General features: G+C 35.6%; 2 protein-coding genes and 1 pseudogene across 4 annotated transcripts; 2 read left to right on the top strand and 1 right to left on the bottom strand.

Annotated features, from left to right (window-relative positions):
• Nucleotides 1–19,167: 19,167 nt before the first annotated feature.
• On the top strand, nucleotides 19,168–19,307 carry LOC118632840 (annotated as a pseudogene).
• A 10,228-nt stretch (nucleotides 19,308–29,535) lies between these two features.
• KLLN (killin, p53 regulated DNA replication inhibitor) lies at nucleotides 29,536–31,004 on the bottom strand. The gene is given in 4 exon segments (XM_036265941.1): nucleotides 29,536–29,688; nucleotides 29,690–29,795; nucleotides 29,846–30,063; nucleotides 30,951–31,004. Coding segments are annotated over 4 exon segments (492 nt in total). The 3' UTR covers nucleotides 29,536–29,574.
• A 78-nt stretch (nucleotides 31,005–31,082) lies between these two features.
• PTEN (phosphatase and tensin homolog) lies at nucleotides 31,083–111,687 on the top strand. 3 transcript variants are annotated; one of them, XM_036264921.1, is made up of 10 exons: nucleotides 31,782–32,194; nucleotides 52,895–52,979; nucleotides 78,090–78,134; nucleotides 80,769–80,813; nucleotides 84,134–84,177; nucleotides 85,948–86,186; nucleotides 96,979–97,120; nucleotides 102,932–103,095; nucleotides 105,541–105,765; nucleotides 108,200–111,687. In XM_036264921.1, the coding sequence occupies exons 1-10, from the start codon at nucleotides 32,116–32,118 to the stop codon at nucleotides 108,383–108,385; spliced, it is 1,254 nt and encodes a 417-aa protein (XP_036120814.1). In that variant the 5' UTR covers nucleotides 31,782–32,115; the 3' UTR covers nucleotides 108,386–111,687. The 3 variants fall into 3 exon arrangements, with proteins under 3 accessions (XP_036120815.1, XP_036120814.1, XP_036120816.1); XM_036264922.1 differs by lacking the exon at nucleotides 80,769–80,813 and having other exon boundaries at nucleotides 31,083–32,194; XM_036264923.1 differs by lacking the exons at nucleotides 31,782–32,194; nucleotides 80,769–80,813 and adding an exon at nucleotides 51,916–51,930 and having other exon boundaries at nucleotides 52,934–52,979.
• The last annotated feature ends 4,191 nt before the right edge of the window (nucleotides 111,688–115,878 follow it).

The raw sequence follows: 115,878 nt of genomic DNA, 5'->3' as shown, positions 1-115,878 counted from the left end.
AAAATAGTTTGAAGCATGCAAGATTCAGATTATTGAGGATAGTATTTGAGAAATTCTAAATTTCAACAGCACTTAATGAGAGGGTCAGCTCTGTGGCCTGTCACACGTTCGGTAGCCTTTCTGGGTTTTCTCCTCTGAGATTGGGATAGTTCTACCAACTTCATAATTTCATGATTCAATGATTTGTTCCTTCTGTCCTGAGCATGCAAGAACTTTTTATACCCCCCCCCCCACACACACACACACACTTTTTTGGAATCTAACAAATGAATGCTAAATTTGAATTCTAGGTTTGGAAGTATACTTTACAATATTAAGAAGTTATGAAGATTTCTTTTTTTTTTTTTTTTTATCCTCACCCGAGGACATTTTTCCATTTTTTGTTCAGATAGAGCGGGAGGGAGAGAGAGGAAGAGAGAGAGAGAGAAACATCGATGTGAAGGGACACATCGAGTGGCTGCCACCCGCACGACCAACCAGGGCTGGGGACAAACTGCAACCGAGGTACATGCCCCTAGCGGGAACCGAACCCGGGTCTCTCTGTACCGCAGGCCGATGCTCCAACCGCTGAGCCAAACCGGCCAGGGCAGAAGTTATGAAGATTTCTAAGAAGATATCTGTACTAATTCCTTGTCATCTACCATTTTGCCAATCATAGTTTTGTCACAATGTGGTTTCATATTTGTATGCCTAAATTTTAAAACTTTTTATCTCAAAGAACTTAACTACAGTTGTCTCTACCCTCATCCCCACCCCTACCCAAATCTTATGGCCAGATGGCAGAGAGGGGAGGTCTGCTATTGTCTACCTGAGTAGAGAGTGACAGTGGATCAGTCCTGGAAAAACCATGCCCTTCTTTTCTGGAAAGACCAGATGGCTACCAAGAATGTTGCCAAGACTTGCAAAAATGATACCAATGAGAAAGCAAATGGAAGGAAGCAATATATATCAATACAGAAAGGGCTGCATCAAGAAATTTACAAAAGGAAGTGTGATTACTATAAAACAAATCCCATCTTTCACAGCAGATCATGGTTTTCAGACCCTGAGCTCATGAACAACTGAGGGAAATGATTCTCTTCTGATTAATTGGAAATTTTATTATCTTATTCTCCTGTAAATTCTCTATTTTCTGTGAAACCTTGAACTTGCCAGTGAAGGTTTTATCTAACATAGCACTTTGCAGGAATAAAACAGTCACCACTTCCAGTTGGTAAGAGATTACTGTAACAAATTCTGAAAACATTCTCATAGATTCTCATGAATCATGTTTTAATTGAGAGTTAGCCAAAGAGAAACAATGGGGAGGTAAGGAGATAGATTTATCTTTACTACTAATGTGTTTATTTGCTGCTTTTATTACGAGAAAAAAAATTTTACCTCTTTTCTAAAAATCTCACTTTATAGGAAGTAAATTCAGGAGTAAGAAACTCCGAGTCTATTCTGCATAGCCCAATTTATTGTTAATTTCATTGTCTATTGACATCCTAGTTGGTATGTTAGTTTGGAACTCATCTCTCTCTCTCATAGAAGTAACAAACCAACATTGAAAAAGGAGAGACATGTTCATCTTTTTCCTTTCTATAACAATTTCCAGTGTTATAGAAATTGTTAGAGAAGATCTAGGTATGTCTAGGAAAGTACAATTTCATGGAGTCACACTCTTGTGATTGAAAGGAATGTTGAATGTCATTAAATATTCAACCAGAGGCAGTGTGGAATTGTAGAAAGAATGTATATTATGAAGTTAGAGGATGAGGATCAAATCACAGCTTTGCCACTTAGTAGCTGTGGGTTTTGGACACTTTATTGAACCTTTCTGGGCCTTCGTTTCTTCACCTATAAAATAGTGATAGTTACTACATCGTAGGATTGATAAGAGGATTGAAGATAATGTATATAAAAGACCTGGGACAAACATAATAAGCATTTAGTAAATGATTGTGGTTATGGTGATCATAATTGGCCCACCAACTAACTGGTCATTAAGCTTTTTGGAACATTCCTGGTGACATGGAATTCATTAACTGCTCAGGTAGCCCATTTCATGTTTGGAGAACTTTTCCTTATACTAAGCCTAAATCTCTTCCTCTAGAACTTGTACCTACTGCTCTCATTCTTGCCATGGAGGCTGCACAGATTTAGTCTGTATAACTCAATCAAGTATGCAAACTAGAATGGAGCGTATGCTTTAAGAGTGGTGTGACCAGCCCAGCTAGTGTGGCTCAGTGCTTGAGCATCGACCCATGCACCTAGAGGTCACTGGTTCGATTCCCGGTCAGTGAACTTGCCCAGGTTGTGAGCCAAATCCCCAGGGCGGGGGGCGGGGGGGGGGGAGACATGCAGGAGGTGGTCAATAGGTTTTTCTATCTCTCTCTCCTTCTCCCTTCCTCTCTCTCTAAAATCATAAAGAAAAAAAAAAGTGGTGTGACCACTGTGAATACTATAGATTTATCAGCACGATTTAGGGTCAAATGGCTTTCTTTTCCTGACACCTACCGTTTGATACCTATTGAATTTGCTAAATTAATTAATGCCTGTTTATCTTCACTAGAGCTATTGCTTGAGTCCCACACACTATAACTTTCACAGTTTTGAGGGAGAGACTCAAGTGCAGAAACTTACAATTACATCGTTATCATATTAATTAGTAAACGAGTAAAATTTCACTTGAGTCATGCAAATATAATTTGAGTATTTAATCAATTATAATGTCACATGGCATACCTATAAGGTAACATAACTGACAAATGAACAAGAACTCAATGCATTTTATTTAACAAACACTTACATAGTATTTAATATGTGCCAGGCCCTATTCTAAGTGCTTTACGTATATTAACTCATTTGATTCTCACTCATAATAAATTTATGTAGTAAGTACTGTTACTATCTTCAGATAAAGAAACTGAGGCATGAAGAGGCTAAGTAACTTGTCCAAGTCAAATAAATAGAAAGTAGTAAAACTAGGATTTGAATCAGGATGTCTAGTTCCAGAGTCTATGTTTATACTCATTATGCCCTGTTCCCAAATTTGTCAAAACTTTTAAAAATTCTGTTCCATGGACCATTAGGGCTCCTTAAAAGCAAGAAAATCATAATTAATTAGCACTGTTGGACACACAAACTCTAAACCTTATAAAAGCACCATTCGAAAATATCCTTTGAGTTACTATGGATTTGATTTATGAGAATACAAAATGTTGACTGAAAGCAGTATCTAGCTCCATTCTAAACAAGATGAATCTTCTAATAATGTTCCATTTTATAGTTCAACTGTACAATTGAGAAGGAATTTATGAGTGCCTCTGAATTTTGATCTTCTAATATGTACTTATTCTGATAAAAGTTGCTTTCAAATATTAAAACCTATACATCATATTTTAGTTTTACTTTTAAATTAACATATGGTAAAATTGTGTGTGTATATGTGTGTACAGTTCTATGAATTTTAATACAATACATTCATATAACCACTACCATAATCAAGATATATAACAGTTCTGTTATCTTAAAAAGTTCCCTTGTGTTACTTCTTTGTAGTTACCTCCTCAATCCCTAGCAACCATGGATCTGTGTTCTCCATTACCATAGTTTCATCTTTATTAGAATGTCATATAAATTAAATCATACAGTATGTAAACTTCTGAGACTGGCTCCTTTATGTCTTTGAGCTTCATCCAAAATGTTACATATGTCAATAGTTCATTCATTTTGTTGCTGAGTAGTATTCTACTGTAGAGTTGCACTGCAGTTTGTCTATTCATAGCCATTTAGGTTGTTTCCAGTTTTCGGTAATCATAAATAGAGCTGCTGTAAGCATTTGTGTGTAGGTTTTTATGTGAGCAGAAGTTTTTATTTTCTTAGAATAAATACCCAGGGGTGGGAATGCTAGGTCATGCAATAAGAGTATTTTTAACTTCATGAGAAACTGCCGAACTTTTTCCACAACAGCTCTACCATTTTGCATTTCCTCAAGAACATATGAGCATTCTGTTTGTTCTGCATGCTCACTAGAACCTGATATCAATATTTTTTTTATTTTAGATATTCTAATAAATATTTCATTGTGGTTTAAATTGGCATTTCCCTAATGACTAATGATACTAACATCTTTTCATGAGCTTATTTGCCATCCATTTATCTACTTTGGTGAAATGTCTATTCAAGTCTTTTTTTAATTTTTTAAAAATTTTTTTCTTTATTGATATTAGAGAGAGAGGAAAGGAGAGGAAGAGAGAGATAGAAACATTGATGAGGGAGAACATTGATCCCTCCTGCATGCCCCCCACTGGGGATGTGGCCCACAACCTGGGCATGTGTCCTGACCGGGAATCAAACCGGTGACCTCTTGGTGCATGGGTCGACGCTCAACCACTGAGCCACACCAGCCGGACTATTCAAGTCTTTCATTCATTTTAAAACAGGGTCATTTAGCCCTGGCCAGTTTGGTTCAGCGATTAGAGCGTTGGCCTGTGGTCCGGAGAGACCCGGGTTCGGTTCCCGCTAAGGGCACGTACTTCGGTTGCAGTTTGTCCCCGGCCCTGGTTGGTCGTGCGGGTGGCAGCCACTCAATGTGTCCCTTCACGTCAATGTTTCTCTCTCTCTCTCTCTCTTCCTCTCTCTCCCTCCCACTCTATCTGTACAAAAAATGGAAAAATATCCTCGGGTGAGGATAAAAAAAATAAAAAAAAATAAAACAGAGTCATTTGTTTTCTTACTGTTGAGTTTTGATAATTCTTTATATGTAAGGTATTTGTCAGTATGTGATTTGCAAATATAGTCCATGATCTATAACCTATCTTTTTATTCTCTTGCCAGTTTCTTTTGTATAGTTTTAAATTATAATCAAGTCCAATTGATCCATTTTTTCTTTTATGGATCATGTTTTTGGTGTCATGTGTAAGAATTCTTTGCCTAATCCCAGGTCATGAAGATTTTCTCTAAAGGTTTCTTCTAAAAGTTTTATAGTTTTATATTTTAAATTTAGATCTATATTTTGAATTAGTTGTGGAAGCTGTGAGATTTAGGTTGAAGTTCATTTTTAGGTATACAAATGTCCAATGGGTCTAACATCATTTGTTGAAAAGACTATTCTTTGGGCTTTTCTTTTTAAATTTATTTTTATTGATTTTACAGAGAGAGGAAAGGAGAAAGAAAGAGAGAGATGGAGAAACATCGATTTGTTGTTCCACTTATTTATGCATTCATTGGTTGATTCTTGTATGTGCCCCGACTAGGGAGCAAACCCATGACGTTGGTGTATTGGGACAATGCTCTAACCAACTGGGCTACCCAGCTAGGGTGAGCCTTTTTTTAAAAAAAATTTTTTTTATCCTCACCCAAGGACATTTTTCCATTTTTTGTTCAGATAGAGTGGGACAGAGAGAGAGGACGAGAGAGAGAGAGAGAGAGAGAGAGAGAGACAGACAGACAGACAGACAGACAGACATTGAAGTGAAAGGGACAGATTGGCTGCCACTCGCACGACCAACCGGGGCAGGGGAAAACTGCAACCGAGGTATGTACCCTTAGCGGGAACTGAACCTGGGTCTCTCTGGACCGCAGGCTGATGCTCTAACCACTGAGAAAACCGGCCAGGGCGGCGAGGTTTCTTTAAACAAACAAAAAAATTATTAAATGTATTCCGGTGACATTGATTAATAAAACTATATAGGTTTCAGGTATACAACTCTATAATACGTCATCTGTATATTGCATGTGTGTTCACAACCCAAAGTCAAATCTTCCATCACCATATATGTTTGATCCCATTTACCCATTACTACCTCCCTCCAAATCCACCATTCCCTCTGGTAACCACCATACTGTTGTCTGTGTCTATGAGTTTTTGTTTGTCTTGTTTATTTGTTGCTTTTAGTTTTTTGGGTTTTTTTGGTACGTGCCCCTAGTGGGAACCGAACCCAGGACTCTCTGGTCCGCAGGCCAACGCTCCAACCACTGAGCCAAACCTGCCAGGGCTGCTTTCAGGTTTATATCCCATATATGAGTGAAATCATATAGACTTTTACTTTTTCCATCTGACTTATTTGCTTAGCATGATATTCTCAAGATCCATCCATGTTGTCACAAATGGCAATGTTTCATCTTATGGCTAAGTAGTATTCCATTGTATATATGTACCACATCTTATACAATCATCTATCAAAGGACACTTCAGTTGTTTACATGTCTTGGCCACTGTGAACAATGCTACAATGAACATAGGGGTACATACATCTTTATGAATAAATGTTTTCAAAATTTTGGGGTAGATACCCAGAAGAGAGGTTTCTGGTCATACAGTAACTCTACTCTTAATTTTTTGAGGAACTTCCATATTATCTTCTATAGTGGCTGTACTGGATTACATTCACATCAGCAGTGAATGAAGTTTCCTTTTTCTGCACAAACTCTCCAATACTTTTTATTACTTGTCTTGTTAAGAATAGCCATTTTAACAGGCGTGTGGTGACATCACATCATAGTATTGATTTGCATTACCATAATAGCTAGTAAAGTTGACCATCTTTTCATACATCTGTTGGCCATTTGTAAGTCGTCTTGGGAGAAGTATCTGTTCAGTTTTTAGGTCTTTCTTAAAAACCAATTGACCATATTTGTGTCAATCTGTTTCTGGAATGTCTGTTCTATTCCACTGATCTAACTTGACTATTCCATCACCAATATCACACTATTTTGGTTAATCTAGCTTTTATAGTGCAACTTTAAAATCTGGTAGTGTGATTCCTCCAATTTTATTCTTCTTTTTAAAACTTATTTTAGTTTTTCTAGTTCTTTTAAATTTGTATATTAATTTTAATGTCAGCTTACCTATTTCTACAAAAATTCTGCTGGGTTATTAATGGACTTGAGGTAAATTTTTATATCAATTTAGAGAGTTGGTCTTCCCATTCCTGAACACATTATGCCTTTCCATTTATTGAGGTTTTCTTTGATTTCTTTTATTAGTGTTTTCAGCATATACATCTTGTTTATGTTTTGTTAAATTTTATTCAATATTTTGGAGCTATTTTAAGTGCTAATGTTTTTAAAATATCTGTTTCTGTTGTTCATTGCTGGTATACAGACATATTTTTATGTTTTTACCTTATGTCCTATAACTTTACTTAATTTAGTTCTAGGAGGAGGGTTTTTTTGTTTTGTTTTTTTTTTTCTTTTGGTCACTTCTTTTGGTTTCAATCATGTCATCTGCAAATAAGGATATTTTTATTTCTTCCTTTTCAGTCTATATGCCTTTTATCTCTTATTCCTGAGTAGGAATTAATTGGCTAGGAATTCTAGTACAATGTCAAATAACAGTAAAAGAGGATATCCTTACCTTGTTCCTGATCCTAGGGTAAAGCATGCAGTGATTCATTACTAAGTATGATACTAGATGCTGGCTTTTGTACATGACCTTTATGAGGTCGAGGAAGTGCCCTTATATCTTTGTTATCTGAGGATTTTAAAATTTTGAATGAGTGTTAATTTTTTCAAATACTATTTTTATATCAGCTGATATGTTTTTCTTCTTTAGTCTATTAATAGAGTAGGTTACATTGATTGATTTTTCAAATATTGAAGCAGCCTTGCTTTTTCAAGATAAACCCCAATTGGTTATAGTGTATAATGTTTTCTAAATACTTCTGGGTTCAATTTGCTAAGATTTTGTTTGATTTTTTTTTTTTTTATCCTTACCCGAGGACATTTTTCCATTTTTTGTTCAGATAGAGTGGGAGGAAGAGAAAGAGAGAGTGAGAAACATCGAAAGGGACACATCAAGTGGCTGCCACCCGCACAACCCAACCAGGGCTGGGGAAAAACTGCAACTGAGGTACTTGCCCTTAGCGGGAACTGAACCCAGGTCTCTCTGGACTGCAGGCCGATGCTCTAACCGCTGAGCCAAACCGGCCAGGGCGATTTTATTTGATTTTTATATCAATATCTATGAGAGATATTAACCTATAGTTTTCTTGAAAAAATTTTTTTTCCTTTATTGATTTTAGAACGAGAGGAAGTGAGAGGGAGAGAGAGATAGAAACATCAATGAGTGAGAACATTGATTGGCCACCTTCTGCTTGCCCCCTACTGGGGATTGCACCCACAACCTGGGCATGTGTCCTGACTGGGAATCAAACTGGTGACCTCTTGGTGCATGGGTTGACACTCAACCACTGAGCCACACTGGCCAGAACAGTTTTCTTTTCATACACTGTCTTTTAATGGCTTTGGTATCAGGGTTTTATAGAAATCAGTTGGTAGATGTTACCTTTTCTTCTGTTTTCTGGAAGAGTTTATATAGAATTGGTATCATTTCATCTTTAAATGTTTAATAGAATTAAACAATGTAACCATATAGGCCTGGAAAAAAATTCTTAAAGGCTTTTAACTATGAATTCAATTTCTTTATAGTTAGAGGATTCTTCAGGTCATCTACTTTCTCCTCGATGAGTTTTGGTATTTTGTTCTCAAGGAATTAGTTCAACTAGGTTATTATATTTGTGTATGTAGAGTTGTTCATAGTATTCCCTTATGATCTATTTAATGTCTACAGGTTCTGTAGTGATATCCTCTCTTTCATTACTGATGTTGATAATTTGTATCTTTTGTTAAGATATATGAATTTCATTGAAGTTAATGAATTTAACTATTTTTTTCTTTATTGATTTTGAGAGAGAGAGGAGGGGAGGAGAGAAATAGAAACATCGATGAGAGAGTACATCAATTGGCTGTCTACTGCGTGCCCCTCACTGGGGAACGGGTCCACAACCTGGGCATGTGCCCTGATCAGGAATTGAACCGGTGACTTCTCGGCATGGCCCGACGCTCAACCACTGAGCCACAACAGCCGAGTGAGGTTAATGAATTTAATTGATCTTGAAGAACTAGTTTTTTTATTTCACTGATTTTTGTTTTTATTCATTTCTGCTCTTAGCTTTTTTAAAAAAAATTATTCCTTCCTTCTGCTTAATTTGTGTTTATTTTGCTGTTTTTAAAAAGTTTTTTCAAAATCAGTGATTTGAGACCTTCCTTTTAAATAAGAGCTTATAATGCTATGAATTTCCCTCTAAGCACTACTTAAGCTGAATCCCACAAATTTTGATATGTTGCATTTTCATTTTCATTCAGTTCAGAATATTTTTACATTTTCCTTTTGACTTCTTCTCTTACCCATTGGTTATTTAGAAATGTGTTAGTTATAAATCTTTGGAGATTTTATTTATTTTTTTGTTACTTAATCCTAATTTAATTCCACTATGATTAAAGAGCATATTTTGTATGATTTCCGTTCTTTCACATTTTTTTAGACTGGTATAAGGTCCAGTGGGTTGATGGTAATATTTAGTTCTTTTATATTCTTGCTGATTTCCTGTTTACTAGTTCTATTCATTACTGAGAGAGGAGGATTGATGTTTTAAGTGAAATTATGAATTTGTCTTTCTCTTTTTAGTTCTATCAGTTTTTGATTCATGCATTTTGTAATGTTTTTCTTTATATCTGGTAATATTCCTTGCTTTGAAGTCTACTTTGATATTAATATAGCTACTTCTGCTTTGTTTTGATCAGTGTTCACATGGTATACATTCTTACATTTAAAAATTTTTTAATACACAACACATAGCTGGGTCAGGTTCTTTGTATCCATTCTACTAAAATGTGTGTTTCAATTGGTATAGTTAGACCATTTACATTTCATGTAATTATTAATGTATTTAGATATAGTTCTACCATTTTATTTGTTTTCTGTTAGTTTTCTTTTTAATTTTTTTCTTTCATTTCTTTGTTTACCCCCTTCCTGACTTTGTTTGGGACATTTGAACATTTTATTAGAATTTAATTTTTATCTAATGTATTTTTGACTATATGTCTATGTAAAAAACATTTTAATTTTTACTCTTAGGAGTAATATATATATATATATGTAAATGTGTATATATATATGTATATACACACACAAACACAAATACATATATATAAATTTAATTTTCCATAATTTAGATCCCTTTATCCTCTCTTTTTCATGTTGTAGTTGTCTTATGACAACACTACATATATTGAAAACCCCATCAGATAATGTTATCATTTTTGCTTTCAAGAATGAAATATATTTTAAGAAACTCAAAAGAATAGTTTATTATATTTACTTAGATATTATTAATTTCTTTAAAAATTTTATTTTTATTTGAGAGAGAGAGAAAGAGAAACATTGATTTGTTATTTCATTTGTTTATGCATTCATTGGTTGATTCTTGTATGCATGTGCCCTGAGTGGGTATCAAACCCACAACCTTGGCTTATCAAGATGACATTCTAAGAAACTGAGCTACTCAGCTAAGGCTTAGATATTTATAATTTCTGTTTTTCTTCCATTATTCCTGATGTTCCGAGTTTCTTCATGGTGTAAGTTCTTTTCTGTCTAAAGAATTTCTTTAGTAATTTTTTAGAGTAATTTGGTTGGCAATACATTTTCTTTGTTTTCTTTCCTTAAGAATATGTTTATTTCAACCTCACCATGAAGGATATTTGCTGGATTTAGAACTCTGGGTTGTCAGGGTTCTTTTTTTTCCCCCCAGCACTTTAAGTTGTTCCTTCATTCTACCTACCTTCTATGGCCTCTGGTGAGAAATTTTCAACCATTTTGAATTGTTGTTCTTCTGTAAGGAGTTTATACTCAACTTTGTTACTTTCCTGAGTTCCTCTCTCTTCATAATCTCTGATACTTTCTGCTTCCCTGGACTTCCTCTTTTAGACCTACAGCCAGAAACCTAGTGCTTTAGTTATCTTCCTCTGCTGATATAATTTCTGGGACTATGCCAATGAATCCTAGGGCCAACCAGTGGAAGAACAGAGAGAAATAATGCAACTGACATTCTGCCCAGCTTCTTGGGACCATAGCTTCTTCACAGAGGAAGGTTCCCCTCCTCCCTCAGAGATTTTGGTGCCTCTGGGCCTCACTGCCATTGCTTTCATTGCCACTGCTTGGCTGCCAGGATTTCTTGGGGTCTGGGACATTAGAGAACAGAGAAAAGAACAAAAACTATCAGATTTCCCTGATACTCTCTGAGCATTAGGAAATGCTTTTCCTGCTCCTGAGCCAGAACTGGAAGGCTTCTCTTGGAGCTTTCTCTGTCTGTGACCTGGTGTCCATTCTGAGTTTTCAGGTACCTGAACTCTAGACCAGAGGATACTGGAGTGGGGTGAGGGGTGGGGGAGTTGAAAGCAAAACAGAAAATTCACTGATGATTCAGTGGTGACTTGAATTCTGGTCTTCTTCCCCAATCCACCTGCTACTATTAACCTTCTAGAGTTCTCACATAGCTATTGCATGTGTTTCATACAAGTTTTATAGTTACAGTCAGTGAAAAAGACAGGGTGGAGTGTGCTTTTATAATCTTACCTAGAACTGGAATAATATGTCATGCTTTAATTGCTGTTGTGGACAAAATTCATATGTTGAAGCCCTATCTCTCATTATGATGGTATTTGGAGATAAAGCCTTTGGGAGGTAACTAGGGTTAGATAAGGTTATAAAGATGGGTCCTCATGGTGCGATTGATGTCTTAAGAAGAGACACAAGAGCATTCTCTCTCTCTCTCCCTCCCTCCCTCCCTCCCTCCCTCCTTCCCTCCCTCTCTTCTTGCCACATGAGGACACAATGAGAAGGTGACCATCTGAAGCCAGTAAGAAAGCTCTTACCAGAAACTGAATAGGTCAGCACTGTGATGTTGGATGTCACACTTTCCAAAACTGTGAGAAAATAAATTTTTGTTGTTTAAGCCACCTAGTCTATGCATGTTATGGCATAGACTAAAACAATTGCCAAAATATTCATGTAAAATTTGTGGCTCTACATATTGTGTCACTCTTCCCAATTCAGTCACCACTTTTCCCCATAATTCTACCTGAACATATTTTCCACATGATTTATTAATAATTTATACTAGCTGAATATCTAGACCAAGAAAAAAAAAATCCCCCAAAACTAGACTGGTAGTTTTAGTGATCCAAATGGACTTCTTTTTATCCACTAATCTTTTCTTTCTCATGCATTCCTTATTCTTTTCCCCTCTACATTTCTTTTTGTATCTATGAATTTGGGTCAATCAGTAGAGCAGGATTTAAAGAAGCTTCTGATCCTTCAGGAGAGTGTCTTCCCTTTATCCACCACAGGCTGCTATCTTTCCTCTTTCTTTCTTTTTTTTTTAAAACATCTGCTATCCGTGATATTTATTTTTTTTATTTATTTTCTGTTACTCTTCACCCAAGAATATTTTTCTATTGATTTTTTTTTTTTTTTAATATAGAATGAAAGGTAGGGAGGGAGGGAGAGAGAAACATGGAGAGAGAAAAATCAATTGATTGCTTCCTGCATGACCCAGACTGGGGCCTGAGATTAAACCTGCAACCCAGGTACTCGCCCTTGACTTGGAATCAAACCATGACCCTTTGATCCACAGGCCAACGCTCTAACCGCTGAGCCAAACCAGCCAGGGCTCATTCCCTTGTCTATTCAACCTCTCCACATTGTCCTCCTCGGAGCCCTGCTTTAGCTCTGCACTGTTGGTCGGAAGACATGGCTTACTGCTGTTTGGTTCACTTGGGAATAAAAGGGTTATTACTTATTCTAGAATAATTTCTCCTCCCACACTAGAGTTTTATTAAAGCATCACATTGTCCCAGAATTAACAAGGATAATTGGTGAAATTAAAACTCAGTTGTGATTTGGCTACTTTCCTTTCAGAGAAAATTAAAAGAGAAATATTAGAAAAGGATAATTCCATCAAACCTTGTTTCAAAGAAAATAGTTCACCTCAACTAAAATTAGCAGTCCACCTTCTGGGGAATTTCGGTTATTTATGCTGCTACTGAAGAAAAGGTACAATACTGTGTTTGCTTTGTAATTACAAAGGTCTCATAGATCTTCCTGCTTCAGGGCACAGAATATTAACTACGCCTGACATTTCCTCTGTTGATGTTTTGAGAAACAAAAAGATGGGAATTATGATTAAAGTCTTTCAGATAATAGCCCATAACAAAGTATAGAAAGAAAAGGATTATATAACATGACACGTTAATGTAATGTAATATATGTATGATATTATCTAGGGATCATATTATATCCAGCTGGTAAGTTATCTTTGTATATTTAAGAATGTAGTTGAAAAAGTGTGTTGTCTTTTAGTCATTGAGTTTATATATACTTAACTGAATGCCCGTCTGCCATGTAAAAAACTGCAAGGCATTTTGAGAAGGACAAGGGTGGGTTTTTTGTTTGTTTGTTTGTTTGTTTTCAACCTCCAAAAAATTTCAGTGGGAAATGAGAGAAGCTTCACTGAAGCAAAGACTGAGATATAGTTAAGAGTTGTTCAGGGCTTAAACTAAAGGGTCTAGTTGAAATTTTGATTCTAAGTGTTACTGTACCTTCTGACAATGGCGAATGAAGCTGGTTCTTGGGAAGCCCACACTGCTTTGCTCTTTGCAGAGTTCAGCTGGGACTAGCATCCTTCTAGTTTGTAGGGGACATTATCCAGGAAGCTGTCTAATCCGTGGGGGAGATGACATCTCCTAAACCTGGCCCCCACAGAGAACTTTGAATAGGTAGAAAAAGAAGGTTGTGTGCATTCTTGTGCGTGTCACAATGTTGGACATGTGACTTAAGAGAAGCATGAGACAGGTCAATGTGATTGGATCGTTTCATTACCAAACCTTGACTCTAGAGAGACTCAGAGGCTACTGCAGCTTATTTAAACTCTTAACTGAAACATTGGTATGACATAAGATTATATTCATAAAAAACATAAAATTTGCCTGGCCGGTGTGACTCAGTGGTTGAGCGTCAACCCATGCACCAAGAGGTCACCAGTTTGATTCCTGGTCAGGGTACATGCTCAGGTGGGGGCCAAATCCCCACTGGGAGGCATGCAGGAGGCGGCCAATTGATGTTCTCTCTCATCGATGTTTCTCTCTCTCTCTCTCTCTCCCTCTCTCTCTCTCTAAAATCAATAAAGAAAAAAAAAAATCTCACAACTGGTAACTGGCAGAGCAAAATTTGAAAGCAGACAATCTGGCTCCAGAAATGATGCTTTTAGCCTTCATGCTAAAAATAGCCTGTCTAGGAATGCATGATCTGAATATATATAGTTAAGTACCTTCCTTTCAGGGTAAGGCAGTGGGGGAATTGTGTATAGAGAAGCCAAAAGTGACTCAGATTAAGTGTGTCTTACAAACTCCTGAAGAAATGCTTTAGCCCTAGCTGGTTGGGCTCAGTGGTAGAGCGTTGGCCCGCGGACCAATGAGTCCAGGTTTGATTCCAGCCAAGGGCACGTACCTGGGTTGCGATTCGTTCCTGGCCCTGGTCGGGGTCATGTGGGAGGCAACCAGTCGATGTGCCCCTCTCACATCGATGTTTCTCTCTCTACCTGAAGATAAATAGAAAAATATCCTTGGATGAGGATAAAAAAAAAAATGCTTTAGTCTGTGCTTCAAAGGGAAGAATGGAGTAACAGGAAAGAATTAAATGAAGCAAAAGTTGGAAATATATATCAATAGATAGCAATTCAGTTTAATTTTATGTCCAGGGCTACCACTCTGCAGCCTCCTTTGACATATGCATTACGAGGGTCAATGCGACAACATTTTCTTTCTCCCTTTGGTAGAGATACTTGTATGAAGGCTACTTCACTAGGGAGGTCTAGACCTGTATAGGCATGTCTGATGAACAGATGGGATGAGTCTGCTGGGAAAGTACTTGCAAAATACTGGGAACCTTAGGGAGAAGATTCCTGAAGGTGGAAAATTGCAGAAATGATAATAATGCTTCGACCGTTATAGGAGTGGGATGGCTTCAGTTCCTGTGGTAGAGAAGCAGTCTAGGGTCGACTTGTAAGAAATACATGAGATGTATTTCTGTAGATCATTTACTAGTAGTATGTAATCAATAAAAATTCTTTATTATTTGGGCCATGGTGCTCATCCAGGATGTCCTTGTAGAAATATATTTACAGAGGCCTAGGAGAGAAAATACAAATGTCTCAGGGATCTTCATAAGACCTTACACATGCCCTTTACTGACCCCATTATTTCTAAATGTTATTGACAAATGTTAGTTATAATAAATGTCAGTAGATATCATTATTGCTCTTATTACCTCCCATTTTATGTTATCACTAATTTTTATATTGGGGTCAGTGAGAAAATAGGATTTAATTTTTAAAGTATTCAAATATTTAAGTAGATTTCTCTAAACAGAAAGAGAAGAATGAAATTTATGTGTGTGGGCAATGAACGTAATTGTCATTACTGGGCATTATGGATTTTGCTTTCCTGTAGAAATAACTCCTGAACTCTGATTTTATTATCATAGACTTAGTTTCTTGTTAGGAGTCACTTTCTACTTATCTCAGCATTGGATATTGGCTAGATCACTCTCTTCTCTCCATTCTTCCTATAAAGGTAAATAAATACCTTAATTTCTCTTTCTAGATAAGTAGAGATTTCAAAAGATAATGAGGGAATCTTTTTCCTTCTCGTTGGTCCTTTGGCCTTTTTAATCTCCCCTCCACTCCCAGCTGAGGTAGTCATTAAATTGCCTCAGACAACTTTGGCGTGTTCATGATCATAACTGTGATATGATCATGTTACACACCCATTCAAAGTTCTCTGCTTCAGGGCCAAGGTTTGGGTGATGTCACACAGCCTATGGACTTCCTGCTTCCTGGACTGGTTTCTTTGTTGTGAGAGGATAGGATATGAGAGAAAGACAAACCCACTGTAATTCTGAGGGTCAGATTGAACCAGGGTGTGCTAAATCTTGAGATAATTCCATGTTGATAAATTGATCTAATTTATTCCTTTCACCCTGGTGTGTAATATTCCACCATATGAAAATATGACACTTTCTTTATCCATCATATTGATGGACATTTAAGTTCTTTCTGACTTTTTGTTATTGCAAATAATGTTGCCATGAACATTCATATATATTTTTTTTCTTATGCATATCTAAGGAAGTTCCACTACAGCAAGGGTCTTTAAACTTTTTTGTTAGCAAACAATTTGGAAAAAGTTTTTCTCCTTACACACTTCAGAATTAGAAATAAACCTTCTCATCAAGTAATTTCCTTGCAATGTAAACATTAACATTTAAAAGTAGAAATCTTAAATGCATCCAGTGGAATATAAATACCATAGTGATTTGAGACTCACAATTATCCATCAAAACATTAACAACATGAACAAGCTCTTTCCTTACTGTGGGAAATTTTACATCACTCTGTTTTTCTTTGGACTCAAATTTTCATCCCACTTCTGCCACAGATTTTTATCTAAATGTAATATACATCATGTGTGAATATCTTTTATCAATCACTTGATCATATTTCTCTGTAACAAATTTTATATAGAAATTTAAATTAAATTATGTAAAATTCCTTAGACCATACTACTCCTGTTAAAAATTCTTCTGAACTGATTATCATCAATTATCCCTAGTTCATAATTGATCAGTTAAATTCTTTTAAATATTGACAAATATTTAACATTAAAAAAAATCAATGGAGCCCGGCCAGTGTGGCTCAGTGGTTGAGCATCGACCCATGTACCAGTTTGATTCCTAGTCAGGGCACATGCCAAGGTTGTGGGCCCAATACCCAGTGGGGGGCATGCAGGAGGCAGCCAATTGATGTTCTCTCTCATTGATGTTTCTATCTCACTCCCTCTAAAATCAATAAAGAAACAAAAATCAATGGAGCTTTTAAGAAATTGGTTTGTATATCATAAATGAATTTTACTTATTTCTAGGAGGTAGTTTTTGCTTTATACTGTACACACTGAGGAGTATTGTTCAGATGAGTAAGTAGATGATAATTGGAAGGAATTGTTTTAGGGATGTCATTCTTTTAGCTGAAAGCTTTCCAAATTTTATGCTATACATCACTTATTGATCTTATTTTTAATGATTTATCAGTGTACCATTTGAATAGATCTTCTTTCAATTTACTAGAAAACTAGTAATGTTAAACTTATTAATGATTTATCAGTGAATCATTTGAATAGGTTTTTCTGCAATTTACTAGAAAACTAGTAATGTTAAACTTATTTTTAATGATTTATCAGTGAACCATTTGAATAGGGTTTCCTCCAATTTACTAGAAAACTAGTAATGTTAAACAATCTAACTTTCAAAGAGGTTTATTACTTAGTAGTATCACTCAGCTTTTCAACACCAACATCATTATTTCAGATTGTCTGTTTAGCTCCTTGCAGATTTTTACACTTTTACACTTTAGCATTCAGATGGAGAGAGGTACACCTTTCTCTTTTAAAGTCGGAGAAAGGGGGAGGTAGAGACTTGGAACCATGAGGGCCACTTAACTACACTGGTTCTCAGGTAAATCAGATTTAAGAGGGAGTATGTATAGAAGTTAAAGGCCTAGAATTGATCCCCTTAACACTCTCTGAGTGCCCCAGTTCTCTAGTTTGAGCCACTACTCTGAGGCTTGTATGCAAATAGAAGAATTGTTAGTGTTGAGTCACCTAAACTGTGTGACTGTTTCACTGAACACACATCACTGATGACATTGCTGTATATCTCAAGGACTCAGGAGAAGTCCCTCTGAATGTCTGTCTGTGTGAGTCATAGGAATTTTCTAACTTTGGGAAAAGACCATGGTCATTTTCTTTAAATAACTGGTGACCAATGATAGTAACCCACCAGAGTTCTACGAGACACTTAATTTCTTTCTATAATTTACTTTGTGACAACCTCTGGAAGTATTTTTATTCATGACTTTCTTTAAAGGGCATCCCTAGCCTACATAAGTCAAGATGGTACAAATACAACACTACACTTGGTTTGCATTCTGTGACCTGAAGCAAAAATGCCTACAAGGCCTCATGTACACTTTACTTGTAAATAAACAGATGTCTAGTGGAGAAGGTTATTAGAAATAATTTATGCAGTTTGAGAAAACTAGGAGTCAGGATTGCTTGACCTAGATTTTTTTTTATTCTTCACCTGAGGATATTTTTCTACTTATTATCAGATAGAGTGGAAGGGAGGGAGAGAGAGAGAAACATCGATGTGATAGAGCCATCACATCGACTGGTTGCCTCCCACATGACCCAACCAGGGCCAGGGACGAACTCCAACCAAGGTATGGGCCCTTGACCGGAATCAAACCCACGACGCATTACTCTAACCGCTGAGCCAAATCAGCCAGGGCTTCACCTAGATTTTGATAGCAAACTCAAGCCAAGTAAGCTCCAAGATAAGTAAAATACTAAGGTAGTTTACTCTTAGGGCAAAATTTTCTCGTTTGCAAATTTCTGGATGTAGTTGAAAAGGACAACACATTTCAAAAATAGAATAATGGGCCCTGGCTGGTTTGGCTCAGCAGTTAGAGCGTCGGCCTGCGGTCCAGAGAGACCCGGGTTCGGTTCCCGCTAAGGGCATGTACCTCGGTTGCAGTTTGTCCCCGGCCCTGGTCGGTCGTGCGGGTGGCAGCCACTCCATGTGTCCCTTTCACGTCGATGTTTCTATCTCTCTCTCTCTTCCTCTCTCTCCCTCCCACTCTACCTGAACAAAAAATGGAAAACTGTCCTCGGGTGAGGATAAAAAAAAAAAAAAAAAAATAGAATAATGGTCATTCTCTGGCAGGATAATTCTACTTTAAAGACTGAGAAGATTTGCCCTGGCCGGTTTGGCTCAGCGGTTAGAGCATCGGCCTGCGGTCTGGAGAGACCCGGGTTCGGTTCCCGCTAAGGGCAAGTACCTCGGTTGCAGTTTGTCCCCGGCCCTGGCTGGTTGTGCGGGTGGCAGCCACTTGATGTGTTCCTTTCACATCGATGTTTCTCTCTCTCTCTGTTCCTCTCTCTCCCTCCCACTCTACCTGAACAAAAAATGGAAAAGTGTCCTCGGGTGAGGATAAAAAAAAAAAAAAAGACTGAGAAGATTTAATGTCCTAAATTTAAATAAGGAAAAGTTAACAGGTGAATAGTATAAATGCCTCTACATTGTAAAATAAACATACAAGATTTAAAATATAGACAATCCTATTTTACAGTTACATGTTATTTTTAAAATCATTACATACACAACAATAAAGTATACTATATGATAGTTAGCAAGTCCGTAAGAACACGTTAACAATAAGGCACATCTCCATCACTTCTCTGCCTTTTGGCTAAGATCAAGTGTAGTATCTGTTCTTATCAGTTTAATAATAAGGCACATCTTAATTACAGCCTTCCTCCTATTATGGCTGTAATTAGCTAGTTAATATTAATACAGGAAGAGAGCAAAAGGGAGGCCAGACAGTATAAGCACAGTCATCTGGGCAGCTTCACCAGGAAGCTACAGCTTCATACTCCCAGGGAAGCACCTGTCCATTCCCTGTAGATCAATGGGGGAAGGGATCCAGCAAAGAGGGAGATGGGTGCTTGTGCAGTTAAGTCGGGGTGACACAGGGAAGGAAGGTGCCTGTCAGTCCAGCCTGGAGAACAATGGATTGGCTAGGGGGTGGACCCCACCAGAAGTGCGGGAAATCTTGAAAGTTAAAGTCCCAAATGAAGAGTTTCTTCTCTCGCGCTCTTGCACTCTTGTGCTCTTGGTCCATGACCCACACTTGTCCGCGAATTTGCACGTTCTGTCTCCATAGCCACGTGGCCTTAGTAGCTGCATGGCCCATGGCCATGTGGACTTCATACGCAGGAGCTCGGACTGTACTGTACTTTCATATGGGGCAGAAACTATGGGCAGGGGCTTTCATTCTGGCCCTGCTGAAGACTAGAGTGGACTTCTTCCATCGCGAGACAGACTGAGATGGGAACTTGGAAGGTAACCCCCTTAATTTTCCATCATTAATAAAGCTTTCCACAAAACCCTATCTTCCTATGGGGGCTTCAGGAAATTATTTTCCTCATGGCACTTCAAGAACTCCACTTACACCAATAACACTCCTATTTGCTTCAACAGGTGATACAGAAAAAGGGTGGTCCTATGAGCTGTGGTAGCCAACGAATGGCCTGGGACTGCACATTGGGAGGCAGCCAGGACAAAGGTACTCTGTCCAGAAAATAGATTTTAGATAAGGCTACGTATGGCTCAGAGCTGGGTAAATGAGGTGGGTTTTTTCTCCCCTTAGAAAGTACGTACAACTGTTTATATCTATTAGCTTTCTTCTAGTTCCCTGGCTTCATGAAATTTATGTTAAAAATTTGACATATTCCAAAATTAATGTTTAAGTACCATATCTTTGTTCCCTTATCTTCTAGGGATTCCTGAAATGTAAACCCTGAATATCTTGTAAGAAATGAAAAACATTTGAGTACAATTAAGTAGCAAAAATCCACAAAAGAAAACTCCATTTATTGTATTTAGAAAAGATAAAATTTCTCTTCTAAGCTAAGTTTTTATGGTATTCTTTCTGATGTTCCTACCAGACAGAAGACCGAAATCACAATGAGAGTATCTTTCAAACGTATATTTTTAATCCTAAAACATTGTTAATAAGAAACTTATAACTGGGTAAGGTCTAGAACTGCTTTATTGTATTATTAAGTGGAACCATGAAATTAAACAGTGGCCCTCCATTGGGCCACTAAGGTTCGGTTTTTAAAAATTAAATATAAATTAAAGATTCTACATTCATGTGATTAAAAAAAAACCAAAACAATAACAACATGAAACAATAGCATCACATACAATGTGAATTGTGGCCCTTGACGCTGTGGACCTTGGCTGTCCTGTAAATGTCACCTTCCCACCTGGTCTCCTAGCCATATCCGTTTCTTGTGTATTACTAAGGAGAATCTTGAAACAGAGGTGAGGAGGAGGAAAATGGGGATAGGAGGAAAGAGAATGGCAAGAAAGGGGGCTGGAGAAAGGTGAGTAGATGGATGGATGGAAGAGAAATTCTTAGTCTGTTCTAGTTGCTGTCACAAAATACCACAGACTGGGTGGCATATAAACAACTGAAGCTCATTTCTCACAGTTTTGGAGGCTGGAAATCTGAGGGCAGGGGGCCTGCGTCATCAGTTTCTACGTCTAGTGAGGGCCTCCTGGGGAGTGGGGGAAGGGAAAGGGGGCTCCGCCAGGCTCTTGTATAGGGGTGCTAATCCCATTCAGGAGGGCTCTGCTCTGATGACTTAATCACCTCCTAAAGGCCCCATTTCCAAATACCATCACCTTGGGGGTTAAATTTCAACGTAAGGATTGGGGGAGGTGGGGGACACAAACATTCAGACCGTCGCAGAGGGGAAAGACTGAGGTTTTATACAAAGGATTAGCAACTTTCTCCCAGCCCCCTCTTGCAGTTGTCCTTTGTTTGTATGTATATTTGTATGTGAATAGAAGAAGAAGAAATGGGAAGAGGAAAAGAAAAAAAAAAAAGACATTAATCTGGGAATGGTGGTGGTGAGCCCCTGGGAATTTTAAACCGCATGTATGTATTACAAGAATAAACTTCTTTGTATTGCTTTTTCTTTTCATATCACTGTTATCTAGTCTTAATCTAGTATATTATATTATTTTGGGAAAATTTCAGAGCCAGTAGGCACAACTATTCATTGAAGCAGGGATGTAGGCCTCTAACCGCCCCCCACCCCCCTATCTCCCCAATCAGAGACAAACGAACCTTTCTCCAGCACAAATTGGCCTGAAGGATTCTAGAATTAAACTTTCTGCACTGACCTGCTCAGACTGCAAATAGATTAACTGATTTGGACTCTGTCGAAAATGCTGTATCTATGCATGGCACCATTTTTATTGACTTCAACTCTTCAGCAGGTGGCAGTGTTCTCCTCTATTCCCAGTGGCTTTGGCATTTCCTTCTTTTCAAAAGAGTATGGTCCCTTTTCTTTTTTTCAGTCCACATGTAATGGCTACCTCCTTCACATCCTGGTTTGGAAGATGCTCTCCACATGATCATAGACACTGAGGAAGAGAAGCAAATTGGAAACATGCAGCAGTTCATGTTTTCAGTTTTTATCCTTGAGGCTAATTGCAGGACAGAGTGTAAACATCAGTGAATGTATTGTTTACTTGTCCCTGTCTCTCCCTATTCCCTATTTATTGTCTCTACTTAGGCAGTCTTGTTCCCTTCAATCACCCCGTCCAAGTCTTGAAAATATCATTAAAAGCCATCTCTAGTCAATCTTTTCTCTAATGAACTGTTTCAGTGTCTATAAAAGGACGTTTTATTCCCATCAGGAAATTTCCCAGGCTCCAATCCAGGATCCCTTACTGAGTAGCTATGTAATCTGAACATGTAAACCCCTTGGGCTTCAGTTTCTTCATTTGTAAAATGGGATTGATGCACTAAGGGATTTTTGAGGTTTCTTGGATCATAAAGTAGTCTGCCACTGCCTTGAATGGTAGTGGGACTGTGTGGTCCTATGTGATTGTATCTGGAGGAAACTTTCTTTAAGCAGCAAAAGTCTTTAAATAGTTCAATGAGTGAAGAGTAGATGTAGTGGAGATGGTTGATTTGGGGAGAGGGTACTCAGGGTAAGACAGGGCATCTCTACTAATTAATCGGCATTTGGGACAGATGTTCTAATGTGTTTTTATGGTGCAGCAGACACCAAACAGACCTTTAGCCTTAAATGCTGAAAATTACTTAGTGTGCTCATTTATTTAAAAATGGTCTAAGAGTTGAGCTCTTGCTCTGGTTTACTTGATATTCTTCTGATACTTATCATCTGTTTATTTTTAACGTTAATTCTATTGGATGAAATTCATTATTTTACCTTAAGAAAATAATAAATGCTCATAGTAGAGAACCTTCAAACCATACAGAAAGCAATAAATGAAAAGATAAATTTATCTTTCTGAAGCCCTCCCTTCCCACCTGAGGCAACCAATACTATCTTTTCTCTTGTTTATTCTTCCAGATATTTCCCATGTATTTATGTAAACATACATACATATATATGTATTATCACTTCTGTTTTATTTTGCTATTTTGATGAACCCTTTTGTGATATGTTCTAATCCTGGAGTAGAATTATACATGTAAAGCAGGTAAGTAAAAAAATGAAGAAATTACAGGATTAAGGGACGAAATAAATAATAAACTAAAAACATTCCATTGCTAATCAAATTGTCAACTGATAGTGGTGATTCTTAAATGATAGAGAGTCTAGGCAGAATCTGACCATGGAAAATTAGTTTTGAATAGTTATTGATAGGGGCGAGGGCTAAGGTCATTTTGGTAGATGACCACCAATAATACCTCCATCTTTCTACATGCTACTACCAAGAGATGAAGTCTATTTTCCCTCCCTTGAATCTTGACAGGCTCTGTTATTTGCATTGGTCAATAGAATGAGGCAAAAATGATGCTATTGCAGTTCGGGGCCTAGACCTGGAGACTTTGGTTTTTGCTCTCTTGGAAGATAATAATCATGTAAAGAATTTTGCCTACCTTGCTGAAGAGAAAGGCCTGATGGGGGCAGTGTCCCTCTAGAGGACAAGAGATTAAGGAAGGAGGTAGGCCTAGCCAGTCCCTAGCTATCCTTGTCATTCCAGCTGAGGCACTAGACATGTGATTGAGGCCACTTGGATCCAGCCCAAATCAAGCCACCCCCAACCCACACTACATAAAGCAGAGACAAGCAGTCACTGCTGTGTCCTGTCTATGTTATAGAAGGTGAGCAAGAAAATGACTGTTTTGTTTTGTTCTTAATAGTGAGAGGAAGGGAGAGAGAGATAGAAACATCAATGGGAGAGAGAAACATCAATTGGCTGACTCCTGCACAACCCCTATTAGGGATCAAGCTTGAAACCTGGGCATGTGCCCTGACCAGGAATCCAACCAGGACCTCTCAGTCCATGGAAGGACACTCAGTCCACTGAGCCACACCGGCCAAGTGGCTCTTGCTGTTTTAAGCTGCTACATTTTGGGGTAGTGTGTTATGCACAGTAGATAACAGAGTTGAAGTCTGAAAATTGGGTGCTGGCATAACAAAAATCTAAAACGTGGTACTGGCCATGGGACTGAGCATTGGATGGAAAGGTGATGAGGGAACTCTAACTTGTTTTCTAAAAAAATTAAGTTAGCTTTTAAATTTTTTATTTTGAAACAATTTCAGACTTACAAAAACATTGCAGAAATGATCCAGCATTGATGTATATCCTTCACCCAGCTGGCCTAATCTTAATAAATTACGTAGCCATAGAATAATGATCAAAACCAGAAAAGCTTTTCCAGTGCTGTTCTTTCTCTGTTCCAGGATCCAAGTGGGATTTCAGAGCATGTACATTTAGTCGATGTGTCTCCTTAGTCTGGGGAGGACACTCTTAATGGAGGCTGTAAGAATAATGAGGAAATTGCTGTTGGATGCTGGAGACATGGTGTAATGTAGTGGCACAATGGTGGGCAACACTGTGTGCAGTAAATTCTGGAAGGTAGAAAATGTGCCTAATTCAAGATTAATTGTCAACGTTTCAGTTGGCTTCTTTTAGTGATGTTAGATGGTATTATAAGAAAGATGTCTTCAAAATGGAACTATTTCATTTTCCAGAAGAAATATTCAGGGCCTAGGAACATCCCTTGGCCTCAAAGCAAAGGTCTAATCAGAATTCTATGTTAAGACCTCTAAACATTTTAAGATAGTGCCTTATAGACCCTCTTATCTAGACAAAAGGGCTTCTAGGAATCTTAAGGATCCAACAGCAGCTACCTCTCAGCAAGTCTTAAAGTAGACAGAGGTTTGTTTTTGAAATAATTAAAGATGCTTTGGTGGGCAAGGAGTTAACTCCAATAAGAGTTATAGAAAACCTATAAAATTTTAAAGAGAATTGTATTGATAAAACCACCACCAGCTTGGACTAAAGAAGAATGAGATAGTTTAAAATGGAAAATAAAAGAAGCCTCTGGGCCCCTAAAATTCTATGGGCAGGAAGGAATCAGAGTGAGCTAGCTATTCAACTGTAAAGGGCAGACAGTTTCTTATGCAAAAGAAAGATAAACTCAGAGGTAATAGCTTGGATCCCTGAGCAGAAGCCAAGAACATTGGATTAGGGAACTACTCAGAGGGAGAACCAGGCTCTAATGGAGACCTAGATCCTTAGAGTCAGGATGACAGTGCTTGGCTGCCTTTCAGAATGCTATCGACGAGTGAGAGCTATGTGCCTTCCATTCCATCGCCCTCCGCTTCGGAACCGGAGTGTCTGTTGCAGGGATCCTATTCCTGTATGTTGTGTATGTAACTTGTCTTTTAGTTTACAGGTCTCCAGATGAAAAGGAGCAGCGTCTGAAATGTCTCATCCACATCTGGGCCTACTGTAAATTACTTGATTCTAGACCTTAGAGCCAATGCTATACAGAAGGATCATTTTGGGAGAGGAAGCAAGTATATTTTGCAAGACTTTGTGTGGGTGTGTATGTGTGAGTTTTTGTGGCCAGAGGTGGATTATGATAGAGTGTTTCCAAATAACACTGCTAATAATTCCTTCCATCACAGCCACTCCTTCCATTAAGAAGTAGAGTCTCTTTCCTCTTCCCTTAGAGCTGGTTGGAATTGTGACTTGCTTTGGCCAGGAGAATACAATGAAAGTGATATTCTGGACTTCCTAACTCTAGCTTTAAGATACCTTGTCATTTCCATTTTCTCCCTCTTTGGATCTAGGCATTGTGTAAAGAAGCTTGGGCTGGATCACACGATGAGCAATTATATGAAGAGAGAGAAGCCTTCAGCCATTTCAGCTCCTCAAGCCAAGGTGCTGGACATGTGAGTGAAACCTCCAAGATCTTCCAGCCCCAGCCAAACTCACAGCTGAATGCAACCACATGTTAGGCCCCAACTGATATCATGAGGGCTGCAGAAGAACTATCCAACTGTGCCCTTCCCAAATTGCAGAATTGTGAGAAAATAAATGATGGTTGTTCTTTTAAGCCACTAGGTTTATTATGGCAGTATGTTATGTAGCAGTAGGTAATTGAAACAGTTATCCAACTTTGGGGTATTTTATATTGCTTTAACTTTCCTCTGCAGGCTGTGAAGAGGTTACAACAGTGTTGATAAAGAAGCCAAGTTCAAGGAGAATACATTTCATAAAAGCTGGACCCTATATGCCATATCATTGCTCTGTTTACAGAGCTTTGCACAGTGCAAATAATGGACACCCAAATATTTGCTGATTGAATCATTAAATGAAAGAATGGAGATAAGACCCCACACTATCAAGAAGACAGACAGAAAAGATACTTTAAACTGAGTTTGTTTCATGCATTTTCTCTTTCAAAAAGATACCCTTTGTTGTCAGAAAAAGTGATGTCTCAGAAGCCAGAAAGATGTTCTGAAGGAAATGATTTATAGGAGTGAGGTAAGGGTCAACCTTGACTACTTCTCACTGTGCTTCCTTTGCCTAGACAAATGAGGACTACTCTGTAAGGCACCTGGTAAATGTCCCAATACCTGCTGGCATATAAAAATTATTATATTTTTCTATTATTGGAAGAGCTAAAAAGCAAAATACATGTTCCATAGAGCTAGAGTTAAAGGTTATATTGTCAGGCTGGTGTGGTTCAGTAGTTGAGCGTCGACCCATGCACCAAGAGGCCGTCAGTTCGATTCCCAGTCAGGGCACATGCCCAGGTTGTGGGCCAAATCCCCAGTGGGGGGCATGCAGGAGGCGGCCGATCTATGTTCTCTCTCATTGATGTTTCTATCTCTCTCTCCTTCTCCCTTCCTCTGTCTCTAAAATCAATAAAGAAAAAAAATTTTTTTAAAAGGTAATATTCAGAGGACCAAAGTAGAATGTCCAATGGCCAATTTTAGATTGGAGACTAAAACAGTCAAAGCTGTCTTGTCATGTTAGCTGTCTGTCACTCTCTAGTCCTAGTCACAATATCTTAATGCCACCTGGACACAGTGACTGCCTGTCTACTCTGTGGTTCTCCCAGGAGGACCTAGTCCAACCTTTATTTCTCAGAGTGATAATTTCATACAGCATACTTCTCTACTGAGATTTGTAAGGAAACATAAGTGCCATCTGAAATAGCTCCAGGAGCGATTTAGGACATGAAGAGCTCATATACAATAATGGAAACTTCTCTTTTAGGACATAGTTACTTGTATGATCCATAGCAATGACTTCTGGTGAAATGCCTCGGGCAAAATATCTATTTAAAAGAACAGCAATATTTGTAATCAAGATAAATGAAATAAGGGGAAAGCCTTCAGACCATTGGAAGAATGGGGTGGTTTCGATTCAAACCTATAATTATTATATTTTTCCATTCTGTATTATTTAGAAAACAGTGGTTAAAAAGAATAAAAATAGAGAAGATTGCTTAAAAATTAAAGCAACTGATTTAGATCTCTATTTGAAAGGTCAGTGTGTGGGAGATGAGAAAGACACTATAATGTACAGAGTGTTCAACAAAAGACACATTAGCAGTAGGATCTAGAAAGATCACATCAACTATTTTTATCACCCATGTTAAGTTGCTGGTCAGTTCACTCATCAAAAGATATTTTCTTTGGACATTCTTTGGGTGTACTAACAATACAGTTTTGAAATTAGTTGTTAGAAAATGTAATTAAAGCTTGTTTGTCATGTTCACTAATGATTCTATATAGTTAGTCTCCCTGAAGCTTTATGTAATTCTCCCTTTGTTACAAGCTTCTGTTTCTCCCTAGGGTGTTCTGAATCCAGACAGATAAAGAGCTGAAGTGCTTGGAAACCAATGTGTATTATTTTATCCGTACAGCCAAACAGATAATTGCTATTGAATTTTAAAAATTATTTTAAAAAATCTTTCTGTACATTAGATAGGGTCAGCTATGTAGGAGGTTTCAGCTCTACCACTTGGGTAAGGGGATTTCTTGGGTAGAAGGAAAAAGTGAAGAAAAACAAAAATTGAAAAAAGGATACATCAGTATTTTCCTTCAGGAATCTGCTTAACAGTGGGAAGGGGAAGAGGTTTTTATTCAGCAACTTCTAATTACCACCTGATATTGCTGTCAGGCTGGCCAAATATTATCTGCCAACATTGGTGATCCTTTCATTCATCACTAGAGAAAAGTAGAGAGACCTGATGTTTAGAGTAGCAGCAAAACTATTTCTCATTTTCTCCCTTTAGCTGATGGAAGTGCTTGTGGGCCAGTCTCATATTCCTGCACTTTAGTGCTGGTGATGCACACTCTCTCTGCTCTAGAGTAACTCTGTGCCACGGGAATGGAAAAGAATCCTCTCTCCTCATGCCTAATTCCAACAGGGCAGAGATGAACCCATTTTCTTCCCAGGTATGGATTTCAGAACTTCTCAGATGCTGGAAAAGTAATCCTCACATAGAGTAGGTTTCAGGGACCCGGGATAAACTCAGTGTCCTGAGAAACTAACATGGAACATTTTACTCCTCCCTAATCTGCTTCCCTTCATTTAGCTTCCTCTCCACTTTGCCTTTCCCCACCAAGCAGTAGTGGATATTCAACTGAGCACAGCTCAGGTTTTTACCATGCAATCTAGTGGAACACCTCGAAATCAGGGACTCTTTGTCTTTGGTTATCTGTAAAATAAGGAAGTCTCTAGCTCACACTAGGCTGTGTGGACAGGATTTTCATATTTGGAAATCAAAGCAGGAGTAGGCCCTTCTCCTACTATTTCCAGGTTGCTCTCCATTTTCTTTCCAGTTTTGGCCAGTCTCCCCTAAGCCCACCAGGAGCACGCACAAAATTAGCTTATAGTAAATATCAACAGCATGCTAACTCTTGTAGACCTATCTTAAAAGGATGTTGTATATAAATGCCAAGATTTATGGAGCCTAAGAGATCGCTAAGAACACTCTAAGTATCCCTGGTTTAATTAGTAGTCTTGGAGTTAGGTAATGGTCTGTGGCTTCTAAGCTAGGTCTCTTGAGGTTTCTAGTCTTCAGGGGCTGCCTGCAACTATGATGTACTCATATACGTTCTTCTTTCTCTAAGATGTCCTCTTAGACATTTACTCCCAATTACTGCAATACACATGCAAATTGATCTCTGTTCTCCCAGTGCCTAAAACGACCCGGTTCATCTCAGCCTAAGTCTCAACACACTAATTTGGGGCTCCAATTGTCTCCTTGAGTTCTACTTCCTGGGGGAAAGAAAAGGAAGAAATTCCTAGATTGGTGTTGATTGATGCCTATTTTCTCCAAGCAGACGATGGACAACTCGCTTTGCAGCTGATCAATGTCCCGGTAAATGTGCTCCAGTTCTCATTTCTGAACCAGCTCTTTCACAGGGATAGGTCAACTAATGGGACTGTAAGCAGACTTGACAGGTTTGTTCTGGGCTGACGGCCATTGACTAGGTTCTCCGACCAGATAAGTCACTTGGCCGAGTTTACAGTAGGTGGGGCACGCTCACCAGTTTAGGGTTAGTGACTGAAGTTTGTTGCAACATCGGTGTATTCAAGCAGCAGGCCGCTGCAAAAGATACCCTCTTGTCCCGCGAGGACGGCACCAGAAGGTTCGCCCTAAGGGGCAGGGCACTAGCGAAGGAGAGACCCGGACCCACTCTCCCGGAGGGTGTGGACACAGCCCCTTTTCCTACGGTAGTGAATGCGCAGTGTTAGCCGATCCAGAGCTAGCGTCTCCGGTCTCGGACATTTAGTTTGCTCTGTGGGTAGCAGGCGAAGGGTGAGACGAGCTGGGGAACTCTCGTTCCCATGTCTGCAAGAAGCAGCGGTGGCAGCCAGCGGTGCGGGAAGGCGGGGGCACGTGCTTGGATGTGGGTGCTTGTGTAACCAGCTTCCCAGGCGTCAGCCCCGACAGCGCTCCGGCGCTCCGGCGCGTGGCTCTTCTGAGCTAGTTTTTCCGTCGTGAACCAAAAGGTCCCGGGGTAGGTCCTGGGGTACCGCTGCCTGCACAGGGCGAGCGCACCCGGGGCGATGGAAGCGAACCACTCGCCTTCCCAGCTATTATAGGGGAGTGGGAATTTGGAAAGTTCCCCAACTAGGAACACACGTGACCGCCTCCTGAAAGTAGTTCCGACAATGGTCCGTGTATCCCTCCACCTCCTTTTGAACCCTCCTAGGTCTTCTCGGCCCCGCCCACTCGCAGGGGTTGCAGCTCCCTACCGTCGTGAACTTCTCATTCGGGCCCGGCTACCCTGGCCTCCAGTGTGCACCCTCTTGCTAGGGGAGCGAGGATGCTGGCCCCAGGGCGATCCACCCATCCGTGTTTTCACGGCGGCCCAAAAGGGGCGGGACGCTGTAGCCTCTGAGGACCGAGCTTGAGTTCGACGCGGTGAACCGAACCAGAGATCCAAAGGAGGGAAATGCTCGGCCCTCCAGGGGTCAATGCAGCGGCTCCGGGGTGCATACACTCTAGGGATCCGCTCTCAGTCCACCTAGACAGTTGTCCTTTGGGACTTAGAAATTCGGGGGCGATGGTCTCACACTTAGCGTGCTCGACTGGGAGCTTTTATTTTTAGGGCGAAAGGGCCGAGTTGCGGGGGAAGCGGGAGGTGGGGCGGTGAAAGGGGGCCGGATGAGGTGAAACACACTGGAGACACAATAGGGGGTTGTTCTTTGTGCTAAGACTGACACCTTGAGGGCACCGGGTGGGGAGGAGGAGGAGGTGGGATTTTTATGCAAAGGCTGTTGCATTCAAATCTCTGCGAACGATTGTGATCCGACAGCGGTGTAAAGAGTGAGCCTGCAGGCCGTGGGGGGAAACCTAGGGGCGGGGGCAGGGGGAGGGGTGTCCTCACTGCAGGGACCGTCCCCGCATTTCCCTGTTCACTGACCAGTGCAGGTGCCCCGTCTTTGGCACCTGTGCACAGGTAACCTCACACCCGAGTCAGTGACACCACTCAGCGCACCCGCGTCAGCTTTCACCGTTAGCACCCGCGACAGCCTATCCAGCTTCCGGCTGGGTTTCTGGGCGCAGGCCGAGGCTTAGCTCGTTCCCCCTCCCTGCGTTGCAGCAGAAGCAGCCGCAGCAAGTGCAGCCAGTTACCGGCGGGCGCCTCGGAACAAGCCAGAGCGAGCCCCGGACGGTCCCACTGGGCATGCTCAGTGGCGCTTGCAGGTTGGGGATCGGCGTTCGCACCCAGCGCTATCCCCTCCTACCACCTCTGCCCTACCCTGTCCTTCCCTCCCCCAGCGCGGTCCGGCCCGCCCCCCGCCCTCCCTCCCTCCCTCCCTCCCTCCGGCTCCCGAGGCGTTTGGGCTCCCCGCGCGGCGGTGGAGGGGGCGGGCCGACCGGCGGCCGGTGATGTGGCGGAACTCTTTGTGCACTGCGGCAGGATACACGTTCGGGGCTGGGACGCGGCGCCGCTCAGTTCTCTCCTCTCGGAAGCTGCAGCCATGATGGAAGTTTGAGAGTTGAGCCGCTGCGAGGCGAGGCCGGGCTCAGGCGAGGGAGATGAGAGACGGCGGCGGCCGCGGCCCAGAGCCCCTCTCAGCGCCAGTGAGCAGCCGCGGAGGCTGCGCCCTCGGGGAGCCGGCCGGCCGGCGGCGGCGGCGGCAGCGGCGGCGTTCCTCGCCTCCTCTTCGCCTTCTTTTCTAATCGTGCAGCAGCCTCTCGCCCCGCTTCTGAAAGGGAAGGTGGAAGCCGTGGGCTCGGGCGGGAGCCGGCTGAGGCGCGGCGGCACCTCCCGCTCCTGGAACCCGGGGGAGAAGCGGCGGCGGCGGCGGCCGCAGCGGCTGCAGCTCCGGGGAAGGGGTCGGAGTCGCCTGTCACCATTTCCAGGGCTGGGAACGCCGGAGAGTTGGTCTCTCCCCTTCTCCTGCCTCCAACACGGCGGCGGCGGCGGCGGCACATCCAGGGACCCGGGCCGGTTTTAAGCCTCCCGTCCGCCGCCGCCGCACCCCCCCTGGCCCGGGCTCCCGAGGCCGCCGGAGGAGGCAGCCGTTCCGAGGATTATTCGTCTTCTCCCCATTCCGTTGCCGCCGCTGCCAGGCCTCTGGCTGCTGAGGAGAAGCAGGCCCAGCCGCTGCAACCATCCAGCAGCCGCCGCAGCAGCCATTACCCGGCTGCGGTCCAGAGCCCAGCGGCAGCAGAGCGAGGGGCATCAGCCACCGCCAAGTCCAAAGCCATTTCCATCCTGCAGAAGAAGCCCCGCCACCAGCAGCTTCTGCCATCTCTCTCCTCCTTTTTCTTCAGCCACAGGCTCCCAGACATGACAGCCATCATCAAAGAGATCGTCAGCAGAAACAAAAGGAGATATCAAGAGGATGGATTCGACTTAGACTTGACCTGTATCCATTTCTGCGGCTGCTGCTCCTTGCCTTTCTGTCACTCTCTCTTAGAACGTGGGAGTAGATGGATGCGAAATGTTTCCATAGTTTGGGTGACCATTGCATTTAACCCTGGTCGCATGTCTAGGTTATTTATATTTTGCGTCTCTTTTTAATGCATTCAACCTAGGGTGTGTTCAGCTAGACGGAACTCGTGGCTTGTTGCAAGTGTCAAGGCACCGAATGGTTTCTTCGTCGATCTATGGGGTCTCTTCCCTAAAGGCTATTGTCCGTTAGTGCAGAATACAGTACGCACGCTATTAGGGGTTAGTGAATTTGGTGATCTGGTCTCCTAAATGAACAGAAAGGTAGGCGCGTTGAGGTTGAGTTTATTTCGATTAAATCTTGGCTTTGGTCCCTAGATCAAGGGTATAGATCAGATTAAAATGAAAATTAGTGTTGCACGTACGCATATTGCATCAGAATCTTGCAGTGATTGTCTTAGTTTTCTCGTATTGCCTTGATAAATTCCTTTAAAATGCGAGTGGTGAGCTGATTTGCGTAATTATAGAAGCTGAATCATTTCCAGTATATATGGTGCTCATTTGATGGCAAAAGTAGGGTTTGTATGTTTTAACTAAGTTAATTACAACCTTGACCTGCATTTAGACATTTAGAAGTTTTGTCATTTGAGATCTAGAGTGCCATAATATACCTCATAAGGTGCTCTTATTAGATCTTTGTTAAATTTGCCTTTTCTCTCCTGATGGGGTGATGTAGGATAGAGCATGAAATTTGCAGTTCAAGTAGCATTTTATATTCAGTGCTCTTGTTACACCTAATAGAATGGAGATTGAGTGGTTTTTGATCCCAGATAATAATGTTGTGTAGGTTCAAGGGATTGTGTGTAGCAAATGGTAATTGCAAAGATTAAACTTCAGTTCTCACTTGAAATTTAAGTATTGTGATGCCAGAATTGCTACTCAACCTTATTTAGGTTTCAGGCCCAATGACACCTTTGGGTAGCCCTTAAATTTACTCTGACTCGTGTAGAATGTCAAGTATAATTTACCAGCTAATAATCAGAAATTCTGGTGACAGTGTATTACTCCGGCTTCAGATGGTAGGTATGTTAGCTTTTTACAGTGTTAAATTTACTGAGTCAGCTTGTCGAATAAGACAGACACCCAAGAAATTTTAACGGTGTATAGTTTGGTTGTCTAAAAGTTAAGCCTTTGTACTTCAAAAGATAGTGGTTATCAGAAGGCATTAATCTTTGCAGTTTCAGATATAATAGACGGTTTTGATCAAGGATGGGGATAGAGCCCCTCCTTTTTGCAGAATGGAAAGTATCACAGGAATCGAGAGTTACTGGTAGGCCAGTGTATAAGGCATGAAAAACAGAATTAAGGTATTGGACTGAGGTGACTGAAGCATTCTATTAAGGCCAAAAATTTGGTGGTGTGAATTGTAGCAGTGGACAGTATTTAGTTAAAATTATGTAATTGCACAAGTGTTAATAGAGTTCTTAGTAAAAATTCATTTAGCAGATAATCAGTAAACATTTTGCCTAAAGGTAGAGTGACACTAACTTATATATGCCCTGCAAAATATTGTGGGGAATTTTTTTTTTTTTAAAGAAAACATTTTATATCTGATGAGTATGCTATGTTCCTTTGGCTATGTAGCTTCACATAAATGTGCACAGCTAATTTTGCCCAAGTTTTGTTTCGAAATGATGATAAAAGTTACTGAAGAAATAGCTTTACAAAATGTTAACAGTTTTTAAGTTAAAAATAATATTGAAAAAAAAATGGGAACTTTTGGAAATTGCATTAATTGAAAAAATTCAGTAAGGCTGAACTTGACCCGCTTGCCTAGTAGATAATTATGGGAAAACTCCTCTGATTTGTAACACTTCAAATATAGTATACGATTGACAGTCATCTAGATATACAAGAACAAATTAATTAAATGTTTGTCTAACTTTTTTTAAAAAGCCCCATTCACAAAAGTTTGTAGAATACAGTTTGGTACACAAATCAAAGTTTGTTTATGCTATTTTTACTTAAGACATTTGATTTAAAATTATTCTACCAAGTACTTATATGTGCGTAGTGAGGTGGTTGGCTATTTCTCCTTCCGTTTCAGAGTATGTGTGGCTCTGTATGTGAAATTTATTTAACTTAGAACTTTCTCTAAAATTGTATTTTTAGTTATGGTATGCATAGAAAACAGTATCAAATATTGCATCAAATGACTAATAACATTTAATTTTTAAAGTTGTGGTTTTATTGAGCCAAATATTGATATGAAAAAATTAGTTAGGAAAACTCAGTGAAGGGCTAATTTTTTTTAAAAATAGTTACACTTCCAATAATTTTGATATACAAAAACACTTTGGTTTGCTTGGTTTCACTTTAGTGTTTTGTGTTTATTTTGGGGGCGGGGGGGATGAAAATGGCCATTGTAGCCTTTTCTCTGGCGGGTTGTAGGATCTATCTACTTCAACAGCTAACCTGTTGAAAGTTAAATTACTTTATGAAAGTAGTGATTGGAGTATTTTAGCTGATAAAGAAAGATTAATAATAAAGTGATTTCTCAAAGAAAAATTGAGGGCCGTAATTCAGTTATAAAAGATTTTTGCAAAATTGAATTATTCTAAAAAATAATTTGTTGGTACGGTTTTATTAATGTTAGTCTGGAAAGGAGTACTGAACATGAGTCTATAAAATAATTAGTGTCTTTAGATTTCATAGAAACTTTAGGCTTCTGTTGTATTTTTATTTTTGATAAGTTTGTTTCTTTTGAAATATTAACCTTCATAGAGAATATTTTTAACTTGAGAGTACAGTGACTATTGAAATTAGCTGTATTATCCCTTAGTATTAGTGATTATTTAAATGACCATATTGTGAGGTTTTTTTTTTAAGATTCTATTAACAATTTTTATTTTACACTGTTATGTATCTACCAAGTTGTATTTCTTTCCTGAACAACTGGACCACCTAATTGCTAAATGATAATTTGCAAACTTCATATTCATAAAGCTTATTCAAGACTAAATCACATTTGAAAGGAGAGTAATTTACAGTTTATATGACTCAATATAAGGAGAAAGGAATTTTATTTTCTCTGTAAATGTTTGCACAGTAGTACATTTATTAATGCAGATTTACATTGCTTATAATATATTAAAATATTAAATGAATAAATATGATAAAACATGGTGAGACATAACCAACTTAATTTTCAGTTTAATTTTAGAAAGATAGTAGAGAAAGATGCATTTGTGTATTACCTTTTTAGAACTTTTAACAGCATGAGAATGGTAGCTGGTGATATTATTTTAATTTTTGTGTGGAATAATTTATCTGCTTTTTCCTAATAACTACACACAATATACAGATCTCTTAATGTTATAAAATTACTTACGTTTTGGGAGTAAAGTGTACTGTTCTTCTTGTCAAGTGTTCTCATTTTGAGATTTGCCCCATTTGTTCATTTGGTGATAGCTTAATACTTTTTAATAATTTTTAAGGCACTTAAGAATTAATCACTTCAGTGACTTTTGATGGGAGTATTTATTATGGGAAAATCAGCTCTCAAAGTTTCAACGTTAATTGACGCCCAGTAACAAGTATAGGAAATGTTTTTATATTAACATCGTATGTGAAATCAGAGTTTGTAAAGAGAGATCTAGAAGTGTGGATGCATATAACAGTTTTTCACTTACTTGAACTGTTGGGCCTTGGTTGTACTATAAGGATTTAGCTTCCAGAATATGTTATTAATGTAGTATAAGAAATTTATTTGGTATCATATATTTTTTTCCTATAGAGACCATTAGTTCTGAATTTTTATTTCTGTTTCGTAGAACTCTCATTATTACTCACCTTTCTCTCCTCCCACCTCTCTGTTAGATAAACTTGATTTTTAAGTATAGTTAATATTGGAGAATTCTTTTGTGGCCTGAATTCATTAAGGAAAAGTGTTAGGATTTGTTCTAAGGATAGTGATTTAAGACATTTGTATCAGCTTGTGAGGTTGGGGTCAATAATGATTCCAGTAAATATCCAGTTCTGTTTTACAGTTGTTTTCTATCTGGTAGCTTTGAAATTAGTGCAGTTGCTATCAGGGATATCAGTAATGTTGAGGTTAGACTGAATAAGTTGGTAAGGATTTATTGAGCAAACTGATATCCTAATTCTTTTATATAGGCCATATGCTGCCACATGCATTCTTTGCTAGGTAGTCAAAAGTGTTTTGGTTTGTGAATAATGAGTCTCTTTGGAAGTATTGAATATATGCACTTACTAATGTAAAATACTTTTCATTTGTCAGGAAAGGTGAAATTAGTATATTGAATTTGACTATTTACTTACCCCCTAATTTTTCAAATTATAGATATTAGCAGTTTGGTTCTTTTAATATAATTTACACTGGAATAAAAAAAGGCTGTTGGGAAAATATTAGTGTAAGAAGAATAAACATAATTTAGGGCTGCATTAATATTGGGTGGGAAGTTTTAATGTAGTTCAAGTATAGTCAAGACATACTTTTCATTTGCAACAGTTGGCATTTAAGAGATGGGTGGATATCTTCAGATTATTAGGTATACACTTGGTGTTGTTGAGAATATTTACACATGGATAGTGTGGCTGAACTTGTCAGCAAAAGAATATTCTTAACCTGTACGTAGTGTGGAAAAGAAGATTGTATTCATAGAATTTTCAAACTTAAAAGTTACATTCACTGTCCCTAAGTATGAGCAGTGACAGAGAATCTAACTTATAAGTGTGTAAATTATCTGTGTAAATAAAGTTAGCAAACTACCATAATATTTATGAAAAATGAACTTATTTTCTCTTTAAATAAGAGATTACCTTGGTGGATATTGTTTTAGGATTTTCAAATAAGGTTAAATCTATTTTATATATTAAAAAAATTTTTTTTTATCTTTACCTGAGGACATTTTTGCATTTATCTTCAGATAGAGCTGGAGGGAGAGAGGGAGGAAGAGAGAGAGAGAGAGATATCTACTGGCTGCCACCCACATGACCCCAATCTGGCTGGGGACAGACTGCAACCGAGGTATGTGCCCCTAGTGGGAACCAAACCCAGGACTCTCCAGTTCGCCTGGCTCTAACCACTGAGCAAAACCGGCTGGGACATGTTAAATCTATTTTAAATTACATTAAAATGTTGAGTATTAGTTTTATTTACACATTGTATGTACATTGTTTCATTTTAGATTTTAGGGTGGCAGTTTATGCTCTGGAACCAGCCTACCTTGTGTTGGAATCCTGGCTCTGCCCCTTAGTAACTGGATGACTTTGAGTGCGTTAATTAACCCTCTTAATTTATTTTATCTGTAAATTGGGGATAATGGTAGCTACCCACGTAAAGTTTTTCTTGAGAAATAAATGAGATAATACAAGTAATTCACTTAGTATAGTACCTGCCACATTGTAAGCACTTAAATGGTAGCTGCTTCTCTTAAAAATTATAATTTCAGATTACCCATGTGTGAGAAATTATTTATATTTTCATTTAATGAGAGGATCAATGATCATAACCGAATTTCCTCCATTTTGGATATGTTAGAATATTATTGGTTCAAGCTATTTTTTTAAATAGGGGGTATTCCTTAACTCTGAGTATATATATAACATGAATGTGAGTTTGCTGTTTCATCACAAATAGAATATAAATCTCAGCTTACTCATACTGTTGACCAAGCAAGTTAATTATGTTAATCAAAAAGTATTTGCTTTTTGATTATTATGGCATACTGAAGTAGAAGTTTTAGGATAAAAATTTGTTATAATATTAAGTTTTCTTCACTATAAAAGATAGGTCAAACTAAGTATGATATTTTTATTCACAAAGAGTAACCTCTGCCTCAAATGAAAGAAAACTTTAAATATATGATACAAGAGTTATGTAAACTGTTTATCAAAAAAGGTATATTTCTTTTTAAGTTCAGATTTTGGGGGAGTCATACAACTTTGAATGCCAGTCATATTTATTGCGATACAGTTTATACATAATCTGGCAGTGCATTAATATAACAGAAATTTAAATTTAGTGCTAAACCATTGTATTATTGTGTCCCATTTTCACATTTAATCAAGATCCTCAATATAATTTGAGACCCTATAATGGGAAGAAAGAGCTCAAGGATCCCCCCCCCCCCCCCAATTCTTATCAGGTATGGAGAAGCATGGAATAAGCTTGAGACCTGCTTAGTAAAGACTTACGTATTCATAGGGGTCATTTTTTTTTCTCCTTTGCCTGTTCTGGTCTCCCAGTTGTATCTCAGTACCCTCAATACGAAGCATTTGATTTTCAGGATTTTTGTTTGTTTGTTTGTTTTTTGCTATTTGTTTGGCATTGCAGAAAGAACGGTGCCCTGTCTAATTATATATGTGATTTTTAACATATTTTATATGTTGTAAAAACTAGCTATATTTTGGTCCAAATTTAGGTTGTAGAATTGATCTGTGCATTTTGACATCTTCAGGGAAAATTGAATTGTCTAAATGCTTTCTCACTTTGTGTGTCTCTCTCTAATGCTACATGGACCTATGTTTTGCTTTATATCACTACTCAAAACTTAGTTGATTTAGTATTATTAAAACACTTCAGAATAGTTTTGAATTTTTACTTCTGTTGCCTTTTGTAGATTTTCAGGCTAACATACATTAAGATTCTCTCATTCTGCTATTTCTATATGTTTAATACTTCTGATCTTTTGGGGATGTAATTAAGATATGAAGTGCATTGTGATCTGAATTAGGTATTCTTTATATCAGATGTATTAAAGTTATTTATAAATATAGCATACATGTTCAAAGTTGCAAACAACTCTGCTTTAAAATGTATGCAACTTTTTTCATTTAAAATTCTTTTGCTGTCATGAATAAATGAGACTCTGAGTGTTCTAGTTACTCTTAACTGATTGGAGATGAAATAAGCAGAATTGAAAACTTTTACTTTTAAAATGGAATTTGGGGGATGCTACTGAGCTTGATTTTTAGGTATTTTGAAAATGTGTATTTATGAATTACTTTATTCTGAGTCTTTCAGAAGCAAAATGGGATGCCTGGGCTTTTCTGTTTTGTTGCCCCCTCCCCCCCAAATAATGTGAAAATAGTGCTTTACTAGGATTAATTTAGCCATGTTGTGAAATTTGACATTTTTATTTAGTTATTTAGAAACATGAAAAAATGAGGACTTGAGTCAGAGGATTTATTTCTTTTTAATTGGTGTAGTATAAATAAGGATTCCTACTTCGCGGAAATTCATTTATCGAGGTAGAGTCTGTAATTGATTAACCGCGCTAAACAAGGGCTGACTGTAATAGAATTAGCATGTAGCCTGTTTTATACTTGTTTAGTATTTTTATTAACAAAGCTTTATATATATATGAATGTATATTTATAGGAAGAGAGAGAGAGAGAGTTTTTCCATTCATTCATGCATCCATTGGTTGTTGCTTGTGTGTGCCCTGACTGGGGATCAAACCCTAACCTTGGCATATTGGGACGATGCTCCAACCAATTGAGCTACCAGGCCCCGGCAACAAAGCCTTTTCTTAATCATTACCTTGTTTGATTAGGCAAAGAAAAAAAAGAGGCAACCTAAGAGATAGGGCAAGTATTACTTTTCTCTTTTCTTTTCTAGTATATGGAATTGTAGCTCTAATAGAATCAGTAACTTGTTTTACAAGCTGGTAGATGATTGAGTTCAAAGAAGTATGCAGGGTTTTGGAGAGCACCTGGTGCAGTACTTTTCCAATTCTGTTACATCGGTGGTTCTCAAACTTTAGGGGCATCAGGATAATCTGGAGGGTTTGCTAAACCATAGATTACTTGTGCCACCTCCAGAGTTTGAGATTCATTAGATGTGGGTTGGGGCCTGAGAATTTGTTTCTAAGAAGTTCATAAGTAATGCTGATGCTGGTTGTCTGGGGATCACACTTTGTGAACTGTATTACATGATCTCTTCCCATCAAGCAAATTCTTAATTTGTTCTCTTTTAGGTTAACAGAATTTACACATACATTATGTCATTAAATCTCTAACCCCTAACTAGTTCATCATGGCAAATGTTATCTTGATTTTGTAGATGAGACAATGAGTTTAAGAAAGAGAGTACAGTGTGGAATGGAAGAATAGATTTAAGAATCAGCTGGACCTAAAAATGCTTAAATCCTTGCTTAGCCACTTATCAATTGTATAATAAAAGATGCACTAACCCCAGTTCCCACATGTCTAACATGGTTATAAAAATCCTTAGCATGTGGGGTGTTTTCTAGGTTTGTTAGAAGTATAGTTTAGATATTCTCAAAAATTGGTTACCAACTAGGGATGATCCCCTCCCACCTTGTCTGGGTATTTGGCAATGTCCAGACATTTTGTTAGTCACAGCTGGGAGTGGGAGTCAAGGGGGCAGGGATGCTATTGGTATCAGTGGGTAGAAGCCAGAGATGATGCTGCTCAACATCTTACAATGCACAGGACAGTCCCTCCCACAAGAAAGATTTATTTGGTCCAAATTGCCAATACTGCTGTGGTTGAGAAATCCTGGTTTAGAGGTGTAAAGTGTCTGGTATATAATAAGTATAATATTCAATGAAAGTTAGTACCTTTGCCCTTAGGTTGTGGTATTTAAAGTCAAATTGCTAATAAATGATGGACTAGGCTTTTAACATCTATGTTTTCTGACTGCTGCTAGACCAGTATTCTTTGTAAGAACTTTGTCCACAAAATAAATCCCTGCTAACAAAAGAGGTTTATTTGAAGAAGGCTTATGTGTTATTAGGCTGATTGTGAAATTGTTGCTTTCAAATTCTGTTAGAAAAGGCTGACAATGTTTTCAATAAACATGTGTAAGTGTAATACGCTATATGAGGTATTCAGAAGGATGTTACTACATAAAACCGTTCTAATAGGGTGGGTATGCCTTATTTTTAAAAAAGCATTGCAAGTTTTTTTTTATATTGCCAATAGTTTTAAAAGTAATCCTTAGCTTATTTCCTTTAATTATATAGTTGTTGGGAGATATTTTGCTCCCAGTATATTTGTTTTTTTGTTATTGTTTAATGCACTCCTTAAACTTAAACTTTTTTTTATTCTAAAGCTGCTTTTGTTACATGGTGAAATTAAATGCACTGATGTAAAATGCTAGATTTTGACATTATAAAAACTCATGTCTTTTCAGATAAAGTGTGGTTGACTCTAAGGCTCTCTGATGCATGTATTACATTCTTTTCTAGACTCAAAATATGCTGTGTCAGCCTGTTGAATTTAAGTGCTTTATCTAAATTAAAAACTTGCATTAATGTGAAGTTTTTGGAAAAGTTTGGGACAGAGTATTAAATTAGTTCAGATATGAGAAGATGCCAAGGGAATAGTTCAGTGGATTCTGAAATTTTTTTTGCTTTGTTTTGTTTTTAGGGGAGACAAACATAATTACGAAAGTATTCTAGGAATAGATTGTTTGCTATAATTTTTTTTGTTTGCTTGATTTTGCTTTTCACTTTGCACAAGCAGAGTAAAATGTCAAAGCCTATTTTAAAAATTCTTATGAAATTTAAGTTTTGACTATTATGATTCTTTTTGAAATTATAAGAGATATTCAGATATACTGGTAAATATTTTTTATTTTTTTCATTTTTATGATACATGATTGGTATATTACATTGTGTGCCAAAGTCACATCATCTTCCATCACCATATATTTGGCCCCCTTTACCATCCCTCCCTTCCCCCTGGTAACCACTATACTGTTGTCTGTGTCTTGTGAGTTTCGGTTTTATATCCCACATGAGTGAAACCATATGGTCCTTAGCTTTTTCTGATGGACGTATTTCACTTAGCATAATATTCTCAGGGTCCATCCACATTGTCGCAAATGGCTGAGTAATATTCCATTGTGGGGTGTGTGTGTGTGTGTGTGTGTTATATCACATCTTCTTTAATATTTTAAATATTAAAAAAGATTTAAATATAAGTATTTCAAGACTAGGACTGCTAATCATATGATACCTTCAAACTTGTTAAGAAAAACAGGTAGCATTTATTGCTATAATTTAATTGAATAAGGCTTGTGGTGTTTATTTCGGTATTTGAATAAAAAACTCCATTTGCTTACTGTACTTAAAATTTCTCTTATAAAAAAAATGATTAAAGAGAATTTAAAACAAATTTACCCATTGTCCCACTTCTCTGAAATTTCATGTCTCCATGTTAGCTTCTTGTTTTGTTCATATGCATCTGTTTTTTATTTTTATTATTATTTTTTAATCCTCACCCGAGGATATTTTTCCATTGATTTTTAGGTAGAGTGGAAGGGAGGTAAAGAGAAACATGGATGTGAGAGAGCGACATTGATTGGTTGTCACTTGCACGACCCCGACTGGGGCTTAGGATAGAACCTGCAACCCAGGTATGTGCCCTTGGAAATAGAACTCAGGGCCCTTAGGTCTTTGGGCTGACACTGTAACAGCTGAGCCAACTGGCCATGTCCATATGCATCTTTTTTTAAATTTAATTTATCCTAGTGAACCTAAAGGTGTGTATGTATTTGAATAACTTCCAAAGCACCTCATAATTGTTTGCAGTAATGATTTTTAAAAAGCGAGGTAATCAAAAATATTTCCCTATAGTTACTCATTAAACTTGTTTCCAGTATTTGGCTAAATATGTGTATGTGAGTATGTGTGTGTGTACACATGTACATACATATATATATTTTATTCTTTGAGTTTTCTTTAGAGTGGAGTTAAGAGGACCTAAATAAAGGGTGTTCCCCCCAAAATGTATGCACAGAAAAAGTGTAATTATAAAGCCGGTGTTTATTAAAATACATTTCATTTTCAAAATGTAATAGAATCTATAGACACCCTGTATACATTTTTTGGGATACTCTGTATTAGAAAAGATTTTCATGATTTGATTCACAAAATCATAATCTGGGAGGGGGTGGGGGGATGGACAGGAAGAGATTAACCAAAGAATTTATATGCAAAAAATAAAAAATCATAATTTGTTACACAAAAAAATAGCTGAAGTGTTGGAGACTTGAAATTTTCTTATTTTTATTTACTTATAGGGAAGCTGTTGCACATTTAAAATTTTAAGCATCTCTTACTTCAGTGAGATGAGATAAAATTTATTTAAATACTTTTGATCTGTCGAATTTTTTTTCCTGTTGTAGAAATACTGTATTGAAATTAAAGTGGATATAGAAGTAATTTGAATAGACTACCACATTTTATACTAAAGCAGTTATAATTCTATTGTTTTTCTGTCTTTAGTGAGAAAGGGAATGGCTTGTCATGATGTTACTGTTCCCTGGAGTATATTTTGAGTGATACATAATTTATATTTGCATAATTGCTTCAGTAATAAGTGATTAATTAATGAAGGTTTACTGTATATTTGCATTTATGATCATTATTTTTGTGGTCAAAAATTGCATGTTAGTTTATGTCAGATACTATTTTTAAGTGTCATACTAAAAAGGGGTAATAATTTTAACTATAGTGGTTAAATGATAATTCTCAATGAATTTATTAATTCATGTAGTTAGAATAAAAAATACTGAGGAAGACACAAATTCTTCTATTTTTAAAACAAAATTACGTGTTAGAGTAACATTTTTCCAAATGAGGGAGAGTTGTTTCAGTTCTTAAGGAAATTTTGATCTGGGTGTAGTATATACCTTCTTGGGTGCTAATGAAAATATTGTGAAGTCAAAAAGATTTTTTTTGGTGAGTGTACACATGTATGTTTTTTGAAAACTCAAGAAGCAATCTAACATCTGAGTAGTTTTCGTAGATTAGTTGTAGGAAATCTATATAAAAGAATAATTTAGTATGCTGAAAGTATAATTTTGCATATCTAGGTTTTGTTCAAGGTGATGAAGATTATATGTGATATTGTAAAGTAGCTAAGTTGCTTGTTATTAAGGCTATTTTGGATTCTTTTAATACTGAAAAGGTCACACAGATTGTGATTGTTGTGTAGTGTCCAAGAACTAAGGTTTGCCATCTGTTACTTAAATACAGGAAAAAGTTAAGAAAATCTAGTGCTATAAGTAGTGTTGACACTTTTATTTTTGGGATTATTTATTAAGTATGATTTTTAAAGACTAGTGTCAAAAATACAAGCTTTTACAAAAATGAAACTTAATGGTTATGTCGCTGTTTATATGTTTCTACTAAAATACAAAGATACCAGTTGAGAATTAATGATCATGAAACGAAAGTCAGGCTTTTATTCATTTACTTTTACAAGATTGTTTAGATATTTAAATAGGAACATCCTGTTTTAATTTGATATTAATTTATACAAGATTTTGATAGTTTTAAACTGTAGTTTTCTTAACAGTTGATATATAGGAATTTATTAGTATAAAATTTAATCAGGCAACTGACTTTTAAGTATTCCTTAAAGATTTGCTTTAAATATTTTTCAGGTCTCTTATTTTTTCTAAAACTCAATTCTTGTCTGTATGCTAGTAAATGAGTTTCACCATTTAAAATTTTACTGCTGCATTTTGAGCCACTGTAAAATTTGTTTCTATAACTTAATTTCTTTTTATCCCCAGGCAGTTGGTCTTGCCAAGTTGCATGGAAGTCTTTAAAATTGCATATCAGGTTTAATACAACTTGATTAATTTTAATATACTTTATTTTATTTATTATTTTAACATTTTTTGAGAAATTTGTTTTCATGACACATGATTAGTATGATCAGATATAATAATTTCAGTTTACGTATGGTTTTGAATTTATGTTCTCAAATGCAACTTTGTGTCCAGGGTCTCTATTTTTTTGTATAAGAAACATCTTGTCAATTTCAAATTAATGTCTGATGAAAGTGGATTGTTTTACTAACATCAGTTTATAGAATTTGTTCAAGCCTGAATTATAGGCCATGAAATGAATGATACCTTGTTGGATAGACATAATGTGTACATAAATTGTATCTCTTACTTTAAGAGAGGCACACATGTAGCTGAGATTTTTATCCAACTAGTAAAAGTTTAGAAGCACTCATTTTGTTTACTTAATAGTACATAAAGGGTATGGTATTAAAGAGCTCCTTTTGTTTCTATCCCTCCCATCTGTTGCTATTTTTGTCTTTCTGTATGTTAAACTTTATTTTTTAAGTTTACTGGTTTAAAAAGTTGACTTAATTATTTTTTCTTTTACATTTCAATTTAGTTATTTTCCAAGATTTTTAGTATGTTCTTTGAATATGAAGATTCCACAGCTAACCATGATTAGTAATTGTGTTTTTTCCCCCCTCAATTGCAATAATTGAATTCATTCTAAAATGGTATCTCTTCAGGAACAAGCATTTATGGGTGGCTGACTAAAATTAAGAGTGTTATCTGTTCAAACTGAGAAACGTAGACTAACTCTTATCTGTTAGCATATTTTAAAATAGGAATTTTAACTAGTATTTTAGTATATGCGATTTCAGGTATTTTAAAAAACTGCTTATTCAAGTGATCATAAAGTTGATATAATGATTAAAATACCTTCAGTGGGAATATGAATCATATTTTCAATATTCGAACAAGGACAAAGCAGTTACAAAATTAGTAATTTGGTTTTACCAGTATAGTGATGAATGCCATTATGTGTGTCTTCATATTTAAAATCCACTTGCATTTCTAGTTTATATTGTTCTTATCCAGATTAAGATACTCAATGCACTGAGGCAAAACTGTTTTTGCCAGTTGGAAAAAAACCATTTCCAAATGGTTTTCTGGCTTAAGATATAGAATAAAGAGACTTGATTTTATTATATTGAAGCCAAATATAAAAAGGAGCTATGTAACACAGGTATTTGGAGCTTTTCTCCTTTAAAGTGGTTCAAATTAACAGGGCTTTCTTGAAATGTAAATTTGATTGTTAGAAGTAAATTTAAAAATTCTGCTGTTTTGGCTTCATAGGAAAAAGAAAACCAACTTGCCAGAGACAGATTTGTATTAGAATCTTGTTTTGTTAGTACCTTGTGTATGTAGTAGTTTTTTAATATTAGGAAATTAGTTCATGGTATATCTAAAAGATCAATACAGTTGGAAATCTTGTAATTTTTTTTTTCCAGAATGCAGCTTGCTAATAATGAGTGAATTTGCCATTAAATGTTACTGGACCTTTGTTCTCAAATTACTGACACATCCCTTAGCATCTTCTGTACCATAACTGTTTGAATTTTTTTTTCCTGTGAAAGTTAATGCTTTTTCACTTTGCATAACTACAGACTAGCTGAAACCTAGTGTTTTAGGTGGTCACTTCTGGTAAAAATAAGTAATAAAAGCCTGGCTTTTAAAATAGAGTGTTACAGAAGTAACATAAATCTAACATTGAATATAAAAATTAGAATTTAAAGATACCCTCTTATGTACTTTCTAGTAATGCTGGGCCAGTATTATAATTTTAATTTTTATAATCATTCATATGCTTTAATCTGATTTTTGCTGTAGAGAATTAGTAATAGCATTTGGCTTAGTTCAAGTATATAATGTTCACAAGTATGTCTAATGCATGTTGTTAAGCTGATAATCTTTTTGGTAGTTATGTAAGTTATAGCCATATTTTTTATTTGTTGTTGGTAGTCAATCTTAGATGTTTTTTAATGGAAGCAAAACGGTAGAGAGTGGTGTGTGTGGGGTGTGTGTGTGTGTGTGTGTGTGTGTATTTTAACAGCAGCAGAGTTCTGAAACAGGAAATCAGTCTTATCGTAGTCATCCAGAGACCTAGGAAGAAGGTAATTATTTGGCATACTCGTTAAAACCAGTTAGTTGGGCAACTTAAATTTTTATAGGTTCTCAGATGTAGGCTTGAAGAGTTGTGGATATATTATTTCAGAATTAACAACTACTTTCAAGAAAAACTGATTAAGAATTGAGGAGACTAATATTTTACTTTGGATTATAGAGCATTGCTAGCATTATCAGTGACTTCATATTTTTCTGTGATTATAATTAGCTTAAATTTAAATCATTAAAGTTCAGTGTGCCGTTGTTCCTTTAAAAATATATATTTTTTTAACTCAGTGTAATTTTACTATATCTGGCTTGAAATGCTTTCAAAATTATTCTTTTTGTTGTTATTGTTAATCCTTGCCCAGGAATATTTTTCCTTTGATTTTTATATAGAATGGAAGGAAGGGGGGTGGGGTGGGAGAGAGAGAAAGAAGCATCGATGTGAGAGAGACACAGCCATTGTTTGCCTCCCATATGACCCTGACCAGGGCGGGGGATTGAACCTGCAACCCCAGGTACATGCCCTTGACCAGGAATTGAACTGAAGACCCTTAAGTCCTTGGTCCGATGCTCTAACTGCTGAGCCAAACCGGCCAGGGCTCGAAATGATTCTTAAATTTAAACAGTTCAATAGAAAAAAGTTAACTCTATTTTATTGTCACTGGAAATTATCTTTCCCTGCTTGTTCATATACATATGCACATAATTACATTCTTATAATCAGTGTTTTCCTATGTTCTGTGAGCTCTCCCCCCCACAAATTTTCATCTGTCAATGGGTACTTGTTACTTTTAAAGTTATATGGGTAATAGTTCATTAGGCTAACTACCATGCTTTCCTTAGGGCACTGTGTTAAAAATTAAAATTCTTTAAATTTTTTCTTTTATAACAGCACTATTGTGAATATCTTTGTATAGTTGACTTTTTTTTTTTTTTTTTTTTTTAGAGTATATTATTAGAATGGGATTGTTGGAATAAAAGGTACAACATTTCATAGCTCTTTGTTACAGGTTGTAGATTTCTTGCGAAATGAACCAATTTATAGTATTGCCAAGTAGAATTACTAGAAATTCTTGATGTTACCTTTAAGAATGTTATATTTGAGTTAGAAAGTGAGATCTAAACTTCTATTTCAAAGCAAAAATATGTGTAAACTTTTCAGTCAAGATGGGTTGGTATAATATAAAAATGTGGAAAAAAAGTTTTGAGGTTTCAATTGTTTGGAGAAGTAGAAAACTTCAGTAAAATTCATAAATTATTTGGCAGTAAGTTTTCCTTTCTGGTTTGGCACTACTGGCAGATAATTAAAAAATGTTAAAAAGAAACTAAAGTTTAGTGCTAAAGTGAATTTAAGTTATTATATTGGAATAATTTTATAATTTGTTTATAAAAACACTATATTGAGTTGCTTTGTAATGAGACATTTAAACTAAAATAACAGGACCTTTCTAATTCATGCAACCTCAAATAATAACCCCTTATTTACAGTTATAGAGCCCTTTCAGTTTCATGGATTTTAAAGATATTTCCAGATAGTTCATTTGATCCCTAAAACAGCCAGTGAAGAAGTTACAGCTAGTGTTACTATCATTATTTTATAGAAAAACAAAACAAAAGTATTTGAGGCCCAGAGATATTGAGTAACTTAACCTGAAGTCATAGGCTTTTAAGGTACAAAGCTGAGAATGAAACTCTAGTCTTCTTTGTTAATGATGATGTGCATTAAGTGCTTAGTACAAGGCCTAACATTTAGTAAATATTTAAATGTTCCTGTGTTCTGTGTTGTATCTGGCCATTCCTTTTTTATTTAAAATCTCTATTCTTGGGAGCATTCTTTGTCTTAATATTTTTGTAGTTCTAGCTTTTGTACCTGTGCACCCTTTTAAATTTAGAAAATAAAATTTTAAGCTGCATTAATTTGGTATGTACAGAGCAGGGAAAATCCCCAGAAATTCTTGGGAAATTAAATTAAATGAAGTATTGGTATTTGCTAACTTGCTTCGTCTTTTGTTTTCTCGTTAGTCTGACTTGATTCCTTCACCTTTGCTGATGGTTTAGTTCAGTGTTCCGCCTGTGAATCAGGCAACTTCAGATTTGTTTTTGATGCTTTTTGATCACTGCCCCTCTTAAATCTGTTTATCACTTTCTATTTGGCCAGTCATGTTCCATGTACGTTATAGCTTCATGTTGTTATTGTAACTTTCAGTTAACTAGAATTTTAAAAATAGCTTGTTATGTGACCTATGGGAAGAATTTTCCTTAAAATAATTATGGCTTTTGGAATTATGTACAGAAAGGGTTTGAATCATTACTTACTGGCTTTGGGACCCAATCTTTTTGACCCTCAGTTTTGTCATCTATGAAATGGTAATATTACTTCACAGGATTGTTAGGATTAAATTACAGTTTATTTGGCATACTGTCTTGCACATGCCAATGTCTTGGGTACAATCTTAAACTCTATGAATAAGGAAGGTGAGAATCTGAGGAAAATGAAACCTTAAAAAGACTGAATTCCTAGATTATTTTTAAAGGAAGAATTTGATAGTTACTCTGCAAGAGATTGCAAGGCAATGAATTGTTGCTCTGCAGGAGACTCCATGTTGATCCTGGCCTTTGACTCCTTATTTGTCTGATTAAATTTAACTCCCTGCCATGGCATCCTTAAAACTAGACCTAATCTTCTGCCAGACCTGCTGCCTTCTCCATAAAGCTTTGTGTGTGAGCTGCACTGAACTGTTCGCTTTTTTAGAATGTTTTATGTATTTCCACATCTCTGCTCTGTACTCTGCTTGGAGTGTTGTAATAGCTCTTGTTTCTTCTGTCTACTGATGTCTGACTTCTTAAGGATTATCTAACATGTTACCTACTTTGTGAAGCTTTATCTTGGCCCCTACAGAATTAATCCCTCTTTCTCTAGCTCTTAGAACATTTTGATATACATATAATAGGGCCTTTGGCACAGTTGTAGGTCTCTGTGTCTGTCTTCCCTGATAGAAGAAGTGACTCCTTGAGTGCACTAGTCTTTACTTACTTAGCCTTAAATTCTCAGTGCCCCTTCCACAGAATGTTCCATATGTTTTTGAGTGGTTAAGTGAATGAAGGAGGCCAATTGAGTTTACTTTAATGAGTACTTAACATTCCCATTTATGTATAGTTATATAGACAAATAGTTTCCTTAATTAAGTTAACCGAGTTTTTTGCAAACTTATTTACTTTGTTAGTATTCATAGTGCAAGAATAAATTTGAGTTTAGACCTTGTTAAAGTGACTGCATTTTAAAGGGATTTTCAACTTCTGTGCTTTTCTGTAAAGCTAAAATCTTACTACCATTCTCATTGAACTTAATGGTTAGATTAGGTAAGTTTGTCAGAAGTAGTAATAATTACTATTTAATAAAAAATAGCCCCCTTGTATTGTTAAGGAAAACTTGGATGATTTAAATGGGTACTTTTGACTAAAATGTATTTATAATTTTTTAGATAGGAATTCCGGATTGGTGGTAGCTGCCGCTGCTTTGAGTTTCCTACTGCTGCCTCATTTTCTTCTGTTAATATCACATTTTCTTGCCCTTGCTGGATAGCCCAATTGGTTAGAGTGTCATCTCCATGCACCAAGGTTGTGAGTTCGATCCCCTGTCAGGGCACATTCAAGAATCAACCAATGAATGCATAAATAAGTAGAACAACAAATCAGTGTTTCTCTTTCTTCCCCCTTTCCTTTCTCTCTCTCTCTAAAGTCAGTAATTTAAAAAGTATAAAAAAAGCCCCACATTTATTTTTATGTTTGTGCTCCAAGACAGAGTTAAAAAGAAAAGATGATTCATTTTCAGAAATTTTACTGCTATAGGCTTGATTTGAACCTCTGTCTCTTCTACTTTTTTTTTCTCATGAATTAACATAATACCCTAAAACATTACAATAATGGACCAAGAGCTACATTTTAGGTAGGTCTACTTTCTTAGACTAATAGGTGATAGCTAATATTTGTGATGTTAAAAATGATTATATTAATAGTTTTCTTTTGGAATCTTATAGTAGAAGAACCGTTTGAGATTTGGGGTGAAATTATGTAGGTTAAAGTGACAAGAATTGTTCCTGGCACTTAGTAAGTATTAGATACTATTATTATAATAATTATTGGAGGTAGAAATTCAGCATTTTTCAAAACTATATACAGAAATGATTCCTAGTCATACAGGACAAAACAATATTTTCTCATGATACTTAGTAGACATTATAAAACATAAGTTAAAAGATCTATTGCAGACCAGTACAGGTGCATTGTGTCAAAAACAGAAAATACAAAACAAGCAAAAGTGAGGAAAAAAATATATATTTCCACTACCCAGTGATTATTACTTTCATTATCTTAGTTTGTGATCTTTTTGTCTACATACGATAATTTGGAGATATAGATATACATATTTTATTTTTTTCTTTTACCAGGGTGGTATCACACTGTACGTTCTCTTTTACAACTTTTTTTTCACTCATTCATGTCTACTTATTCATTTCAGTAAATTTTCATCTCATCTAATATTCAGATTATATTAAAATTTATCAGATTGGCTCAAAAATGTCCTTTATGGTTGGTTTGCTGGAACAGTATCCATAACAGCATTGTACCTGTGAACTTAGCTGTTAGACCCTATTAAGCCTTTTTAAATATGTGTAAATATTTCTTTTATCAAAAAAGAAAATGTTATTTCTTTTATGAAATACTACTTTTTTATCCAAACGGTAGCATAATATATATACACTATTGTGCACATTTTTTTCCTTAAAATATTCTGTAAATTTGTTCAATTAGTATATAGTAATCATATGAAGAGAACATAGATTATACACATAATCTTTTAAAAAAGCTTTCAGTAATTTGATAATTTTCGGTTTAAAAATAGTGAAATCAGCTCAATAATAAGAGTACAGCGGAAAGTAAAGAAGAAACAAGGCCTAGAAAAGGTGAGTTTTGAATTATATTTGGAAGATGAATGGGTCCAGAAGTAGGTGGGTGAAGAACTTTAGAGATGGTCTTGAATGGAAGCTTTTGGCAGATTAGCTTGGTTTGTTTTAAAGATTCTAGTCAGAAAATCCTGGGATTAGAGAGGATTGATGGATCTCCAGAAGAAATGAGCTGGTAGATGGGTGCAGTGCATAAAAATGTAGATTTGTTTGTGTTTTTTTAGTTAGATATGCTTATTAAATGTAGGAGTTTATTTTTATGTCAACTATAGTGTGTAACAAGGGAATAGAATGGGCATGCTAAATATTGATTACCTTGATAGGAAATGAGATTTAAGTTTCTCTCATAGTTCAGTATTATCAAGTCATCAACACTGAAGGTGAGGAAATCTTAATGGTTGTTTCAATGTAATCACGTGGAATGGAAAATTGAAGTTTAAAAAGGTTAAGTGACTTGTCCATATTATATGACTGGTTAGAAGCATAGCCAGCTCTTAAATCTGATGTTCTAATTTTTAATTTTATCTACTTTTCTCTATACCGTGGTGTCTTATAACCAAGAAAATAGGAGTTTGTGTAGCTTTTTAAAAAAAATTTGTAATTGGATTTTTGGGTTTTGTCCCAAGATATAAAGTCTGAGGTTTTCATTTTTCATATATAACTAAATATTGTAAATAGAGAACCTGCATTATTACCTTAGGTGCATTGTTAATCTAAGTAGAGGGATTTGGAAATTACTTTGCCAAATAATCATTTTGAGGATTTTTTAAAGAATTAATGTATTTACCTATATTTCTCAATTATATATAATGGTTTATAGATAAGTAAATTTGACCATTTTTACTAGCATAGCTATAGTGGAGAAAGCTCTTTTTTAAAAAAATAATCATCCAATGTTTTAAAATGTGTATATGTAGTTTTCATTGTTGCATATTTCAGATATTTTCTTAACTTAAGTACTCAGATATTTATCCAAACATTATTGCTATGGGGTTTCCTGCAGAAAGACTTGAAGGTGTATACAGGAACAATATTGATGATGTAGTAAGGTAAGAACTCTTTCATTTTCTATTTTGAATATTGATATATTAATGTTCTATTTTCATTTAGAAAAGATTTCTAAACCATTAAAAAGATGTACTTTGTCATGTAAACTTGATTTGGATTTTTATTGTGATGGTGCTCTATAATGGCTTTTTTTCCCCCTTAATGTAACTGATGAGCCTCAATAGGATACAACTCATTTGATAAGAAGAAATTTTTTACATCAGGTGTATGTGATATGCTTTCATGAACTCTATACAAAGTGCCCCTTAGTAGGTTGATGCCTGGATTTTGTTACACTATGATTTTTATTTTTTATTTATTTTATATTTTATATTACAATTGAGGATTAGGCTTAAAATCCTTCAGTGCATTTATTCACTTAAATATATTTATCCTAATGCATATATAACTAATAAATACCATGTATTTTTACATAGAGCAATTTATAATGGGTCATAAGTATACCAAGTACCTAAAGAAGTATTTGGTACAAAGGATCTGGAAAGAAATTGTTGGGCATACCAAAGACTAACTGTCTGTTTTAAAATTTTCTTTGTGTAATTATCATTCAGTTCAGAACAAGGCCCAATGAAAAGGCCCATTTAAATACTTTTTAATGTATTTATGACCTAACAGTCCATGATATATTTTATGAGACAAGGAATTTTTTCTGCTGTGTAAATAGTCTTGATATATTTTCTGATTTCAGAGCAACTATCTGTTATAGTTATGAAAACATTAACTGTAAAATATTAGTAGGAACTATAATGGCTTTTAAAAGTTAAAATTTTTAGATTATTCTTTCTTGAAGATTTTCAATTTCAATATTGAATGGTTATGAGAATTAAATGCTATAATGAGTGGTAAAGCACTTTTAAAGCATTATGCAATGTAGAATTCTTTTTATAATAGTTGTCTAAGTATATAAGCCTACCCGTACCCTTATATGAGCTACCATTAGTTGTTAATTTTTAGCATTTTGCTTTGAACCAAAGCATATTTAAATTTTTGCAGCACTGAATTGTATTTCCTTGGATTTTGCAGTGTTTACAATTAAATTTCAGTTTCTACAAAAACTACAAAAAACCCCAAAACTACTACTTTGTGGTTTCTATTGCAATTATAGGTAGTACACATGAGACTGTCTATTTAAGAAATTGAAAAGAGGAAAATGAAGTTGCCCTTCTCTTAGACAGGACAGTGGAAGGGTGGTTAACATTGAAGATTCATGGGAGTAATAGTTCGATATGTCTTAGTCAGTGATAACACACCTCAACAGAAAATGCAATGGGTGATAGAAAAAAGAACAAGCAAAATAAATTTTGATTGAAAGATGGAGAATCTGGGAAATGAGCAGTGCAGTCACCAGACATGTATTCTCCTCTGTTGTGCAGAAATGTTTATCAGATTAGATGAACTATCTCATAAGATGATCTACTTCACATTATTATAATTCTGTATTCAGCAAAGTACTGATTCAACCAAGTTAGATTAGTACTTATACTGGGAAAGAGTAAGGGTAAGTTTTATGATCACTGTAAGGATATTTTTGTTGTAAATTAATCTGGTGTGCTAGTTTTTTCATTGTTCTCTTCTTAATGTGAATCTCTTTTGACTGAGTTGGTCACTGAGGCTGAATGATCATCTTTTAGGTTACTGATAAAGTCAGTTTCTGGAGCAGTACATTTGATGATCAGAATTTAAATTGTAATAACTTCAAGAAAACACTGTGCTGGGAAATATTTTGATCATCATCTTTTGACTTCATAACCACTGCTTTTATATTTCTGAGTTAAGATTCACACATTTAGTTTTTAATCAGTAACCAAAGTTGAAGTTTATTCTGTCTGCTTTAATGTATCTAGTTTATTTTATTTAGCTACTAACTTTTTCAGATCTGTTATTCCTAAAAATATCTTATGTGTATGGTTTGTTATGTAGCCAGTGGTTGCTTTAGCTGACTAATCTTGTCATCCTATGGTAATAGCATATAAAAAAATGAATTATCAGGTGCATATAATACCTGTACTGTGCTTGTTTTTTTTTTTTTTTTTTCATGTGTGGGATAAATGGTCAGTAAGGCTTTGTTGGCTTCGGTTGCTTAGCCCCCCCCCCCCTTTTTTTTTTAATTAGAGAAAGGCTGAACAGAGACTGGGAAGGAAGATGTACTGTTTACTGTGAGCTAAAATGAAAATAAGTAGTTTCTAAGTAATTTGTCTGTTAGGATTAACCTCGATTTTCTTGATTAGTTCACACTATATTGGAGACAGTAGTTATAATCAGTATTTTCCTTTTGGTCCAAAGATGATAACTTCTCAGTGAAAAATATCTTTATTTTCTTATACCTTTTCTGTTAGTAAAACTATTTCTAGTTGGATTGTCCCTTATCCTCTGAGCTAAATGTCTAAATATTGTTTTTTTTCCTAATTCCATATTTTTCCTATTATTTTCCCCCAAACAGGAAATAATATGCAGAGTTCAGACTTTGTTGCTATTTTACATCAGTGCCTTGAGTAAAAGAAACTCCATTTGCGAATACCTTCATGCTTAAATTGTCCATTATTATTATTTTAATATATTTTTATTGATTTTTTTTTTAAGAGAGATAGAACATCAGTGAGGGAAAGAAACATAGATGGGCTGCCTCCTCTATCCTCCCACCCGCCCAGGAGGGATTAAGCCCACAACTCGGGCATGTGCCCTGACCGGGAATTGAACCAGCACCTCTCAATCCATGGGATGATGCTTAATCCACTGAGCCACACTGGCTGGGCTAAATTGTCCATTATTATTGCTCTGTTTTGGGATATGATTTATTATTATAGCAGTGTGAATTCTATACTTGAAGTACTCAGTACATTTGTGACAAATATTTAACATCTCCTTATTAAGTTATCTCCTAGGATGAAGAATTAACATAAAAAAGTAAACAAAAAGGGAGAGGAGGGGGAAAGTGAACCAAGGTGAAATTTTTTTACAATCCTAATTGCAATTTTAAAAAGATATATATTCCTTTTTCTTCCTTTTTTTTTTTTTTTTTAAATTCTTTCCTGAGGATATGTTTTTATTGATTTTCAGAAAGAGGAAGGGAGAGAGAGAAACATTGATGTGAGAGAAACATCAATTGGTTGACTCTTGCCTGTGCCCCAACTGGGGGTCAAACCTACAACCTACGTATGTGTCCTGACCAGAAATTGAACCTGCAGCCTTTTGGTGTGTGGGACAACACTCCAACCAACTGAGCAACCCAAACAGGGCAGAAATGTGTTGAATAATAGGCAGTCAGAATTGACAGGGCAGGACAAGGGCAGTTCATAAAAGGGAATTTGAAGAGCTAACTTTTCCCAGATTTATCTTCTTTTCCTCCTATTACCACCTTTTCTCCCCCTTCTTTCTTGCCACTAAACTCTTGCTCTGATTAACTGGTAATATGAAACAATATTTTATTCAGATAATCATTCTTTTTTTTTTTTTTAATATGTTTTTATTGATTTTTTTTTTTTCTTAGAAAGGAAGGGAGAGAGAGAGAGATAGAAACATCAATTGGCTGCCTTCTGCACAACTCCTACTTGGGATTGAGCCCACAACCCAGACATGTGCCCTGACTGGGAATCGACCTGGGACCTCTCAGTCTGTGGGACAACGCTCAATCCACTGTGCCATACTGGCTGGGCTGATCATTCTTTGATACGTCTTATCCCTCAGGCTAATAATGAGGTTATCTAATTTATATGTTATATGGTATAAGTCTAAGCAGTCTTTAACAAATTGATGTTTCATGTGTTTAACAGACATAGCCTGAGAAGTGTTCTGTACCTAATCAATCAGGGAAATGTAGGTTTAATAGAGGTGAGCTGGCTTTCTCACTGCTGCTATGCACTGTAAATCTCCCAAGAGTGAAATTCTAATATGCTGCTTTCCTTTTCTTTTTCCTTTCTCTTTCCCTCCCTTCTTTCCCCCTTCTCTCTCTCTCTCTCTCTCTATATATATATATATATATAGACATATATATATGTCTCTCTCTCTCTCTCTCTCTATATATATATATATAATAATGCCTTTCTAAATAGTGTTTTATGGAACACAGTTGGGGAATGCTGAAAATGAAAAAAGATCCATATAATTTTTTCCCTGGTCTGAATTAGTAGGAAATAATTTACTTCTTCTTTTATTGGAAAAATTTTAGATGTGAGAAGATTCCCATATTTATTATAAGGAAATGCTTACAATCCAGTCTCCTGATATATAGTGATTAAAAAAAAAAGACATTATTAATTATCTTGGATATTATCAGTTTTTACCCATTTATAAGCTGTATTACAGATTCAAGAGTTCATCTTTTTTCCTGTTTTATGCATTTTCTTATTGAAGAAAATTTTCAAATATTTTTCCTTAATTATATGTTGATCTTTCCGTCAATCTTAATTACATGTATATTTTTCAATGAAAAAGGAAGTGTTTGTTATCCTTACATTATCATCATTGGCTATTCAGTTAAAAGTAATTGAAAGGAGACCTGGCCGATTTTGCTCAGTGGTTAGAGCATCGGCCTGTGGTCCAGAGTGACCTTGGTTCAGATCCTGCTAAGGGCACGTACATCGGTTGTAGTTTGTTCCCGGCCCTGTTTGGGTCATGTGGGTGGCAACCACTTGATGTGTCCCTTTCACATCGATGTTTCTCTCTCTCTCTTTCCCTCCCACTCTGAACAAAATATTGGGGGGAAAAAAAAGAATTGGAAGGAGATTATTTAGAGGATTTAATGTTCAGAAATTATATAGAGAGATTATTTATTCAAAATAATGTAGAGGAAAGAATCAGTTATGTTCCCCCTTTCCAACAACTTTTCGCCTCTTCTCTTTTACCTCTGTTTCCTGCTTTTCTTTTCTTTATTGGGGTGAAAACCACATAACAAAATTAACCATTTTATTTTTTTTAACATATTTTTATTGATCTGAGAGAGAGAGAGAGAGAAAGTGAGAGAGAAACATTGATGTGAGATTGGTTTTCTCTAAATCCACAACCTAGGCATGTGCCCTGACGGGGAATTCAACGGACAACCTCTTGGTGTATGGGATGAAGTTTAAACAACTGAGCCACACCAGCCAGGGCGAAAATTAACCATTTAAAGTGTACAATCCAGTGACATTTAGTACCTTCACAATGTTTTGCAACCATGACCTCTATTAAGTTCCATATTTTTATTACCCCAATAGAAAATCCTTATACCCATTGGCTGCCTCTCCACTTCATTAGTCTTGTTTCCTTACAAATAGCAGAGCTTTGATGGGTTTGACAATGTTTATGTTATCTGTAGCAATATAACTTTTGATATTATAGTAATAGGTAACATTTATGTACATATGTTACTGTCGTATAAGCAGTTAACATGTGACTTCTTATTAAATCTCTACAGTAAACCTAGCCTCATTTCATGGATAGTTAAGGAGGAGTTAAGTTTTCCAAATACCACAACTGGCAAGTAGTGAGGTTGAGGGTTGAGTCCAGGTCTGTCATAATTCTAGAGCTCATTTCCCTAATAACCATATAATCCTGTATTATCAGAGGACAAAAACTGGGAATTCTTGAGCTAATCTAGCCTGTTTTTGTCCTTTGTTTCCCTTAACACAGTGTTGGTCTACACAATGTAGGAAATCATCAAGGAAGGTCTTCTTTAGGATTTGAGTCTCCAGATTGAAAAGACCTGTATAGTGCCAAGCATAATAAATGAAAAGAGGCAAATTATTGAAATTTCTCTTAAGAACACCAGAAATAATGAGAATATTTCAGAAGTTTTCAGGTTCAATTAGGAAGGATTAAGGAATATGAATGGACTTCTCGGCAGTAGACTTAAAGATAGAAGATGGAGAAAACAACAATTCAAAAGTTGTATGTTCAGTCTAGAATTCTGTGTCTATATAAACTACCAGTCAGGTCGAAAGTAGGAAAACAAGGTACTCAAGGACTAAAATAAATATGTATATGTAACATTTCTTAGATTACTAGAAGTGCCTCAGAAAAACAAGGGACTAAATCATGAAATAAAAGGGATTCAGTAAGGAGAAGATCCAACTCCAATGAAAAAGAAAAGTCCCAGCATGACAACTGTGCTGCAACCTGAAGAGCAGCCAGTTCTGATGGAGCAGTAGAACAGAAGGGTTCAGGGGAGGGGAAAAAATGATCTTATAGGTTGATATTGAAATACTTGGGGAAAAGATGCAATAGAGTCTTAGAGAAACAGGTGACATAGGAAGAGGAAGCAATTATTAATATCTTGATTGATTTAACCCAATATTTTGATAATGCCATTTAAGGGCATTAAGAGAAATGAAACGTGTGTGGGTTCTACTGGTTTTGTAAGTCTCTTTTACCATGGCAGAAAATAGTAGGTAATTAAGTAAATCTACAAGATGCAGTATAATAGTATATCTTACATAGAAATGCTGAATTAACCCTGGCTGGTTTGGCTCAGTGGTTAGAGTGCCCGCCTGTGGACCGAAATGTCTCAGATTTGATTCCTGGTCAAAGGCATGTACCTGGGTTGCAGGTTCATCCCCCAGCCCCCAGTTGGGGTCGTGTGGGAAGTAACCAATTGATGTGTCTCTCTCACATTGATGTTTTTCTCTCTCTTTCCCTCCTTCCCTTCCACTTTGTGTAAAAACCAATGGAAAAATATACTCAGGTGAGGATATAAAAAAAAAAAAGAAATGCTAAATTAAATGCCAGGAAAAAGAATCTGAGTAGTTGACTGTGGTTGCTTTTAGCAGAGAAGCAGGAATATGGGTTTGATGGTGAATAGACCTGGAGATGAGTAACATTTTTTTATTGTGGTAAAATACATATAAGATAAAATTTACTATTTTAACCATTTTTAAGTGACACTTCAGTGCATTAACCACATTCATATTGTTATGCAATCATAATTGTCACTGTCCAACTATAAAACTTTATCATCTCCAATTGAAACTTTGTACCCATTAAATAATAACTCCTCTTCTCCCTAGTCTCAGCCTCTGGTAACTGGCTGCTCTGTTTTCTGTCACTATGTATTTGACAGTTTGGGTATGGTATATAAATGGATTCATATAGTATTTGTCGTTTTATGACTGACTTATTTCACTAAGCATATAATGTCTTAAAGGTTTGTTCATGCTGTGATATATGTCAGAATTTCCTTTCATTTCACTTATATACCATAGTCTGTTATTCATTTGTCTGTCGATGAACACTCAGCTTTAGACTGTTATAAATAATGATGGTATGAACGTGAGAGTAACAGTATCTGTTTGAGTCCCTGCTTTCAGTTTGTTTCAATATACCTGCAGCAGTAGAATTCACTGGATCAAATGGTAATTGTGTTTAAGTTTTCGAGGATCTACCATATTGTTTTCTATAGTGGCTATACTGTTTTTCATTCCCACCATCAATATACAATTGTTAGTTTCTCCATATCCTCATCAACACTTGTTATTTTCTGGGCTTTTATTATTATTTTTTAATAGCTTTCCTAATAAGTGTGAAGTAGTATCTCATTGTGGTTTTGATTTTCATTTCCCTAATGATAAATGATGTTGAGCATTTTTTCATGGGCTTATTAACCATTTGTATATCTTTGAAGAAATGTCTGTTGAAGTCCCTTGCCTGTTTAAGAATTGGATGGGTTGGCTTTTTGTTGTTTTTAGGAGTTTTTTTTTAATATATTCTGGATATTAATCCCTTATCAGATATGTGATTTGCAAATATTTTCTCATTCTATGGGTTGTCTTTTTGCTCTATTGGTAGTGTCCTTTGATGTATAAGTTTTAAATTTTGCTGCAGTCCAATTTATCTTTTTTTTTTTTTTTATTCCCTATGCCCTTGCTGTCATATCCAAGAAATCATTGCTAAATCTAGTGTCATGAAGCTTTCCCTTTCAAGAGTTTTATAATTTTAGGTCCTTTATTTACATCTTTGATTAATATTGAGTTAATTTTTGTATATGGTATAAAATAAGGCTCCAACTTAATGCTTTGTATGTGGATATGCACTTTTCCCAGCACCATTAAAGACTGTCCTTTCCCTGTTGAATGGTTTTGGCACATTTGTCAAAGATAATTTGATCATATATACAAGGGTTTATTTCTGGGCTCTCTATTCTTTCCATTGATTGGATATGTTTGTCTGTATGCCAGTACCACACTTTGTAGCTTTGTAGCAAATTTTGAAATCAGGAATTGTGAGTCCTATAGGTTTGTTCTATTTCCATATTGTTTTGTCCATTCAGGGCCCTTTGAGAGTCCATATGAATTTTAAGATGTACTTTTTATTTCTGGGAAAAATGTCTCTAGGATTTTGATAGGAATTGCATTAGTTCTGTAGATTGTGTTGAGTGGTATTGAAATCTTAACAATGCCAAGTCTTTCAAACCATGAACCTGGGATTATTTTTATTTATTTAGGTCTTGTTTAATTTTTTTCAACAGTGTTTTATGGTTTTCTGTGTACAAATATTTTACCTTCTTCGCTAGGTTAGTTCCTAGATAGCTTATTTTGATGTTATTCTGTATATAATTGTTTTCTTAATTTTTCTTTTTTGATTGTTCTTTGTTAGTATATAGAAAAGCAACTAACTTTGCATGGTAATATTGTTTGCTGCTACAGAATAGTTTCACTGCCCTAAAAGTAGTGTGTGCTTCACCTGTCCATCGTCCTTCTAGCCTCTGACAACTACTGATACTTTTCCTGTCTCCATAGTATTGACTTTTCTAAGAATGTCATATAGGTGGAATCATCTAGCATACAAACCGCGTGCTCCTATACAATATGGCAGTATGTAAAAAAACTATAGCATATAAAATGATACAGCCACTTTGGAAGACAGTTGGTGGTTTCTTACAAAACTAAACCGACTCCATATACTCAAGAAATTTCATCCCTTTGGGTATTTATCTGAAGTAGTTGAAAACTGACGTTCAAACAAACACGTACATATGAATATCATACTTAAGTGTCTGTCTGCCAAAAGAGGAAGGGGGAAAAATTAAGAAAAAAAAAAAAATAGGCTGTGGATCTAAATTCCCCTGAAAGCTGTTTTAGTCCTTGAGGATTGCTGTAATGATAGTCTGCTTCTGTGTCCACACATCTGCAATCAGAAGCAGAAGTCAAGCATAGGAACACAGACTCCTGGTGTTTGGAGGACAAGGTACCACATGCTGTTGTAGGCTTCTCTAGGAAGACTGCATTGGCTGCCTGCTGCAGAGGGATGGAAGTGGGTGTTCAGGTCAGGAGCTGTTACCATATTGAGAGTGGAAATTGACTGAAATTAACTGGTGTACTGTCCTGGCCTTCCCCTGGAAGGTACAAGCCTTGAAATAGACTCCAAAATTCTAAAAAAGTTAATCAGATAGGTTATGCCAGTACAATTTTTGTCAAGGTGGGAAGATGGATTCCTGGTGCTTCCTGCTCTGCTGTCTTCTGTTGACTATTTTTATTACAAATTTTTTATATCTTTTGAAATAAATATGTGTATATGTTATTTTGACAATAGACAGCTTATTTAGAATGATTTCATAGAAATTCTTTGGGGAAAGTAAAGACTAAAAATATGAAGGCAGTGTTTATTCTCACATTTGTCTTGCATTAATTAAGATTTTAATACATTGAAATTTTTTAAAGTAAGGTATAGTTGTATTAAAAATATTTGTTTGTATTCTTGATTTTCCAATTTTTGTTGTTAATTACCTCTTTGCTTTTAAGTTTTTGTCTCTGCTTTCCAAATATCCACAGTTAAATTTTCCCATTTCCCTTTGGAAATGCTGTTTTCTTGCTTTTTTTCCGCCTTTCCATTGTATCAAACTTATAAGGCAGTGAGCCAGTTGTGGGCATGAAATCCTTGGGAGGAGAGAAGAGGAAGTGGGAGGGGCAGCCATAGTGAATGTTTCCCTAAGCAATGTTCAAGTTCTTTGAGAGAACTCACCCTCCTTCCTTTTTAAAAATGCTGTGATATTTTCTTTTAAATAGATTGTTTATTCTCCTGCTAGTCTCACTGTTGCTCAAAGTGCTAGATAAGAAATTGTAAAGTTCAACTATTAAAGAGAGCACACAAAAAAATGTGATCTCACCAGTCCTCACTAAAAAATACAAAAACAAAGGGGAGGAAAAAAACACAAACAAAACCCACATGAAGCCTTTAGGAAAAGAAAGAAGTCAGGGTTCTTGGTTGCACGTGACTGAAAGTAATTCTAACTTAAATCAAAATAATTTTTTGAAAAATATTAGTTAGCTCATAACTAGAGAACCAGACTTCAAAGACTGCAGAAGCTAAGGGAAGCAAGACATGGTCAAGAGGTTATATAGTAGGAGTAATCTCTGCTTAGGACTTTGCTGCTTGAACACATGCTGTCCCAGGTACTAGCTATTGGTGACTGCTCATAAACTTGCAAATCTTCTGGTGATCTCTAAATAATCTCTTGATTTTTCTGTACTTTATTCTCACTACCTAGGATTCAGTGTTCAGAGCAAGAACATCTAAATGGTCTAGGCCTGCACACTTGAGAAAAAAATGGGGAAGGGAGTATTTGCTACTCATCTCTTGAAATTATCTTCAAATTGGAATTGTTTTGAATGCTTAGTAGCCTAAAAATGACAATATCCTTTACAAATTTCTCCTACTTTATACCTGCTATCCTCAAGACTCCCTTCCCAAACATACCTATAGTTAAAAGTTTTGTATCTTTAAAAAATTGTTTTCATCTTATACCTACTTTAAAAAAAGTTTTTTTTCTTTATTGACATTAGAGACAGGGAGAGAGAGATAGAAACATCAATGAGAGAGAACACCGATTGGCTGCCTCCTGCATGCCCTTAACTAGGGATCAGTCCCACAACCTGGGCATGTGCCCTGACGGAATCAAACCAGCGACCTCTTGGTGCCTGGGTCGATGCTCAGCCACTGAGCCACACCAGCTGGGTTTACAGTCGGCCCTCATTTATCACGGTTAATCAGTTCCAGACTCTACTGCAATAAATGAATTTCTGTGAAGTAGAATTCTTTATTTTTATACACACACACACACACATAATGAAAAAAAATTTTTTTTTTCAAATATACTATAGCATAGTATTTTAAAAAACCGCAATAGAGGGAAGCTGCGAAAGTCGAAGTGCGAAGTGGCGAGGGACGACTGTATACCTACTGTTTAAGAAAAACAAATGCACCCAGCCGGTGTGGCTCAGTGGATTTCGGGCTCAATCCCCAGTAGGAGGCAGCCGATGTTTCTCTCTCTCCCTTCCTTTCTCTCTAAAAAAATCAATAAAAACATTTTTTAAAAAGATAAACAAATGAGAACGAACACACTGCATATTCTTCTGCATCTTGCTTTTTATCATTTAACATACTTAGGAATTTTCCATGTTGACAAGGATATGTAATCGATTCTTTTATTGGTTGTTTTTTATTACATTTTATGATCATACCATAATAAACAGTCCCCTCTGATACACATTTGGGTTGTTTCCAGTGTGTGGTTGTTAAAAACAGCGCTCTAATAAACATTTTCACATGCGTATCTTGGTGTCCTTTTGCAAGTATATCTTTAAGGTAAATACTTAGCAGTGGAGTTACTGGGTCCAGTGGGTCTGTGATTTAAACTTTTACCCTAAAAAATGATATTTTATATTCTCACCAACATGTAATGGATACTTGTTCCCCTCTCACAATCTTGGCAAACTGAATATTATCAAATGTAAACTTTTTGCAGTTTGTTGTAATTTTACTTTTTTATTACATTTCTTTAATTGAGGGGTAGGCAACTTTGGGATGTTTATTGACCTTACATTTTTAAAAAAATCTGGCTTGTAGGTGTGTACTGACCCTATCTTTAACTGATTAATTTTTTTAAGTTTTTTTCTTTAATGATTTTTTATGATCTCTTTGAAAAATAAGAAAATTAGTGGTACTCTTTCTTCAGATGATTTTATAATGCCCTGCCTCTCGCCATTTTATTTTTATAAGGATCAGATGAATTGGTGATAAAGAGCTTGGTCTGGATTATCTCTATTTTGAATTATTGATTATTTATTATCTGCTTTACAAATATGTATAACCATGGAATATCAAAGGTTTTTTATTGATAGATGTTTGTTAATAAATATTCTTTAAAAAAATAGCCTTGCTTAAATAGCAGTTTGAATTAGAGCAACATTCTTATGGATAGCGAAGATGGAACTGACAAGGGAATTTAGGAGTTCCTGCCTGTAGCATTATACAGCTAACTTGTGGAATTCTGCCCTATTTATTGTTCTTTTTTGGTCTAAACGTTTCCCTATGTTCAAGCCCTTTCTTTTGTATTTACAATTTTTATGTTCCTTTATATATACTATTTTATATTCATTTGTGATTATTTCCTTTTTTCTTCCTGGTTGTTATATATACCTTTTAAATCTGATCTTTACGGGTCAATTCTCTGAAGCTATATTAATTGGTCTTCTTAAATACCTTCTTTTTCTCTTTGTGGGTCATTTTTAATTGTTTATACAGAATGTTATAGTCTTTCCTTTTTGATTTTGACTTATGAATTCATAGCTTGTTATTTAAATGAAGCTTTTGAAATCTGTTTTACTGATCTGTATCATATCTAACTATGCCAGTATTTCCTCCCTTCTCTGACGTGAACTCTAAAATTATATGAGCACTTTCTCCATTTCCTGACATTTCCACTCAAACTTGTTCTTCATTCTTAGTTAGAAATATGTCCAGAGTTGTAGTTTCCTTCTTTATTAATCTATTGACAAAAGAAAATTAATTAAGCATATCAAGAACTTAGAAAACTGCATATAGTTAAAAATATTTTTTCAGTAGATATTTTGACAGTTGTGAAGACCCCAGTTATTACTGTATCTTTCCTATGCTCTTTTCCAGGAATATACCCATTTCTACTACCTTACTGAGAGGCATATAAATTGTCTTCCAGTAGATTTTCCATACCTATATATCTTTTAGACTTGTGCTATCCAGTAGAGTAGCCTCTAGCCACATTTAGCTATTTATGTAAAAATTTAAATTAAAATAAAATAAACATTTTATTTTTATTTGTCCTAGGTCACATTTCTCCTTTTTTTTTTTTTTTTTTTTTTATCCTCAACCGAGGATATTTTTTCATTTTTTTGTACAGATAGAGTGGGAGGGAGAGAGAGGAAGGGAGAGAGAGAGAGAAACATCGACGCGAAGGGACACATCGAGTGGCCGCCACCCGCACGACCAACCAGGGCCGGGGACAAACTGCAACTGAAGTACGTGCCCTTAGCAGGAACCGAACCCGGGTCTCTCCAGACCGCAGGCCGACGCTCTAACCGCTGAGCCAAACCGGCCAGGGCCTAGGTCACATTTCTAATGCTCAGTAGCGACATGTAGCTAGTGGCTACTGTGTTGGACAGCAAGATACAGAACATTTTCATCATCGTGGAAAGTTCTGTTGGATAGTGGTATTCTCATAACAGACAAAAATTCCCTTAAATGGATTATAGATAGAAGCATAAAAGTAAAATGGGAAACTATAACATTTTTAGGTAAAAACACAGAAGAAAATCTTTATGACCTTTGGGTTAGTCAAAGATTTCTTAGACAGTACATACTAAATTAAGCATATAAGAAAAAATTGACAAATTGGACTTCATCAACATTTAAAATGTCTTTTCTTTGAAAGACACCATTAATAAATTAAAGGGCAACCACAGTCTGGGAGAATTAGTCAACAATGCATATCTGACCAAAGGATTTGAGTTCCATACAGTGTAATGATGCTCTTACTAATTCATGGGGACAACCTGAAGAAAAGGGCAAAAGATAATGCACAGAAATGTTACAAAAGAAGATATATTAATGATCAATAAATATATGAAAAGATATTCAAAATAAGTCATCAAAGAAAGTAAAACAATGATACTATTTCAGATTTACTGGGATGGCTAAAGTTTAAAGGTCTGGTGGGTTGGCAAGGATGTAGATTAATTGGAACTCTCACCCTTGTTGGTAAAAGCACAAAATGAAACCACTTCTTTAAAGAAATGTTTGGCAGTTTCTAGTTCATGTTATTTTTAATAGCCTGCATTTTTAAAATGGTTTATAGGTCACTTGCTTTTCTCTCTAGTTTTATATCTCCTTGAAGAGAACAGATTTTCTTTAGTACTGGGGATCACTATCTTTGAGCAGGATTTGATATACAACTCCTAGTTTTGCTTTTTTAACTCAAAGTAATGTAGGAGAAAGCAGTGCTGTGCAGGCAAGAGTTAAAAGTACATTTTTCAACAAGATACTTTCCTTATATTGGATATATAATTAATTTTAATTCTGACAACCTGAAGATAACTAAGAGAAAATAGTTAAGGATCAGAATGTTTGGAGCTTGTGTGTGTTAATGGGATTAAGGCAGAGATTATTTGAGTTTTGAAAAGAAAAAACAATTCAATTTTATGTTTTAGTAGTAGTAGTAGTAGCCACTATAAGTATATTAGGGTTCTAAGAGCAAATGTTGATTTAATATGAATACAGCAGAAGAAATAAATGGTTACCAAATAGTGTAGCCTTAGAAAAATGTAGCAGGTAAGTAATTATTTTTCTTTTTTCTTTTCAGCTGTTAAGTTTTCTTACCTAATTTTGGATTAGTAGGAGCTGTCCAATGTTCTTAGGCTATTTTCTGAACTGGATACCTTAAGATTTTTTTTTTTTTTTTTGTCCTCACCCAAGGATATTTTTCCATTTTTTGTACAGATAGAATGGGAGGGAGAGAGCGGAAGGGAGAGAGAGAGAGAGAAACATCGACGTGAAGGGACACATCGAGTGGCTGCCACCTGCACGACCAACCAGGGCCGGGGACAAACTGCAACCGAGGTACATGCCCTTAGCGGGAACCGAACCCGGGTCTCTGGGGACCGCAGGCTGATGCTCTAACCGCTGAGCCAAACTGGCCAGGGCAGAACTGGATACCTTAAAATGAGGGTTTGCTCCTGGGTTTCTCTTAAGCTGCTAGGAATATTTGTTGTTAGGTTTGTGGTTGTCAGTACTTGGAGTTTTGTCATCACTCTGTCTACAGTAGTGCTTGTCACATAGCAGGTGCTCATTAAATATTTGTTAGATGAACTTTTATCAGTTCCCCTAGCACTTGAAAGTGATATAATGCTCTAATTATATAAACTTGAGTATCAATATGTACTGATGCCAAGCAAAGATATACCAGTTGACCTTTAAGAAACAGAAGGACTCTCAGGCCTTACAGTAACACTTGGATTTACTCCAGTGAAACATCTAGTTTGTCTACATAAAACCTTTCGGTGGAAAGAAGGCTTAGTTATTTTTAGAACATGGAAAAAGCATGGCCAAGAGAAAGGAAGCCTTAGCTAATGAACTTCAGATATTTTAACAAGACCATTCCTATTGTGGATATAGAAACATCAGAATGTCTTAGTTTGTTAAAAGTGGCTTCATTTAACTAACTTCTCTTGTTTGATTCTACATTTATTCAGCAGCATTCTGATTTCACTCCTCAAAAGTCTGCTTGTGGTGAGATGTTAAACTGATCATAAAGATAGGAATAATTTATTTCTTGTGGCAATTAGGTTTTTCAAGTAAATTAATGTATTTCCATTATGGCAATTATGATATTTATAAATCAGTCATATGACATGAGTTCGAATTTGTCCCTGAAAAAAAGCACCAGTCAATATGCTGACAGGATAAGGTCTAAAGAGGTAAAGGATCAGACCCTGAATGACCATTGTAACTACACCAAAGTAATAACTGAATTTCTCAGGCCTTTTCAGAGTCAGTATAAAGCTTGCAACCCAGACTCTTTTTCCCTCTATTGAAGTAGTGAGTTCAGTAGTGTGATATTAATGTATAGAGAGCTAGCATTTGATTAATGTAATCTTGCTTCTTTAGAGCTGAATATTGCATAGTATATTAAAGTGTAGGGTACTGGTACTCCCAACTTGTATAGCAAGTAAATGCAAACATATGTACTTATTTCATAAATAAATATTGTGAAGAAGGTCAGTTTTGAAGTTGCTGTATCATCACTGACTTTCTTAATTGGAATATTTAGTCCACTTATATTTAATATAATTATTGATATGTTTTGTTAAGGTCTACCATCTTTCTGTTTATGTTTAGTTGTCTAATAGTCATTCATTCACTCTCATTCTTATTTCTTTTTTTCTTTCCTTTTTGGAGTTAATAGAATATTTTTAGGTATTCCATTTTAATTCTTCTATTGAATTTTTAGCAGTACCTCTCTGTTTGTGTATTTTAGAGGATACATATGCAATATATATTCAGTCTGTGAGTCAGGAATTCAGATGAGGCATGGTGGAGATGGCTTGTCTCTGTTTTACAATGTCTGGGGCTTCAGTTGGGAAGACATTGACTGGAGATGAGTTAGCAAGTTGGGGGCTGAATCATCTGAAGATGTTTTCACTCACACGTCTGGTAAATGCTGGCCGTTGTCTGTGTCCTCATTTGGGTTGTTGGCCAGAACCCCTATATTTGGCCTTTACAAGTTGTCTCTCCACATAGTCTAGTTTAGGTTTCAGCATAGCATGGCATCTTGGTGCCATAGGTGAAGATCCAGAGTCTAAGGTAGAAAGAGCATGGCATCTTTATGATTTAGCCTTAGAAATCACTTAATGTCACTTCTGCCATACCCTCTTGATTGAGGTAATCACAAAGGTGTACCCAAGTTCAAGGGGGAGGAACCATAGACTCTACCTCTTGACGGGAGAAGTGTTAAGGTTGTGTTATATGAAGAGCATGTGGGATGGGAGATGATGTGTTGTAGGAAGTCTGGATTGTTGCTTTCTTGGAAAATAAATCTGCCACATCTTTCTTCTAGCCTCCAGTCTTCTATTAAGACCATGCAGTAGGTTTTTTGTCTTTCAGATATTGTACTTTTGAGGCCTAGAATTTCTGTCTTTTTTAGTTTCTACATCCTTGCCGAGACTTTTTAGCTTTTCACTTACTATAATCATTTTCCTTTACATCCGTGTATGTTTTATATAGTTGCTTTAAAGTCCATGTCTGCTAATTCTAACTTTTGGTTAGTCTTGGAGTCAGTTTCTATTGACTGCTTTTTTTTTTCTTGGTTATTGGTTATGTTTCTCTACTTTGCATGCCTCATAAATTTTAATTATATGTTAAATGTTGTGGATGATGTGTTGTAGGAAGTCTGGATTGTTGCTTTCTTTAATATCTGAGTTTTATTTCAGCAAGCATTTAAATTAACGGTTAATCTGATGTTGTCAAATGTGGTTTTCTGTGTTAAGGCAAGCCTATTTCAGTTTTGTCTTTTGTCTTAAGGCGTGGTCCTTACTACTAAGGTGTGGCCTTTCTGGGGTCCCAACTGAATACCTGAAGTTCTCAGTGAAATTTCTTCACTTTGGCGGGGCCAGAACTCCTCCCAGTATTGTGGTATATCTAGTGTCATCTCCATTATGCTTTCACATCCTACATATATACGGCCCAACTCTTAACCAAGGTCCTGAGGTGACTTTTCATACAGACTTCTGATACTCTCTTTCTGTTTGTCCCCTTTTCTCTGATTTTGTGTTCTACAAACTCTGGCTGCCTTAGCACCCTCGAAGTCCAATCTCTGCCTGTTTACCTCAGTGAAACCTTTGTTCCATTTCCTTCTGCTGTGTCAGAAAAGAGCTTCCGAGCTGAAAGCGAGGCAATCATGGGTGTTACCTCATATTTCTCTTTTCTTAAGGATCATAAGCCTGTGTTGCCTTTTGTTCAGTAACTAAAAATGGTTGCCTCATACATTTTGCCCCGTTTTTACAGTTGTTTATAACAAGAGGAGATTTCTTGTACCAAGAGGAAAATACTATATAATGGTCAAAAGTATATAAGTGCTACTGTCAGAAAAATTTTGAGATGATTTTTTTTTTTAGATTGAATACCAATATAAAAAGATTTTTTAGGATAAAGTTATTTAAGGCTTATTAGAAACAGGACTTTAATCTGTTTAAATGACTTTGCTATATAATCATTTATAATGTTCAAATTTTACTTTTTATTGAATTTTACCCATAAATTTGTATTGATTTCCTCTATAAATGGCAAATAGAGTGAAATTTTTATATTCTCTCTCCCTCATTAATGGGCGATATGGCTAATCAATCCTGATATTCTTTCCCAGTCTCCATCCTGGATGTTGTTTTAATAGCCTGAATATTGCATCCCGATAAGCCACCACCAATTTGATGCCTATTTGCCATCTCTGTGTATTTCCTTGTACTGGTTCGATCACTATTACTTTGTAGGATATTTAATTTTATGAAAGATTATCCCAATAGATAATTTTCTTTTCTAGAACTGAAGTGATTTTTTTAAAAATGCACGTTATAAGGAGTCAAATGACTATTTAGTAAGTCCTTAGTACTTCTTAAATGGAACATAGAAAAATGAAAAATTGGGAAGCAAAAATTCTCAGCAGTTGTGCATATAATAAATATTTAAAATTGCAAAGAGAATAAAAAGTTTGCTTTGAACATACATTATAGAAAGTGTCTTGATGAAATTAAAGAATGGACTTTCTATGCCTAGAGCTAGGAGAGATTTAAAAAGATACTGTTTTGAGCTTTTTAAATTTAAATGTTTTATTCATTTTCTTTTTTTAAGAGAGACAGGAAAGGAGAGAGAGAGAGAAACATCCATGTGAGAGAGAAATATCGATTGGCAGCCTCCTGCACACACCCCTACCTGGGGATCCAGTCCTCAATCCAGGCATGTGTTCTGACTTTGAATCAAACACTCAGTCCACTGAGCCACACTGGTCGGGCCATTTCGAGCATTTTAACATTGTTTCTGTTTTGTTGGTTATCATTTCTCACTGAGGTTAAATTTGTGATTTTGTGATGATAGTGTGTGCCAGTAATTTTTTTAAAAATGTCCTCAAGATAGGCTTAGTGTGGATGAAGATGTAATTAAGAAAAGCCTCATGATTGTTTTATAAATAGGAATCTTATTAATGAATCTCAATAAAATTAATTATTTGTCATTGGAGTGGCAGTTAAGAAACAGGAGGGATATTACATTTGCGGAGGTCCCCCCTGAGATGTTTGGAATCCTAGTCCCACACTGGGCTTCTCAGCCCAGGGTTCCAGTGTCAGAAAAGAAGTTCCCATAACTTCTGGCTGTGAAAACCAGAGGTGATTGTGGCTGAGTGAGATGGAGGGCCGTTGGAGTCCCAGACATTGTTCTTAAATGGCCTGAGCCCAGATTGACTCACTGCCAGACTCCCTCGCTCTGAGTTCCAAGCACTGGGGCAGCAGCAAGGGACATACAGGGAGGAACTGCATTGTCTTGCTTCTGGGCAAGGGCTGAGAGACAGCTTTCTTCCAGACAAAAGTGATGGTAGACATTGTTACTTTGTTGAGCCTTCCTTCCACCCTGCCTGTAGGCACTGGGGACACCAAGTTTGAGTCTCCATCAACCTGGCTAACAACCTGACTTTGCCCTGGTGATTCCTTGGAATCCTGCCCCACCCATCTTGCAGGCTCACCCAAGCCTCTTCCAGTGGCTTTTCCATAAAAATGGCCTATCTTAGCTTGTGCTGGGGACTTTTCTAAAATCTCTCAAAGGTTCACAACCCCAAACAAGCAGTGGCTGGCCTTGGCATGCCCAATCCTCTAGCTAAACACCCCCATGCTGTGCATTAATGACAGCCAGCCTTGGTTCACAGCTTAGTTTCTCCCAGGCACGTCCAAACCCAGCACATGTGACATCCATCTGCAGATCACTGTGTAGCTCATACCAGGTGGCCGTGGGCCAAGCACAAGCAGAAGCTGATCTTGTCCTGCACCAGAGGCCTTCCCAAGAGGCCCCAGAACTAACATACATATTGGCCTGACCACATCAGAATACCACCCAAACACCTGTGCAGATAACACATCCAATGGGCAGACTCCACAGACATTAGAGCCCTGCTAAAGCAGATCCTATTCCATGGGGTCAGCCCCTTCACAACAACTCCTCTGCTGTAATCCCGGCCATTCCTCCTAGCCAATCAGCCTGTTAGTCAATCCCTGCCATTGAAGACCAACAGCAAGCAAAGCTTAACTGCAACAAGAGGGCTCACACAGCTCACAAAAGGGACACACCTGAAGCGCTCAGCTCAGGTGACTGAGGAGACTGTCAGTACGCTTGTACAGGACTCCTACTACCTAAGGCCATTCTACCAAGATTGGGAGTCATAGTAGCTCAACCTAATACATGCAAGTAAACACAGGGAGGCAGCCAAAATGAAGAGACAAAGAAATGTCCCAAATGAAAAAATAAAACAAAACTTCAGAGAAGGGACTAAACAAAATGGAGACAAGTAATCTATAAGATGCAGAGTTCAAAACACTGGTTATAAGGGTGCTCAATTAACTTAGGGGAAGAGTAGGTGAATTCAGTGAGAACTTTAACAAAGAGATAGGGAACATAAAAATGAAGATAGGAAACGTAAAGAACCATTCAGAAATGAAGAATACAAGAACTGAAATGAAGACTCCATTAGAGGGAATCAACAATAGATTCCATGAAGCAGAAGACTGAATTAGCAATTTAGAAGACAAGGTAGCAGAAAACACCTAATCAGAACAGCATAAAGAAAACAAATTTTAAAAATTTTGAGGTTAATTCACAGGATCTCTAGGATAACATGAAACATACCAATATTTGCACCGTAGGGGAATCAGAAGGAAAAGAAAGAGCAAGGAATTGAGAACCTATTTAAAGAAATAATGTTGCGAAACTTTCCTAACCTGGTGAAGAAAGTAGACATACAAGTGCATAAAGTGCAGAGAGTCCCAAACAAGATGAACCCAAAGAAGCCCACACCAAGACATATCATAATTCCAATGGCAAACGTTAAAGACAGAATCTTAAAAGCAGTAAGAGAAAGACAGTTAACTACAAAAGAGCTCCCATAAGATTGTCAGTTGACTTTTCAACAGAAACATTTCAGACTAGAAGGGATTGGCATGAAATATTCAGTCATGAGAATCAAGGACCTACAAACAAGACTACTTTACCCAGTAAAGATATCATTTGAAGTTGAAGACGAAATAAAGAGCTTTCCAGACAAGAAAAAACTAAAGGAGTTCATCACCACCAAACTAGTATTATAAAACATGTTACAGGGACTTTCTTAAGAAGAAAAAGAAGAAAAAAAAATTAGCCTGGCTGGTGCAGTTCAGTGGATTGAGCATTGTCCCATGAACTGAGAGGTTCCAGTTCGATTCCCAATCAGGGCACATGCCTGGGTTGCAGGCTCAAATCCCCAGTAGGGCGGTGGGCCGGAGGCAGCCGATTGATGTTTCTCTCTCTCTCCCCCTTTCTCTCTTAAAAAATAAATCAATAAAAAATATATTTAAAAATAAAAATAATAAATACTTACCAGTAATTACTTTAAATGTAAACAAATTAAATGCTTCAATTAAAAGATTTAGAATGGTCGAATAGGTAAGAAAACAAGACTTATACATATGCTGCCTACAAGAAACTCACTTCAGATTAGAAGACGCGCAGACCAAAAGTAAAGGATGGAAAAAGATATTTCATGCAAATTGGAACAAGAACAGTAAAAAGCTGGGGTAGCAGTACTTACATCAGACAAAATAGACTTTAGAACAAAGGCTGTACAACAAGAGAAAAAGAAGGATCCTATAATTCCACTCTGGGTATCCGTCTGAAGAAACCCAAAATACAAATTTAAAAAGACATTCATTTTTATGCTCACTGCACCATTATTTACAATAGCCAAGATTTGGAAGCAACCTAAGTGTTCATTGATAGATGAATGGATAAAGGAGAAGTTGTACATATATACAATGGAATATTAGTTAGCCATTAAAAAAATGAAATCTTGTCATTTGTGAGAACATGGAGGGACCTATAGGGTATTATACTAAGTGAAGTCAGGCAAAGAGAAATACCATATTTCACTTGTATGTGGAATCTAAAAAACAGATGAATGAATAAAAGAAACTCAGAGACACTGAGGACATTTTGATGGTTGCCAGATGGGAGGAGGACTCAGGGAGATGGGTGAAAAGTGGGAAGTGATTAAGAGGTGCAAATTGGCCCGGCCAGTGTGGCTCATGGTTGAGCATTGACCCCTGCACTAAGAGGTTGCTTGTTCGATTCCTGGTCAGAACACATGCCCAGGTTGTGGGCTAGATCCCCAGTGGGGGGGCATGCAGGAGGCAGCCAGTTGATGTTCTCTCTCATTGATGTTTCTCTCCCTCTCCCTTCCTCTCTTGAAAGTCAATAAAGAAAAAAAAAATTTTTAAAGATGTGTAAATTGCCAGTTATAAAAATAGGGAGGGATGTAAAGTACGGCATAGGGAACATAGTCAGAATATTGTAGTAACTATGTATGGTGTCAGTGCATACTAGATTTATTGGGGTGATCACTTCGTAAGTTATAAATGCCTAATCACTATTTTGTACACCTGAAATTAATGTGTGCCAACTGTAATTGAAAATAAAAATATTTAAAAATAAAACAAAGAATCAAAAAATACCACTACACCAAAGAGTCATTACTTTTTTTGTTTGTTTCTGTCTATCCTTTGACAAGAGCTCTTAATGTTTTTTTTTATCCTCTCCCAAGGATATTTTTGCATTTATCTTCAGATAGAGCGGTAGGGAGGTAGGGAGAGAGGGAGGGAAGAAGGGAGAGAAACATCAATGTGTGAGAGAGACACATCAAGTCGTTGCCACCCACACAACTCCAACTGGGGCTGGGGACAAACTGCAACCAAGTTATATGCCCTTACTGGGAACCGAACCCGGGACTCTGGTCTGCAGTCTGTTGCTCTAACCGCTGAGCCAAAACGGCCAGGGCAATTTATTTTATTTATTTATTTATTTATTTATTTATTTATTTATTTAATACCATGTATCTTTTTGGCAGTCTGGTGAGGCTTATGGACCCCTTTTTAGAGTGACTTTAAATCCATAAAATAAAATTTATAGGATTACAGATATACTTATATTAGTTTTGATTATATTAGTTATGAAAATATTTAAAAACCAAATATCTGATATAAAGATACAGTTATTAACACATTAAATTAAAAATATATTGGCAGGTCTAATGACTTAATTTTGAAGTGTTGATTATAAATAATATTTTGATATCTGCAACAACTGTAGCATGACATGAAAATTAATCATTTCATTTAGAGACAAAGTTACAAGTGCTACTTTTATTATTACTATATAGCATAATTTGTTCACATCCAAGTTTATGACTTTTTTCCCCCTTATCCAGCAATATTTTCAGACTTCCCTTTCTCCCTTCTTCCAGTAGTTATATTGTAATTTTGTGTTACATCAATATTGTTTTTTTTAAAGTGGTTATAACTACATAATACTAGTCACAGTTAAGTGATGTATATTATGACTGATTTTTCCTGCATATTTTGTTTGCCCTGGATTACAATTCATTTACGTCCCTTTCTTCCTTCTTCTTTTTAACTTTTATTCTGTGTCCTTAATTTTAATTCATCCTAAATTTGTCCCCAATTGTATAAATCTCTTAACATGTTTGAGCACATTTGGTATCATATCGATTTGTTTTCTTGAGGAGTCTTCTGGTCTGCCCTAATCTGAATTAGTTGTTCTCTAGGATTGATGTAATGCTGTCTGCTTGAGATCTTTCACCTTCATTTTCTCTTCTCATGACTTTGACTCTTCAGTTTCTGGGACTTGTCATCTTCTTTCATGGTTCACCATCCTTGTTTTGGTGGAACATATCTTCTAGTAACTCCCTAAGGAGAGAATATATGGGAAGCAAAATTATTTGAGACTTTGTTTATTTAAAAATGCCTTTTTTATATATTCACACTTGATTTATAGTCTCTCTTGGTATGGAATAATTTTCCCTCAATTGGAAAGGTTTGCCTAATTATTTTTCTGGCTGCTAGTGTTGCCATTATAACGGGCGATGTCATGATTCCAGGTTCTTTTTATGAAATCTATTTCCTCTTGGGCAGCTTCTAAGGACTTATGTTTATCTCTTTAATATTCAGAAACTTCACTAAGATATGTATGCCTTTATTTGGGTCTATTTTCATCATTTTGTGCTGGGTACCCTTTGTGTCCTTCAGTTTGGAAACTTGTGTCCTTCAGTTTTGGCTTTTTTTTTTTTTAAATTCTGTGTTTTTAAAATATCTGTGTTTTCTATATTTTTTTTTTTCTGGAACTCCTATTTATATATTGAACCTCCTGGACTTTAAACCTTTTGAAATATTATCTTTTCTATTCCATTTGTCTTTTTATTCTGTTTATTCTGATATTTCCCCAGGCTTACACTTTCTGATTCCTCATAAGATTAAACAAATTTAAATACAGAAAATACTTAATTAACATAGTGGCTGGCATATAGTAAGTTCTTGTGTTGGCTGTAGTTGTTGTTGATAGTTTCTCAACTAATTTATTTTGAGGGAGAGGTCTTTGGTCTTGATTCTTCAACTTATTAACTGTATGACCTTGGGCAAGTCCTGTAATTTCTTTGATACCTACTTCTCTCATCTGTAAAATGTGAAGCTCTACCTCAGATGTTTGTGAGCATCAAATGAGAATATATATATATATGTGAAAATACTTAATAAACTATAAAGAGTTAATAGTTAACACATATCTTTCAAATATCGAAAGTTTTCAGTTTGGAAGAAAATGATAGTTCTCAGTGTTATTTTTAAGATTATTTGATTGCATGTGACTATTATTCTCAAATGTACATGAGCTAGGTAACTTTAGCTACATGCTAATACTACCCTTTAAAGAAGTTATTTCTTAATACTCAACCTCACTATGTTAGGCTTAAGAGAAAAGATTATGAAAATACTCATTCTATGAAAAGCTATGGCTTCAGATTGTATAAATCTGTGTAATGTAATAATTATTTAAGAATGGCCGATTTACTAGTTTTAACCCATGAAAGGAATATTTGAGTTTATTTTTCTTAAATGGTATTTGAGATTAGGAAAAATAGAATCTGTCTTTTGTTTTTTTCAACAGTATTAATGTAATTTCAAATGTTAGCTTATTTTTGTTAATGGTGGCTTTTTGTTTGTTTGTTTTGTTTTAAGGTTTTTGGATTCAAAGCATAAAAACCATTACAAGATATACAATCTGTAAGTATGTTTTCTTATTTGTATACTTCCAAATACTTCTAAAATAACTATTAAATGAAAGTTATTTTCTTGTTAGATTGAGGTAGAGTTAAAGATATATTTGAACATAATATATTCCTAAAACATTTAGTTTAAGAATTCTGATTGAGAGCATTGTTAGGTCATTTAGAAAGTGTAGTGATGAGGTAAAACAATGTTGGCACAGATTTATGTTACTTGATGTGCTTTAAGTGACTTGGCATCTAGCCCATCTTTGAGCCCATAACCATGTAGTAACTTGAAGTGTAAAACACATGTTAAAGCATTAATGACATCTTCCATGGAGGTATGTTCCACAGTGAATATAATTTTGTTTATTCTGTGTCTCTAGGTCAACTGATTGAAACAGCTCTTGGGGTTGTTCTCTAACTGTGTATAACATAAATTAGTTACCTAAAATTGTTGAATTGGGTCTGTTTCCTTTGTTTGGGGCAGGGATGTAAGGGTTGCCCAGTTGATACACCTAGCTGACCTTATCTTTAACCTTTTGTTTTGTTTTTTTCTTTTGACTTGATGACTAGAGATGTGAAAAGGAAAAAAGGAACAAAAGAAAAATGGGAAGAAAATATTTAACCATTTCTGCCCTTGAAGACTATTTTTCTTTCCCAAAATTTATAACCACTTTCTATTTTTAAAACAGTGGTATATAAAATGTGTTATTTTTTTTCTCACTGGCTTTTACTTATAAATTTATATATAAATTGTGCAACAGGAAATTTTTAAATCTAAATTTATTTATACTAATTTACTGTTACAGTTTCTATAGAGTTTATTTTTCAAATATAAGAACAAGATTCTTTTCTACCTTCAGTGGGCATTTAAAGCTTTACCAAAAAAGTATAAGATTCTCTGTGTCTATGGCTTGTTGCTTTTTAAATCCTTAATTTAGTGATCTTTCTGTTCTGATAAAACCTGAGAGTGAAGTACACACCAATATTGTTTTTCCTAGTGAGTTTTCACTAATTTCTTTAGACTCACAAAGAAGCATTTTGTGTACTTTTCCACATTAGACATTATAAAATGTGTTGTCTGTCCAGAGGTGAATAAGACGTAGTTCTAGTCCTCATGTAATTTATACTGTAATATGAAATGTAAACAAAGTATTATAGAAGAGATAACTCTTGTATAGAAGAGAACTCTCCAGAGAACAGTGGAAATAGTAATTGTACTTAAAAGGGAAGATTTTGCAAAAAATCAAGTTTAAGCTGGGATGAAAAGATTCAGTAGAGGTTGACCCACGGGCCTAGTAGGAGGGGAGATGATGGCATTGCAGGCAGAGAAAACTCTGGCAGGTAAGAAACACTTGTTGGCATAATGTGGAAGGTAATTATCGTGTGTGCGCGCGCGCAGGCTGTGGTAGAAGTAGATGACAAGATGAAAGAAAGTAAAACATGCTGTATAAACAAGTTTAGGTGGGCCCCAGCTTACAAGTGATCTATACATGTATCATCCTCTTTTCCTTATAAACCTCTCCTACAACAATCCTTGTTTCAGATGCTACAGGGTTTCTGTGGAGGAAAATAAAATCCACAGAGCTTTGTACTTTTTTAACAACTGGATTTTTATTTATTTATTTATTTTTAAATTTTATTTATTTATTTTATTTATTTTTTTTTATCCTCACCCGAGGACATTTTTCCATTTTTTGTTCAGATAGAGCGGGGGAGAGAGAGAGGAAGAGAGAGAGAGAGAAACATCGATGTGAAGGGACACATCGAGTGGCTGCCACCCGCACAACCAACCAGGGCCGGGGACAAACTGCAACCGAGGTACGTGCCCTTAGCAGGAACCGAACCCGGGTCTCTCTGGACCGCAGGCCAACGCTTCAACTGCTGAGCCAAACCGGCCAGGGCACAACTGGATTTTTAGAAGTTAAGGTGAAAAAGAAGTAAAAAACAGGCCAAGAGCAGTCTATGGGAGGAATCCATTAAATGAGTCACTTCAGCCTTGGATTCTCAGGATTGGGCATTTAGAGTGTCCCAGAAGGAAGGTAGAAGGAGACTAAAGATAAATTATGCCTTTTTCAAAAATGTATTCGAGTTTTACATTATATTCAGAGATAGGAAAGGAAATTCTTTTCATTCCTGTATGCAGTGGCTTCCTGCTTCCACAACTTAGGACTTAGGCTTGTAATGTCAGTATTGTGGTTCACGTACATTATTATGGTTCAGTTTGGCATTGGGAACTTGACTGCCTGTTTGTTTCTGTATTTCCAAACATTGGACTCCCAAGTTAATGAACTCTCTTGTTATTAGTTGACAGTAGCTTTTGGTGCATATATTTTAACTCCCTTGCTCCACTTCTTTTAATTGAATCAGCAACTTTTAGAACTGGAAAGGACCTGAAAGAGATCATTTAGTCCAACCTTCTCATTTTACAGATGGGGAATCTGAGGCATAGAGAAGTTAAGTGAGTTGAACAAGGTCACAGAGGTACATATAGTAGCAGACCATCCACTGTTTATGCCAGTATTCCCTTTTTGGGTTATTTTGTTTATTCATTTTTTTTTTTCAACTTCCCCAAATTTTACTTACTTCAGAAGTTTGTAGAACTACCCAATTGTAGCATGTTTTGATTTCTGATGTCATTTTTCAGTCTTCTTCACCTGCTTTCTACCCCTGTTTATATTTCTGGCTCTGGGTAAGTGAGTCTGGCAAGCAGCGGATGTTTCTATTTTATTTCTTTTAGTTTTAGGATATTAATAACGTGATATATATCTTGATAAACATACAAATTGAAAGATAATAAAATATTTTTAGTAGGCATACCTGTATTTAATAGTATATTAAACTTTATGTGGCACTTGTGACATTTGGATGAAAAAGAGTTCATAGTGTAGAATTAAGAGTTCTTTAAACAGACTGTATCTGTTCATACTTATATTAAACATTCAATGAGTTATTTTAAGAAGGGACAAAATTAACCTGTCATTAACAAATTTGGATATACTGATACTTAGTAAATTAGTTTTTTGTGCAAGTGTGTATGCTATTTTTGTATGTTCCTCTGTATTATCTGTACTCTGGTAGGAGTAAGGGGAAGAGTGGGGGAGATAGGGAATAAAAATATGAAGTAGTAGACAAAGTGAAGAAAGGGATAAGATTCACTGAGGAATGTAAATGTTCACTGAATACTATATTTTATTGTATACTCTATTTGACATACAACTCTCCATTATTTTTGGTAAAACTGCATTATTTTGTGGTAAACATTTAGCTGCTAATTTTTATCAATTACATTTTCTTTTGTAAGATAGGGATAGCTTCACTGAAGACAGTAAAGAAGAGACCTACATGCCTAGCTGATTCCATGTCAAGTCTCACTTCAATGGAAGCTTTTTTTTTATTAATCTTATCCCTTTCTTCACTTTGTCTACTACTTCATAAAACTGTCTCCTTCTATGCCTCTTCATTTCTCTTGTCTCATATAAGCCAATTTGAGGTGGTGATAAGAAAACATCTTTTAAGTTGAGTTTTAATTATGAAGAAGTATAAGTGATTAATTCTAACATTAATTCACATTTGCTTTATTTTTTCGTGTATCCAATTTTGATTTAAGAGACTTAATATCACACTGCAAAAAATTTACAAGAAACTGTGTTTTTTTGTGGGTGTGCATACAGTATCAGAGAAATTTTTAATTAAGAAGAAAGTCTTTATTCTTACCCTACCAACCCCTCCCCAGGTCACTTTCATCACTACCAATCCCAGTATTTGTTTTCACATACTCCCAATCCATACCTGTAGAGATTTTCATAGCTTTTTCATGTTTTTATTATCACTATTTGTTGGTTGTATTGTGCCAAATATTGCTTTTTTAGGAAGACTGGCTTTGACTAAATTTTGTTACTGCTTTTGTTTTTACAACTATTTTTAGTTGTTTATTATAAGTGAAAGTATGGAGCAGTACAGTACTAGGAAAAGTTTGACCTTTGTAATCAGAGGTACTGAACTTGAGTCCTGGCTCTTCCATATACATATTATGGTTTGGGGCAAGTTTTTCCTTAGTGTGCTTCTAAATATTAGTTTTTTCATGTATAAAAAGGAGATAATATTAACTGTTATCACATTGTTGTGAGGATGAGTCAAAAAACATGGAAACTCCTTAGTAAGGTGTATACATTCAGTAGTAGCTTATTATTTCCACTTTCTCTCCATTTCTTCCTCTTAACAGTGATATTTGAGAATCAGTTTATGAAGGTAGTCTTATGTACTGTTTGTCAAAACAAACATTTTGAGCTCCTGAGAAAGCATGGGAATTTTAGAGAACTGAGTCTGCATGAAACTCAAAATGTTGCTTTTTTTGTTGTGCTATCATGAGACCAGCTTCTTAGAATTGTTTTCTAGCCTATACCTTCCCCCTTACCTTCTAAGCCCTATCTTGACATAACTCTTTATAAAACATTTCATTATGGATTCTTCACTATTGACCATGTTGCTTTTTTAATCTACTGAAGAAAGTGTAAAATGTGACTTATTTCATGGTCAGTCTTTTTTTCCACCTGTCGTGTTTTTTAATGTGTGTGTGTGTGTGTGTGTGTGTGTGAAATTATTTAGCAAGGATGCATATATGTGCATATGTCATTACTGAATAAATTTTCTTTCTAGGAAAACTCAATATACTACATTATAATATGCTAAAATGGAAAAGCTTTGTTTTGAGCAGTAATATGAAAGTCTATTTATTTCAGATCTGACCAGTTAGCAACTAGTGAATTGTAGTTTGTTTATAATGTTTAATGGGTTTAAAACTGTTTAAAGTAGAGGAACTACACCATACTTGCAGGATTTCTAAATGTAAAATATAGGTCCACAATCACTTATTTGAAAGTCTTGAGGCCAGTTGTGTTTTGGCATTCAGAATTTTTTCAGTTTTCAGAAAGGTAACATGGAAGCATATACTTTATTACAACACCCCCGGTGGAACAGTACCTAGAATGAAATGTTTGACTCTTCACTGTAAGTGTATTAATTAAGGACTACATATAATCTCATAAATTCAGATCAGGCTATGCTGCAATTAAGTTTGCTATAAATTTAAGAAAAAAAATGTTTTCAACTTCAGAGATTTTGGAATTGTGGATTAAGGGTCTGTGGACCTTTATTTGTTTTAAAAAGCTAAGTTTTTATTTTAAATATTTTTTTAAAAATCTGGCTTGATTAGTAATGGGAGTTACCAGGATGCTACTGACCACAAATTAATATATAGAATTCCTTTCTGAGCCTGTTGATGTTTATAAATATGGCCTGTTCATCATGTGTAAGCCCCAGTGCATGATAACGAACGTGTCACTACTATTAAAAAGACAAATTTTAGCATGCCATATGATAATGCTAAGTCAACATTTTACTATTCTGTATTGATTTTACTTACTACTATTTCTTTAGTCTAAGACTTTAAAGTTTGTAACTTGAGAGGGTATTGAAAAAGATAAGAGAAAGATATGGTTTAAAAAAAGTTTAGCAAGTGTTGTGTCTGAGTAGGTTAGCACCATTTAATTTCTTTCCTTACTTTTCCTTTACACTTATAATGTTACTGTTTTTAACATGTCTTTTAAAATAATAGTTTGAGAAAACTGTGTGTGTTCAGCTGTGAAGTAAAGATAATATTTAAAATAGTTAGTTATTAAACTCCAGTAGCATGCAAAATTTCCATAAAGGAAATTTGAAGGCTTAGATGCAGCTGAATTTGCAATATTGTATATTGGTGACATCACAAGTTTTTTAAGCAAATGTGTGAGTTCTAGTTGCATACACTTACCATTTTAAGCATCTGTTTTCTTAATTGTAAAATGGGGATAATAGCAGAACCTACTTCCCAGGATGAGAAGAAATAGTTAATATAAAACACTTAACATAATGCCTGGTACATTATAAAGTTTCACAAAATGTTTGTTACTATTACACTTTTTTCTCAATTGTAAAAGATAACTTTATATCACATTTAAACTTCTCTTTTAGATGTGCTGAAAGACATTATGATACCGCCAAATTTAACTGCAGAGGTATGTATAAATGTACTGTATTATGTTAAATAACTTAAAACCAATAGACTAAGTCTTACTGTTATAGCAATAAGGAATAATCTCAATTATTAAGTGAAGTAAATATTTGTCTTAAAGGTGGTCTTAGAAAATTTGAAAAATATGATTTTGTGTTTTAGGAAACAAGTGCCATATAAACCTGCCAGAAATATTAGGAAAATTAAATTGCAGAATGGACTAAGAATTAGTAGAAATTTCTAGGCTAACAATAGAATGAGGTGGGGGTTATATCTACTTTTCTGAGACATTTAGTGTAAGAGTAATAAATTATATGAAGAAGGCAGAACAATTTAACTCCATCAAGAAACATGATCTAAAAGGCGGAAAGGGTATAACAAATATGGATGAGGGGAACCTGATAGGTGAGAACAAGGAACTGCTTTAAATGAGTTAGTCTTCAGGTATAATCAGTTCTATATCAGAGCCCACAAAAACTTCATTTGTATTTGTGGAACCCCTTGAGCCATGAGCGAACTGGAGAATTAAGAAGTTTGGCATGTGCTGTTAGGAAACAGTGAGTGCCATGAACTACAGATTGATGTATTTGCAGTCAGTGCCTCCTGAAAATCTGGAATGGACCTTCAAACAGTTGGTCTGAGAATTCAGAGGCACTAATGGTGAGAGTCAGTGTGGTTACTAAGAATGTTTCTTTTTTTGGTAAATTTAGGCTACTGCTTACTAGGCATAATGTGTTTTAGTCGAGGTTTATCTAGCTTTAAATAGACATTTAACAGGTTTTCCTAGATGTTTTTGTGTGCCACTGGGGAAGTGAAGACAGAATGATAGTAGTTAGGGAGATGACTAAGTGAAAGCTGTCCTGATGACTTGCTGTAATGGTAGTTATTGTTAAAGCTCTCCTGTCATAACAAAGGACTTAATCGATTTTATCCTGTGCTACATTATGACTTGATTGAAGATATAAGACATACTTTTTTACATATTTAGATGACACAAGATAATTAGGTACATTAGATGTCAGAATTTTTAAGAATCTTAATAGAGTAGAACCAAGGCAGAGACCAATCAGATAAAATTTAATAGTGATAGATTTAAAGTCCTCTTTGTAGACAAATTTTAAAAGCTCTGCTGTGACTCTAGGGTACAGAGAAGTTATGAGTTCTTAGTAAGTCATGTGAAAAGACCTGAGACTTCACTTGATAAACTTTACTATAATTGTATACTTTTTATAAGTAGTTTTTCTTTTCTTTTGTAAATACCTTTAAAGTCAATTGTATACAACGGTAACATTTGTGAGAAATAACACATTTAGCATTTTTATTATTGAAGTTTAAAATGCAATCCTTTCTATTGTTGATTTATTAATAATCTTTCTTTTGAATATGTTTTATAGTGGTGCAATATTATAAGTATTATTACTCTTTTATTAGAAAATTAATTCAGAGTCCTGACAAGATGCTTATATGACATTTCATTTTGAGTTCACCACCTCTGATAAGTTATGACCTGTGCTACCTCTCCATAGCAGTTTCCTCCTTCGTAAAGTGGGGAAAATACTTGGCCTTCCTGTCTAATGGATAACTTTAAGAGTTAATGAGAGACTATTTCTATTCAAACATTAGAAAATTACCAGGCAATACATTACTTTTCTCTGGAGTTCGCTTTTTCTTTTAAACATCTGTGGAGCTTATATGTAGCATTTCTAAAGTTAACTATTAATAAACAATTCAGAAGAGATTTTTCTCTTATTCTGAGGTTATCTTTTTACCACAGTTGCACAGTATCCTTTTGAAGACCATAATCCACCACAACTAGAACTTATCAAACCCTTTTGTGAAGATCTTGACCAATGGCTAAGTGAAGATGACAATCATGTTGCAGCAATTCACTGTAAAGCTGGAAAGGGACGAACTGGTGTAATGATTTGTGCATATTTGTTACATCGGGGTAAATTTTTAAAGGCACAAGAGGCCCTAGATTTCTATGGGGAAGTAAGGACCAGAGATAAAAAGGTAAGTTATATTTGATGTTTTTTTTTCTCTTCCTAGATTTAAGAATTTATTGGAAAACAGATTTTTAAAAAGAAAGTTGATAACCTTATATCTGATCTCCTAGACATTTAAATCAGTTACTCCTTAACATTTATGTGAGCAAATGACTAATTGAATTTTCTGTTCATGCTAGCATTTTCATGTCATGCTAGCAAATCTTACCCATGAACAGTATTGCGTAGTCTCAAAATACTTACCAAGCATTCTAAAAAGCCACACATTGATCAAAAGTAAGCTTAATATTTCTGAAGCTTGATTGAGAATGAAATATGTTTGATAATAACTTGGATGCCATTTTCTAGGAATGTATGATCTTTAGTTTTATGATATATAAAGATGACTTTTCCATATGAATATTAATATAAGTAGTTATAATTAGTCAGGTTCTTTATTCAGAAGACTGTAAAGACTGTATTGGAAATCAGTGACATTTAATTTGTGTAGTGCATTTGCAAGCAAAAAGTGAACTCTTGGGAGAACTTTTACAGTGATTTTCAAGAGATTTATTTCTTTGGATGGCAAAACACATTTACATTTCTTACAAAGAAAGTTTGTACATTTTTCTGTCCCCAAGAAGAAAAAAACCCCAAACCATTCCAAGATAAATGGGCAAACTCATTTTAAAGAGCTCTATTGAAGGAGACGTCATAACTTATGTGAAGAACTTATTCTAGTTTTAATAATTTTACAATCAGGGAGATTCTCTTCCAGTTTAAGTTAATTTCTTTTTAATTCAACTTCAAAACAGCTACAAGTGATCATACCCATTATTTTCAACTGGATAGTTATTTGATTCCTGATTCCTTTACTCCTTCCTTTTTCTTGTTGTATATGTCTTTGTGACTTTTTTGAATTATATCTAGTGATGCCAAAGTACTGTATATTGGTGGTAGTTTAAAAAATGGAATTTTATATTAGTTCATGATTTTGGTTGGCTATGATAGATAAACTTACATTTCTGTATATGGTGTGTATCCTGGGTTGATAGCACTGGAATGAATTATAAAGCAGAGGACCTGAGATGTTTACTTTGTTTCATCCTTTCATCATGTAGAGGGAAACAATTGCTTTTGCTGATTGTAATTATAGAAGGTAAATTGTTTTATACTGATGTGAATAAATTCAGGGCAGTACAGGAAAAGAGACCATATAGAAGTTGCAGAAGCAGTGGTAGAAATTTAAAGCAGGGTTGATAGGCAGCAGCCATTTTGATAGTGGAAAAGATACCAGGTAAAAGAATTTAAAATGAAAAATAAAGAAGTTGTGCAATGTGGAGCCAGGACACTAGGGACTCTTAAACTATGTTATATATCTTTTAAAAATATGGTGAAAATTATAAATATTTTCTCCAAAAATGTGCATGTTGTACATGAACATAACATTATTAACTTTTTAATTGCACTGAAAACTTTTTTTTAAAATTTAGAATGTAAAAGAAATCTTCATAAGAATTATGTCTCCTTTTTTTTTTTTTCATGCAAAAATCAGTGGCCATGCCCTAGTCGGGTGGCTCAGTTGGTTGGAGCATCCTGATCACCAAAAGGCTGAGGGTTTGATCCCTGGTCAGGACACATACCTCAGTTTCGGGTTGGATCCTCGGTGGGGGTGCCTACAGGAGACAACCGATCAATATTTCTCTCATCAATATTGCTCTCTCCCTTCCTCTATCTTTAAAATCAATAAAAACATATCCTCGGATAAAGATTGATAAATAAATCAGTGACCACTTTTTGAGAATGAAGACTAAATCTAAGTGGTACAAATGAACCAAAATTAAGCGTTAGTTCTGCTCAATAGTAAATTTTAATGAAAGGGCTGCCATTATTTAAAATAGCTTTTAAGTAGCATATTCAAACTATTCCATTTATCTTTGACTTTGTGTCATCTTTGATATCCAATCAGTTTTTGATCAAAACAAGTGCTGAAAATCCTATCTCACCAAAGAATGAAAGAGCAAATGGAATCTGTAGATTCTTTTGACAGTACATTGTTATGTCAAGAAATAGGAATTCTCTAAGATTCTTTAGATAAATTCGTGTTGAATCATTTTCTTTGGTTTCTAGTTAATAAGATCATTTTTGGCAAGATCCTTACATAATTCTATATTGGGAAGGAAAGGATTATGAGTACACAGTTTTAAGAATGAAGAGTTAAACTGTAAACAAGTTTATATTTTACCCAGTTAATGGCAGTGAACTTATGTGTAGCAGAGAATTTCATAGTTGCTCCCAATTCTTGACAAAACCTCTTAAGAAGCCCTTGATTGAAAGATTTGGCTTTTATGACTTTGGCAACTTTCACAGCAACAGATTTTTCATGACGAATTCTCTTGCATAGGCTATGATTCAAGGCTTGGCACTCATGAAGCAGTAGAATACTTTCACAGCAGTAGATAAGGTTTCTCTCAGGATTGATGGTAGAGTCTTGCACCCCAGTGCATTCTGATGAACAAAGCAGTGAGTCATGTTGACATGCAGAACTCCTGTCTTTACCACAGCAGCAAAACCAGATGTTTTGCCAGGCATTAAGGTGTCCTATCTATCTACAGAATACTGAGATTTCTTTAGGAGAATTTTTTAGTTTTTTTTTTTTTTTTTTGGCAAAGAAACTTCACCATTTTGAAAATGTTGCTGTCCCCTGAAGTTTCCAAAAAGGACTCTAAAATAGTGATTATTATTTGATTGTGTCATTGTGCATGTATTTGATAAAAATTAGTAGCTGGCTAAGCTAAGAAGTCAAATGTTGAAGGCAAGTGGTAATTCCAATCCTTTCATGACTTGTTTTCATTGTTTTAGGGGAAAAAACAGTATCCTTTTTTAAAAATGGATAAAAAGTGTTTGATAGCGATACTGCAGTGGTCTTTTCTATTGCAAGCTACAGATATGTTTGATCATTTCTGAGCTATTTTTCTTCACCACATTCAACTATGTGACTTTTTTGTTTGGCATTACAGCATGGTAGCATGCTTTAACTATGGATTTTGAGTTGGGAGGCAAATAAAAATTTTGTAATGGTCTAGCCTTTTCTAACTCAACTGTCCTCTCATGTGTTCAGTCTCCCCCCTCTTCCCTCCCTCTTCACCCCCACACCCCGACCCCCACATATGCATGTACATCCTTTCTGATGTAGCTGCTTCTACAGGATAGTTGACTGAAGGCTTCTGACAGTGAGAACTAGCCATAGAAGAAGCCTTCTATCTCATCAAGTTCAGGGTACAAGTAAAACCCAAGCGTACTTCAGCTTTATTATACTTTATTTTCTCTGATTCCAGTGTAACTTAGATCCATAATCAAACAGTAAGGACATATTTTAATTTGTCAGTTAGAAGACATCTTAGTCATCACAATCTGATAATACTGTCAATTGTGTTTCTTCATAGAGGTGAGGAGAGATTTTATGAAATGGCAAGCCCCATGGGACATGGTTATGAAATAGGGGCCACAGTGAAAAGAGAGCAGAGAAATATTTATGAAAGGAAAATGTAAAGTTTGTAATGTCATGTGTAAGAATGTAATAGTACCCACATCATCAGCAGAACAGCAGCATATTCTTCATCTTCTTATAGATTGGATTCTCCCCCGGGTGAAAGGTGATGGGCTTAGAAAATGGAGTTTGTATCAAACAAGTGTTGGCGAGGGTGTGGAGAAAAGGGGACTCTAGTACACTGCTGGGGGGAATGCAGACTGGTACAACCACTATGGAAAACACTATGGTGTTACCTCAAAAAATTAAAAATTGAACTGCCATTTGACCCAGTGATCCCACTTCTAGGAATATATCCTAAGAAGCCTGAAGCACCAATCAGAAAGAATATATGTACCCCTATGTTCACAGCAGCACTATTTACAATAACTAAGATCTGGAAACAGCCCAAGTGTCCACCAGTAGACGAATGGATAAAAAAGCTGTGGTACATATACACAATGGAGTACTATGCAGCTGTAAGAAAGAAAGATCTCTTATCCTTTGAGATGACATGGAGGGACCTGGAAAGTATTATCCTAAGTGAAACAAGCCAAGCAGAAAAAGACAAATACTACATGATCTCACTTATTTGTGGAATATAATGAACACAACAGTCTGAGGAATGGGGTAGACCCAGAAACATGGAAGTAGGATACAGACTGACAACCCTCAGAAGAGGGGGTGGTGGGGGGAGGGAGGAGATAAACCACAGAACTTATATGCATGTACGCATAACCAATGGACATGGACAACAAAGCCGGGGACGGGGTGGGAGGGGATGGGGAGGAGGTTGTCAATGGGGTAAAAAAGGAGAAATATCTATAACAAAAATAAAATTTAAAATAAAATTTAAAAAAGAAAATGGAGTTTGTACATACTTTTAAGGATATATGTGGTAAAATTGTTATGTTTAGCTGTTACATGATATTAAAATTCAGGGTTGAGTAATTTAGCCAGAATTGGTCACTTTTAGCATCTTGGAATCAAATCATTCAGATCTGCTGTGTTTAGCTCATGATTAATTAGCATACCAAGACTTTTTTTTTAATGAGTTTTCACAGGCTCTAAAGGAATATCCTAATGTACCTTTATCCCTGTATATATTTTAAAAGGAAGAGAGAAATTTATGAGTAGATATTATTGACAAGCTGTGTCTTACAAATGATGTCATTTTTATTTTAGGTTGAAATAGCATTTAGAAAGCTAGGTACAGTGGATAAAAGTCATAGGTTTTTTTTGTTTTTGCAGGAATATTTCTTATTTTATAGATGATAAAACTGAGGCCCAGAATGATGAAGTGATTTGATTAAGATTATCCAGCTAATGACAGCATTCAGAGTAAAATTAGAGTTCCCCAACATACTGTTGACCTTCTTTCTACACTATTAAGTCCACAAATCCTGGAACTGCAAAAAAATTTTGAAGCTGTTCAGAATTAATCTCTGTACAGGGTCAAGCTATTCTGAAAGGTCATGTAGTACGGATAAAATCGGCCTATTTTGAAAGGCTCCTCAGTTTATACCCTTCTTTATTGATGCTAGGGCATTTAATGACCCCTGCTTTAAGTAGTTAAAAACGTTTAACTATATTACATATTTACCTGATGGTTGGAATACTAAGAAAATAATACACTTTTAAATTTTAAAGACTGTAACTAATTTCATTATAAGTAAACTTAGCTGAGCATAAGCTGTTATATAACTATGGAATTATTCCAGAGAGGTATCTTATAATGAAAATAATTGATTATTCAAAGTAGTTTGATTCCTGAAATATTTGCTGATGGATGTATTCTCTTGCCAATATCTCCTTTTAGGTTGAGTCTGTAGGTTTGCATTTTTTTTATTGTGAACCACAGTTGTAGGAGATACATACATTTTACCAATTTTTAGTTTGTGTTTGATTAAGTTCATTAGACCTGTTTTTAAAGTTGTTTTGAAACATTAGGAGGCTGAAGAAAATTGTGTCCAGTTACATTTATATAGGAGCAGAATGTTTATTCTCTTCTCCCTCTCCCCCTTCTCTCATTCTCTTGTTTTGAAGAAAGAGGAGCCAGTTGTTTTGGTGACGAATTTATAGACTGTGCAGAGACTCAAAATAATCTGGTGCGGAGTCTTGCCATTTCCTCAGCTGACTTAATGCAAATTAGGCGGCAGAGTGGTGGGGGCCAGGTTACCACAAAATGTGCCATTGTGTTAGTAATGTCTAAATAATATTTCAGGTTTTGAATGTTTGGTAGAAGTCAAAGTACAACTGATCCTTCCTATTAAAAAAATGTTTTCTGAGAGTGGGATGACTTCTTGAGGAAGGGAAGACTCCTATCTCCCACTCAGCCCTCAGTGTTGTTTTCCATGTGGTCCTGGCCTCGCCCTGTCTGCATTTGCACTTGCGGTTCAGAATTGTAATCAGTAACTCACAACATTGATTGTAAGCTATGAATAAAGAGTTAACACATCCTATGAGTGCTGGTAAGTACGCATTTAGGAAAGATTTCCAAATTTTCTGAATTTAAAGAGACAAACATTTATTATATGACAAATTTACCCAGAATCTCTGCTACTCCTCTCTCTTTCTTTGCCTCCCCCTTTCAGGTGGTAGCAGGAAAGAGTGCATTAACATTTCTTTTCTTTGATTAAACGTTCAGGAAAAATATTCAAGCTTTTGATTTTTTTTCCCCCAAAGCAATTATTAGAGATAAAGTTTCTATATGTTATGATCTCAGTAAGTGGCTTATTAGTTTATCTTTAATGAAGACTTAAATTCTCTAATAATAACAATTACTGACTTTATTCTAAGCGATCCCAAGAAATTAAAATTTTCTTTTTCTCAGAGGAATGAATTTTTAAGTCCTGTCATATTTAATCAGGTTTTTTTTTCTATTTACTAAGTTTTCCCATATAGTAACCTAATGAAATTTTATAATTTTCTCTTTATTTAAAACAAAATGAGCTATAATTATCCCATTTTTCAGCTTTTAAAAAACTTTTAGGCCGAGGCTGTGGGTTCAGTCCCTGGTCAGGACCCACAAGAATCAACCAATGAATCTATAAATAAGTAGAATAACAAATCAGTGTTTTTTTTCTCTCTCTTCCTCTCTCTCAAATCAATAATTTAAAAAATTAAGGAAAAAAACCTCTTAATAAAACATTTTTGTTTTTTCAAACATTAATTCCTCTGGGCTAAATTGTGTTCTTCTAATGTACAGTATGTAAGCCTTGTTATCCAATCTATATATTCATAAAATTGTAGGATTTTTTTATACCTTGAAGGACCTTAGTAATTATTTAATTCAGTTCCATTCTAATATAAGTGATAAAACATCTGCAAAAATCGATCTGTCCTGGGTCATTTAATCTCTATAATAACTCAAAACCATACCACTAAACTGAAATTCAGTATTCTTTCTGTACTACTGTACTGTGTTCTATGTACTGTGTTCTCCAGTTTAAATTCTTTTTCTTTATTAATTTGATCCCCAAAGTAGAAATAGAGACTAAATAAGGTAGGGGAAAGCAGTTGTATTATAATGTATAATGTAATATAATGTATTAGCTTATATAACCCTAAAAATGCTCTGGCCTGGACCTAGATGCTTAACAGATGTCAGGAGTCTCTCTCAACTCTCTCCTTTCCTCTGAATATACTTTATTTTCAGGCAGGCTCTCTGTAATATAATGGCAAAGTATGACTTCCAGTAGTTCTTAGCTTTGTATTCTGTCTGTTTTAACAACTGCAATGGGAAGAAAGCTACAATTTGAGCAAAAATTTCTAGATTAGGTTCTGATTTGACTGGATTAGGGTTTCTAGATTAGGTTCTGATTTAACTGGATTAGGGTTTGTGCCCATTCCTTGACCAAACATTCTGGCCGGAGACATGCGGCATACTGAAGCTGAAGAGTAGGGCCCACCTCCCATGCCCCAAACCATAGGGAGAATGATAGCTTCCCAAAGGGGAAAGGATGCTGTGTGGAGAGAAAAACGGCAGTGTCTGCTTCATATTTGTCTCTAGGATTCTGCAGTTCATGCACCACTATATGATAATGTATTATATTTTAATTAGTTGCATAGAGTTAAAGCACTATGATAGTCTAAACTTCAGAGATTCTTCATAGATAGGAAAAATAAGAGCTCAAAGAGGTTAGTAGGTGTGCTATTAGTAAAACCCAGGACATGGGAGTAAAAAGCTTTAGAATTGGCCCTGGCCAGGAAGCTCATTTGGTTGGAGTGTTGTCCCATACACCAAAAAGGTTGTTGGTTCAGTTTCCAATTGGGGCACATACCTAGGTTGAGAGTTCAATTCCGGTTGGGTACAGGAGGCAACCCATGAATGTTTCTCTCACTCTCTCTCTCTCAAAAATCAATTAACATATGCATGGGTTAGGATTTAAAAAAAAGTTTTAGAATTCAATTCATATATAGGTTCACATGCAGGTTTTGAACAAAATAATTATTGTGTACTGGGATTGTTTATTTCTCCTTAAAATAAGATGTGATAGAATCAGTCTGGTGAAGTTGTAGTGGTGTTAGGAATGTATGTAAAATGTTTGGCACATATTTTAATATACAATAACTACTGTTATATGTTGTCATTGTAATAATAACTATTTCTAAGAGCCATATTTCTTCCTTTGTTGATTTACTTTCCTGTAATAATCTTATTGTGATCATTCTGAAGTGTAGCTTTCCAAGTGACAAGCAAACATTACATGTTAAATTATCTACATTACTTCTGAGTTTAGAAGAGCCAGTAAAAAGTTTACTGAAGTAGAAAATTACTTTTTAAACTGGGAAATCTAGTTTGTGAATTCATCATAGAGAAGATGATCTGAGAGTATTGATGCACAGAATATGAACAAAACATTGCATATCTTGTATTGTGGTATCTAAGTGATAATCTGGTCTGGTAATATTCTAGATTTGAAAGATGTGTATAACCTATACTTTTAAGTCTCTTTTTTTAAAGTGATTAATCATATATAGAGATTTACATAAAACAACTCAGGTTAAAAAAATAGTTTATTAAAATACATCAGGCAAATGTAAATTTCAAAAGCAGATGACAGAATATCAATATCAAAGTACATTTACATCCGAAATGTATAAAACTGGATCAAGAATGCTATTTTATATTAACACAGAATGTACTCCACAATGAAGACCTAGAAGTTAAACACTTTTATGTGTTAAACATAACATCACAATATATTAAGCAAAAGCTAGAAGAAATGAAGAAAAAAAATGGTAGAAAAGCATCTAAAGCCCTGGCTGGTGTGGCTCAGTTGGTTGGAGTGTTGTTCCATACACCAAAAGGTGGCAGGTTGCCTTCAGGAGGCACCCTATCAATGTTTCTCTCTCACGTCGATACTGATGTTTCAGTGTCTCTCTCCCCATCCTTTCCTTTCTCAAACATCAGTTTTTTAAAAAAAGAAGCACCTATAGTAGTAGCATTTTTCAATATACTTTAAGATCAAAAGGTACAAAATAAGATGTATAAATAGCTCGATCAATATAATAATAGCCCATAAAATGCATTTTTGTTGTTATTAAAAGTTACCAAGATTAATAATTAATTATGCCAACTGCAAAGAAAATCTTACCTCCAAGTAGAAATATATAAATCCCATTCCTTGATTACAATTCAGTAGAATTAGAAGTTGAAAAACAAAAAAAGTTTAATCCAACTAAATCAAACATTTGAAATTTAAAAACACTTAAATACTTTTGGGTCATTGAGCAAATACAAATTCATATTAGAGATTATTATAATAACAAGTAGAGAGGAATTAATAAGGATGAAAATATAAATGTGACAGTGAACAGTAAACCATCTTAAATAATCTAAACACATTGTATGAAAATGCCAGTAAAATTCAATATATCTTCTAAAGCCAATCAAAGGAAAAAGTGAAGAGAAGGAAAACAAAACATAGATGTTGAATTTGAGAAAGGAGTTATAACTACAGTGTAGAGGTGAAATTGAAAATTATATTCAAGTCTATGTTAATTAATTTGAAAATTTCAATAGGAAAGAGACAATTTTCAATAAAAATGTTATAAATGCTTCAAGATGAAATACAAAGTCTGAGTAGGCCATCTAAGAATAAAATTGTGTAGGAGCCCTAAGTACCTGGTCTGAATTGCATTTCAGGTGACTGCTCTTAAACCTGGAAGATTCAAATAATTATATTATCTTACTTAGAAAATATGTAAAACTTCCTAGGTGACTGCTTGCATAGTCCTTCTATCTTAATCTGGTAGAGTTAGCTTATTACAAAGTCCAGAAAGTATAATATGGGGGAATTGAAATACTTCCATTTAGCCAAAAGTAAGAGTACATACAAGGGAGTGGTAAGAGGTATTCTCACTGGTTTCCTCTTACTCTCATCACTTTCTATACAACTATGCTTAAAACATAGTTAAGTCTCCAGTATTATCATTGACATCACAGTAAATTTTTCTGAAGTCACATTGTGTAATGGGAAAAGAAACCTTAGATAAATGCCCTAATACCTCATTTATTCAGCATCATTAGTGAATGCATTTCTGTACACAAAAGATTTTTTCTTTAGATAAATCAGGATCACCTTTTAAATAACACATGAAATATATATATACTAGCATTTATAATACTTAAATTTTCTAAAACATGTATTTCCTGGTTTCTTCATCAAAGAGATGTATGTAGATCAGGGACTATTCTAAGTACCTGTGTTACTGGATTATCGCATACATTTATGTCAGTTATGTACTACTGTTTTTTAAGGCCAGCATCACTTTTTGTTGCTGCTATTTTTGCCTCCCAATGGCTGTATATCTTTGTCTAGTTTGCTGATTCAAATATGTTATTGCCTTGAAAATAAGTAACCAAGTTTGTGAAGAATTGTGTGTTTAATAAGAGTCCATAAATCCTTGTTGGGAGCCCTGTGTATAAAGAGCCACAGCTGTAGTGCAGAGGCTTTGGACATTTATTTTGGATATGTAGTGGCCTTTGCTTATTAGGTTCATGGGTCAGAGCATTGTTGTGACCATTGAATAAATGGGGGTGTTATGATGTTATAATTGTATTTTAAGGGAGAAAAGTTATTCTGATATTTTCTTTTGTATTGATATTGCTCTGATTTACTCTGTTCTTGAACTGGATTTAAATAACAATCATTTAAGGTCAAGTTTCTAATGTATGTATGTTCTTCAATGGGTACATATAGCCCAGTTACCACAAAATTTAAGTGAAGTAACTGTAATGAAACTTTTCTTTTGAATTTGGCTTTTTTCTTTTTCTGTCCACCAGGGAGTAACTATTCCCAGTCAGAGGCGCTATGTGTATTACTATAGCTACCTGTTAAAGAATCATCTGGATTATAGACCAGTGGCACTGTTGTTTCACAAGATGATGTTTGAAACTATTCCAATGTTCAGTGGCGGAACCTGCAGTAAGTTCTCTAAATTCTCATTCTTCCATGTATTGGAACACATTTCTCAACATTATAGAAGTTTATATAAAAATTTAGAGATAAATTTATTATGCTTAAAATTTATGCGGGAGTGGATATATTTCTGAAGCATTCATACTGATTAATTAGCTCAGTTGTTTAGTGCATTGGGCTAAGGAAGCCAAGAGCAATGTGTTTTAATGTCTTTGAAGCCAAATTATATTTATAAAAGAAATATTCTGTGCTGCATTTACCAAATGGCGCCTAAATTCTGATTAGATGGCTAAAAAACCTGTCCCATCACATCCAGCATGAGAGTAGCAGTGGGATTCATCAGTTTACTGGAGTTAAGGCAGGGACCAATTCCTTCATACTTTTTTTTTTTTTATTCCTCACCCAAGGATACTTTTCCATTTATCATCAGACAGAGTAGGAAGGAGGGAGAGAGAGGAGACAGAGAGAAACATAAATGTGATAGAGCCACATTGACCTGTTGCCTCCCACACGACCTGACCAGGGCCGGGGACAAATCGCAACCAAGGTACGTGCCTCCGACTGGAATCAAACCCGTGACTCATTGGTCTGTGGGCTGACTCTCTTAAGAGCTGAGCCAAACCAACCAGGGCCAGTTCCTTCATATTTTAAGGGAAGAGTAGATACTGATAGTAATGGTGACAGGGACAACAAAGAGGAAAAGAAAAAGTGGTAAGACATGATGAGAGACTAAAGTATATTTATTGAATAGGGTTGAATCAAAGTGTGTGGAGTATTAGAGAAAACCTGGATTTCAGTTTAAGTATTTAGAATGCAATTGTATAGTTTCTAGATAAGATACTGCCACATTATTTCTTTTAATACTTATAATTTCAGTGATGTTTTGGAATTCATTAGTGGTTTTAGTTTTTAGCTTTAAGTTTTGCTTCTTGAAAATACTTATGTAATTTAAAACAGTTTATATCCCTAAATTAATTTATACCTAGGACACTCACTTCTTGATGTTGTTTATCTTTGTCAGACAGGTGTGATCATCTTCACCAGATTATTTCCTGTATTCTTAGAGCAAAGCAACTTTATTAAAGACCACAGTTTTATTAATATAGCATGTTAAAGGCTTCTAAGGGACCTCTTTGATCCTTTTATCACTTCTGTACAATTATAAAAACTGCTGCATGCAAGGCACTAAACTGTCAGAGGTGATTGACATAGGAGCTTAACAGAATCCTAGAGGAGAAGAAAAAAGAAAGGAAAAAACTCATGCTTTTCCTATCCTATAGAGATTAGTATAAGAGCCAAAAGAAAGGTATAAAACATTAGAGAAATAGTAAGGAAAAGAAGAGAATATTCATTCAGTAATCTTATCTTGCGTAATTTTTTTCATATTGGCCTTTCTTTAAAAAATCTCATCAGTTCTGTTCTGATTGCCTACCTTTAAATAATCTGTTGTTTTATTTTTTTGTTTTGGTCTCAGTATTACATTCATACTTACTACTTACTACTGAAATCTTTTAAATCTTGACTAATTTTCTATGCACTCTGATTTATTACTGTGTAGGAAAGCTGTATATAAATAATATATAATTAAATGGTAGTTTGTATATATAAATTATAAATGATATGAAAAAGTCTTGTGGGGTTTTTAGATATTTTCATGAAGGAAGTCCAGCTCCTTATTGAACACTGGGGAAAGTGCACAGTTTAGATTGGCATTAAAACTGAAGGAAGTATTGCAGGCAGTAGGAAATAGTTTGAATTGAAGCACAGCAGAAGGAAATGAGCTGGACAAGAAATGTAGAGACAGAATAGAATAGGAATGGAATGTGTGGCTGACTCTTAGAGGAACCTGAATGGGGATTTCAGACTTGATACAATAAATACTACAGTGTCAGTGATAATGCTGAAAGCTTCACCGGTGTTTTAAGTACAAGTTGTAAAAAAAAAAGTGATGATAGCAAGAGGGAAAAAATTGTGGAAATGAAACCAGTTTATGTGACTTGCTCTAAGATAGATGTTCTTTACTGAGGCATTCAAATGGAATTTAGCCCATTTTTTTCTTTTGCCATTTATATTTGAAGATTTTGTGAAGAGTTTCTATTCTGGTTATAATTTACTGAAGAGGGAGGGAAAAAAGTGAATCTGGAAGTTGGAGGCATGAATGTTGATATTTTGGTTTTAAATATGTTTTAATTCAAGTGAAGGTGAGCTGTTTTCATGAAGATAGATATTCAGTGGGTTTGATCTTTAGATGAGCGATATATCAGATACTTGGGGGAAGTATCAGGAAAGAGACATAGTAGTTAAGCCTTTCAATTAAATGTGGTGTCATGCTATAGGATGGGAAGACTCAGAGGGAAATGGTAAGGACTGAGACAAGGGGAGTTTGCAACAGTTTGGTTTTAGGAGGAATAAGAGGATTCAGTGAAGAAAACAAAACTTGTGAGAATCAAGTGTCTTCTGCAGTTGTCAGGGATTAACAATTTTTTTTGTTAATCCTCACCAGATGATATTTTCCCATGATTTTTAGATAGACTGGAAGGGGAGGAGGGAGGAGGAGAAAGAGAGAGAGAAACATTGACTTGAGAGAGACACATTGATTGGTTGCCTCTCACATGACCCTGACCAGGCCGGGGCTTGAACTTGCAGCCCAGCTATTTGCCCTTGGCAGAGAATCGAACCCTCGGACCCTTTGGTCCATGGGCCAACTCTCCAGCTGCTGAGCCAAATTGGCCAGGGCAACAGCTTTTTTTCTTATTTGATTATTGTCTTAATGTTTCCAAATAAAGGAAAAGTTACTGTATTTTGTGTATCTTCAAGGGTTAAAAATGTTAATAAGAGCCAGGCTGGTGTGGCTCAGTGGTTGAGCATTGACAAATGCACTAAGAGGTCGCTGGTTCCATTTCAGGTCAGGGCACATGCCCCGGTCGTGGGCCTGATCCCCAGTGGGGGGCATGCAGGAGGCGTCCAATCTATGCTTTCTCTCATCCATGTTACTCTCTCTCTCTCTTCCTCTCCCTTCCTCTCTCTAAAATCAATAAAGAAAAAAAATATTTTTTTAATGTTAATAAGAGATGATCACTGTGATTTTCTATCAGTACTATCTCAGTATGCATATATCTGAGAATTTAATTCTGATTTTTTTTTACTAGGTATCAATCTTTAGAAAACAGTCATATCAAAAAGTATATATCGGGGCCCTGGCCAGTTTGGCTCAGCGGTTAGAGCGTCGGCCTGCGGTCCGGAGAGACCCGGGTTCGGTTCCCGCTAAGGGCACGTACTTCGGTTGCAGTTTGTCCCCGGCCCTGGTTGGTCGTGCGGGTGGCAGCCACTCGATGTGTCCCTTCACGTCGATGTTTCTCTCTCTCTCTCCTTCCTCTCTCTCCCTCCCACTCTATCTGTACAAAAAATGGAAAATATCCTCGGGTGAGGATAAAAAAAAAAAAAAAAAAAAAAGTATATATCGGAATTGTGTCTTAGAAGTCAACAGCACCATATTAATGTTGGACTTGTCTTATCTAAAATGTGCAATTCATATTGTAAAGAATATTACTTTCGTTAGTGATTTGAGGAAATCTTTTTCATTTATTTTTGTTACAACTTTTTAGCTTAGTTTTTGAGGGAAATTCTAAGTAACACTGATTTGTATTTAGCTTATTGGTTATAATTATAAATTCTTGAAGACACACATTTTAGATGAAATCGGACTTATATAAGTATTTGCTTTTTAAAGTACTACGATCAGGATTATCAGATTCTGAATTAGTGGAGTTAGAGTTAATAAGGTTACAAAGGATTTTCATTCTGGTTGATTTTTACTCACAGCTTTGAAATCACACCTTGTTTGTTGGTTTCTTCAAGCTATACTTCCCAGTAAAATTTATCTTATAAAATGACTCATTACATTTTGAATCCTTAGTCAAGAAAGTGAAAATTATTGACAGATTGTTAGTGTAACATTTCCCCTTTCTAGAGAGCCTTTTTCCCATGATAAATGTCTTACAAATCCAAATTAGAATAACCCCACGTGCTTTGATCAGTCCTACTGTTTATTATGTGATTGCTGATACTGTTTAGATATTGTATAGATGAGCCAGTAGATGTTTATTAAACTAGAAAATTAATTTAGCTTGGATAAGCATTTTGCCTTGTTCTTAGTTGTTGGTCCTATTGATACTTTTTTTTTTTTTTTCATTTTTAAGGATAATGTCTTTTGGTGCTGAGAATTTTATGTCTGTGTGTATGTACATGTAAATGCGTATATATACATGTATGTATTTCTCATGCACTTTATGCAAGCTTGCTTTTATTCCTTATTTGTTCTGGCATGTATCCTTCAAAACCCACTTCTAACCCTCCTAAGGCTAATCACTTTTTTTTAAGGAACTCATTTTTTTTTTTTTTTAATTGATTTTAGAGAGAGGAAGGGAGAGAGATAGAAACGTGGATGAGAGAGAACATCAATTGGCCGCCTCCTGCATTCCCCCCATTGGGGATTGGGCCCACAACCTGGGCATGTGCCCTGACCAGGAATCGAACTGGGGACCTCATGGTGCATGGTCAACGCTCAACCACTGAACCACACCGGCTAGGCTTAAGGAACTCATTTTTGAACTCATTATACTACAAATTAATTCTACTTTGTCAAATTATTTAGATAATTTAAAGTTTTAAAAGTCCTAGGATCTTTGCATTCATGTCTTTAATATCCATCATTAATGTCATTAAGTCTAAGTGTGTTTATGAGTAGATTTAAAAAACAAAACATATAATTTTCCCCTTTTCACCCATGACTACCTTTTAGTTGCATTGCTAACACATAAGCATGATACATTTTAAGATAGACATAGTCCCAAACCAGATACTTGTTAATGAATATGGAGTGTGTTTTAGTGGGAGGGGGTGCATTATAATTTGTACTTGGTGTCTGTTGCATTTCTTTGCAGACATTTCAAATCCTTTTCTTCCTGTTTCTCATCATGGTGGCTTTATATACAAATAGCCCTGACTGGTTTGGCTCAGCGGTTAGAGCGTCGGCCTGCGGCCCAGAGAGACCCGGGTTTGGCTCCCGCTGAGGGCATGTACCTCGGTTGCAGTTTGTCCCCGGCCCTGGTTGGTCGTGCGGGTGGCAGCCACTTGATGTGTCCCTTTCACGTCGATGTTTCTCTTTTTTTTTTTCTCTCTCTCTCACTCTCCCTCTCACTCTATCTGAACAAAAAATGGAAAAAATGTCCTCGGGTTAGGATAAAAAAAAATAAAATAAAATGTCAGCTATAGGTAAAATGAGTGATGATAGTATTGAGACTTTTGTTTATGGAATTTAATATAACTTTGTTATAGAGTGTATTTTCTTTCCTCTTGTGAATGTGTAATAATGTTATTTTATGGGTTTTGTTGCATGGTAGAGACTAAAATACTGTAGCAAAATAACTTTTAAAATTTAACTTTTATGAAGGTCATAGATGTGCCAGAAAATGCTTAAAATAATTTATATTAGATTTTAACATCATTTTAATGTTAAAAGTTTTTATGTTAGTATAGTGTTAGAAGTCTAATCTTGGTACTTACTATTTATGAAATAGAATTAACTTTCATACCAGTAATAGAACCTTATGTTGAAGGTTCAGATTAGAGAAAATCTTCTATTAATTACAATTTTGACCTAATTTATTTTTATTGATTTGTTTTAGATCAGAATTACAAAAGCAGAATCACTACATTGTATATATTGCTAATATTAATAATTAATATAGTTTTTGACAGTTTGATAGTTAAAGGTACTTCCTATGAAGTGATACTTGTATGTATTTAACCATGCAGATCCTCATTTTGTGGTCTGCCAGCTGAAGGTGAAGATATACTCCTCCAGCTCAGGACCCACGCGACGGGAGGACAAGTCCATGTACTTTGAGTTCCCTCAGCCGTTGCCTGTGTGTGGTGACATCAAAGTAGAGTTCTTCCACAAACAGAACAAGCTAAAAAAGGTTTGCACTTTACTTTTATTGGGAAAAATATTCAAAATAACTATACCTTGAATAGTAACCTCAGATCTTTTGCGTAAAGCATTTGGTTAGGCAGAAATCAATCTGTAAGGAGGGATTGAAAAGTTTATTTTATTTTATGACTGATATCTAATGAATATAATACGTCTTTTATTAGATTTGCACGTGCTATGGCATTGATAAGCCATTATAATGGTAAATAATCCTGTTAGAAGAGAAAGGCCATGACCTTTTAAAGTCATATGTAATTTGAGATGAATTTTAATTTGGGTTATACAAAGAAATTTTATAAAAGTATTCAAGATTGTATACATACTCCATGCAATCAGTTATAATCTTATTAGAAGGATGATTAGTTATTACCTGAGAAGAAGTTAATATGGGATCATGAGTTTCAAATGAATTTGGTCTGTTTGTATAAATAAGATCTATTTCATGGTCTTGTGTAATGACACAAACCGCTTTCCCCCATTTTGTTCTGTTTCTTACAACTAGGTCATTTTATATTTAGCTTCCTCAAATTTACTGAGTACTTCGATGTTTAGCTAGGAGAGAAATAAGTATGAAAAGGAAGTAATAAAGAATGAAAAAAATGTGGTATTATTTAAATATATAGGTTTAGAAAAGTGAGGTTTGCATCTTATTGAGCTATATTTAGAAAATGTTAAGAACTCATTTTAAAACAGACAATCTGGTTTTAAAATATAAGTGAACATTTAAGGTTAACCTGACGTACAACATTTTTAAGTGGTGATAAACAAAAGCACTAGCTTCTGTATATTGTTATTACATCATTAAACATACTTGATAGCATATTGCCAATTTTTAGACATTTTCAGCAATAGGATTGATTTAGTTTTCCTGCTTTTTAGCTTTTTTTAAAAAGAAAATAAGGGGAAGATTCATTTACTACAAAAATTTTAAACTCTACTTTGACTTAATAGAATTAATATAATTTTCTTTATTTAGAATCTAAGTAGTTAGGATATCACAAAATGTTAAACTGATTTTATTTTCACCAGAAACCCGTTTCTTACCTATTCTATATAAATATATCTCAATAACTTTGAAAATTATTTTTTAATAATCCAAGAAATATTAGCTAATGTTCTATAATAAAGGTAGTTCTTTTCCCTTCTATTCATTGTAAGACAAGTACACTTAAAATACTATATTTTGCTTTTAAAAACAGGTACTTGAATCACTGTTTCTCTACACCTTCAGGAGTGTGCTAATTCTTATTTTAGTTATTACCACCTGTGCATTACATTAACACATGTGAAATTGAAAATTAGATTAAATATTTATAATATATGTGTATCTTGGATTACTTACATGCTTTCCCATTTTATGTGATTTTTCTCCCTTCCTGTTATAAATGTTTGCAGTGATTTAAACAAAAACAGATTTAGTATAATCAGTGTATATATATGGAATTCACATTTTTGGAAATTTAAATGTTACTAGCTTATTTTTTTCTGACTAAGTAAAATATATGTGTAATGACTTTGTTAAAAATAATTAAAATTAACAAATATTTTAAAAAAGACATTGCTTAGGTACTGTTAAAAGATACAAAGACATTTAATATGTAAATAATTAGGAGTCTTACTATCTTCCTCGAGGGGAAAATAACTTAAAGATAAATTAGAATAAAATATTTAAATGGCAATATAAGCACCAGCTAAGGTGCCACAAGGCTGTACATAATTAATTGTCAAATAGTCCATGCAGACCAAATTCTAGTAAGAGAACATTTTCTTTGTTGGTCAAGAATGGCTTGAAGTGATACTTCTAATGTTTTTGATTAACAAGACCTCATATGATTAGTAAGAAGTGATTCCTTAAAAACAGGCATTTTATAACATAAGAAAAGTCTGAAGTACTTACTCTCTCCCCTCCATATTTTATTAGGAAGTTTTGGAAGCATTCATTGTTATTTAAGAAACTAAGGCTGCTCAATGTTTGTATTGCTGTAGCAGTAAAAATGTTTCTGCCTTGCTTCATTGGGAAGTTGTGCTGATATTTCAAGAACTTATGTTAAAGTAAATTTTGCAATTGATAGCTTATTGAAACAGAGGAAATTAAATCCCTTTCTGAATTCTTAAATATATACATACAAAACTCAAAACATTTATTGAAGGCTAATGTTAGACTAGAAAGGAGATATTTTACTTAAGGTTTTAAGGCAAAAGTAAGTTATCTTAGAACTTGTGGAAACATTTTTGGTTTAAAATTTGAAGAGAAGAAAAATCATATGTGAATTAGGTACAACAAATAACCCACAGGTTGCTAAGTATTAGTCTTTATGTTTACCTTTATTCAAAATATTAAATGACACATGTCTTATTTTGTTGACTTCTTGTGGCAGATGTGGAATATAGGTAACATATTTTCTTTTAAAAAAATGTCATTTTTATTTTTTAGGACAAAATGTTTCATTTTTGGGTAAATACATTCTTCATACCAGGACCAGAGGAAACCTCAGAAAGAGTAGAAAATGGAAGTCTATGTGATCAAGAAACTGATAGTATTTGCAGTATAGAGCGAGCAGATAATGACAAGGAATATCTAGTACTCACTTTAACAAAAAATGATCTCGACAAAGCAAATAAAGACAAGGCCAATCGATACTTTTCTCCAAATTTTAAGGTCAGTTAAAAACATTTTGAAGAGTTGTGGGTTGTGTGTGTGTGTGTGTGTGTGTGCTAGGTATATAGCTAGTGAAGGGCTTGCTTAACTAATTTTTAAATTAAATTATTATTTAGAAGTAATATTTATGTAGCAGCAATCTGATAGTTTCTCACAAAACTCAAGATGTACAAAAAGTCATGAAAACTGTACTGTATTTTATTCTTTGGTGAAATTTGAGGCAGAAGTTGGGGAGGAGTTAAGTGGGATATAAAGGAGAAATGGAGGGAGAAAGAGAACTTGACCATTTGGGAGTGATTCATCTGGAATGTTCTCACTGGTTTTACTTTTGCACCCCTCCAATTTATTCCCAGCCCCTCAGAGTGACCGTAGAAATAGACTTGATTGCGTCACTCCAGTTTACACTTTTTAAAGATGGTGTGGTCTTGCTATGCCCTACAAGGACCTGCATTGTTTAGCGCAGGCCTACCTCCTACATCAACTCAAGACACATTCTCCCCCTGTTCCCTGAGATTCACCCATATTGGTCTCTTAATTTCTTCAAAATGCTAAGCTCTTCTTCCTCTGGTATTTCCAGTTCTTTTCCTTCTGCCTGTCCTTCATCTTCAGCCTTTCCTTTACCCTTCACATGCATTCCCTTCCCACATTCTAGTCTGGTCTTCAATTTTATATGGCCTGAAAGGCTGCCTCTGATCATCCTCCCCTGTTCATGCCTTTCTAAATGTGTTTCCTCTTACTGTGGAATTATTTGGTTTGTTTTAATTTCATTTATTAGTGATGTGGTGTGTGTGTGTGTGTTTCTGTGTGTTTCTGTTTCTATGTATAGGTAAGACTTCTCCAGGTTTCCAAATGGAGGTTTGACATTTTTTTCTTTTCTATTTTGTACTTGATTTGACTTCCTTCCCTTTGACTATACTCTCCTCTTTCTCTTTTTAAAAATTCTCTTTTTTTTTTTTTGCTTCATTTCATTTTTATAATATAACAAACTTAACCATAGCTTAAAAGTTATACATGGTGCCCTGGATGGTTTGGCTCAGTGGTTAGAGTGTCAGCCTGCGTACCAAAGAGTCCCTGGTTCGGTTCCCACTAAGGACACATACCTTGGTTGCAGTTTGTCCCTGGCCCTGGGTAGGGTCATATGGGTGGCAGCCATTTGATGTGTCTCTCACATCGATGTTTCTCTCTCTCTCTCTCTTCCTCCCTCTCTCCTTTCCACTCTATCTGAAGATAATGCAAAAAATGTCCTCGGATGAAGATTAAAAAAAAAAAAAATTATACATGTCTTTTTGACTGCACAGGGGTTGGTGCTTCCCCTGTGTCATTCCAGGATCAGCTGTTTATGGTATTTTAAAGATAGAGCTAAAAGGATTACTGATGGAGTGAATGTTGGATGTAAGAGAAGCATTGATGATAAGTTGTGGATAATGTGGGGGAGAGGCTGTAGATAAAATAGAATGAGCAAAGGATTCTAAGTCAGATCTAATTTAAATACCACATCCACTACCTACTAGAGATGTGGTCTTCAGCAGGTTACCTAATCTCTCTGGGCCTTAGCTTCCTGTACTTTAAATGGAACTATCTTGTAGAGCTGTTTTGACAATTATTTCAGCTAAGCTTGTAAGGGCCCTTGATCATCTATTTAGACCACTGTATGCTGTTAACTCTTTTTTTCCTGCCTTCAGGTGAATTTTTTAGGGCTAATGGGATCTTAAACATCATTGTTGATCAGTATTTTATAGTGTAATATTTGTATTTGTTTAGTATTTGTATTTGTTTGTATCAGAAAATACATTGAGTTTAAGATAGGTAGTAAGTGAAACATTCTTTTGTAACTCAACTATTAGTGAATTGAATTTTTGATTGAAAATATATTTTGCGAACTACTGATGAACTTCATTGTCAGTGTATTTCTTTTGTATATTTAGTTAATGCTTGAAGTTTTATGCTTATTAAAAAATATATTAACATCCCAGTTTATCTTTTCAGCATATAAGAAAGACAATATAGGAAATTTTAAGAGGGGGTCATTTAAAAGGCAGCTGCCTTTTAAAGATTATGTTTGTCATAGTACTTAAAAATAAATCTGCTACCCTGGCTGGTGTGGCTCAGTGATTAGAGGGTCGGATCTCAGGCGAAGAGTTGTGGGTTCGATTCCTGGCAAGGGCATGTACCTGAGTTGCAGGTTTGGTTCCCAGCCCTGGTTGGGGTTGTGCTGGAGGCAACCAATCGCTGTCTCTCTCTCTCATCACTGTTTCTCTCTTGCTCTCTCTCCCTCCCTTTCATCTTTCTACTCTCTCTTAAATCAGTAGAAAAAATATCCTCAGTTGAGGATTAACAACAAAAAATCTGATAAAAATAGATATCTATATACTAAGTAATTTAAGATTAGTCAGATTTATGGATTTTCCATTTAAACTTTCTCTTTTTTCTCTAGGTGAAGCTGTATTTCACAAAAACAGTAGAGGAGCCATCAAATCCAGAGGCTAGCAGTTCAACTTCTGTAACGCCAGATGTTAGTGACAATGAACCTGATCATTATAGGTATTCTGACACCACTGACTCTGATCCAGAGAACGAACCTTTTGATGAAGATCAGCATACACAGATTACAAAAGTCTGAATTTTTTTTATCAAGAGGGATAAAACACCATGAAAACAAACTTGAATAAACTGAAAATGGACCTTTTTTTTTTTTTTTTTTTTTTTTAATGGCAATAGGACATTGTGTCTGATTACCAGTTATAGGAACAATTCTCTTTTCCTGACCAATCTTATTTTACCCTATACATCCACAGGGTTTTGACACTTGTTGTCCAGTTGAAAAAAGGTTGTGTAGCTGTGTCATGTATATACCTTTTTGTGTCAAAAGGACATTTAAAATTCAATTAGAATAAATAAAGATGGCACTTTCCCATTTTATTCCAGTTTTATAAAAAGTGGAGACAGACTGATGTGTATACGTAAGGAATTTCTCATTTTGTGTTCTGTCACCAACTGAAGTGGCTAAGGAGCTTTGTGATGATACACAGGTTCACATCCTACCCCTTTGCACTTGTGGCAACAGATACGTTTGCAGTTGGCTGGAGGAGTTTCTAAAGGGTTTTGCTACATTCTAATGCATGTATTTGGGTTAGGGGAATGGAGGGAATGCTCAGAAAGGAATATATTTTATGCTGGACTCTGGACCATATGACATCTCCAGCTATTTACACGCACCTTTCTTTAGCATGCTACAGTTATTAATCTGGATATTTGAGGAATTGGCCGCTGTCACTGCTTGTTGTTTGTGCATTTTATTATTTTTTTAAAGCATATTGGTGCTAGAAAAGGCAGCTAGAGGGAGTGAATCTGTATTGGGGTACAGGAATGAACCTTCCACGACATCTTAAGAATCCACAAATGAAGGGATATAAAAATAATGTGGTCATAGATAAGAAACACAGCAACAATGACTTAACCATATAAATGTGGAGGCTATCAACAAAGAATGGGCTTGAAACATGATAAAAATTGACAATGATTTATTAAATATGTTTTCTCAATTGTAACGACTGCTCCATCTCCTGTGTAATCAAGGCCAGTGCTAAAAGTCAGATGCTATTACCTACATCAGTCAACAACTTACACATATTTTATTAGTTTTCAATTATATACCTGCTGTGGATGCTTCATGTGCTGCCTGCAAGCTTCTTTTTTTCTCATTAAATATAAAATATTTTGTAATGCTGCACAGGAAATTTCAATTTGAGATTCTACAGTAAGCAGTTTTTTTTTTTCTTTAAGGGTTTTATGATGCACTTACTCAATCCAATAGCCGTCAACCGTTCCACCCTTTTGACCTTACACATTCTATTACAATGAGTTTTGCAGTTTTGCACATTTTTTAAATGTCATTAACTGTTAGGGAATTTTACTTGAATACTGAATACATATAATGTTTATATTTAAAAGGACATTATTTGTGTTAAAAAGGAAATTAGAGTTGCAGTAAATTTCAACACTGCACAAATAATAAGGCATTTACTTTTTCAGTAGAAATTGTCCCACATAATGCTTTTAACGATTTCCTATTGACAGAATAGATTTTTTTTTGTAATGTGCAGTGTTGAATTATTTCTTCATAGTGCTAGAGTTAGGACTAGGGCTTCTTTTCACTTCCTAAATATCATATATTTGATATGCCCAGACTGCATACCATTTCAAGCAGAGTACAACTACTATTGTAAAGCGAATGTGAAGATATTAAAAAGAATTTTTTTCCCAGAAATTTGATGTCTTTCGAATAGTACCTTGACCTTGAAACATTTGAATATCCAGCCAACTTATTTCTTAATGGTGTAAAATCTCATTTTCAATAACTTATTGGTGCTGAAATTGTTCACTAGCTGTGGTCTGACCTAGTTAATTTACGAATACAGATTGCATAGGACCTATTAAAGCAGCATTTATAGGGTTTGATGGTAAATAGTTTAGGCAGAACTTCATCTAAAATATTCTTAGTAAATAATGTTGACATGTTTTCCATACCTCGTCAGTTTCATTCAACAAATAAAATTTTTAAATTTTTAACAAAACTCTTAGGATTTACACATTTATATTTACACATTGATACATAGAGAATTGACTGCTCATAAATTAAATTGGTAAGGTTAGAGACAACTCTTCCTAAGATCCCATTGAAATTTTTACGCCACCTTGTCTTTCCTGAAAGTTGAAAATTGTTGACTAAGTTAAAATCAACCATTGATGTTTTGAAGATCGTCATTAATACTGTTATTTGTTACAGTTTTGGGCACAGTATATTAAATCATAACTTGTATTGTTCCGATATGTAACATGGAGGGCCAGGTCATAAATAATGACATTATAATGGGCTTTTGCACTGTTATTATTTTTCCTTTGGAATGTGAAGGTCTGAATGAGGGTTTTGATTTTGAATGTTTCAATGTTTTTGAGAAGCCTTGCTTACATTTTATGGTGTAGTCATTGGAAATGGAAAAATGGCATTTTATATATATATTATATATATATAAATATATATTATACATACTACTCTCCTTTATTTCAGTTACCATCCCCATAGAATTTGACAAGAATTGCTATGACTGAAAGTTTTTGAGTCCTAATTAAAACTTTATTTATGACAGTATTCATAATTAGCCTGAAATGCATTCTGTAGGTAATCTCTGAGTTTCTGGAATGTTTTCATAGACTTTTTGGATGTGCAGCTGCTTACATGTCTGAAGTTACTTGAAGGCATCACTCTTAAGAAAGCTTACAATTGGGCCCTGTACCATCCCAAGTCCTCTGTAGCTCCTCTTGAACATTTTTGCCATAATTATTAAAGAGTAGCTGAGTACATAGCATCACCATTCTTTGCTGTGGCACAGGTTATAGACTTAAGTGGAGTTTACCGGCAGCATCAAATGTTTCAGCTTTAAAAAAATAAAAGTAGGGTACAAGTTACATGTTTAGTTCTAGAAAATTTGTGCAATATGTTTCTAACGATGGCTGTGGTTGCCACAAAGTGCCTCGTTTACCTTTGAATACTGTTAATGTGTCATGCATGCAGATGGAAGGGGTGGAACTGTGCACTAAAGTGGGGGCTTTAACTGCAGTGTTCGGCAGAGTTGCCTTCTACCCTGCCAGTTCAAAAGTTCAATCTGTTTTCATATAGAATATATATACTAAAAATTTTCAGTCTGTTAAACAGCCTTACTCTGATTCAGCCTCTTCAGATACTCTTGTGCTGTGCAGCAGTGGCTCTGTGTGTAAATGCTATGCACTGAGGATACACAAACACGTGTACAGAATAATGCCTCATACAAATCCGATGTCCATTTGTTATTGTGTTTGTTAACAACCCTTTATCTTTAGTGTTATAAACTCCACTTAAAACTGATTAAAGTCTCATTCTTGTCATTGTGTGGGTGTTTTATTAAATCAGAGTATAATTTAAATGGCTTAAATTTGTTGAAATTTTAAATAATGGGCAGCCAATGTGATTAGTAAGTTTTCTATAATTTATTTTTCCTGCTGTCCTTCACAGACTACAATTATTAAAACATGGGCATTGTCAGCTTGGGAGTAGAGTATCACGTTTGAGAATGGCAGTTTTTAGGGCTTTAGTCAACACTTAATAAATTGTTTCAAGCACAGTACATTACATAACTATAATCTTGAAAAACTTTAAAATTCTTGAAAAATTGTGCTTTTTATATTTTTTTAACTAAGCCAGATGTCTACAGATAATTCCCCAGAATGGGTTTTATACTTTAGATTTCAATTTGTGGCTTTTTCCTTCTTTATGATTCTGTAGTCTGCCATCAACATATGGGAAGCTTCATCTACTCATTGTAAATAGTGCCATTTAAAAATTGATGTTCCAGAAGAGTTTAAAGAACTTGGTGTACTTGAATTCAAACTTGTTATTTCTAATATTCTTAAAAGCTTAAAGACTAGGACATATCCTTTCAACAAAGCATAGTAAGGTAATAAGTAATGTTTTGAAAATAAAGTAGACCATTTATGTAACAGTGGAATTGAATGTTATTTCATGTTTACATTTTCTCCATGTGACTTTAAAAGTAAATGTGAATAATGTATAATATGAAGAAGTATGAAAAGTGTGTATATACACATTTTTTTTCCTTTTTAAATATGGTTGAAAACTATACTGGAGTCAGAAATTATTCTGATTTATAAGATCTTGGTGATTTCTGAAAAATAGGAATTTACTGGCAGTTTTGTTTTTATTTATGCTCCTACTACAGTGTAATTTGAGCTAGCTTAGTTAAGTGAATGCCATCACCATTTCCATTGAGAATTAAAAAATCACCAGTGTTTAACATGCAGGCTTCCAAAAAATCAAGACCCTTAAATCTAGTTGATTTGCTGCTAACGTGAGACATTTTTCTTTTACTCTTGCCAGACCATTAACCACACTTCTAAAACTTAAATAGTTTAAGTATAAGTTTTGATTAGCAGTGCTGTCACTACTACAGAGAAAAATGTTTGTCAGTGGAAACAATAAGTATTCAGTCTGAACTGGTATAAGGGCAGTACCTAAAAATTGGCAAAAAAGATAATAGAGAAATATTTTTAAACTTTTAAAGATGAAATGTTAGAGACTGGTTTTCCTATGGAATTATATAGCTATAGTAAGTCTAATGATTAAGTTGTCAGTTGTTTTCAATTTTAGAGCAAATTCATTCTTTTATGACCATGATGTTGCTGTTTTCCCATCTTTCAAGAGGTCTTACAAGTATATCGGAATGTGGGTATTCACAGACAGATTCATATTGGTCGGTAGCTTTAAAAGTTTGTAATGTGAAAACAGGAGAGGACAAAATAGTTTTGTTGGTGGTAAGACATTTGGTTTGTAGTTATTTTGAGAATGTTTTCCCATAACTATAACAAAATAATCACTCAATCCCACCGCCTGGAGACATAGCCATCAGTAATACTTTAGTGACTGTACAATCATTTTTTTCTGTATATTCATATATATTTTCTTTAAAAATGAAATTTGTACGGTGCATATTCTCAAAGTATTCGAGTATTTCATAGATTTGTAGAATGTGCGGTTACATCAGGAAATGGACTGTGGCTTGATTCTCATGCTCCAGATGCAGATTATGTGCAGTTATCGAGAGCCCTTTCCAATTAAGTGAGTTAATCATGAGTGTTTAAATATTGTTGGCATCAGGATGATCTATGTCTAAGTAAATAAAACAGTCACATTTACTTAGCATACACAAGCTTAACACTGTAGATATTTCTCACTAGACACCATTTTAAACATTTGCCTATTATATGCTAAATAGATTAATAAGAATATGTGAAACACTGTATTAGTAGTCATCTTCATCACCTTTCTATTTCCCTTATATGTGGGGAAAGAAGGATGAAATTTTAAGTTTTTATAATTCTCAAGTTGCTTAATCTAGAGTGAGTTATTTTAACACCTTTTTAAAAAAGCAAGAGCTACTGCTGGTTTATCACTTCGTTGTCTAAATCTGTGTGCTCAAGTGACTTCCATCACATCACAAACAATAGTTCATGAAAGTTTCACTTTTTACTCTGGAACATATGTTTGGTATAATGGTGGGCCTGTACCAGAACATACAACTTGACAGTTACTTGAGAATTTTGGTGAAGAACAATATAGCTGGAGGGCAGTACCTAACTTAGAAGCCAACGTTTTGGTATTTTCAGAACATTTTTACAGAAGTGAAGTCAGCTGCCATCTTTGAGCATTACCACATTTTAAAACAAAGCTGCATGTTTTTAATGAAGTGTTAAAGGATTTATATTTTCTTAATTAAAAGTAATTTATTTCTCTTGTTGCATGTGGATTTTCATTTGTCTTTAAAATGGTCAGAGATGTTGTTTCTGGAATAGAGCAAGGCTTGTAGTCGTGGCTCTAGCGTGTCCGTTTGTGAACTCTGTTTACTGTAGTGAAATTCTTAAAATGGTTAGGTGTGGCTTTCTGTAGCCTGTCATTTATTGGCTTTTATTTATGTGCACCTTTAGGATTTTCTGCCTACTCTGTACCGTTGTCCAAATGATATCCCACATTTACAAATCCCCCTTCGGTTTCTATTTTCTTTTACTATTTAAATTGCCCTTGTGGGCAGTTTGTGTGTGTGTGTGTGTGTGTGTGTGTAAGAGAGAGAGAGAGAGTGAGTGTGCTAGACTCCAACTTTAGAAATTAAAATAGTTTGATTCAGGCAAACAATTCTCACTGGAAGTTCACAGTTCATTGTAATGAAAATGTTAACCCTGGATGACTTTTGACATACAGTAATGAATCTTGGCTATTAATGGGTTTGTTAGCATCTTGATGTGTGCATTAATAAGTTATTTTCAAAGTTGTGCATTTAACCAAAGTTGGTGTATTGAAAATGTTTATATCAAGTTCCATTTGGCTACTGATGGACATAAAAAAGAATAGAAATGCTTTTTATGGAGAGTATTTTTTCTTTAACAAATTAAAAGAATAATTATTTTTAATAATTGGTTTTTAACTTTTTTTATTCAGCAAGTATGTATCAAGTCCCTGCTATATATAACAGATTCTTGGAATATATTAGTGATCAAAACAGACACTCTTTCTTGCCCTTGAGGAGTTTCCACTTTAGTAGATAAAGACTTTTTAAAAATAATTATAAATTGTGATACATGCTGTGAAATATGAGATGCATATGTTGCAGTAATTATAACCAAACATTCCATATGCTTTCTTAAATTTCCACCTCCTTGAGGTTAGATGGGGCTATTATAGTTTATTCCAATGAAAGTTATGCAACATTTCTGAGGAAAGGCATTAAAAATAAAATTTCTTGTACAATCCTCTAGTTTCTCTCCTTCCTTAATGTGGTGACCAGCGACGACATGTTCTGGTCAGCGTGGGTCTTGAGTGACTATTTGGAGAATTCCCTCAAATTGTTTCCCTACATCCAATATGTTAGATATTAGCATGAGCAAGAAACAATTATATTAATTTACACTGATACTCTGGAATAAGTTGTTACCATAGCATTATTAATTATTTTCTAATGCTTTCGAAGGATCAGGGACAGATTTCTTGAGCAACCAACAGGGAGGTAAGAACAAAGCAAAAAAGTGACATCTATAAACATCATGCAATAAAGAAACTAAGTTAAAAGTCACTCAGTGGTTATTGAGATGCTTGGGATATGAATGGGCGAGCAGTAGATCCCTGCCTTCATGAAGCTTACCTTCTAATAAGAGATAATGAATGATAATTAACATACCATATATAAAGTAGTAAGTGCCGTGGGGGAGAAAATGTGGAAGAGGGTTTGTAGGGGTGGCCAGATTGCTGTATTGAACAGGACAGTCTGAAATAGGCCACACTGGGAAGGTGGAATGAACGGACCTGTCAAACGGTGTGAGAATGTTTTCAGCTTTCAGTGAGCAGGCAGCACTCATCATCCTCTATAAAGTTTTATTCTCACCTTTTGCAACTCTGTTAATTCCTGACTTAATAAGATTATTGGTATGTCTAGGGAGAATTTTTAAGAGAAGCACCCAAGATAATCACAATGTTCTAAAACCATTTTTTTTTTTTTCTAAACTAGTTTGGCC

Source organism: Molossus molossus, unplaced genomic scaffold (genome assembly GCF_014108415.1).
Source record: "Molossus molossus isolate mMolMol1 unplaced genomic scaffold, mMolMol1.p scaffold_m16_p_17, whole genome shotgun sequence".
NCBI lineage: Eukaryota > Metazoa > Chordata > Mammalia > Chiroptera > Molossidae > Molossus > Molossus molossus.
This window is presented reverse-complemented; position numbering and strand designations above follow the sequence as displayed.

Coding starts and splice junctions, on each gene's coding strand:
- PTEN (XM_036264921.1), top strand. CDS start 32,116: ATGACAGCCATCATCAAAGAGATCGTCAGCAGAAACAAAAGGAGATAT. Junction 78,135..80,768: donor CATTACAAGATATACAATCT/GTAAGTATGTTT, acceptor GTCATTTTTCAG/TCTTCTTCACCTGCTTTCTA. Junction 80,814..84,133: donor GTTTATATTTCTGGCTCTGG/GTAAGTGAGTCT, acceptor CTTCTCTTTTAG/ATGTGCTGAAAGACATTATG.